Source organism: Chionomys nivalis, chromosome 9 (genome assembly GCF_950005125.1).
Source record: "Chionomys nivalis chromosome 9, mChiNiv1.1, whole genome shotgun sequence".
Classification (NCBI taxonomy): Eukaryota; Metazoa; Chordata; class Mammalia; order Rodentia; family Cricetidae; genus Chionomys; species Chionomys nivalis.
The window spans coordinates 29411278-29547432 of NC_080094.1; the positions used below are offsets into that span (position 1 = coordinate 29411278).

Consider the following 136155-nt stretch of genomic DNA (forward strand, 5'->3'; position numbering starts at 1 on the left):
CTCACTCACCATCCAGTCTAGCTTAATTGACAAGTCCCAGACCCCAGTGAGAGAATCTGTCTTAAAAAGACCTCGTAGGTGGCTCCTGAGAAATAATAACCTATGTTGTCTATGGCCTCCACACACACACATATGCATCTGCACACACATGTACACCATGCACACAAAATATACAAACACAAATCTAGAAAAAATAAAGGAAAGATACATTACAAAATGGGCTCCAAAATGGCAGTGTTGGTGCTACACTTAAACAGGGAAGCTCAAGTACCACCAGAACTGGTTTTTGCTGGGAAACAGAAACCTAACCTCCAACAGTCATTCTCATCTCTTCCTGGAAAGTACCCATACTCTCAGAAAGTACTCTCAGGCTGTTTGGCCTACAGGCCACCTCCCAGGATAACACTGACAAGACTTTTCCTGTCAAGCTGCGGCTTTCTACTCTAGTGAGCCAGTCAGACAGTTTGTCCTCCAATAAACTTTTTTGCCTATGTATAGAGTGGTCTAGTTTGGTGATTTTGCTGCACTTGGCTTATAATGATAAGCTAGGAAAATACTTTTGCAAGGCGTATAGGGTTGGCATTATTCTTATATAGGAAGAGATTCCCAAGAAAAGGGAAAAAGTCAATACCCCAAATTTTAAAAAAAGAAAGGAAGGAAGGAAGGAAGGAAGGAAGGAAGGAAGGAAGGAAGGAAGGAAGGAAGAAAGAAAGGAAAGAAGGAAGGAAAAGGACCAAGAAGTTGAACAGAAAACTCCAGGAAATAAACTTATTTTTTTATTTTATTTTCTTTAAGATTTATTTATTTATTGTGTATATACTATTCATGCATGCTTGCAGGCCAGAAGAGGACACAAGATCTCATTATAGATGGTTGTAAGCTACCATGTGGTTGCTGGGAATTGAACTCAGGACCTTTAGAAAAGCAGGCAGTGCTCTTAACCACTGAGCCATGATGGAGGAAGGTCATTGGTTAAAAAATAAAGAAACTGCTTGGCTCTCATAGGTTAGAACATAGGTAGGTGGAGTAAACAGAACAGAATGCTGGGAAGAAGAGGAAGTGAGCTCAGATGCCATGCTCCCCTCTCCCGGGCAGATGCAGGGCAGCTCCTCTCAGGGGCAGATGCAATTGAAGCAAGCCGCCAGGTCAGACATGCTGAGTCTTTCCTGGTAAGACTGGTGCTACACAGATTATTAGAGATGAGTTGATCGGGATATGAGAATTAGCCAGTAAGGGCTAGAGCTAATGGGCCAAGCAGTGTTTTAAAAGAATACAGTTTGTGTATTGTTATTTTGGGGCATAAGCTAGCTAGGCGACCAGGAGCTGGGGCAGCAGGAACACAGCCTGCAGCTCACCACAACAGAGTCATCTCTCCAACCCTGAGGAAAGAAATTTAAATTGTGTCCTAGCTACTTTCTATTGCTGTGATGATAAGACACCATAGCCAAAAGCAACTTGAAGAAGGGTTTATCTTACAAGTCATAGTCTATTGTCAGGGAAGCTATTGCAGGAACCCAGGAACCCAGAGACAGAAAGTGAAGCAGGAACCACAGAGAAATGCTGTGTACTGGTTTGCTCCACATGGCTTGCTCAGCCTGCTTTCTTATTTATACCACCAAGAGTGGACTGTGCCCTCCTATATTTTTCTATAGGTAATCATATGGAGGCATTTTCTCAACTGAGGTTCGTTCTTCCCAGATGACCTTAATTTGTGTCAAGTTGACAAAAAACAAACAAACAAACAAACTATTCAGCACAGCTAGAGATGCAACTCAGTTTAGAAAACATGCTTAGCAGGCCGGTGTACCTGAGCTCATTCTCTTGTGTGAAGGCAAAAGAGGGAAAAGAAAGAGAGGGAAAGGAAATAGGAAAGAAATTCTTTGACACATGAAAAGTTCTTTACCACATGGAAGGATATTGAATCTTATTTGCAATAAGGGAAGTGTAAATTAAGAGAATACTGATATGCTATTTATCAGATTAGCAGAAGCTATCAAAAACATTAGTGGCAGGAATACAAAATGACACAACCATCCCAAGAAAAGAACTTGGAAATATGTTGCAAGATTACAAGGGCAGTTCTTTTATCTAGTAATCCCATTCTAAACTCCAAACATATCCTGTAAAGAAAAACATGAAATGATACATATTATTCACTACAGCGTGCTTTTGCAGAAGACTTGAAACAACTCAAATTTCAATCAGAAAGGGGACTAGGTGAATGTATTATAACACATCCATAAAATGGAGCATCATTTACCTGATCAAAAAGACTAGGAAATGTCTATTATCTCCACACAGTGATTTCCAGGATATACTGGCATGTGAAAAAGTAAAGTAAAAATAAATGTATACAGTATACTCCCCGGCACACACCTTCATTATAGGAACATCAACTGGATTATTTTATTTAGTGGGTAATTATTTGTTTACATGTCTAATAATAGCACCAAGGTTTTAAAGTTCATATTTCTAGGAAAGAGATATGAAAATATATTCTCCAGGAGACTCAGAAATAGGAATGGAAAACTCAGAACTCAAAAACAAAAAATGGAGGTGTTGCATAATATTTGTGTACCCTGTAAAGATGTGTCTCTGCTTGTGGTGCCTTCTGATTGGTTTAATAATGAACTGAATGGCCAATATCTAGGCAGAAAAAGATAGGCTGGATTTCTGGAGAGGGAGAGGAAAGGAATCTAGGCACACAGATTTTGCCAGAAGACTCAGGGCAATTCAGACATGCTGTACTGAGGAGAGGTAACTGAGCCATGTGGCAGAACATAAAGTAAAATAATATGAGTTAATTAAGTTAAAAGAGCTAGTTGGAAACAAGCCTAAGTTAAAGTTCAAGCTTCCATAATTAATAATAAGTCTCCAGGTCACTATTTGGGAGCTGGTGATGCAAAGATAGTCCAACAAGAAAGCTTGCTACATAGAGGCCAGGCATGGTGGTACACAAATTTAATCTCAGCACTCAGGAGGCAGAGGCAGGCAGAGATCTTTGTAAATTAGGGGCCAGGCTGGTCTGTAGCAAGTTCCAAGTCAGCCAGGACTAAAACAGTGAAACCCTGCCTAAAAAGAAACAAAAAATATAGAGGTAGAATATAGATGCAAAATCCCTAAAAATGTATGAAACCTATTTAAGGCAAATATATACAAGTCAGGTATATTTTATATACTAACAACAATAAAAATTATTTTACTTACAATGGCAAAAAAACTACAAAATGTTTAGAGAAAAATATGTATCCTAAAACATTACCAGTAAAAACTTTAAAAGCTCTAAATAATGTTCATAACGTCAGTTATGTGATGTAGAACATAACTAATTTTAGAACTCTGGGAAGTGAACAGGAAAATCAGAAATTCAAGATCATCCTCAACTACATTTGAGTTCAAGTTCAAGACCAACCAACATGAAATTCTGTCTCAAAAAAGCTCATAAATTGTGCAGCTCCATGTTATCAGGATGACAATTCTCTGTAAACTGATCTATAGAGTCTAATACAATTCCAGTTAAAATCCCAATACAATGCTTTGTGTATACTGAATAGTGCTAAAACCCTTTCAATTTCATATAATCCATTCCAGATAGGAACAACAATTCTGTTGGTGGTAGTGGTGTTGTTGGAGCTGGCTGGTGTGCTCTTTCTCGCTCTCTTCCTCCACCTCCCCCACTACCTCTCCCCCACTCCTCTCTGGTTTTTGGAGAGGGGTTCTTGTCATGAAACTCTGGCTGGTCTTAAACTTGTCAGCTCCTCCTCTGCCTCCTAAGTCCTAGGGTTACTAAACCCAGCTATCCAACCCATTCTGGATCTGATTGAAGACAATTTCATAGCACTAGAGTGATAAGACAACAGCAACAGCAACAGCCAGGGAGTTCAAGGCCAAGCTGGGCTACAGCAGGAGTTCCAGGACAGCCAGAGCTGTTACACAAAGAAACCCTGTCTCAGAAAAAAAATATAAAAACTCTCGAGAAAATGAAATTTAATCTGTCAACCAGGCACCTCAATTCACAATTTTACATCCTTTTGGCATACTTTTTCCTTTTTCCCCTCATACAGTTTATCACTGAAATTTTTTGCTCAGAGACATGCTCCTACAGTTAAATGTTTTTTATCAAATGTGAAGCAAAATGCATCTTTTACTAAGAAAATGAAGAAATAGAGAGAGGAGTAAATGGGTAGATTGTACACACACACAAACACAAAAAAATAGAATTGGAATTGTTTGGTTATAAAAACCAACATTAAATATAAAAATTATTCTATTGCTATAAACATAATAAAAATAAATTTGCAGAAAAAATATGTGCTTGATTTTTTGAGGCAGGTTGTACTGTATAGTAAGATGGTCTCAAATTTCCTATATACCTGAAGCTGGCCTTAAACCCTTAATCTTCTTGTCTCTTCCTAAGTGGTGGAATTACAGTTGTGTGACATCATATACTTAGCAAAATATTTCACTTAAATTAAAAAACTGTAAGTGCAAGTAAGATTATACTACTAACTTTAAATATATTATAAAATGAAGCATAAAAGTGTTATTATTTGTATCTAAAACTTAATTACAAAATAACAGGGATGAGAGAAGTGAGAAGTATAAGTGTATCAAACCTCTTGACTAACAGAAGCTATTTTAACATACAGCTTTTCTCTTGTCTCTGAAGATTACAAAAATAATGACTAATATTATTTCTGAAAACTGTAAAAGTAATCACTAGCAGAATTTAAGACAGGAATATGTCTTTTTGATGACTTATGCAGAAAAGTGCACACAACTATTTATGACAAGTAAAATAAAAAGGGGGAAACAAAAAAAACAAGATGACAAAAGTAAGATATTATTACAAATTATAATAATAATTAAAATACATGAAAAGCCAAATCTCTTGACTGAGTAACAACAATGTCTCATCAAAAAGACCAAAAGGTCAGGTGAGTATTAATCGGGCAATTCAAAGAACACAAAATCACGTTACAAAATTAATATCAAACAGCTAAGCATTTAGGGCAAACATTAATTGGGTAAAGATATTAAAGCAGATTGAGAATATAATTTTCAAAATGAATTAGTTTCATGAAGTTGTACTAAGTATAATTACATTACAATATACAGAAGTTATATATTCACATCTTGTATTTGCAAGAATAAATTTACCAAGGCTTTGTAAATGCTACTACGCTGTGAAGTTTCCCATTATCAGCCATGTTTGACATTAGTGTCAAAGGCAAACTGCATCTATGTTGAGCTGTTTGCAGACCAATTTCCAAAAATAGTAAAAAAGTTTTTTTTTTTTTCTAAACACTGAAGAAAGGGAAGTTGACTATAATGGTTCCTCCTTTCATAGAATTATTCCAGGATTCCTGTGCTAGGGTGGCAACTTTACATATCTATGGCGAAGATCTTAACCAGAGCATACCTGCATTTTGTTCATGGCAAATGCTGAAACAAACACAAATGTTGGCCAGTTTGTCATCTGCACTAACAAGACTGGACAATTGGATAACAAGTATATGAACTTCTGGAAGATAAAAGAGAGCAAGAGTCTTATAGAAGACATGAACATTTGAAGTCTAGGAATAGATAAAGCTAGCAAGACCACCACTGCCACTTGTGACAATTCTTTAATATTTTGACTTGTGTTCATCTCAAAAACCAGATCATTTCTTTTGTAGCTGAGAAGAGTACACTCATTCCCTTCTAAGTCTAGCTGGATTGCAGAATTATTTATGATTATGAATAAATACTAAATAATAACAACAAAAAGAACAAAAACTAGCACATTTTTATATGAGGAGTGGTGGTAGAAGGCAGAACAGCACAAAAAAAATTATCTTTCAGAGACTGCCACTGGCAGATCAAATAAACAAAAGGTAACTCTTATGGGTCAAGTTCCTTGGAAAGAGACGACAGCTACTGACTGCAAGAGATTTATTGGTTACACTCTTAAAATTAATACTTGTGATGGAATGGTAAAAACTGGATACGTACAAAGGGAACCTAAACCATTCTGCAGGTACATTAAACACCTTAGATCCTACAGGGAACTCTGGAGATGGTAGGATCTTCTGAAACAAAGTCCCCACTGAAGGAAGAATGGAAAATCTTTGTATTTCCTTTTTTTAAGATTTATTTATTTATTGTGTATACAGTATTCTGCCTGCATGCATGCCTGCAGACCAGATCTCATTACAGATGGTTGTCAGCCACCATGTGGTTGCTGGGAATTGAACTCAGGACCTGTAGAAGAGCAGGCAGTGCTCTTAACCACTTAACATCTCTCCGGCCCTCTTTGTATTTCTCTATCAGTCTCTGGGGCAGAAGTTATTGGGAAAAGACTCAGCTCTAAGTTATAAGCAGCTAACAGTCATTACAATGTCCAGGGCAATGACAATAATGTTCTCAACAAAAAGAGGAGGAGCTAGAATCTCAAGAGGACCAGTGGATCAGAATAGGAAGAAAGGCGAACTGCATATACATCGCCGAGATTACTCTGATATGCTTCTTCCAATTCAAGTTGGAAGCACTAAAACCTAAATAATGAAAGTTTAAAGTTGACCTAAATACATACCATGTCTTTCAGGCTGGAGAGGTAGTTCAGTAGTTAACAGCACCTGCTGCTCTTCCAGAAGGCCAAGTCAAGTCACAGCACTCACTTGGAGGCTTATTTATAACCTTCTGTAACTCTAGTTCTGAGGAATCCAGTGCCTTCTTCTGGTCTTCATGATCAGCAGGTATGCACATAATGCATAGAAATATAAGCAGACAAAAGACTTATACACATAAAATAATGAGTAAAATTTAAAATAATCCTTTTATATTTAAAAATTGAACTTACTTTCCTATCCAGCATCTAGGTAACATTTACAAAAGTTTACCAAATATTAGATTATAGAAAATGTGTAAGTACATTAAAAACATATTATATCCAATATTGTTCTAAACATAATAACTGTAAGAGTTATAAAATAAGACAATCATTGGCAAAATGCTGATTAATTAATAATAAATTAAAAGAATCCAAAATAATAAGGGAAAATGAAATGAAACACAGAAAGGACACTCTTATTGTTAACAAGCAAAAGCTGCTTTTAGATCAACAAAAAAAAGTGAAATAAAACTTTAACAGAAAAGTGAACAAAATAAATATGATATTGTATTGGCTGGAAGCCTTGTGACCTGCATCACTGCTTTCACCAAAGCTACTGCAGCTACCTTTTTCACTTCCATACATGTAACAGACCACATAATCCTTCTGTTGACCTATTCTTCCTTCTAGATTAGGCAAATTTTCACTAGAAAAAATATGCTGGAGTGGAAGGGTAAGTAAATAGGAAATAAGCAGAATAATATGCCCCGCATCTCAGTCCTAGTAATAACAGGAACAGTCACTTTGTGTCTTGTCAAGAGACACGTGGAAGAAAGTGTACAAGGTATGAGGAAGTCTCACAACAGGTTTATCTCTGTATTTCCTGGTAGACAAATGATGTCATAATTTTTCCTTCATTGATTTCTCACTGCATGCTCACAAAAGTCTATCTTTCAACTTCATTGATAGCATTATATCCAATAGATACCAAACACAAAAAGAATGGTTCGGGAGGAAACAGAACTTCATGTAACCAACTTCTAAAATTCTTTAAATTAAAAGGCTGAGGATATTTTAGATTAAAACCATTGTAAAGTAATACCACAATGAAAATCTGAGCCTATATGTTAGAATATTAATTTTAAAAGTAACAGGTGGATCAGTGGGGGTTCTTGGGAGAAACAGAACCAAAATGAGAAAAAGAGATATATACACATAATCATCCTCTAAGATATATAAAGGAATGGTAGTAGGACAGAAACTCATGAATACAAAAATCTGTTGCTGTGCTCATTTCTTACATAAAATATCATATACATAGAGTCTATATATTTTTCCTATATGCTTTACTCCTTATTTTCTTTTTCATTGTTGTTATTGTGTCCTTTGTAGTGCTGGAGATTAAACTCTTGGCCTTATGTATATTAAGGAAGAACTCTTCCTCTGAGTACACCACCAGTTCCCTATCTCAAGTATTTTAATGACCTCTTGGTTAGCTATATCATATATAAAGTCGCACAATCTAAATATCTATTATACTGCATCATTTAGGTAATAATAACAAATGTCTATACACATTCCATATAATTTTAGAAAACAATTTTGGTCTATAGTTAATGTCACAAACATGGAATTCATGTATCTGTAAAGTTGACAGTATATATAGGTTGATAGGACTTTAGGAGTTAGGAAATCTGATACCTACAAGGCAGAATTCCATTCCCTAGGGACTGCAATCTATAGTGATATTTCCTTTGTACTTTAATAAATAAAGCTTGCCTGAAGATCAGAGAGTAAAACAGTCTCACTGGTCAGCCTTATAGACCAGGCAGTGGTGACACATGCCTTTAATCCCAGTAGTCACACTAATTTGCCATAGAAATCGGGCAGTAGTGGTTCATGCCTTAGAGAGGAATATAAAATGGGAGGAGGCAGCTCTCAGACATAGTCTTATTCTGAGATTCCTGATGGCAGGATCTCCATTTCAGACTGAGGTAGAGGTAAGAGCCAGTGGCTGGCTTGTGTTTCTGACCTACAGACTGAACCCCAGTATCTGTCTCTGGGTTTTTATTAATCATGCTACAGCAATCTTTGCTTTTAAGACTGTCAGCTAACTGGATGAAGATCACTCAAATTATGGAGAGTAACATGTTCAAATTCATGTACATTGAATTAAACGTTAATCGCTTCTAAATAAAGCCTTCATAGTAACATCTACACTGGTGTTTGACTAAACTTGACACTGTGGTCTAGACAAGTTGATAGAAGAAATTAGCTACCAAATTAATTATCATGAGGTTTTAGACTCTGTGGCATAAATTCTATATATTAGAAACATATAAGCATCATGCTATTCCCAGGACCAGTCTTTCTAAATGCATTAGAGTACCAAGCAATTCCATGCAGATATTTGAGTCACTTGAGAATAACTACTAAAGAGCAGTCTAGAGCAAGTCTTCACAATTCATTCAAATCTCTTAAAGAACACCAGAAACCATTCTAGTGTTAAACATGATAACAGTATTTGATGTAACTATATTATAGTAAAAACTTAGAACACTGACTGGCAATGTTGAAGGATCACAATATATTAAAGTTTAATATTTTATGAGGCCAATATACTGACCACTATGCAAAGAAGGTGACTAAAGTTTAGCATTTTAGCATCCTTTTTTTCTTGGAAACTATTTCTGTTAACATAAGTTTTACATTTTTACGCTACTGTTTCATCAATGTATAGTGTTTATTTTCATGGGAAGATACATTTCTCTTTTAATAGTCACTGTGTTGATATACTAATAGCAATTTTGATATGCTACAATCATGACACTGGCTATGTTGTGGTGAAAGTTTTTTACATACTAGTACTTGCTGAATTTTTTCTGAATATTGAGTTTGCTGACTCAAAGCAAACATATAAGCTCTTTACATTTTACTTTTGAGTTCTAATTTTAACCAACAGTATTCTTATTAAATTATTGCCTTCATTTTATGTGACATATTGCCTAACTCTTTGCAAAATTGGATAGATAGTTCTTTTTCCTTATTTTTAATTTTTTTTTTGTGTGTGTGTATATACAAGTGAGAGCAGGTGTTTGTGAAGGCCAAAGGTGTTAAATACCTTGGAGCTAGAGTTACAGGTATTTGTGAGCACCTGGTGTGTGGATACTGGGGACCACGTTCAGATCCTCTGGAACAGCAATAAGGACTCTTAACTGCTGAGCCATTTCTCCAGTCCCTTACTTTTAATATTTAAGTATTGACACCCTCATTTTCATTTTCATCAAATATTTCCAGCAAAATGTCTTTTGATTAAATGAACTTAATTGAAGTGTGAAATTTCTGTCAAACTGTCAGGTTTAGAATTCTGATAAACAAAAAGAACATAAAGGAGTTTGATTGTGAAGTGTGCTTGATTGTGCTTTGAAAAAGAAAGCAAACTTTTATAGTTAAGAATTTAAAAGATACAGTATAAAGCAAAAAAAAAGCCAAACAACTAACCTTTTAAAACAAAAAATTATAAAAAGAATTTATGACTCAAGAATCTGGTATATGACAACCTTTTACAGAATGCAAAAATTAATTGCATAGCACTAAGTGGTCAAATATAGGTGATGAGCCAAATTTATCTCAAAACTGAAAATTTTCACACACATGCACTCATACATATATCTTATCCAAGTTTAAAATATACTAAAATCAAATGACCATTTACACTCTCCAAAAAGGCAGATATAGGTAGGTAGGTAGGTAGGCAGGCAGGCAGGCAGGCAGGCAGACAGACAGACAGACAGACAGATAGATATAGATATGGAAAAAAATCTCTATTATGTCAGTTTATACTGTTGAAAGTGGTTACTATGAAAGACAGAAAATCTGAAACGCAAGCAGTTCAGGGCAGTAACTGCTGCCTAAAGAAATAGAGTGAAATTACTGACAATGACGGAGTGATTTCAGGAGGAAATGAGAAAATCATATATCAGTGAATAGAATTTTCACAAAAGAAAATAGCCCCAGTTTATCAAAGTTTTGATACTCAGTATTCTAGAAATAAATGTACTGCTGACATCTGATTCATAGAACATTAGTAACTAAATTACCACATAATAGAGAAAGTCAGAAGACTGAGACATTACCATTAGAAGAGTATTATAAGGTCATTGTGCACCTATATGGTAAGAATCATTTACAATCTGTCTCAACATAGCTGCCCAGATATCTCAGGTTGAGTGTGGTAAATACCCACATCATGATCTTGTGAGCTACTGGCATGAATATTTTTAAGGCAGTTAGTTGGTTATTTCTGGCTACTAGCAACTATGTAAATGTATTTGAGTATTAATTCACCTATGAAGAAGTGAATCCTTTTCTCATCTGTCAACATTAGAGGAGCCTGTGGATATGTAAACGAGACCACTCAGGAAAAGGGAGACCACTGGTTTGTTTGGTTTGGTTTTGTTGTTTTGTTTCTGACTGCCATCTGTATTTGAGTTTTCCCTTCTCTATCCCTTTGTCCCACATATGGACAAGCTGAGAAAAACCTAAACAGTCCTTTCCTGCTTTTCTTGAGCCATTTCAGTATTGCCTGCTCTGCTTTCTCCAGAACTAATTATGTATGTAATACAGTTTTTCATATCCTCTTGGTATGTGTGTGGTGTCACTAGTATCAACATCCAAATCTAATCTTGAGAAGGTGTTCTTTCTGTTCCCCAGTGGTAACAAAGTAGTTCATAATATATTGCTGAAAAGGGATTCTTTCACCCGGATTTTACTTTTATTTTATTTTTCTAAATAAAAATATAATAAAAAATCCAGGTTACTAGTTAGTGGCTTAAACATTAACAAAGCTGGTATAGATTTAGTGATAGCTACAGATTAAAGAGAAATTGGTCAATGTAATGACAAGAGAATCTACATTTAATTTGCTTACAGCACTTTTGGAGTAATTGTGGATATGACTATGAGGCCACAACATAATCAAACTGAACTCCTGATCCTATCTTATTTTTGTGGTGTTCATAAGATTCTATGTCAGTGGTTGTCAACTTTTCCAAGGTTGCAACCCTTTAATACAGTTCTTCATGTTGTGGTGACTCCCAACCATAAAATCGCTTTCATTGTTACTTCATAACTGTAATTTTGCTACTGTTATGAATCATAATGTAAATATCTGATATGAAAGATATCAGATATGTAGTGTGGAAGGATCATTAGATTTCCCCCTTCCAGGGGTTGTAACCCACAGGTTGAGAACTGCTATTCTATGTTATTAGATCTGTTTAAAGTGACTTCATATTATATTAGCCTTCTCTATTCCATCATTTGGCATTCTCATAACAAGACAGATCTTCTGTGCTTAGATTTAAAAAGGCATTAAGAACAATATATTAAAATATATTTTTTGTCTGAGAAAAATGTGAGAAAACATAAGCTATGAAAGAAAATAACTATATAAAACTGTAGGGTTTTTTTTTTTGTTTTGTTTTGTTTTTTTGTCAAGGCAGATATGAAGGTTTCCAAGGCCACAAAAAAAAAAAAAAATGGTAGCTTCTGTTGCAACCCAATAATAGTTGGGTAAGATAAGAACTGCTGGAAAAGGGGACAGAAAACCTGTATCAAGTCAGCTCCCATTTCTTTTCCCTCCTCAGTTATGGTGATGTCCAGAGTAATTGAGAACCTTTGGCAGTATAAGGAAAACCCCAGTTTTTAGCAGCGGGTGCTTTATCCATAGCTCTTTGCACTACCAACAACAATAGACAAAAATCTATCCATAGCTAAATATAGCATGAGGGAGGGATTAGAAGATGGATGGTTTGAAAGAAAATTGCCCCCAATGGGACTGGAATTATTAGGAGGTGTGGTCTTGTTCGAGGAAGTGTGTCACTATGGAGGTGGGCTTTGACATCTCATATACTCATATATGTTCAAGCCAGGCCCAGTGAGACAGACCACTGTTGCTTTCAGATCAAGATGTAGAATTCTCAGGTACTTCTCCAGCACCATGTTTGTCTGTATACCACCATACTCCCAGTTGCCATGTTCCCACCATGATGATAAAGGGCTAAACATCTAAAACTGTAAGCCTCTACCTCAATTAAATGTTTTCCTTTAGGTGGCTGGAGAGATGGCTCAGAGGAATAGAGCACTGGCTGCTCTTCCAGAGGTCCTGAGTTCAATTCCCAGCAACCACATGGTGGCTCACAACCATCTGTAATAAGATCTGGTGTCCTCTTCTGTACTGCAGGATACATGAAGGAAGAAATCTATATACATAATAAATAAAAATCTTTAAAAAAATGTTTCCCTTTATAAGAGACATAGACATGGTGTCTCTTCATAGTAATAGAACCCCAACTAAGACAAAGTCAAACACCTGATATAATAAAGGTTTGTCAAAAACCACAAAGAGAAATTGCTTCAGGTATAGGCAAGGGAGAAATTGGAGTCCCTCCAATCTTGATGCATATTTTTGTAACTCAAACTCATTTAGATAACATGCTAAATAAAAACAAAGAATCATTTATCAGAAGTTCAGAAATACATCTCTACTATCTTAGTAATGTTTTATTCTTAAATATTTTTAATATTGAAACAAATTTTTCTAAAAACTGGCATTTAATTATGGGACTATGACAACCTGTGACAAGGAAGACATAAATAATTTCACTGTAATATTGGAAAGATTTTCAGATGACAAGTTTAGACATGTTAACATTTTTATTTCATTATTCTGGCAACATAATTAGCTTTAGAATATAAGTATGGAAAGTGTTAAAAAGGTACAAAAGGTGTTAATCCGAGTATAATATCTTTATTTTAGCCCTGAGATATAAATGCCAATGAATTTTGGTTGCCTAAGGCATTTTAAAAAGTTAAAGATATATGGAGAATATATAGAGTTGCTGCTCACTTTAAATTTTTTACATTAGCATGTGTGGGAGTCAGGAAATAACTTGCAGGACTTTCTTCTCTCTTTTAACCCTGTATGTCCTGGGACTGAACTCAGGTCATCAGTCAGGATTAGCAGCAAGTGCTTCACCCACTGAGCCATTTCATCAGCCCTTCTTTGTATTCTTTTTTGCATGTCACTGATTAGACAAATAGAGAAATACTGATAGCAGTGCTATGTCTTAACCACACTAATTTAAAATTTGCAAGATTTGTAAACATTTAGATCAATAAAATGGGAAAACTCAGGCATTATATATGTACATATATATGGTCAATTGATTTTTTAACAAAGGTAATTCAATAAATGTTACTAAAGTAACCAGATATCCAAACGAAAAAAAGAAAGAAAGAAGGAGGGAAGAAAATTCAAAATAAACTACATTTATGCCTTCTCATATGCTATGCAAAACTTGGCTCGATGAACCAAGACCTAAGAAAAGGCAAAACCTAAAATTAAAACATTAGTGAAAAGGGCACAGGGGTGTTAATGAAATCCTGGTTACATGATTGCACATTTTTCAAAATTCACATACTTAGAAAGACTAAAAAGAACAAATTCTGACACATATTTATACTTAACTTTGATTATTTTCCAAGTATGAGTGTTAAAAATTATTATTTTATCTGACATTGTGACATAGTCCTACAATTCCAGCATCCAGGATGCTAAGGCAGAAGGGTAGCAATTTTGAGGCCAGCCTGAACAAATGGATATCTAGCAAGTTCTAGGACATCCTCCTAGGTGACATGAAAAGACCCTGTCTAAAACGCTATATTATTTCACAGTCTTGTCAACAATCTGCCTATGTGGTTTTATATTCTCTAGCTCTGTTTACAATACAGATTTTTCTGGGAGCATGGATATTGTATTTACAAGCCCTTCATACTAGAGGGGAATAAAAACTTTTTTTCTGGTGATGATTTATCCAATATCCTTTGTAAATTATTCTCTGCTGGCTTGTTTGACGGCATTGCCACTATAAGTGGCAATATCAATTTTTTTTTATATACAAGTAGTACACATTTTCTCCCATCATAAGTATTTTTTGACAGTGACACAGCTTGCTCAACCAGTCCTATTCTTGGCTTTTTCTTTCAAAATTCCAGAATGTGGAATGCTGCAATCACTTCTTAGCAGTTTTCTCCTGAGCTTCTAAATCTGCCTCTTTCTGAGTAGCCAGAAATACCTCTTGATCCTTCTGGTAAGCTGCCAGCTCTTCTGCACTGATATCTTTCACTACATAAATGCCCAAGTAATGGGCAAAGCCAATGATAGAATAGATAACATACTGCAGAGCAAAAGCATCATCCTTACTTAGCTTTGATATAAAAAAATCTCATATATGTGCTTCAATGTTCCTAGGCCTACAACTTCTTTCCATGTTTGCCAAGCCCCCTTCTAAATTCCAGCAGTTGTCTTTAAGTATTAGTATACAGCAGTTTTAATCTTGAGCTTAATTGTCCTGCCAGGCTTCATAAATACATTTGTAGGTAGAGAAATGTATTCTTTGATGTCTTTTGTCTTCTTATGAACTACTACAAAATTGATAAATATTTATCAAATTGATAACTTTATCAAAATTTGTTATAAAGACATTAAACCCTGAGGTGGGGTTTAGTGGAGACCAAGGCCCTGGGCTAGACTGCCCTGCCTGTATGGTCCAGATCATACCTTGGGTTTCCTGAGGGCTAGAGTTACCCAATTTAACTTAAATATGATGTGGGGACTAACAGTCTTAGTTAACCTCCTCTATCAAATGTCTTTTAGCCTTGCTTATGATATATTTTGCTTCATATTAATTTTGAACTGCTCTGGAATTTAACTTGTAATGCTTTCCAAAAGCAAATCCAGGTTCTTCATTCTACAGATGTACAAACAAACTCAGGCCAAGTCTCTTGCCTAGTTTCTATCAGAATATAGCTGTTTCCACATAATTCTCTTGAACAACAACAAAATAACAAAAATGATGAATACAATTGATAAAGTTAATATCATAGAAACCCAAATGTTTTATCAACTTTTCAAAATTCAGCTGGGTGGTTGTGGTACACACCTGTATTCCCTGCACTTGGGAAGTAGAAGCAGGCAGATCTCTGTAAGTTCAAGGACAGCCTGGTCTACAAAGAGTCCCCAAATGGCTAGGAATACATACACAGCAAAACACCATCTCAAAAAAATAAATAAATAAATAAATAAAATTGTTTTTTGAGATCCAGAACTCTAAAATGGAGTATGGTGTCTAAGGAAAGATCAAAGGGCTAGCCTATCTGGAGAGTCACCACAGGAGAGAATCTGAGCTGGGCCTTGATGTATAGTTGTATATGGCTTTTTCTTTCAAGGAGGAGGACAGCACAAAAGTAGAGAAGCAGAACTATTCTTGGAATAATAAGAAGACCAATGTGACTGCTCACCAAACTTGTTCTGGAAATAGAATCATTAGGAAAGTCACCTACAGAGTTGTTGTTGGAACCCTAAGAGCAATGGATTTTCTGAATAAATATCAAGGAAACTGAGTACTTCCATAAAAGGTTGTCTCTTCCCTTTTCTTAATCTATGAGATGGCTAGATAAAAGCTAATGCTACTGTGTAGGGAATCCTGAAGAGTAATATAAACAAATGCACTCTTTCTTGATGGATATTTGGAAAAATGAGGAGAAGGAAGCATGGTGGAAACAAACAACCTATGATTTACCAATAAAAAGTATGGAGATCTAGGAATTTAGGGTGTTGCATGGTGGTAGTTTGTTGTTCTTCTATCTATATTTATTTACTTTTTATTAACATGCAAAAACAAGTTTTAGTTTTATTACTAATCAGAACATCATGGATTGAGTTTCATGTTTCATTATTTGTAAGGAGCAAGAAAAGAAAAGGGAGTAAATATTGGAATCATACAATGAGCATAAAGCAGGGGGTAAACAGTAACAAAACCCAAGGGTGTTGCAAAGATAGTAACAGCAATGATAACAGTAAAGTCTAAAAGCAAGAACTAGATGAAATCTATCAGATTGTAAAACAGAAGGTGTGGCAATAACGTTTAGTTTTTCTAACCTCTTACCACCTTACTTTTGTGAGCAGTTTTCTTCCTTTCCCATCTTAAACACGTCTTTAACTCAATAGTTCTGAGGCTCCAACAGGTTAGTGTTAGAAAGCTCAATCTTTCAGTCCTTTACTGGATTAGGCTGCCAGTCATCCTACAAATTTAAAACCAAGTTTTGAATACCACAAATGTTTAAATGTAAATTAGTAGCATAAATTTCTACATGAGGCTGAACTTGTTTCTATTTTAAACTTCAAGAAAAGTAAGAGAGATTCCTGTATAATGATTCTTGAAATTTTAGATCCAAATATTTCATCTCTTGAGTACATTTCAAATCTGTCCTTCTCTATCCCCATGGCCTCTGCTTTTAGGAAAGAGAGAAAGAGAGAAAGAGAGAGAGAGAGAGAGAGAGAGAGAGAGAGAGAGAGAGAGAGAGAGAGAGAGAAGTAAATGTGATTGAATCCATGTTTTTGCTGGTAATTTTGTCTCTGCAGCATCCTTAGAGTCTATGTGTCACTGAACAATAAGTAAGATGAAGATCTGCCAAAAAAAAAATCCAACTTTCACATTTACATTGGGTCATTTGATTATGAGATCTCTTGAGCAAACCAACTCTGGATGGCTATTTCATTAACTTTCTTTCTGCAAACTTCTTTTGCTTTACCTCAACTGTATCCTTTAAGAACAGACAATGCTTACTCTAAATTCAAATGAGTGGAACATGTCTCTACTGGAAAATTGGACCATGTTCATGCTATTTGAACAGAGACAATGACAGATAAAATTCTACCTCAGGGTATACTAAAACTCTAGACAGACAGAATGTTACATGATTTTTGAAAGTACTCATATCTTCAGAGTCCAGAGGAAGGAATATTCACTTTTAGATTGTACGTAGAAAACAGCAAGAAAATAAGGGGATCCCATGCCAATGCCACTGTAGCACCTTCACCATATGAACTGAGCACTGTGAAAAAGCTGAGGGTAGAGAGAAATCAGCTATAAGGGACCACTCCCCATGGATCTGACTGGCCAACCAAGTAATTAATTCCTGAGCAAGCTGGGAATTACTGGTCAAGCCAACCAAGAATTATGTTGCTGGTATACTGGTTAACTGGTGCTTCAAAATACAAATGGGCAAAGAAAAATGCCCCAACTTGTAGGTTTTCAATGTTCTGTGAAAGAAATACTCCCATTAGATTGATTTCAAGATATAAGAAAACACTCCTACTTTGGTATAGAAGAATGCTAGCTTTGTCTTTCTCACAAAAATCATTTTGAGCCAGTCTGGGCATGTAGGATGAGTTTGAAGGAAAGATCACAAAAGGCTTACAGAAGCAAATAACCTGAGCCCTTTACTTTCTCATTACTGTGACAAAATACTTGTAAAGAATTAAAAGGAAGCAGGATTTATTCTGCTCATGGTTTCAGAAACTTCAATTGCTTACAGTGGGGAAGGCATACCAGAGAAGTGCATATCATAAAGAGGAAGCAGACAAAGAGGAATGGTTTTGCTTAGTTAGCTTTCTCTTTCTTCTCCATTCATTCTGTCCAAGTTCCTATCCTATGGAATGCAATTAAATGCCTACATTTCAGGCTCAACCATGCCCTTTAAATTAATCCTCCCTAGAAATATAGATATACCCTAAAGTGTGACTCACCAATTCTCTTGTAATGATTTCTGTCCTACCAGCCAGTTCCCAAATGACACAGAGACTTCTTACTAATTATGAAAGCTCAGTCTATAGCTTTGGCTTGTTCCTAACTAGTTCTTATAACTTAAATTAACCCATTTATATTGATCTATATTCTATAACATGGCATTATCTCTCTTACATCTTGTACCTCCTATTTCCTCTCTGTGTTTCCTGGGGTCTGCCCCTTCTTCTTCCCAGAGTCCTTTCTGTCCCCGTGAGCTCCGCCTACCTCTTCTTATCTAGCTATTGTCTTGGCAAAGACATGTCCTCACAGTGTATACAAATATTCCTCAACATGCCCTAAATTATTATAAGTCAGTACAAGTTGGCAATGAACATTAACTATTACAAGTTCACCATTTGCCAACCTGACACACAAATATATTACTTTAAACCATGATTTCCTACCACCATCTTCCCAAAAGGCTAATTTGTATTTTTTTTCTTAAAAAGCATTTTAATTTTTTAATATTTATTTATTATGTATACAATATTCTGTCTGTGTATATGCCTGCAGGCCAGAAGAGGGCACCAGACCTCATTACAGATGGTTGTGAGCCACCATGTGGTTGCTGGGAATTGAACTCAGAACCTTGGGAAGAGTAGACAATGCTCTTAACCTCTGAGCCATCTCTCCAGCCCCTAATTTGTATTTTTATACAAACACTAGCTCAGCCCAAAAGTCTCCATAGTCTCATCTAATGTTATTTAAAAGCACAAGTTCAAAGTCTATATTAAAGTTCAAGGCATTCTCTTACCTGTGAATCCTTAAGATAACAATATTCAATATTTCTAGTATACAGTGACACAAAACAAATATTCCTAATTCTCAGTAAATATTTTTTATTTCTTTATATATTATTATTATTTGTTTTGTTTTTTGTTTTTTGAGACAGGGTTTCTCTACAGTTTTGGAGCCTGTCCTGGAACTAGTTCTTGTAGACCAGGCTGGTTTCGAACTCACAGAGATCTGTCTGCCCTGCCTCCCGAGTGCTAGGACAAAAGGCATGCACCACCACCGCCCAGCTATTTTTTTAAAATTTATGTGTATGGGTGTTTTGACTACATGTGTGCCTATACACCACATGTATGCAGTATCTACAGAGGTCAGAAGAGGGCATGAGAACCCCTAGAACTGGAGCTACAGGCTATTGTGAACCACCGTGTGAGTTCTGGGAATCAAACTCAGGTTCTCTAAAAGCAATCCCTGTTCTTAACTGCTGAGTCATCTCTATAGCCTTAACATTCCTATTCTTAGAAGAAGAATGGGGACACAGAAAGGAGGGACAGGAGTAAAGCAAGATCAAATCTAGTAAGGAAAACATTAAATCCCATAATTTGGTATCTTACACCTGGAATACATGGTGACCTGATGAGAGTCCTCCCAAGTGTGGGCAGTCCCATCCCTAAGGCTTTACTGTAGGCCCATATGGTTTCACTTATGCTGGGTTCCCTTGCTGCCTACGGTTTCTCTTGGCAGACATTCCACATCCCTACTATGTCCAACATCCTAGAGTCTCCATTACAGCTTAGCTTTCAACCTCAGGGCTTCACACATTGACCTCTCATGCGTTCCTTGCAAGGGAAACTGACACATCATCTGATTTTCTAGACTTTCTTTTAAAAATAAGGATGCTTCGATGACTCTGTAATTCGTATCCTGCATGCTTGCAAGAGCAGTATCACATGGATGATTCAATGGCTGGGGCCCCTTGGACCATTGTTGCAGTAGCCTTTAAGTGTATGGTAGTTAAATCTAGGGAAATTCTTCTACTCTGTTGTTATCTGATTATCTCATAATCTTTACTGTTCACATTCCTACCCGCATTCAAATATTCCAAGTTAACCTGAGAATAACTCATTAAGCTCTGCTTATAGCATTCGGGCCTCTCTAGCTTAAACTTCCAAACTTCACATTTCTTGTGTGGCTTTTTATAACAACCTTCTAACTGAATGTTCTACATCAAGCATTAATATTCCTGAAGTCTTTATCTATATTGATGCTAGCATGATTTCCCAAAATATGAATATAGTCTTGTTCTTTGTGGATAAAATCCCAACTACTTAATGTTTAGCAAAGTTCTTTATAATCTGTATCCTACCAAACTTTCCAATTCTTTCTCCCATTGATTCTTAGTTTGTAGTTTATGCTCCATCCACATGAAACAATCAGTCACTTTCAGAATACTGTACATTTTCTTGGGCTTAGAATATGTCTATTTTTGTTACTATAAAAAGGAATCCAAAGTTGCACACTGTTATTTAACTAACAGTCATAGACGATGAAAGTCTAAGATCAACTGATCACATCTGTTTGACCACTGGTGAAAGTTTCCTTAACTGTACCACAGCATAGTAAGGAAATTGCTGTATGTAATAAAAGGTCAATAGTGAAGAGTAGCCTTAATTTAATAAGAAGTTGTAAGTGAGGTCTCAAGAAAACTGTATTAACCTCATTCAAGAGCAATGCCCTAAATGGTCTATAAATGGCCTGTTTACCAAGAGGGCCCCTACTTTCCTTTTTTGGTGCTGGAAATTGAACTTAGGACCTTGTGCATGCTAGACAAGCACTCTACCACTGAACTGCATCCCCAGTCACTGTCCCTCTTAAAAGGGACTAAGTTTTCAGCATATGAATTTGGGGACACAAACTCAAATTATATACAAATCATAGCAGTAGGCACTAAGTGATCACTGACTTAAATTACTAGATGTGGTAATATATGCCTATACAAACATTCCATATTGCTACTCCTCCCAGCTCTCAGAAGGCTGAGACAGGATTGTAAGTTCAAGGAAAGCCTTAGCTACATAGTAAGTTCTAGGCCAGCCTTTTTGAACCTGTCTCAAAAAATATATATACCATTCATTCATTCATTCATACACACATACACACATAACTTCTATAAATATTCCTAAAATACCCTTTGGTCTGGAATATCATTTCTACCTTCTATCTCCTGACCTACAGAGTTCATAAAGTCCCCTTCTATAAACTTTATGACTTTCCTAAGACATAACTCAATGTTCCTCTTCTTTGGCATATAATTTTCCTTTGCAAGCCATTTGCTTAATAAATTCTGATTGATTCCAAGACTATCCAATCCATTTTCTTCTAAAAATATATAGGTGTAATAAAGATAATAAAGAGAATAGCCGGGCGGTGATGGCGCACGCCTTTAATCCCAGCACTCGGGAGGCAGAGGCAGGTGGATCTCTGTGAGTTCGAAACCAGCCTGGTCTACAAGAACTAGTTCCAGGACAGGCTCCAAAACCACAGAGAAACCCTGTCTCAAAAAACCAAAAAAAAAAAAAAAAAAAAAGAGAGAGAGAGAGAATAAAGAGGGGTACTTCTTTTATGCCTGAAGATCCATATTTTCACAAGTATTATTCCACATTTTGGATATAGAGTGATGTGTAAAAAGTGAAGGAGAAGTGTCATGAGACTACAGGAAAATGACAGTCCTGGAGGAAATAAATCTTTCTATATATCTATATTTATAAATATATTAACATCATTCTCCAGCCATCACTATTTACATATTGGAAATGTGTCTTTTCTGTTCTGATAAGGGAGTGAAATAAAGAATAATGGAATAATGTTGTGAAATAGTATTTTAAGATGTTACCTTCTTTTATGCTGTGAAATTATTTAATAATGCAAAGATGTGTTGCATTCCCTTATCTTGCATTTGTTTAACTCTGTGAAGTTGTGTTACTTTGTGTGTCTAAACCACCTGATCGATCTAATAAAGAACTGAAAAGCTAGGCAGGAGAAGAGATAGATGGGGCTGGCAGGCAGAGAAAATAAATAGGAGGAGAAATCTGGGAAATAAGAAGTAAAGATCAAGGTAAAAAAAAAAAAGAAGGGGCCAGACACACAGTCAGACACAGAGTAAGAAGAAAAGGAAAGTTATACAGAAATAGAGAAAGGTAAAAGCCCAGAGGCCAAAGGTAGACAAGATAATTGAAGCTATTTAATCCCAGCACTCGGGAGGCAGAGGCAGGCGGATCTCTGGGAGTTCGAGGCCAGCCTGGTCTACAAGAGCTAGCTCCAGGACAGGCACCAAAACTACAGAGAAACCCTGTCTCGAAAAACCAAAAAAAAAAAAAAAAAAAAAAAAAAAAATAATTGAAGCTAAAAAGAGTTGACTAGAAACAAGCCAAGCAAAGGCTGGGCATTCATAAAAAAGAATTTTAAGACTCCATGTAATTTATTTGGGAGATGGGTGGCAGGCCCCACAAAGAGTAAAAAAGTAAAAAAAAAAAAAAAAAAAACCAACTAACAACAGGATAAAGTAAGCATCTTGGGGTGGAGAACTTTTATGACAGACAATGTAACCCTTTATCTGTCACATTTTTAGTTAAGAATGGTGATTCAAAAGGCTTCAGTAATATTTGCCACCAAATTTTACAGTTTGGTGGAGTAGGATTCAATCAAAGTCCATGTAAAACATAAGCACTTTTTAATACAGTTAACACAGTATACTGTTCTTAAAATAATGATAAAAATGAAAACAGCATTCTAAGATAAATTTTTTAGTTTGAATAATTATATACTGATACCTCTGGACATTATTTTAAGTAACTGTCGCTTCTTTAAATAGTTTTGGCTAATTTTCTTTTCTTTTTTGAAAAATGAGTGACAGTATTTTTCAAAAGCAGAAAAATACTGGATATAGTAAAATACTTACCTAATACTAAATAAGACTATTAAAGAGCTTAAGGATGAAATGTTGGCTCAGTGGCTCAGGCACTTGCCACCGAGCCTGATCAATCCCCCAGGACCCATATGATAGAAAAAGAGATTTGTTTCCAACAAGTTGTCCTCTGATACACAATAATGCACACGAATGACAACATACACATGTGCACACATGCAAGCACATACCATGATACATGTGTGCACAAACACAAATGTAAAGACAAAACAAATGTAACTTTAAAATTTGACTATTAGCTAGTGTTGATGAGAGACATGTGAAGAAAGTTTATGCACTCTTACATGCAAACTGATAGTCTTTTTGAAAGGCAATTTGGCAGCTGCTATCAAATGTAAAATAAACTCAACCTTTGATTAAGTTTTACTACTAGAAATAGACCTTGCAAAATTTTCTGTACCACAAGAATCTATAAGTATGTTACCTATAGCACTGCTTATAATATAAAAAGAATAAAGGAAAGAATGGGGAACTGAGGAAAGAAGGAAAGAATGGAAGGAAAGATGGAGAGAAGAGAAAAAGAAAAGAATGAACCTAAAGTCATTGGAGAGTGGTTAAACAACTTATGTGAGCTCATACTGTAGAACAGGATGTGAGCATTAAAAAGATGATGGATATCTACACTGTAACAAATACTAAATATATATATATATATATATATATAAATAACAAGGAGCATATGTGTAACTGCTGATGTGCCAATCAATAGGAATATAGTTGATTAAAGGAAATCAGAGTAATGTAATGATTCCATTACATAAAAAGGTAAGTATGTTCTAGATACATAAAAATTGCTACAGAATATGATTATGTATGCACATACTTGCTTGTATATTAATGCACACACACATGTAGAGCACACTATACCCCATCTGTATATATAAATGTATAAAGAAATACCTGGGAAAGCACATGAAAAACCTTAATAGTGATTAGTTCTGTAGACAGGTATGGGATTGCATGTATGCAAAGGTGACTTTCTATTTTACTAGCAAGGGTTGGTCAACAGTATTTATAAAGGCACTAGCAAGTAAAAGTTTAGGACTGTGAGCCATATAGTCTTTATTGTAGATACTTTGTTGCTGTATCATGAACACAGTCATAGACAAATGAGTGTAACTGTGTTCAATAAGCCTTTATTTATGAGTACTTAAATCTGAATTTTATAGGGTTTTCACATGAGATAAATTAATATTATTTGATTTAATGTTGGTGCACACTTGTAATACTGGCACTAAGGAGGCCAAAGCAGGAGGACTGTCATGAGTTTGAGGCTAATCTGGGTGCGTGGATATCAGACCAACCAGGACTACTTAGCAAGAATCTTTCAAGAAAAAAAAAAAGAATAAAACCAATTTAGTTCTTGGAAGATACAGAAAGAGATACTAAGCCAAATCTGGGGCACAAATTTCAGACCTATGTGAATTTCTGTGAAAAAACATACTTGTAATGAATACACGTTTAGGCAGAGACATAGGAAATGTGAATTAAATACTATCAAATCATTGTCTCTCAATACAATAACCATGAGTGACACATGCCCACTGAGCCCTTGACGTATGGTTACTCCAAACCAGGAGTGCAGTAAGCATACAACTGCAAAAGTCTAGCACACAGTCAGAAAAAAAATACATCCTTAATCATTTCATATACAGTGGTTGCAGAGATGGCTCAGCTGTTAAGAGCACTGGCTGCTCTCTTCCAGAGGACCAGGACTCAGTCCACTCACCCACATCGTGACCCACAATTGTCTGCAACACCAGTTCCAGGGTATCCAATGCCATCTTCTGGCTTCCAAAGGCACTGCACACACATTGCACTTACATGCTTGTAAAACACTCACAAAAATAAAAATAAACAAATTTTTAAAATTTAACTTCATGGATGAGAATAATACTTCAGATATATTGGGTTAAGTATAACCCACCTACTCAAGCATTTTCAATTATATATTGCCTTATATTTCTATGAAACAGCACTGGTATATATACTTACTACTTGAACTGATTTGCAACAAGCTTCTCTTTGCTACTTACAATCTTAATAGTGCCAAGCTGATATTAATAATCAATAACAGTGGTCTGTAAATATGCAATTCACTATGAGAAATCATACTGTTAAGTTTTCTAAGAAAATTATTGTATTATTGTAGGATCTGTAAGAAAAAATAAATTTCATCAATTAACTATTTACAGGCACTTGAAACTTTCAGGTTTTCTATTCTGCTTATAATATAAACATGCACACATATGCATTTGAATCCATACATATCTATATGGATACAAATATCCAGATGAATATTTACTTTGTAAACTTTGTCTGAGTAGTCATCAAAGTCATCAGGCAATATAAAAATGTCTATCACAACTGACACTCAAAGATAGCATAAATCCTGACCCATCACCCTTGCAGAGTTACAAGAAATCGATGTATAGTTTTCTGAGATCTCCTTTCCTCCCCTACTGAGAATATTTAATTCTATGCCAAAATTATTTTTATGTTTGTGTCAGTCACACTTTTAAGTTCTATGTATCAGTTAAATAAGATAAACACATAAAACTCATGACAGCACTGAGTATGTTACAAAGCATTAATAAGTGTTAATGACTTTTCAATTTTAACCTATTTTCACCTACCAAGTAGGACATGTTCTAAGAAGCTGACAAACTTACAAAGATTTTTATATAGTCTGTATAGTTAGATGTTTCTCCTTTCTATCTTTTAATAAAGTTCTTATTTGTGAGGTATAGTCAGAATGCCTTTTAATTTTACAAATCAGAGAAAAAATAAACTGTGTTTTTTGCCTCATACAGTTCCTCCTGGGTGTCGAAATATTTATGTGAGAGATGTAGCTGGCTTGAGCACATACAAATGATGCAATCTAAATAAAGATGAGTACAGTTTGTGGGCTAGCTTTCCTTTTCTTTTTTTAAAGATAAGGTCTCACTATGAAGTGTAGACTGACTTCAAACCCACCATTTTCCTTTAATCATTCCCTTTATGCTGGGATTAAAGATGTGCGTCACCATGCCTGCCTTTGTGATTAGATTTTTGTGGTCATGAAAAGTGTTTGACGTTTCATGATTGCTTCCCATGTTAATTTATTATCTATGAAAATAAATTCAATCACAGAGAATACACTGAATATACACAACATTCTCCATTTCTTTTTTTGTATGGGTATAGAACAGATACCCTAATTTGTTCAATAAAGAACCATGCTCAAATATGTTTTTGACACATTTTTTTTTCATGAACGGACACTTAATATAACACTTGTCTCTGCTAAACCTGGTTTTATGCGAAGAGGCTTTCAGAGGGCACTGGAAGCCCCAGGTTGTCCCTTCTCTCCTCCAGTGTCTTTAGAAAGCAATTTCTAAATCACCATTTCCACTACCCTTTTAATCTCTGCAAATTGTTGGTAAAAGCTATGTCACGGCAGTCTGCCAACAGCAGCTCAATCATATATGCACTAAAGAAATATTGCATTTAAGAGAATCCACTCTAGAACATATACCTATCAGATTATAAAGACAAAACTTCAGACCATTTAGCATATAACTTAACATGTCTGCAGTGATAAGCATATAAAACATAAAAACTCATTCTTAACTGCCTCATAAATAATTTTATTATCCAAATCCCAGGGCACATGTACACGTGCGCATGTGCTCTCGCGCACACACACACACACATGCATTATCATTTGTCCTTCAATGCTTGTTTATATTATCTAAAACTTAACTTTATAAAAGTATCAAGTCAATTGTTAAAAATTTCATCCTTACTACATAATTTGTCTTTACCCATTGAGGTGCACCATTTTCATTATTGAATTAGTGTTGTGTTTAAAACTGTTTCTACATATATATGCTTTTCATAATGGAAAAGGTAATTTGCCACTTTTGCCTTTATTTGAGATTATTATACATTCTTAACATACTGCACACCAACAATAAATTGCTTTCATTTAAACTACTACAGAATTTCTCAAGCAATTCTTATTTCTATGGAGTTATATTTTAGATTGAATTACAATTCCCTATACTTTGTGATACTTTTGTGTTTTGTGAAATTCTTGTATTTTCAAAAGAAAAAGCAAACAAGAAAAAATGGTTTTAATCACCTTTCCCATATTATTGCTATTTAATTTCCTATAGGGCATATTTCATATCTAGTATTTCATTTTTTTAAAATCTTAAAATAACATTAGATTTGTTAAAGGGTCAGATCCCATTCTTAGTTCACTTCACAAGCTAAGTATTTTAGGGCAATAATTTCCAAGTACATTTGACAAATGTGTTGTGGTTTGACACTGACTTCTTATTGAGGATGTAGTTTACAGCACTTGGCCTTGGGATGGATGCTCAGCACTGCAGAACTAAAACAGCATTAAAAACTTCACTGCTATTTATTTGTTTATTTATTGACAGGGTCTCTTCTTGTAGACCAAGTTGGCTTCACACTCACTATGACACACAGGTAGCCTTGAACTCACAATTCTCCTGTCTCAAGAGAATAGAGATTACAAATGTGTCACTGTATTCAACTTGATTTTATTTATTTTTGAGATCACATGAGACAACTTTATCAATCAGGTTTTCCTGATGGTACTCACAATGAATAGTGTAATTAAACTATTTTGTATCAGGCTTTTTAAATGCAAATTATTAAGCTAATAAATGAACTGCTTGAAATTTACCCAAACAGTTTTATGAAGTAGACACTAGCTTATTGCTTCCTTTTATGTGCAATTCTCAACCTAAAATTCAGACTGATAATCATAAACAGCTGCTAAATAACAACTCAACATTAGCAATACACAAAAATATAAAGAAATTGTTCTCTAATTGTAATATTGTTCTAGTTATTCCTTCCAAAATGTACATAAGCTTTAATAACAATATAATAATCTAATAATCAAGTCACCAAACATCAAAACTTGGAGTTCTCCTTCAAGTAAGTGATGGCAACAAATAACCCAGCTACCCAGGACAGATGTGAAAAGGACACCTCTGAGCACTGCAAGCTCATTTGTAAAGTTAAGGTGATACCATGTTAATATAATTTGTGTTAAAATCATTTGACTACTAGACGGGGGAAATTTACTGTATATGAAAAAGTTATGAAGGTGTATATCATTAAAAGCTGTGTGTAAGTCATTAAGAATGTACAAAGACAGAACATTTAAAATTTGCTCTCTGCAAAATAATAATAATAATTTTTTCTTAAAATTCAAAGCATTCTTTTTCTCTATAATGGGCATTTAATGACATTCTATAACATGTGAAAAAAACAACTAAATGGAAATAAAGTTTTTAAGTTTCTGTGGTAGCAAGATATACAAGTAAACTTGCTATTCAGAAACAAAAATTATATTTCAGTATTGTCAGTTTTCCTATAGCATACAGAACTTTAAATCATTATTTTTAAAACTACAGAAAATGTAAATATCTAGTTTAGGTTTATATTTTTAAGGTAAGAGAATTTTAATATTGTAGATGTATTTTTACTTCTTGCCATATATACCATGTTATTTTCTGCTGTGAGTTAAAAACTAAAACTAAGATTACAGTTTTCCTGTAATATAGGAGAAGTATGTTGTCTAGTTTGAGTTGTTTTTATATTACTTGTTTGTGGTCGGGTTTTTGTTTTTTCTTTGGTTTTTTTTTTTTTGCTTTGGGAAATCATATTTGAAATTTACTATTATGCTTTAGCCAAAAATAATATTTCTGATATTTACCATTTGTTCTAATGCTGTACTAATAGCTATACTATTAATAATTGTACTAATTTAAAACAAACTCTTTGGTTAGACTTACCATTAGTAAGAAAGCAGAAAACAATTTTCAATCTAAGAATATATGAACCATAAAAAATGTTCAGTCAAAAGTCTTTTTGCCAGTATCAAATTACAGGGATTTTATATTTTTTTAAAGAAAATATGAAAGGAGTGTTATGTAACAGAGGAGGTCATAAATATAGGAGTAAAATTAGCAAAAGAAATGTGAAATAATTTAAATAATCAATTAAAACCAAAATCATTTAGAAGACGAAAAATAAAAATGGGAACTAGATTCCAGAAATTGATAAAATTAGCAAAAACATTAAATTTCATTTTGTCTTCTTAGCATTTTGCTTATACCTTTGCTACACAAAACTTGTGCTATTGACATGATTCTTTATTCCAAGAAAAAAGTTCATAATTGTAAATTACAGCTACTTCTTCAACATGAGAATTTTACTAACTAAATTAGTTTACAACTATTTCAAACTAACCACAAGTACAGCAAATGCTCGTTTCTAAAATAGCACTTATGTTCTTGATTAGCCAGCAGAGAGTAATATTTTCAAGAATGGCTCAACTTGATGTAGAAAGTCAGAAGCAATTGACAATCTATGTGCCACTATAGGAAGACAAAATCTCTCTCTTATTTCTTCTGGCTGGAACTCTACTTCAAAGGGGGTCTGTCACAAGGTTTCTCCCTATTCCCCAGGCCCCTCTAGCTGAGCTTTATGACATCAGTAAATCCCAATTGCAGGGAAGGCTCTTTCTTCTGATTTTTTTTTTTTTTTTTTTTTTTTTTACTTTTTACCAAGGTTTTTTTGTTTTTGTTTTTGTTTTGTTTTTTCTTTAAAAAAAAAAAAAGCCAGGAGAACCTACTGGATCTTTTTGTCTTTCAAATTGTTCTTTATCTTTATAGGCTATCTTAGTAAGTGTTCAGTGTTGTGTGATGTATGAAACTCAAAAATCTGATCTCTGGAAAAAAGTCAAGGTACCAAAAACTAAATACATACTCTTCCAGATGTGTAAAGCAGTGTTGTACTTCAAGATGTGAAGCCAATCCCAGCAGCAGGATAAAAATGTCAAGTGCTGTAAGGAGAGGAAATGGGAAATGTAACCAGGGAGTACAAGGGGGGGGGGGGGGATAATCTCTTTTCACTACTGTATTCCCTTTGAGAATATTTGTCTTCCTTCCTTCCTTCCTTCCTTCCTTCCTTCCTTCCTTCCTTCCTTCCTTCCTTCCTTCCTTCCTTCCTTCTCTTACTTTCTTTCCACTGAATGCCAACAAGAAAACATTCCTGAGGGAGACATTTTCTGTGACAATTTCTGTGTCGATAATATTTAACAATCTAGTAACTATAAATTTCCATTCACAATTTGGACAGAAAATAATTGGATGAAACGAGTTTAGTGGAAATCTTCAATAGAATACCAAAATATTTTGTCTTTAAATATACATGTATACATTCTCCAGATTCTATTATCGAACTCATCTGCACACACAAATAGCACTTACATTTTAAAGGTTTTAAATGTCTAGGGTAAGATACAAATAACTGATTCAAAAAAAATGTTGAAGATTTTAAAATATTCTTTTTCTTTCAGAACCGTTCATGTCCAGAAAAGGAATTCTACTTGGCTTATGATGCTCCTAAGCAGTCAAAAAGTGAATTTTGGCAGAGACTCTGTTTTGTTTTATTTTTTTTTTAAAGATGAGAAACTCTCACATGTGAGTGAACGGATAAACTAAGCAGCAAAATATAGTACAGCTACCTATAAAATCGCCATACTGAAGTTCTACAAATAAAACATCATGAGATAAAATCTATAATTTGAAAACAGAGTAACATTTATCTGAAAAAACTATAACTACTTTTTCCAGCTTGGACAACTCATCAACATGAAGTTACAGTAATTTTTTTCTTTATTTTTTAAAGGTGTCTAAACTTGTAAACCATAATGGTTTGCTTGAGACTTTCATATTTAGATACTATGACAACTATATTTACTTATCTCATTGCTGATTAAAGTTTAAGATTACTTTCTGTTGCTTTAATCTATTAAGTAGTAAGCAATACAATTTAAAGTAAAACAAAGTTTAAAACCCACATTGTAAAAGGATCCCAGCATTTGAGATATCTCTCTCTCTCTCTCTCTCTCTCTCTCTCTCTCTCTCTCTCTCTCTCTCTCTCTCTCCTTCCCTCCCTCATTCTCCCTGACTTCTTTGTATATCATTAGTCTTAGAAATATAAGGAAGCAGTTCCAGTGCAAGCTCAAGTGACTCAAGTTCAAGGAAAACCTGTAAAGGTAGCATCATACTGGACTGTAGAAACACCAATCTTGTTAAGACAATAACTGATGACTGTAAACAGCTGGTAGAGCCTGGCATTTTGTACCACAGTAAGTGTTTCAAAATATTAACCACCCCTCTGGTTGGTACTTTCTTTCTATGAGTGATCATATGGTCCTTTTCTCCCTACTAAGGGCAGATTCTTCGCAAAAGTGTACTGAAATGAACACAATTGCTGATTAAAATAATAAGACAAAATCACCAAGAACATTCAACCCACAGGGCTGAAACCAAGAAAAAGATAATGCTGAACTGTTCAGATCTTCAAGACACAGACACATGCTGCCAGGTTAAACTTTGGTAGTTATCCTTTTGTTATTAGACACAATAAAATCTTGCTTAAGAAACATGCTTTTTTTCTTCTACTCCAGCTTCCAGGAAAACTTTAAAAACTGTGCTTGTTTCCTTCTCTTCTTCATGTTTTCAAATTTTACCCATGCCAGCACACTTCTTTGTCTTTTGTCTTGTTCAGCATTTGGTGTAAGTTCATAAGGTGTAAGTTCTTTGTCATTTAAGAACATTTGTAAACCAAGAGATGACAATTTTTGAAAACCAGCTTACAGGTTTGCATATTTCAAGAGGAGCTGCCATTTTTACCTGCTTTTTGCATCCTTCTCCATTTTCATATTTCTTAAACAGATTATTTTCTCACCACCACCAAAAAGATCCATTACAAACAAGTAAAATCAATCTTTCTCACTCTCCTCTCTCTCTCTGTCTCTGTCTCTGTCTCTGTCTCTCCTTCCCTCCCTTCCTCTCCCTCTCCATCTCCCTCTCCCTCTCTGGGTAGAGACAGAAGAAGAAATCTTAAATCAGATTCTGGGGACGTGAACAAAGGAAAGGCAGCGGCAATGGAGGTGCAAATTAAATATGAAACATTTTTAGCAAATACACTTTCTCTTGTTCAATTTCCATCCTGAGAGTAGGAAGAGCGTACTTACAAGCCAGCATCTCTGTTAGCCAGTATCTCTCTGTGTGTTGTCTCTCTTCTTTGGGTTTGGATACTTTGAGCTAATTTGGAAGTGTCCGTTGGGTTGCCTACAAAATGATGCTTTAAAGGATCTAACGATGCATAAATTAGGGAGCCCTACAATGGCAGAGGACGGTCATTGTACCTCTTCTCTTTATGCGCTCTTATGGTGGGACCCAAGAGCCTTTTTTTTTTTTAACACTTTAGATGATGGAGCCAGTGAGGGGCTAGTAGCTGGAAAGGAGGTGAGCCCTACAAACCATCCCCCTCCCAAACTTTACAGCTGGTCGTCCCCCCTCATCCTCGACGTTACACTGAAGTTTGTTACAAAGTCACTTTAGGAAAACTCCCAGTCTGAATGAAACAAGAGTGACGTCTTTAACTGGCCTCGGAGTTTCTATTTCTCGAGGGCGAAGGTAACCCAGGCAGAAGTGCGAAGGATGAAGATCGCAAAGGGGAGTGATCTTTTCAAGAAACATCCAACTGGCCCTTTACCTTTTTTGCCTCCGTTATGGGGAAGGGGGGTGAGAGAAAAAGATGTCAATGACCATTGTTTGCTCGTTGGAGATGTTGCTCCGCCCCCCGAGTCTGTCGTAAACCTGGCGCTGGACTAAAATAAACCCGAGATCCCGCAGCTCGGGGGCTCGCCGCGCCGCGGACAGCTCACCACTGGCGCTGCCGCCGGGCCGAGGTGGCGGCGACGAGCTGCCGCCGCGTCCCGCCCGCCCGCGCTCGTCCCGGGCCCCCCTACCTGGCCGTCCGCCGAGCCATGTCGTTGAGCCCCAAGCACACGACGCCCTTCTCCGTGTCCGACATCCTGAGCCCCATCGAGGAGACCTATAAGAAGTTCGGCGGCGTCATGGACGGCGCGCCGCCCGGTCTGGGGACGCCCCTGGGGGCCGCCGCCTACCGCGCGCCGCCGCCCGGCCCCTCCTCGCAGGCTGCGGCCGTGGCGGGCATGCAGCCGGCCCACGCCATGGCGGGACACAACGCGGCCGCGGCGGCGGCGGCGGCGGCAGCGGCGGCGGCGGCGGCCGCTACTTACCACATGCCGCCGGGCGTCTCGCAGTTCCCGCACAGCGCCATGGGCAGCTACTGCAACGGCGGCCTGGGCAACATGGGTGAGCTGCCCGCCTACACGGACGGCATGCGGGGCGGCGCGGCAGCCGCGGCCACCGGCTGGTACGGCGCCAACACGGACCCGCGCTACTCGTCAAGTGAGCGGGGCCAGAAGCGCGGGACTGAGGGCGAGCGGGCGGCGCGGGCTTTTCCCGCCACAGCTGAGGCGCCGGGGTGCTGGCGTTCCAGTCAGCGGCGCCCGAGGGCCGGCGCGCGGGGGGTCTTGGGACGCGGCCTAGGGCTCGTGAGGGGTTCTGGGTCACGGCCGGAGACGCGTGGGACGGCCTGGGGCGCGCGGGGGTTCCTGGGAGCCCCCCGGGGCACGCGGGGCTGGCCGGGCCCCTGGGCGCGCGGAGGGTGCGGGGCGCGGGCCGCGGCGCTCATGGGGACCTGCGAGGCAGTCGGGGGACCGGTGCCGTCCCGCAAAGCGAGGGGGGCGACGGCGGGAGCGGTGCCCGCGGGCCCGGGGCTCACCGGCCGTCCTTCTTGGGCCCCCTCCCCAGTCTCCAGGTTCATGGGGCCGTCGGCGGGCGTGAACGTGGCCGGCATGGGTTCGCTGACCGGCATCGCGGACGCCGCCAAGTCGCTCGCGCCACTGCACGCGGCCGCGCCGCGAAGGAAGCGCCGAGTGCTCTTCTCGCAAGCGCAGGTCTACGAGCTGGAGCGGCGCTTCAAGCAGCAGAAGTACCTGTCGGCGCCCGAGCGCGAGCACCTGGCCAGCATGATCCACCTGACGCCCACGCAGGTCAAGATCTGGTTCCAGAACCATCGCTACAAGATGAAGCGGCAAGCCAAGGACAAGGCGGCGCAGCAGCTGCAACAGGAGGGCGGCCTGGGCCCCCCGCCGCCTCCGCCGCCGCCGTCGCCGCGCCGCGTGGCCGTACCCGTGCTAGTGAAGGACGGCAAGCCGTGCCAGAACGGCGCGGGCACCCCGACGCCTGGCCAGGGAGGCCAGCAGCCGCAGGCCCCGACGCCCGGCCCGGAGCTGGAGGAGCTGTCGCCCAGTCCGCCCGCGCTGCATGGTCCCGGGGGTGGCTTAGCGGCTCTGGACGCGGCTACCGGGGACTACGGCGGAGGCGTCCTCGGCGCCAACCTGCTCTATGGCAGGACGTGGTGATGAGCCCCGGGGGTCTGCCTGCGACTGGCAGGATCTGCCAAGAAACTGCAAGAACGGATGGGGGAAAATGTACAGAAGCTGAGCCTTTAGTGCATGGAGATGAGGACGAAGGAGTCGCGGAGAGGGTCAGGCTGCTTTGAACCTCTTGGCTGGGGGTGGGAGAAGGCTTCAGCCCAGGACCGAATAATGTGACACCACACTTTGCGGTGGTGATTTCCCTTCTTTCGGAAGTTTCTAAGTTATGTGAAGAACTGACGGGATCCACATTCACAACGTTCCTAACCAAAGCTCTCAGAGTTTTAGAAGTTGGAAACTTTTGTTGGTGTTTGTATCTCTATAAATCAACCAGCTTTCACGATGAATCCTTGAGGTGGAATTTATTTTGGGAGATTAATTTGCAAAGCCCCTCCCCTAAGTGCAATTTCGTTAATGCTTGATTGAAAGTAAATTGAATTGTAGCCCAAAGTGGATCATATACACAGCAACATGATTGCCGAGGAATTACTGCCATTTGGGTAAAATAGAGCAATGGAATAAAAAGAATCGAAATACTAATTATATGGATCGTTACTGTTTTTACATTAAATGCTGATTTTAAAATATCATGTTCATTATTAGACAACTGAGTAACTATTTTTTTCTAGAGGACCACAACCCCATCCCCAAGATGAAGCTCATCATAAAAAGCGTTGTAAAATAATTTTTATATAGAATCTGGTCTTTCCAAATTAACTGATGAACATAGCATCTCCTTCTATAAACATGGTATTTATTCACTTTAAAGTATTTTTGCCTGAATTTGAACTCCTCGACAAAGTACTAAAACAAACAAGTAAAATTGCCAATATTACTTACTATCGGTCTATTTTAAAACATGTCAATAATTGTAATCAAGATATACAGAAAATTAAGATTATACTTTTCCATAATATTTAGAACTTGAGTTGTACCAATTTTATTGTACAGAGAAATGTATTTACTCTTTAATATGCCAATTTATATTTCCAATACTTCAAATGGATATTTAAATATAACTTTTAAAAAATAAGTACTTTTTTCTAAAAGTTAAGGGGTCATTTCTTTTTCTTAAGTGGTGTAGGGATTTTTTCTTTTTCCTTTTGGCAGAGTGTGGCAAACACAGCTCATTTATTCAATATTAAAATAATCATAATGGAGGAAATTAAAGCTGACTGAATAGTGTAAACGTATAGTTAATGGAAGTTAAGTAAAATGGGCAAAACGTACTTTCAAACAAAACAGAGGTCACTAGAGACCCCAAACCTCTTCTGCATTTGAGTTTTTAGAACAAATTTGAGACTGAAACATTCGATTTCCTTTTATGGCTTGAACATTTTTTTTCTGGAAAATTTAAAGTAAATTTATAGGAAAGTACATAGAAGTCAAACTTGAACTTTCTCCAAAACGTACTTCATAAAGTAAATCCTCCTTTAAAAAATAAAAACTCTAATTCCTTTTACTGCAAGAAAAGGGAAGGGACTATGGAGCAGAGATTGTCTTATCAAAGCACCAATGTGCATTTTCGGAGGATGAGATTTAATTTTAAAGCATTTCAATAGACAAATTAGTCAAAAAATGATGTGATAAACATTCAGAAAAAACTCCCAGCATGAGTTTCTGCATTATTAGCAGACTGACTTCAGAAGTCAGCGCTAATCTCGCGGGTGAAGCTATCACTGATGTGCTGCGATTGAGTGCTTTGTTTTCATCAGTTTGACTATATTACCTCTAAAAACATGTTTTAAAAATACACACAGCTTGCTTTTTTATTTTATTTTTACAGATCAACACTTACAAAAACAATAGCTTTATGGTCCATGGGCATCCAGTGATACCTCAGGAAAATAAATCTATAACAGTTTTTTTTCCTAGATAACTTATTTCCAGAACAAAGAATCCTTTAAATTAAATGAACTCTACTGAAAATAATGTCACCAGGAGCAAACAGTCTTTTTCCATTCACCATTTTCTGAAAGTATATTTACTGTAGCCATATCTTTTTCCAGTCAGCATTCTCTGAAGTAGTAAAAACCCCAAGCTTGAGGTAATTGCTGCAGAGGGCTTAACATTCTACACCAGAGACTTACTGAGCACATCCTGACATTAGGAAAAGGTTTGATTCCTGAAACATTGAAAGAAATGTTTTTACTATAGAATTCCACTTTCTGATTAATGCAAAGCAAGAGCCTTTTTCTTCTTTTGCAGTTGGTGCTTCACAAATCTTTTATAAAAATACAAACGGCTAGACTAGGTGAAACTCATTAACTGAAGAGGAGGATAAGTGTCTCCACAACCAAGAGGGAGAACTGAAGCAGGGGCTGGGTGGAACAAAGCCCTCTCTAAGTTGAGCAGAGGCCATAGCAAAACCGGGTTTCAGAAATGCTAACTCTGCAGACGTGGCATTTTGCAATACATTTTGGGATCTAACATCTTTTCCAGCAGAAGCATGGAAACCAAAATGCAGAATGAAAGTTGCAGGGAGTAACGGCAGGGATTGCAGGTTACTTCCATGTAATCTTCATTAGGATGTAAATTGAAGTATGAGAGTGTTCAATTTTGAAGGACACAAGAAGGATGTTTTGTATATGCAAGGATGGGAGTGTAACCCAGTTGTCCTATTTAAGGCTTTGCTTAGAACCACAATCTAAAGGTCAGAACAAGTAGTTAATCAACACAGATGTGTTCAAACTCCATTCTGCTAGTAGCTGTTTACTTTCAATTTAAAGCAAATCAGAGACTCAATCCTGCTCACTAAATGCACACACCTTCCACAGTGAACAATAATGGCTCTAAAAATGAATTTCTGGACCATAATTATATAAAGATGTATAGATTTGATTTTTAGATATCAACTTGTGCATAAGAGAAAGTAATGCATTATGTGATGGCAATATAAATTCCAGTTCAGATAAAAGCACAGACAATATTCCCCTGCCATTTAATACCAGAGTATCGTGGTGAACCCCTGTATGTTATTTGAATTTAGGCTTTTTTTTTTTTTAAATAACACTGTTTTTGCTATCCACAAGCCCAGAGAGACAGAGAACTTGTATACATTTGTAAAACATAAGACACCTCTTTACTGTTAGTGAGAATTGGTGAGTATCTGGTGAAATTTCAGAAATCTAGACTGGGGAACCATATCCACATGTCACCTAGAGCTCTTCCCTCCAATGAGTATGGAGATTTTTCTGTGATCTCCAGAATGCTTTTTCTAATTTTAATAGTGATGCAAGTTTCTGACAGAGGGCTTTTGGTTTTGTTTAGTTTTGCTTTAGAATGTTTATCTGAAATGGAATAAAATGCTGTTCCAAAAAAAAAAAAAAAAAAAGAAAGAAAAGAAACTGTAACCTCAGTATTAAGGTAGCTTCTAAAAAAAAAAAAAAAAACCATTAATACTGTTTAGGCTAAAAGTGCACAATTTTGCAGCAGTGAATACAAATTAAAAGTATGCTGTTCTTTTACCCCAGTTCCATAAACAGAGTATAGAAAAGCAGCCACATCTATTGGAATCAATGCTGAATGAAGGATGCATATTTCAAGAATTGGCCACTTGTTATTTCATTTGTTCTTTGACCTTTTTCCTGGTTAGAAATGGTCAGTCACCAGGAATACAGTTGATGGCACCTTAGCTTTCTGACCCTTTTAGAGTGAACATGAAGTCTTGAGAATATAGTGATGCAAAGCCACTCTGTGGCCTTTGGGGACAAATTAACTCTGGAAAATGTCCAGATTTTAGATTTCTAGGCACAGCTAAATTTAGTTAACAATCAAGACTTTGAATTTTAAACAGAAACCTGGGGCAGAGGTGGGGGCTGTTTCCGATTTTCTTACAGGTTCAGTGCACTTGCCTGGAGAATTGAAAGGATGGAACTGCAGGTTGAGACTGCATCCAGGGAGTGGAGATGATGCTACAAGGCTCCCAAGGTGGGAGGTCTGAAATTCCCCACACCCACCCTACTCAACACTGCCAGTTTGCCTGCTCCTGGCCAGGCTTTGAGATCCTTGAGACTGTGGGGCGTCAGAACCCTGGGGCCAATGATTGCAGCTTCCAGATTCCACAGAGAGGCCACTTTGACTATGAGGGGTAGCTAACTCTCCTTAGCCCTGCCAACCTGCTGCTCCCGGGCACTGCTACCAGCTCAGGCTCAACTGTGAAATACTTGTGTCCTAACTCTTCATCCTAGCCAGACCTGAGCATCTGACCTCCATCCAGAGGTAGGTGGATCCCTACAACTGGCCAGCCCTGTTATGTTGTCCCATGTCTTTGCAAGGAAATTAACCTACCGGTCATCATACCGTTTGCCTTTGAAAAGCTAAAAGGCAATCTAATACTGATTCAAAGGTGGCTTTGTACTTTTACATCACCCTCTTGGTACTGTAGGGATAAGGAAGTTGCTTGCTCCTTACTAGGTTCTCTTAGGAGATGTCTACAGGCACTGACTTAACACAATTTAATGAGACCCTGAAAAAAAGGTGCCTTAAAGGTAACATAATGGAATACAAGTAACAAAACTAGCCTGTTGCCTAAAACACGAGGACTTAGATGGAAATTTACAGCTGTAAATATCCCACTTGAAAGATTTAAACAGCACTTTAAATGAAATAACGATATTTTTCTATTCTAACATGGTTACAACTCAGTAAGAGTTGGGGAGGAGGAAGAGCATTCAGGAGCTGGGCAGATGTTCTCAGGACACACCTGTTTCAAAAGAGGGAACCTAGTGTCAGCTAACTCATTAGGCCTTCTGCTTAGACTTCTTCAGGATCTGTTAGTCAAAACAGAATTTAAAAACTAAACCAAAACCAAGGAACTGGGTAAATAAAAAGAATTAGTGTGGATTTGGTGTGCCCATGAAACTATATATAGTAAGATACATGCTCCCTTTGGAATACACAGTACTTTATTTAGAGGACTAGACAGCTTTAATATTTGGAAAATGAGAGAAATTAGTAGTAGGATTCATTACTATGTGGAGTGAGGGTAACATACAAAGGCCGACAATTCCTAATGGAGACTCTGTTTTAACAAAAGGATCCTGCTGCCTTCACAGCATCAGCAATGGACTCAACAGCTTCAAAATGCCTGTCTAGTCAAAGATAAGGTGGATTTCCCCCACATAAGCGAAGATTAACAAGTGTGCTTTAGCTGTGTATTAAAGCAAAAACATCCTAAGTCAGAAGGTCAAAGAGAAATCTTACTTTACAAGCTTAGGCTATGATAGAAAAACTGAGACAAAGCCTCAGTTACAGGCTGGTGTCCTCTCTTACGTTTGTTTTGGTAATTAAATGAAAATGCTGTGTGTGAAATGCACACACATTTAGAGTCTTACTGTGCTCAAATGAAGAGTTCAAACTCAATTCTGCTGTGAAATTCCATTTTAAATATGCTAAGTATAGATTCTTTAGTTGTAAATTAAAATTTCAGCTTGAAAGTTTTAGATGGTCCCTAAACTTTTAGAAGTCCTTAAAACCAGAAAACAAGTATGACTTGTAAAATTGTAAATAATTAAAGATGTGTTATTAACATGCTAATAAATGCTTCTGTTGAAGTGGTGACTATATCCTTTTCAAATCTTTGCCCCGACTTGCTTTTGATATCTAATTGTAGCAACTGTTTTCTGTAAAAGTTGACTTAACAAAAAAGGCATTTAAGATTTTCAGCTGAAATAAAGAACACAAGTAACCAGAGCTTTAAAGTTTAGCTTTATTTTTATTTTTTTTTACTAAAGTCCACAAATTTCTATAAGACAAGTACTTTAATGAAATGCTTCCAAAGAAATTCTGAGCAACATATGCTCTAGTCTGCTGAATGTGCAGTTCAAATGTCCATACCTAATTATTCATGTCTGTCAAAATCAGCACAGAGCTGGTTTGAATTTTAACCATAATGAAAACCCAGGACTCCTAATTTCATCAAATGTGTTTACAAGCTATAATAAATTCAGACACACTGTATTATGCAATACACATCTCTGGAAAGCAACATAAAACAGTGAGATCAGATCAGTAAAAATATACACACAGTTAAAAGAAATACACAAAGTACAGTAGTTTTATTAAAAACTACTACTTGAGAAAGAAATCTTTCCACAAATAGCATAGAAGTATATAATAGTGAAATGATTTGGGAAAGCTTTACAAAAGCCTAATTCCAACTGTATCTTCCTGAGGGTGGTGGCAAAGGGTATTTCCTTCCATCTCTGGGATATCCCTGAAAGTAAACAAAAAAAAGTTTATCTTCCGGATTAATATGCCTAATCACCTTACATCTCTGTGGAAAAGCACATCCTGAAGAAGTAGATTGTTTAAGGTACATCACACAGGAATGGGAAGTCTTTGTAAGTATGTGCTCTAAGCCTACAGCTCTAATATAGCTTGTTACAAAGCTGAAGACACACAAAGGCTGAATGAATACCCAACAGGCATTAATAACCACATCTAAGAAATTCCCTACAATACAAAAGAACAATGAGATGTTTCTTGTAAATATGTACAGTGAGTTTTTTTTTTACATTTTTATTAGTTCTTTAAAATTTTCAAACAACGTATTTTGATCATATTCATCCCCTTCCCCTACTCCTCTCAAACCACTCAACGTTGTGTCTTTTTTTTTTTTTTTAAACCCATCAAGTATAGTTTGTGCTGCCCATATACTCTGGCTATGTGGCCTTCACTGAAGACTGGTCAACCCACCAGAATCCACACCCTTAAAGCAAACAAAGAGCAGCAACAACAAAAACCACCACTACTTTCCCTCTCTCCCAGTGCCTATCAGCTGCCAGTAGGTCCTTAACTAAGGACTGTGTCCAGCCTCCCCTCTCCATGCTGGGATTGTGTCTGGTCTGAGCCTGCACAGGTATTATGCATGCTGTAGAGACAGTGCTTTACAAATTTCCTACCATTCTGAGCGCTTGGTAGAAAAGTCGCTTATTTAAGGAAAGGAAGAGATTTACTGAGGCCTAAAGACCAATTATTTAGGAATATATTTTTTGTTCAATGAAAAACATTAAGTAATAAAGTTATTACATAATTACACTTGCAAAAACGTTTCTATACATAAATAATTTAATAATTTGTATGGTTGGGAATATATCTCAGTGGTAAGAGCATTTGTGAAGTGAGTGTGGTTCTGGGTTTGATTACAAAAGAAATAAAAAATTTCTATTTAGGACCCCAGGGTTCCATTTTGTCACTTAAGCAGTTGATACTGTATAGTATGAGAGATCTTTGTTTAGACATATCAATGTCACTAAAAGAAATGAAGGTATGGGCATGACTCTCTGTAATAACATATTGTAACTTTATTAGTTGTGATTTAAAAAAAAACTAAGTAGAAATAAGACTGAAAAGAATGAGTATATTTTCTAAAAAAGTCTTCCAACTTGTTTATTTATCTTCTCAGTGAAGAATTCCACCTCTTCTAACAGCAGAGTTCCTTGAAAAGAAGAATCTCCTTGGCCTTTTGCAGAGGCAAGAAGATGAACTGGGGTTCAGTGTCCCCCGCTCTGCTCCAAACTACGAGGTTACAGGCTTTCAGTTCCTGACCTGCAAAATGAAGTGACTGGACATGGCGTTCTCCAAGGTTTCTTCAGTTCTAAACGTCTTCATTTAAAAAATGCTGTTATTTTAATTGACCAGTGCCATCTAAACCCCAGTAGCACAGAGCAGCAATTTCCTGATGTGATTTTTCAAAGATGTTGGGTGGACAAATTAAAAGTAAAATTCTACAAAACGATTTTAATGAATTGTAACAAAATTTTCTCGAAAGGAATTAATTATAAGCAATTAAGGTGACTACTTTCTTGTAAGGTTGAAACAGACAAGTTTTCCTTATATGTCAGAGATCTTAAATTAAAGAGGGGCACAATTAGAAAATCAATACACAAAGCACTGCAAAAGGCCCAGAGGCAACAGCAGGCATACAATTTAAAACTTAAAACCCCTTCACATCACTGCAGGTGCCCAGTTCCAGGAACACTAAGCTCTCTGAGTTGCATCATCCCAATCCTGTTCTCTACCACGGGTTAGATTAAAGTGTGTATAAATTCTGTCCAGGGTATCAAATTGCTAGGAGAAAATATGTTAAGTAGATCCTAGCCTTAAATGTTGCTAAGACTGGGTGGAATTTAAAAAACAAAACAAAAAAAGCTAGTATCATCTCAATTTCTCTATAAATTGTAGTGTTCATTAGAATCACATGGCACTTTGCATTTAGTATAAAAATGTGTAGAAAATCATCAAAGAAAGATTTGCTTCCACAAGAGGGACTCAATGATGACTCAGATAAGAATTCTAAGATGAATAAAGAACCGGTAAGCGGGTAGGATGTTTTTTAATTTTTATTTTTTCAGCTTCCAGTCAGTCCTCGTTTGTTAATGAAGGATCTAGCTTATATTAGAGAATGGTATTCTCCGAGGTAAAAAGAAGTGTTTTGGTGACTGTGACTCATGCTAATCACTACTGAGTGCTATGATAAAGGGGACTTGTAGGCTGGGATTCTTGAGCATTGCCCATGTATAAACTACTTAGGTGAGGAACTTCCCTTAGATGCATTTTTAACAGTGACAAAAGTTGAACTACTCTATTAATATTTTCTCCAGAAATACTGGTAAGAAAGTATTAAGTCCTAAGAAGCTTAGCAGTGATCAATATGCTGCTTTTCCTCTACAGCCCACGTGTATTTATTACCTGTCTCCCTCCTCGATCATCACGTCTGGGTGGATATCCTCCAGGCCCAGCCAGCATCTGGTACTGGTTTGGCTGAAAAGCTGCATTTTGGGTTTGGAGCATCCGGTTCCATGGCAGCAGAGGTTCAGCTCCGACACTTCTGTAGAAAGACATAATTATATCAGAAGTGAAGCCTGCTTTACAACATAAGCCTAAAAAGGCAGGTTGTCTCCTCCAAATTTTAGGACAACCCAATTTGCCTAGATTTGTTATATAGAATATGCAATATGGTGGCCTTTATGTCTCTTGTAACCAGAGCAGTGTACTGCATTTCATAAAGCACCACAACTTATTAAACGGGGTGTTTAGAGATAATGAGATGGCTCAGATGGTCCAAGTGCATGTCTTACAAGTCTGATGACCCAAGTTCAATACCCAGGATCCAAGCTGAAACCTTCATGTATGCACTGTGAAACACACACCCTGCCACATTAGTGTGCACACACACAAAAATAATAATTTTTTTAAATGAGGATGTTTAAAGTTAGGTGATTAATTTATACAAAATATTTTTGTATATATAAAGTTGTAAATATAAAGTTTCTTTTTATCATTTGAAGCTCTAGATCCTGGCAAGCTGGCAGGCTACATTTATGAAGCTGTCCAAAAGAGTAAACATGTACAAGTAAGAGAAAGAGGCTTTATTTTCAAGATGTCCAGACTCGTTCTTAGATTCTATTCTTTCTAGTTAATTGCAGGTTGCAAGTGAATTCTTACTGCTGAGTATTTTGAATCCAGGGTAGGGAATTTGGCTGTTTTTTCCCATCCATTATTCTGCTCAATATGTCAGAAGGTCTGATCGTGAAGAAACCTTTTCAAGTTCTATTGATGCAGTTTTCAATTGACCATGGTGACCTAGCAACATGAGCACTAATTGGCATGGGCTGACTGGCATTTGGTGTACAGTTTACATGGGAACGCAGATTCAACAGCTATTATAAACCAGTTTGCTGTCCCAGATTACTAGTTGAAGGACATGTTTTAATTGTCTTCAAGTGCCTATTTTAACTTTAGATATACAACAACAGGTAGAAGGCATTAAATCATAACTTAATTAAAACCTGTCACATCAGCAATGTAGCAAAGATATTTCTAAAGGCAATAATCACCATTTAAAATGGAACTTTCTCAGTATTCACATTCAACTTTTATTTTATAATCAGGAGAAAAATAAAAAGAAGCAAAACGTTCCTGTGTACTTTAACACTAGAAACCTTGGGGCCACAGATGATGATAGGAAGAATTTAGTAAAATTTTGTATTCACTAAGGCTGGCCAGCATCACTATAACAATATCAGCATATGAATTTCACTTCTACATGAAGAGAAAATCTTAGGCATAAAAGCCTGAAGTTGGGATCATTTGGTGATGGACTCATTCTTAGAGCTAGTTATTCATCTGAATCCATCCTCTCTTTACTCACCACTTACAACAAGCCTTCTTAAAAACAAAACAACAAAAATGAAAAGTAATTATTCTTGTGTAACAGTTCAAAGACAACAGCTCCTGGCGACCTAGAAAGGCCAAAGCTACTCTTTAGAGATAGTGGGTGAAACCAGAGCTCTAATACAACATGCTGCATGTGATTCAAAGTCAGAGTGAGGAACGGGTTATTACCAGTACAAACAAATTCTGATTCACAAGAACTGTTCTAAGAACACACAAGAATAGTCTTTTCCGGCCTCTGCAGACAGATGGGTAATATGGTAATGGGTTCTGATCAAGGATCATCAATGCTGGGATGTATGTGCAAAGTTCACAAGTCAAGATTAACTTTACGTTTTAGTTTTATAAAAAAGGTTGGAAGATAAAGCCACAGTATAAAACATACAATTTTTATTTTTGTTCAACATAATCACTAATATTTTTGTTCAAAGATAATTTTTATGATAAAAATCAACAGTAATAAAATTTAAAGAGAAAGAACAATTAAACAGTGTAGGTATGTAGTATCACTCTGTCTATGGCAGAAACACCTGTATTTACCACAAAGCAATCGTTTTTATGTTAATTATATTAACTTACAAATATAAGCAAACTGAAAGTTATCTGACAAAATGTTTCTGAAATGTGAGAGGGAAATGCTAAAGTTGGTCCACTATCACTTTTAGTAGTTAGGACAGGTATGGTGGTGCACACTTATATTTCCAACACTCTGGGGGCAGAAGCAGGCAGATTCTATGAATTTGAGGCCAACCAGGTCTGCTTAGGAAGCTCCAGGACAGCCAAAGCTACATAGCAGAACCCTGTCCCATAAAAGCAAAACAAACAAACAAACAAATAAATAATAGCTGGTGGCTACAGCCAGGCAATGGTAGTGCATGCCTTTAATTCCAGAACTGGGAGGCAGAGGCAGGTGTATCTCTGTGAGTTTAAGGTCAGCCTGATGTACAGGGTGAGTTCCAGGACGGCCAGGGCTACACAACACAGTGAAACCTTGTCTCAAAAAACAAAAACAGCCGGGCGGTGGTGGCGCACGCCTTTAATCCCAGCACTTGGGAGGCAGAGGCAGGCGGATCTCTGGAGTTCGAGACCAGCCTGGTCTACAAGAGCTAGTTCCAGGACAGGCTCCACAACCACAGAGAAACCCTGTCTCGAAAAACCAAAAAAAAAAAAAAAAAAACAAAAACAAAAACAAAAACAAAATAATAAAACCTAGTTAGTTGTTATAAACTGAGGTAACTTATAAGCCAAGGTATTTCTTAGTAGGTACCACCGTGGCAACAATCCTCTTACGTTTCCAAATCACTGGAGACCTGTTGTTAAATGAAGCCTGCCAATTTGGGTAGTTTAAGTTTGTACTATGTTTAATCACAGTTTTTAAAAGTTTTCCCATCATTAAACTGAACACCCACAAGTGAAAAACAAACAAACAAAAACCCAAAAACAAATTTAAAAAACTATAGTAAACACTTACCTTCGATAGTTGAAAAGATACTAAAATGCAGGCTCACTCTGCTTAGTATTGGCACCATAACACAAAATATTTTGTTTGGGGGAGGGGAAAAATGGCTTGTTTGTTTTTGAGACAGAGTCTAAGCAGCCCTGGTAGGCCCTGAACTCAAATTCTTCTGCCTCACCCATCTCAATTCTGAGATTACAAATGTAAGCCACCGTGTAAGTCTCTTACTGACTTTTTTTAAAGATATGACATTTATTTATTTATTTGCATGTATGTATGTGTGTAAGGTCAGATGATAAGTAGAAGGATTAGTGTTCCTCTTCCACCATGGGGATATAAATCAGGTTTGTCAGGCTTGGTTGCTGAGGCCTTTACCCACTGAGCCCTCTCACTGTATTTTTAGGCCAAAGGAATATATGAATTTAAAGTACTACTATCACAAAGCGAAAAAATAATTCAAGACAACATATCAAAGTTTAGGAAACAAGATACATTCAAAGCTTTTTTTTTTCCTAATAGATTCTCAACAACACTCAAAACTAGTGCACTGGAAATGTTCTGAACGACAAATTACAAAAGGTTGGCTCTCATAAGACTACCACCATCTACTATCCATAACTTCTTGTTAAAGAAAATGGTTCCTCCTCTCTGTCTTGTAAGGTCTGAATAGCTGGAATTGACAAGTACTATGAAAATGAATAATAGATTGTACCCACTTATTAGCTACAGTTTAAGAGAGCAGAATTCAAACTTACTTTTTATTTATGAATAGAATGGTTTCGTTCACTAGTACTTAGGAGACTGAGACACAAAGGTGCAAGCTGTAGACCAACATGGCCATACAGTGAAACCCTACCTAAAAAGTAGAGTTCCGTTTCCCTAAAAACCATGAGTTAAGGATTCTATAAATGCTTACCTTTAACCTTTTCTTTCAGGGATGGCTTTAAAGTATCTAAAACAACTAAAAATACATACAAAACTCATTCCTAGCTTCCTAGGTTCACAAAGTCAGCCAGGTTAATAATACTAGTTGGTAAGGGTAGAATCAGAACAAGAAAATGATGGACAGGGCAAAGAAGGAGACAAAGACGGTGGTCTTAGAAATACTTTACATGTGTACACAGAGAAAGGAAAGCTGCTGCAACTACAGAAGGAGCCTCAGAAGTGCAAGCCGATCCTTCACCTCCTTTGATGTGCTGTGGCTTTATATTATGCTCAGAGTAAACAGTCTGGTGAGTTCTGTTCTACTAAAAAGTTTCTTGGTAAAGAATAGCATGGAAGTGTGACCTTGGATAAGCTACTGAATGATGTGTTTCACTTTACGTAAAAATGAAAATTAACAGCATCTCCTTTAGAAGGTAGCTGAGAGAAACATACACTCACATTTTTAAACAGATGTTAATTCAGTGCTGAAACTTCTTAAGCAGAAGATAATCATTAGAAATTGTTATTAACATAGCAAAGAAGTGAAAAACAATAGGAAAAAAACAAGTCTAATGATTTAGAAAAATTTATCCCTTTACTTCTCTTTTAAAATCGTGTTAATTTGGTTGTGTTGTTTATCTGTATTCTCTACTCTCAGATTTGGGAGAAGGTAGGAGGATTGGAAGTTCAAGGCCAGCCTGGGCTCCTTGATAATTAAATAATACATGTTCTATGCTTTGAGCGCATACATTAGAAACATCAACATATGCTTACCAGTTGTATTAAGTTTAAAATATGACTTGTATGACACCATCAGCAAATAGCTGAATTACACAAATCTTTGTGGTAATCTTGAACTAATGACAGAAAGAATTCTGGAGGGTCTGAATAACTACTGCGTGTTTGTGTAAGAAGATCACTATTTCTAGCCCCATTTGTTAATACACTCCATTCACTACATATGTGAACAGATCAAAATGGTTAACTCAGCAAAGAAAAAAACAGATAACTGGAAAAGTGAAAAAGGGAGCTTAATTGGAATGGGACTCCATTTAGTTTTACATTTATGGATGTTGGCAAAATAAAATCCAGCTTGAATTTTAAAGCATCATTAAAAATAGTATCCTATAGAAGTTAAAAATTATTCATAACATGCCCAGCTGACTTCTCATGGATAGTCCAATCTGACTTAGGAACACAGAACTTATGAATGAAGGAACACATGTCAAACATCCCTTGTTATTAAACCATGTCACATTCTTTCTAGTCCATGGTACTTATTAGACCGCAGATCCCATAATCCTCTTCTGAGTCCCTTCTGCATTTAATTCAGTTCAGTCTTAAGTAGTTGAAGAAACTGTTTTCAGTGGCAACTAATAACTACTGACCTACAGTGACACTGCCCTACAATAGGCCTGTCAGCCCTGAAAAAGTTGTACCAAAGAAGCTGATTAGGACTTGAAGAGGTCTGTAGTAAGAATCAATAGCTGGTCTGTACTAATGCTGTGCCGCTGGCAGACATGATAAAAGTGGAACACCATTAGTTATGCCTCATTAAACTGCACAACCCTGCTTAAAAGAAATTTGTTTAGCCTGAAAAAACCTAATACAATTTTAAGCTCTCTGTGTTGCATTTTTTAGAGTACCTCAAAGCTTCAATAAAATATAGTCCAAGAGAACCAAGAAACATAGGAAGCTATATAAACACAAGCATTTTAATTCCAAGTATTAACTTCGTATTTCCTAAAAACAGGTATAGGAAAAATTATTTGGGGTGGGGGGGAAAGTATTATTTCAAACCAGGTAGGTTTTGTAAGCAGCCAACCACCCCCCCCCCCCCCCACACACACACACCATGTCAATATAGGCAGCATTTAAAACATGCTTGCTTTAGTATTACCTGTCAAATCTCTGCTGCTGGAAAAGAGGAGGAGGACCTCGCCAGGAATCTTGGGGCCTCATATCTGGAAAATAAATAGAAGGAGTTCATAGAAGCCTTGTTAAAGTATTCTCTATGACCTGTCCACATAGTTTATAATTCAAAGTCCTGAAAAGGAAATGAGATAACATGTAAACCAAGTAAGCAAGCTAGAATCAGAATTAACCATGAATGTAAAAATAACCAACAGAATCAACAAAGACTTTTGCTGATTATGTCTATGTTGCTAACAAGTTGGTTTTGGTAACCTTGACCATACTCATACTTTTCTCTCATTTGCTATACTGTGTGGCTATGTACTATATACACACACTTTTTATTTTATTATTTTTTTAAATATACACACACTTTTTACATGTATATTTTAATTGCTATACACAAAAGAGAAGATCTTGGCCTTGTTTATGACTGCACACTGAACTGATAATAGTAATTCGACTACACTTTGATACTTTCCTCATAGGTGTGCCACATGACACTGTCGAGTGGAAAGCACACAGTCTCTATCTAATACAAACCACCAAGAGAAGCTAAGGAAAGAACCACCCACTTTTACATAGTTTGCTGGTCATCAACCTCCTACCCGATTAGTGCAAATCTGAACTGGCAACTTTATCTACTTAGAAGAAATGCAATGGCTGCTTCCATAAACTGAACATTACATGAAAGGAAAGACCCATCAACTCCTGTCCAGAAGTGACATTCACATTCAAAGCACGTAGAGGGACAGAATCAACTAACTACTGCTCCTGGCGTCAGCCTTGCTGTTACCATCTGCCTTTAGCAGGGTCTGCTGTACCCTAATTAAAACAGCTGGACCCAGAAACCGTGTAATGAGTTCACTGTGTGAGGACAATACCTATGTCCAGACTCCTAAGACCACGGACAGCACAGCTTACTATATGTATCAGGCCCATATTTTAATGGAAACACAAACCAAAACTATGCTTTTCAAAATTAATTTCTTAAAGGAAAAAAGAAATAAAAGTTTATCCCTAGTTAAGAACCAAAAAATGTACAATTTTGTTTTACAAAAAAAGAATTATACTTTTAAAAATTTCACAGAGCACAAATGGGCAAAGTACATGGCAACTGATGATTGTAACATGACACAGCTGGCCTCCTCTGCTCTGGGCTTTCTTCCATCTCCACAGTCTGAGGCAATTCTCTAGATGTGGACATACTACCCAAATATCCACACCAACAAGCATGGTTTCCAGTAGTCAAAGAGGCACTCCTTTTTCACAATGGAAAGGATGCTCTTCACCAGCAAATCAAGCAGTCTCTCTAGCTGAATTATATCCTGTTTTACTGCTTAATAATAAAATTACTAGCAGTCAAGCTGAGTCATAACAGAGAGGTTTCTCACTGGTTATCAGATATGAAATGTAACTCAAGGCCTCCGTAGAAATTTTGGAAGCTTATTACCATAAAGTCCACAGAAATGGAGAAGAAAGGTGCCTGTTGGGCCCCAAGTGAATCACTACTACAGACTATAAATTGCCAGAAAAATCTGTATTTTATCTCTCTCTCTTTTTTATTTTTTTGAGGCAGGGTCTAGCCTAGTCTTAAACTCTATATAGTCAAGGATGACCTTGAACTTCTGGCCTTGCTAATTCTAGTTTTTGAGTACTGGGGATTAAAGTACCACCACCAGGCCTGGTACACATGGTGCTGGGACACTGAACCCATGGCTGTGTGCTAGACAAGCACTCTACCAACTGAGCTAAACCTCAGCCCCAAAGAAAATCTCGAACAGGTAAAGTCTAGAAATTCTTACAAGAACAGCAATTATTTCATTTGTATGGAATCCTTAGATGGAAAATGTAAGATTTATTAAACATAGTTAATTTTTAATGAGTTGCAATTTATGAGAAAGCAGTCTACTGAAAGTAAAAATCAGCATTTGTACTTTTTCTGATTATTTATAAACTTGAAGACAAATTCAATGGTATACAAAAATTAGTAAGAATCAGTTAAAATATTTTAAAAATTTGTATTTTAATGTCTTTACATGTATAAAATTAGGTAACAGTCTGATAAGCAAACAAAACAAAGCCAACAGAACAAATCTGCTCAGACCCTCTTTAGCACCACTTTGCAGGCTTCTTCACTTCACCTCGGAAACATGCCTTTGTTTAACGTTAAGACTTAACCCATGGCTGGGTGGTAGTGGCGCACGCCTTTAATCCCAGCACTTGGGAGGCAGAGGCAGGCGGATCTCTGTGAGTTCGAGACCAGCCTGGTCTACAAGAGCTAGTTCCAGGACAGGCTCCAAAACCACAGAGAAACCCTGTCTCGAAAAACCAAAAATAATAATAATAATAATAATAATAATAATAATAATAAAAATAATAAGACTTAACCCTGTAAGTCTGGTTCCATGTTCCCTAATAAACCCAGAACGCATACTCTCTTACGGTACTTAGAAAAAACTTTCACACGAAACTTGACTTTTACAGACTAAATGAAGACAATGAAAAAGATGTATATATAAACTTTCTAGACCACTTTATTATGAAAATAAAGGGGGAAATTTATTTTCTCCTAGAACATGTACAATTGGAGGGTAATGCCATTACCACCATCAATACACACACATTCAATTCAAACCTGCAGCACATTAAATTAAGAAAACATTATTTTCAGTAACTGGAATGAACTACACAAGCATCAAGGGTTAAGCACTCCCTGACAATCTACCTTTAAGTTCTAGAAAATAGTGATAAACACTCATTCCCATGTCACCATCTTTGGTACATCAAGTGTTTCCATATTTAATCCTCACTTTCAGAACAACCCCTTTCCACATAATCTCAGTATTAGCAAATACATGTTTTCCTAAAACTTGAGCAAATATAAAATTTAAAAAATTTTGTCATAATTATTAAGTATCCTTTGTTTTTAATCCAAAAAGAAAAATGACAAAAAAAAGAGACATTTTCAAAGCTATCTTTAAACATTTTTTTCATGTAGCTCTGAGTAATACACATAGCCCTTAAGTATTCATAAAGCAGAAATATTTCTTGGCTGATAAGTAATGAAGTAGACAGTAAAACAAACTTATTACCATTCATTTGTATGGCTCTAACAGAAGATCTTTTTGAGTGGGAGAAAAAAAACCTGTGAGACAATGAATTGCACTTCAGAAGGTACAAGTGCAAAGGGGAATAAAAAGACAGTTAATTTTTTCCTTTGGTCTTTAAAAACCTATCCCTTTTCTAGAGCTCTAAGGCCACATCAACCAAGTTTTGCCATTAGCTTTTCAAGTGACAATTTATTTAATCATTGTGCCAATTACAGAAAAGATTCCATGTTTACTGACTGCAGTAATCACAAATCACTTTTCAAATGCAGCTAATTGACAAGTTTACTGTCCAAAATGAAGAGAAATCACACATCAGGTTCTTTGGAATGCAGAAACTCAATGTTTAATTCATACTGAGTGCTCAGGGCTACACTTGACTCCAACAAGTTATCAATAAATGAACAATTACAGCTCAAAACTATCACATTAAAGGCAAACTAAAGACCAACAGTATGAAACACCAATGGCTGACAGTTGGTTGGTAGAAGTAGCAGTTTGACCAAATAGTTCATCTTCAGTGGATTTTAAACCATATTACAAGAAAATAATTATGGCACTAAAAACATTTTTTTAAGATTCAGTGGTTTAATCCAGAGAAATTAGGTAAAAAGTAGACCCTAAGGGGACACACATGGAGGGCCCCAGGAAAGGGGAATAGTTAAGATCTCCTGGGTAAACCGCAAAGGGAGTAGAAGGAAGGGGATGGGGAATGGAAATATGAGGGCTCAAGATGGCCAAATTGGGGGAAGAATGGAAAGGGGGAGCAATGAAAGAGATATCTTGATAGAGGGAGCCATTAAGGGGTTAGGGAGAAACCAGGTGCTAAGGAAATTCCCAGGAATCCACAAGGATGACCCCAGCTAAGACTTCTAGCAATAGTGGAGATGGTGCCTGAACTGAGAACTTATATCCAGTAACTGATGGAAGCAGATACAGTGATCCACAGCCAAGCAGTGGGCTGAGCGTCTGGAGCTTGGCTAAAGAGGGAGAAGAGGGATTATATGAGCAAGGGGGTATCAAGATCATGACTGAGAAAACCACAGAGACAGCTGACCTGAGCTAGTGGGAGCTCACTGACTCTGGACTGACATCTGGGGATCCTCTATGGGACTGAATTAAGCCCTCTGAGTGTGTGACAGTTATGTAGCTTATCTGTTGGGGTGGGAGAGCTGGCAGTGGAACCAGGACTTATCCTGGGTGCATGAACTGGTTTTTTGAAGCTTATTTCCTATGGTGGGATACCTTGCTCAGCCTTGATATGGGGGTGGGGTGCCTGGTCCTGCCTCAACTTGATATACCAGGCTTTGTTGACTCCCCAAGGGAAGCCTTACCTTCTCTGAGGAGTGGATGGGAAGCGAGAGAAGCAGGAGGGGGAACTGGGCTAGTTAAATTTAAAAATTTTTAAATTAGAAACAAAAAAAGATTAAGTGTTTTAAGTTTTTTTCTTTTTCGAGATAGGGTTTCTTTTTGTGTAACAGCCCTAGCTGTCCTGAAACTAACTGTAGACCAGGATGGCTTGGAACTCACAGAGATCTGCCTGCCTCTGCCTCCCAAGTTCTGGGATTAAAGACATATGCCACCACTACCCAGCTGTTTCAGTCTTCAATTTTACTAAAATAAAAAAGTTTCTGACAAAGCTTCAAGCTTCAAATTTCTAGTGAGTGATTTTCTTCATAGTGAGTGATTTTCTTCTACAGGTTAAGACTCCTGTTAAGTCAAGCACCAAAGTCAAATACCACTGACCTAGTGTAGCATTTCCCAAATAGGGATGTTGTCTTAGGGTTTCTATTGCTGTGAAGAGACAATGACCATGGTAACTCTATAAGGAAAAACATTAGATTGGGGCTGGCTTACATTTTCAGAGGTTTAGTGCATCATCATCATGGTGCTACATGGTGGCAAACAGGCAGACATGGTGCTGAAATTTCTGTAACTGATTAGGCAGAGTGATCTGAGACACTGGGCATGGCTTAAACATATATGAGACCTCAAAGACTGCCTCCACGGTTACACACTTCCTCCAAAAGGGCCATAGCTACACCAACAAGGCCACACCTCCTAATAGTGTCAATCCTTTTGAGGATTATTTTCTGTCAAACCACCACAGATGTGTTGGATTGTTCTTTGTTTTTGAACAGGGTTTCTCTGTAGCTTTGAAGACTATCCTGGAACGAGCTCTTGTAGACCAGGTTGTACTCGAACTCAGAGATCCGCCTGTCTCTGTCTCCCTAGTGCTGGGATTAAAGGTGTGTACTACCACTGTCTGACAGATTATATTGTTCTTTGAGACAGGGTCTCCCTCTGTGACCCAGTCTGACCTCAAATTTGTGGAATCCTCCCCCTATCTTAGCCTCCCAAATGCTGCTTGGATTAGAAATGTGTGTTATCATGCCTAGTGCAACTGATTTTTGGTAGTCACAATCAGGCCTTTAGTGTGTGTGTGTGTGTTTTAAAGATTTATTTATTTTTATTTATCTGTTATGGCTGTTTACTTGCACATGTCTGTCTACAATGTGCATGCAGTGCCCTCGAAGGTCAGAAGAGAAATGTCAGATTCCCCTAATCCTCTGGAACTAGGGTTACTGATGACTGTGAGCCACCACATAGGTGCTGTGACTTGAACCTGGGTCCTCCGGAAGAAAAGCCACTGTTCTTATTCATTGAGCCATCGTTTTTTTTTTTAAAAAAGACACATCCAATGTGTTATAATAGTGATATAATTATGAATATATAATAATTGAGGAAAACGAAGAGTTAAAGGTGAGTATCTAACAGACATTATCCAAAGAGATCACAGTAGTAGTAGGCTGTTACCGAAATTTAGGAACATAATGCTTTGGGTTAGTTATGGCTTAAGTGTCCCTCTAGGATGACATGTTGAAATATGATTCTCACTGTGAGGTATTAAGGGGGTGGAGTCCCAGGCTACTTAAGGGAGAATCACTTTAGCCCAAAACTTTAAGGGAAACCTGTACAAAATACTAAGATCTTGTCTGAAAAACAAAAAGGAACGGGACATAAAGGGACAATGACAAGGAGAAAAAAAGAGTGATTATGATTAGGTTACGATCATCACGGGGTCGCCCATGACTAAATAACAGTTAATTTACTAAGCCTAGAAAATATCCCTATCTCTTGCTACATGCTGTCCAATACTGCTTTAGGGCTCTGCCAACAAAAGGTTCAGCAACACATGAAGTTCTTTAACCCTACTCTTTCAGAATGAAGAGCCCAGATAAAATTTCTTTATTGGACCAGGCGGTGGTAACACATGACTTTAATCCCAGCACTTGGGAGGTAGAAGCAGGTAGATCTCTGAGTTTGAGGCCAGTCCAGTCTACAGAGTTGAGTTCCAGGACAATCAGAGCCACACAAAGAAACCTTGCCTTAAAAAAAAAAATCTTTTTAAGTTATCCTACCTTAGGCATTTCATGAATAAGGGATAGAAGGAGCTGTTAAATGGTGAACACATGCCTCTTCCTTTGCAGTGCAAGCTTGTTTCATCCCATGGAAGTATATACATGCAGTATGTAAGAATTCCTGATAACTATCATCTTAAGAAACAGTAGCTAAACTAAGATTAATTACATTGGCTCTAGCATTTCGGCATCTCAATTCCTTTTTTTTTCTTTCTTTCCTTTTTTTTGTTTGGGGGGGGTTGGTTTTTCAAGACAGGGTTTCTCTGTGTCCTGGAACTCACTGAGATCCACCTGCCTCTGCCTCCCAAATGCTGGGATTAAAGGCTTGTGCCACCACCACCCAGCATCAATTCTTTTTCTTATGTAGTTCAATTATGGACAGAAATAAATGGTTAAGAACCATAAGAAAAATGAGAACTGAAAAGGAAAGTGTCAGTAAAGAACCGGCTTTGAAAATGATCTGGACATGCTCTTACTATTTCCCACCAAAATCTCAGGGTGTAGAGTTCTTTCAAACTGATTAGACTGCTCCATTGCACACAGCAGGCATTCTCAGAAATGTCATTTGCTTGATATTAGAAGCAAAGTAGGCATTCAGTTATTGCACTATATAGATTCCCAGTGAACTTACTAAAACTCTGCACCCTTCTGCACTACCAAAAAAAAAATAGAATAAGACATTGGCGAGATGGCAGCAGTCAAAAGTACTTATTCCCAACACTCACAACTACCTGTTAGTTCCAGCTCCAGGGGAATCTATGCCTTCTCCACTGGCATACATGTGGCATACATACACATGTGGTATGTACACAAACACATACAAGACACATAAATAAAAGTAAATCTTGAAAAAAGAAAACTGTTGCAATACAAAGTTTCCTTGACAGTGAGCTATGATGCTGTATTCGATTTCAGTAAGTTATACAACACAGCAAAGCCAGAGCATCAGATAGCATACCTGATAACAAGTGGGCCCTGAGAGAATGAGACCTTCAGAACTCATTTCTTCTTAGGGACTATGTCCAGAAAATCTGTGCTTAAAGTTAGAAATGGTTTGTAAATCAACTGGCATTAAGACTGTGATAAGCGGCTGGAGAGATGGCTCAGAGGTTAAGAGCATTGCCTGCTCTTCCAAGGGTCCTGAGTTCAATCCCCAGCAACCACATGGTGGCTCACAACCATCTGTAATGAGGTCTGGTGCCCTCTTCTGGCCTGCAGGCATACACAGACAGAATATTGTATACATAATAAATAAATAAATAAATATTTAAAAAAAAAAAAAAAAGAAAAGAAAAAAAGCTGGGCGGTGGTGGCGCACGCCTTTAATCCCAGCACTTGGGAGGCAGAGGCAGGTGAATCTCTGTGAGTTCGAGACCAGCCTGGTGTACAAGAGCTAGTTCCAGGACAGGCTCCAAAGCCACAGAGAAACCCTGTCTCAAAAAACCAAAAAAAAAAAAAACCAAAAAAAAAAAAAAAAAAAAAAAAGACTGTGATAAGCACAGACACATCCTAACAATCTCCAACTTTACCTGGCACTTTAATAACTACCTAGCATACCCACCTAAAGCAATGTCTGATTGTATGACATAAAGTACTGGGATACAATTTGGATCAAGAAAGGATGGCTTAAATCTGTTGTGACAGATTGAGCCTGTTGTTCGAGCACTCAGAAGACTAAGCAAAAGAATTTCTGAAGTCTAAGCCAGGCAGTGGTGGCACACGCCTTTAATCCCAGCACCCAGGAGGCAGAGGCAGGTGGATCTCTGTGAGTTCGAGGCCAGCCTGGTCTACAAGAGCTAGTTCCAGGACAGGGTCCAAAGCTACAGAGAAACCCTGTCTCAACACCCCCTCCAAAAAAAGGTAAAATTTCTGAAATCTGAGACCAACCAGGGCTATGGCAAACACAAAATCTTATCTCAAAGACAACAAAACAATTGAGATGAGAGAGAGGGAGAGAAGCTTAAAGACTTCTGAGTTCTCTGCACTAAAGCAGCACTCTTTTTTTTTTTTATTACACATGGTAGCAGAGATCAAACACAGGACCCTGACAAGCAAGACAAAGATCTATTGTTGAATCATATTCCCTGCTCCCATCCTTCTTTTGAAATCAAATTTTTGTAAAAAGATTACAAACATTCAAAAAATAGATTTTAAGTGTTATTGCACCTCTGACTTAACAAATGCTAGCCTCTTGCCAAAGCCAAACTGTCGTCCCCTGATGTGGGATTCCCCTCTGTATGCTGTGAATACCATTGGTTAATAAAGAAATTGACTTGGCCTGATAGGGTAGAACAGCAGTAGGCAGGACTAAATGCTGGGAGAACGAAGGGCGGAGTCAGAGAGAAGCCATGCAGTCCTACCAGAGCCAGAGGGAACTTTACCTGGTAAGCCACAGCCATATGGCAATACACAGATTATTAGAAATGGGTTAAATTTAGATGTAAGAGTTAGCCAATAAGAAGCCAGAGCTAATGGGCCAAGCAGTGATTTAAATAATAAAGTTTCTTTATGGTTATTTTGGGGCTGGGCAGCAGAAACAAACAAGTGGCTTTCTACTACAGTCTCCCCACTGCTACCCTTGCCTGGTTGGATAGCAACCAGAAAACCAGGAATAGAAAAGTAAAGGCTGTATGAAGATAGTAGCCTGATCTATATTTTCATGGTGAATGAGCACAGTCATGGGCTCAAAAATAACATTAAATGGGAATAAAATTAAAATCAATGAGAAACCTAAGTACTCAACTGTTTTCTAACATTACTATGGCAATCAAAATACTATATTCTTTTGTAGTTGACTTATAAGCTGTCTCTAACACAAGTTTTGAGAAGGGAAAGAAAGAAAGGTCAAGGTTCTCTCAGATGAGAGGTATTACCAACTAAAGCAATGTCTGGCTTCATGTTAGGTAGAACTAACATACAATTTGGGCCAAGATAGGAATATTTTTATCCTTTAACATCTAAATGATCACAATTTCAACTCTTCAAATTTTGAATTAACAGATAGACACCCATCAACTACATATATCTCTGTGTAGTTAACTCAGAAATAGATTTATAAAGAAAGAAAAGGAAGACATTCAGTTCACCTTAATTAGCTAGATATAAACAAGAGAGGAACTATTTGGGAGATTTCTCATTAAGTGTTCTCTTACAACTCTTCTAGAATTGCTTAATTCCACTTCTCCAGTGAAGCAACCAATCTTTTTGGTAATGAGAATGAAAAGCAGCCTTTGCTCATATTTCATTTAGAATATAAAATAACCAATCAGTAAAAACTTACTTGACATAAGTTTTGGAATCTGAGCTTGCCCTCTCAACAGTGGCCTGTGTAAGCTGCCCTGGTAAGCTGCAGGTGGTGGTGCATTGTTGTTGTAAATACCAGTCCCCGAGCCTCTTGGCATAACATGTCTGTAAAAGAGATCCTCACATAAGAAAAGATATTGAGAGCTATATACAAATATATATTAATACATTAAGCTGACAGATCAAATACTAGTTGTTGCCTCTTTATTTTAGAGGCATAATTAATGTTGAAAACTGTAAACATAATAGTGATAGCAAATGCTCATCTGCCATATCGATGGTCATAACCCTCTAAACATCTAATTACTTATGCAAAAGGCAACAAATCGTTTTTTCTGTATATGTAAGCTTTTTCCCTCAAGGATCTATTCTCTTGCTGTCACTACTAATCCTGTTGCTGTCACTACTAATTATTATTCTATATTCTATTTTAATTTATCAAATCAAACACTGCCCTGTGTCTTTCTTTACTTTTAATTATAACATGCCATCTATAGGCTATTTCCCTAAGTTACTAAAACTTTTCTCTCATTTAGTGCTATTATTATAGGTTTCGATGAGTAAGACATATGTAGGGATACAGCTATGCTCCTTTGAAACTATTTTCTCAAGGTAAGTTCCAAGTAATAAGAACTTACATAAAATATTGTCTTTGAAACTAGGAACTCTACCTAGATGCACTTCAATGTTGCTTTCTAAAAGACTAAAAACTAGGCAAATGTTACTGAGTCTATTAAAGTTGTTTCTTTTATTCTTAAGAAGAAAAACTTTCCAAACAGTGACAGTATCCGCTGATATTTACAGTGTTGAAGTTATTACCATTTCATAAGGTAGGCACAATTATTGTCTACTTTACCCTTAGATGCAGAGTAGTATAATTTTTATAAGTACAGGAAGAAACTTCAGAGAGACTGAGTTTTACGCTTAACCTCTAAGACACTGTTTTTCTTTAGTTGTCTCATTAATATCAAAATTTATTAATGAGTTATAGTTTTATTTCCTGAACAATGAGTCATTAACATTTCCTCTAACAAGCTGCTTTTTCTGACATAATATATATATATATATATATAAATTTATATAGATTTTTTTTTCTTTTCTTAAACATTTTATTCGTGTTATAGAGGGATTTATCGTTTGCTTTCTTCTCAATCATTAGGAGTTGAGGAGTACTGAATCCATCACTACTTTGATGACACAGGTAAGATTCCAGATTCACATTTCCAGGTACCAAGAGTTCCCTCTAATGCCACGATCCAGTAAGCCTTCCTCTACTTCTACTGAACACAGCAATGCCCATTGGTATCTCTGAAGCGTAATCGCATCTTAGGTCGATATTTCTCCAAGTAAAGCAGCTGTTTGGAATTGAATGCTCCCCTTCTTTTTTGTCTTATAAACTGAACAGCATCTTCATACTTCATTCCACATTCAATCAATGCAAGTGCCACTAGCACAGGAGCCCTTCCCAATCCTGCCACACAATGCACTGCAACACATAGATTTTAATTCTTTTCATGACAAGGTTTCTCTGTATAGGTCTGCCTGTCCTGAAACTCATGTAGACCAGGTTGTCCTCGAACTTACAGAGATCCCCCTGCCTTTGCCTCCTAAATTCTAGGATTAAAGGCGTGTTCCATCACCAGGCTATCATCATTCTTTTTATCCCAGACTTAACTATCATTGTTTCAAAGTTCTCTAAATATAAATAGTTTCTTCTATCACTAGGAAAAAGACAATCCAACAGCAAATAAGGGTAAAAGATAAAAAACTCAAATTTATAAAGGAAATACAGATGATCAAATAAACATTACTTAGCGGGCATGGAAATGCCAATTCAAACAACAATGAGAGACCACTTTTCAAGCAAAGGGAAATAAAATTTAAGAGCCTGGTGTCTTTGTCGACTAATATATTAGTTAATATTCATAAAGATACTCTGTTGTAGTGATGCATAACAAATTCAGACCTTACTGACATTAAAGGCAATATTTCATTCCTGTGTCTGCTAGAAAACTAGAAAAAACCTACAAAGAGAATAGACTCTTTATGCAACAAATAAAGCAATATATATAGAGAAATATAGATGTGAACATCTAAAGAAAAGAAAAGTTAATCCCCAGTACTCTGAAGGCAGGGGCAGGTGGAGCTCTGAGTTTGAGGTCAGCTTGGTCTACATAGTGAGTTCCAGACCAGACAGAAAGATCCTGCAGCCAAAAAAAAAGGGGGGGGGGTGTATATTATCAAAATCACTAACATAGATACAAAGTAGTTGTACTGATTAGTCTCTTAAATATCTGTGGTAGAAATATTACCTTGTTTATGGAATGACTCAAAAAATATACCAACAGGAATTATAAAACTCACCCTAAAGTTCTAAAAGCTGCCTGGTCCAGGTGAACAGGCCGCCGGTCCCGATTAAAGCCAAGCTGGGGTTTCCACTGCCGCCCATTGCTGGATTTTTCCCAGTCACCAGGTTTCAAAACTGCTGCTGGCTTCCTGATCATTTGAAAATACACTATTTAGGCTACAGGAATGGACGTTATCACAAAGCACACATGTAGGTAGGTAGTTACTATTGTTACCTTGCTCCTGGAAGCATTACAGCTTTAAAAACATAATCTTCAGCAAACTGTGGATCTTTAAAATTAATACTGAAAGAGAACAACAAAAACCTTAATTATTTGATTATGTCATTGGTTTTAATTATCAAGTAAACAAAGATTTTTTTAATGTCTAAACAAAGTTACTAAAATTCAAAACTACCCACATTATTATCTTAGAATACTGCTATTGTCAAATGGTTAAATATCTTTCTTACCAAACTACCTCTGATCTCTAATATACTGTCTTCAGGTAACTCTCTATAGAAAGAGCCAGGTTCTAGATTTGTAAATGACTATAGAAAAATAATATACATTATCCCAAATCTTGAGACGTTCCAGTACTATACCGGAGAAGCAGAGGAAGTTTATAACAATATCTAAAAATAAAATGTATACACAAATAGCTCATCAACTGTGCTGGCTAGTTTTATGCCAACTTGACACAAGCTTGACACCTGAGAGGAGGGAACTTCAATTAAGAAAATGCCTCCATAAATCAAGTTGCAGGCATGCCTGTTAAGTAATTTTCTTAATTAGGGATTGATGGGGGAGGACCCAGCCCACTGCAGGTGGTATCACCATTGAGCTGGTGGTCTTGGGTTCTGTAAGAAAGCAGGCTGAGCAAGCCACAAGGAGCAAGCCAGAAAGCAGCACTCCTCCATGGTCTCTGCATCCTGCCCTTTTTAAATTCTTTTCCTGACTTCCTCTGATGATGAACAATGATATGGGAGTGTAAGCTAAATAAACCCTTTCCTCCTTCATCATGGTGTTTCAATGCAGTAATAAAAATCCTAACTAAGACAGCAACTTCTGGGGACAGGGGGCGACAAACATTAAGAGCTTAACTAAATATCATAGCTGGAATCACACACCCTTCCTTAGTAAAATCTTGGTTAACAACTAAAGATATACTGAGTAGCTCTATCAAATTTTCCCTTTTTGGTGGTAGCAGGTGTATATATATCAAGCCCCTAAATAGTTAGGACTATGTCCGAGTCTTCCTTCTGACTCAGGAACAACCATTCTAGTTTAGTTATGCATCAGGCTTATACTCAAGAATGCTTATGACATCCTTATTCACCATGTTGTAAGTTATAATCTGAATGTGTAAGTAATATTACAACTTGTTAAAGAAACCAAGATTCATCCAAAAAATGAAATCCTCAGGAGACAAAAGAACTTAGTAACAAAAAAAAAGTGTAAAATATATATATATACACAGTAGACCAAAGATACATTTCAGTAACTGTTACTTTCTTTGTGTAATCATTCTCCTTGTCAATCCTATCTTTTTAATATTTTCTAAATTACTCTTATAATTACAATTAATTTTTATAGTCAGTTAAAACCTTTTGCCAGGTGGTGGTGGTGGCACACACCTTTAAGCCTAGCCCTTAGGAGGCAGAGGCAGGAAGATCTCTGAGTTCAAGTCCTGTCTAGTCCATAAAGTGAGTTCCATGACAGGCAGAACTGTTATACAGAGAAACCTTGTCTCCAAAGAAAAAAAGGAAAAAAAGAAAAAGAAGAAAAAAAGAAAAAAAGTTGACATTTTGGGGCAGCTAATAATTTTCTTTCTTGTTCAATATTACCATTTTTACAACTAGGGTCCATATTATACAGAAAAATTTACTATAGCCAAGATTTAACTGTAAATTTTAGGTTCGTAAATCACATTTAAAATAAAAATTACCATGAGCACATGGAACCACTGAACAATACTTCAATTAGTCAGTTGGTTCTTCTTACATCTCACTTTTTACTTGCAACAATCACCTTTATCCCTAGTGTTCCTTGCTGGGCAAAGTGAAAGAAAGGGCAAAACAGGAATAGCAATGAAATGTTTCAGAGTATTGCAATGAACACAGAAATTATGTATTTGGGGTCACTGGGACTTTGAAAATACCAAGAAAGGACACCTGTTGTAGATGTTCTCAGGTTTGATCAAGGAAGACTACCTGAGAAATCTCTGGTAGAAACAGATGGTACAGATGTCTGAGTTCTACATAGAGAACAGGTTCAAGACTGCTGCCTGAGATGATCAAGACTCATAGGATACTCCAGTCAGGACTTGGTCATAATTCAAAATTTTCTTTAGGTCCCCATTAGATTATCAGTGCCCCCAACCAGCAGGAAGTAACCTAGAAAACTATGCCCACATTCCCAAAAAATGAATTATGAATGTTCTGTTTTTTTTTTAAAAAAAAAAAAGGGGGGGGGAGAAGTGGTGTGGGACAATTGTCTATATTCTGTTGATTATGTTTTAAATAAACACTGATTGGCCAGTAGCCAGGCAGGAAGTATAGGTGGGACAACCAGACAGGAAGTAGAGGCGGGTCAATGAGAACAGGAGAATTCAGGGAAGAGGAAAGCTCCCTCTGCAGTCCTGTCCAGACACAGAAGAAGCAAGATGTGACTATGCTGCTGAAAAGGTACTGAGCCATGTGGCTAACACAGATAATAATGGGCTAATATAAGTTATAAGCTTTCCACATTGTCATTATTCATGAGTGTTCCCTAATAAATCTTTGCTATCCTTTTATTTTGGCTTTTGTAGATTCACATACTTACACCTACAAACATTCTTTTTTCTTGTTGTTCTTTTTGATACAGAGTTTCTCTGTGTAACAGTTTTGGCTATCTTGGAACTTGCTTTGTAGACCAGTCTGAACTTGAACTCACAGAGATCTGCCTGTCTCTTCTTCTCCTCAAGTGCTGGGATTAAATGTGTGCATTACCACCGCCCCACAAAACTCCAACAGTCTTTCTTGAAAAAACCCTCAATAAGTTAGGCAAGAAAGGAAAATGTGTCAATATAACAAAGGCTATATATGAAAAAGCAAAAATGATCTTAAGCTTTAATGGGAAAAGGTTGAAACTGTTTCCTTTGATATATGAAACAATGTAAGGGTCCTATGCTCACCATTCCTATCTAACATAATTTTGCCAGGGTAATTAAGTAAGGCAAAGAGAAAAAGGACATACAAAGTGGAACAAAAGAACGAACAAGCCAACTTACTGCTGTCAGGTTATATGCTCTTATTTACAGAATCCCCTGAAGACTACTAAAACCCAATGCAATTGATAAATTTAGTAAAATTACACGAGATAAAAATCAATACACAGGGAGAGTGACAGAGAGAGAAGAATTTTACCTCACTAATAACCAACTGGCTAAAAAGCTAATTTTTAAAAAGCAGTTTCATAGGGCTAAAGAAATGGCTCAGCAATTAAAGGCACTTGTTGCTCTTGCAGAGGACCAGTGCCCACACTAGGCAGTTCACAACCACTTGTAACTTTAGTTCCAGGGAATCTTGCACAAACATGGAGCACATACAAACATTCAAGCACACAAATACATAGAAAACACATTTTTAGAGGCAGTCTCATTCTCATAGTCAACATTTTAAAGGGAGAAAACTACTAGGAATAAATTAAACTAAGAAGTAAAATGAAAATTATGATACTGACAAAAAAAATTCATGCAAGGATACATAAAAGGCTCAAGAAATGGAACCATTAGCTGGACGGTGGTGACACACACCTTTAACCCCAGCACTTGGGAGGCATAGGCAAGTGGACCTCTGTTCAAGGCCAGCCTGGTCTACAGAGTGAGCTCCAGGACAGCCAGGGCTACACAGAGAAATCCTATGTTAAAAAACCAAAGAGATTTTTAAAAGGAACAAAAGAATGGTCTTCTTCCCAAGACCAAAGAAAAACTCAATTTAAATGAAGCAGCCCTTCTCACAATAGGAATCTGGGAGAACTGTAAACCCTATAAAAATGATCTAATTACTTATTAAATTCTCCCAAGGAAGACACAGAGCTAGTACTGTTCTATTGTTGGATACAACAAATGCCTTAGATTCTCAAGACTGTTCTCCTGTGGAGGAAGAACAGACAATTCAGGCAAGAGCGTTCAGTGGGTTCAAGTTCAGATGACAGAGTGAAAGGATGACCTCCAGCAAGGCACACACAGAATAATCTGAAACTAAGAAAGTGAACAAGATCAGCAAAATAACAAGCTCCCAGGAAGAAAAACTAGTCTCAGGGTGCCAAAGATAATCTCCTCTGGCTCTGTAGACCAGGCTGGCCTCAGAGAGCTGTATGACTCTGCCTCCTGAGTGCTGGGAATGATGGCATGTACTAGCATGCCTAGGTAACAATAAAGAGATTTAATAAGAGCTGGAACTAACATTTGGGAAAACAAATATACTCATTCACCTATATTTGCAATTTATTTCATGTACCATTCCTTTAACTATTAAATATTTTCATTTTCCATGCTCATTCTCTGAAAGGGTCAAAAGTTTAAGTCAATAGGGAAACTAATTCCCAAAGTTTCCCTCAGAACCATACCAGAACAATAATTTTTATACTTAAGGTATACACAAATCATTTAAAGAAAGGAAAGTATCTAAAAATAAATTTGGACATAGTAATTCAGGAGACAAAGATATTATTTATAATCTTAAAGACTAAATCGTTCCTTTTTTCACTGTATATCTGAGAAAATAATAAAGATAAAGACTTTAAAATTTTTAAATATTAACTAAAAATGTATATAGATGTGTACTTTCCAATGTTGTAACATCAGCCACGCACAAACTTACTCCCTAAAGCAAAACCCACCAGGCAAAGATCCAAAGTGGGGGAAAAAAAATCTATTAAAGTTCAAAAACCTTTTAAAAAAACATTCTATCTACCTACCTACCTAGCAATCTATTTGTGCAGTGGGACACACATGCCACGGCACAAGGTCAGAGACAGCTTGTAGGAGTCACCTGGTTCTCAACTTTCACTATGTGCACTTCAGAGACTGAACTCAGGCTACCAGGTTTGGCAGCAAGCACCTTTACCTGCTGAGATATCTCTGGCTAAGGATAATCTTTGATGTGGGTCCACACATTTCCTGTTCCTTCACTTCTCTCAGGTTTATTATCTTGTAAAAACTCAGGTGAAGCACTGAAGAGGAACATACAGATGACCAACCCCAATCTCTACAACCAGAAACAGGAACTAGTGTGTAGGTAGAATTTATCTGGGAAAGAAGCCCCAACACTTAAGACAGGAGAGAACCCACCCTGCCCCTCATGAAAGTCCAAGGAAGAGGAAAGTCAACACAGAATGGCTATGGAAAAAGGACTATAGCTCTGTGGTAGAGTACTTGCCCCAAAACATTAAATGAAAGCTCATAAGCCAGCCCAGCCTATAAATTCAAAAGGTTGTTTCGCTGAGACCATCAGATTTACTTTATTCCATACAACTGTGCACCTGAGAATATTTTCACCTGCTTTTTTCAAACAGATGTAACATGTTGACTCAACATCTGACTTAGTTCATTTTAAGATTTGAGGTGCTGTCAAGATGCTACAAAGGGTAAAGGCCCTTACTGCACAAACCTGACAATCCAGTTTCATCTCTGGAACCCACAAAAAGGTGGAAGAACCAACTCCTCAAAGTCATTCTCTGATAGTCACATGTACTGTGTGTGTGTGCATTGTGCACATGTACCTGCATGCCTAATAACAAATTTTAAAATAAAAAAGAATTATTCAAATGCTGTTCCAACACTGTTTGAGAATGGTAGTATGCATCTCAAAGCAAGGAGAAAACTCCACACAGCAAGGTTCATTTTTACTCTACCTTTTCCTATAAACTCTATGATTAATGGTAATGCAAACTGTTCTTGCAGGGAGTTTTTATGATTCATATACTTGACATTTTAAAACAAAGAGTGTGTAGAACTGTGACATTCTATCAAGAGAGGTTAACTAGTTCAATGTCCTAGATGCAAATCCTCCTAAGTGTTTTCCACCATTAGATCTGCTGTTGAGTGTATGTATCCCATTTCCTCCAGGCTTTGATTCTCAGTTACCTATCTGCCAGCTGTGAGCCTTATAAATACTGAGGTGATTATTAACATTTAAAATTTGTTTTACACACAATCCAATTAAAAAAACAAAACTGCCTGAAGAGATGAAATGATCTTTGCTACATTTATTCAAAGATGTTCAGAGTAACTTTGAAAAACACACCTCTTTTCAAGGAAAAAAAATGTTATAGCTGAAAATGTCTAATACAAAATTATACACTTTTTTTTAACAGAAAACAAGCAAAAAAAGCAATAGAAGTTAGCTCATAGACAGGCAAATAAAAAAGGAAAGAACATTTCAAACACTGAAAGAAAGGCAAAAAGGTCAAAGTGATGTTGAAAGGACAGCCAGAATGGCAAGGAGGTAACCTTAAGAAAGCAGAGGTTCAGGCCACAGAGCCAATGACCCTTTCACAGGAATGGCATAGCTGATATCCACATTATAATCAATAACAGTGGCAAATTACAGTTATGAAGTAGCAATGAAGATAATTTTATGGTTGGGGGTCATCATAACACAAGGAACTGTATTAAAGGTTTACAGCATTAAGAAGGTTAAGAATCACTGCTCTAAATCATGACAGGCCTAGAAAGCACACGTTGAGTGTGTATGAATGCCTCCTGCTCCTCCAAAAGAAGAGGCAATTGTGCTGATGAACTGTACTTTTCTATAATTTAAGTCATATATAGCATGATTTATATATTTAGAGCTTGTTGGGAGATATCAATCACACTGTGAGCCCCAAGTTTGCATTTACATTGACTACATAAAATTAACCTGGGTCAGGAGGCTGAGTTAGCAACTAGTTGACAGTAATCATAGAACACCAGAAGGTATCTGGAAGAGATAGAGAGACACAGGAAGTTGGAGTAATTGAGCCTTTTCTGGATTGGTGAACAGAAGAAACCAGGTCTTTCAGAGATGCCAGTAAGGAGAGAGGGTTAGCTGGTTGCTACTCTGTTACTCAGCCTCTCTGAGCTTGCAGGTTTTCACCCCAACCTTAGAATCTTGAGTCTTATTTATAAATAGAATGATAGATTCGGTTAATGCTACCTTTAGTGGCAGCGACAGGGCCAATGCCTGTGGGAACTGAATTCCCACCAGGCTGCGGCCTGAGCAGCCAGCCTGCTGCTAGAGAAGCTGGCCGAGAACTGCAGAGTTGCAATTGCAGGCTGAAATAGAAGTAGATTAAGGTGTAGTCACGGTGACAAAGATAAAACAACAAGAGTTAGCAAGGATTATTAGAAAAAAACACTATGTCCAAACAAATTAAAATAGTGAAGGAAAAAAAACCAAGATGAGGACAATTAAATGATCATCCAAGTTAAGCTACTAATACACTGAATAGCTAAGGAAATCAATACTAAAAAAAAAATCTCCGAGGTCACAAGTTATATCTGCTTATATATGAACTTGAGAGGTAAGACCAGATGTGACAAGAACCAATAATCAATCTGAGGAAAGAATTTCAAGAATGGAAGGAGATGCTGGCTGAAGGAAAGTATAAAAAGAGTCAAAATAATGACTAGAAGTTTCTATTTTTTGATCTTCATTTATCAAACAATTACAATTGGAATATACAATGTGGATACATTATGTACATGCACATGCATGCACGCGCATACACACACTTGCAAAAACCTGAATCTTGACCTCAAAATCATCTCTCAGAGAAAATGCTGAAAATTACACTGTAAAATAAAAATTAGCTCAAATTTACCACAAATCTTTTAGAAAATTGTCTCAAAAAAAGTCCACATCTGAAGAAGTTTCAACAAAAAGCTGAATACACACCTAGAAGTTGGGTTTGTTTTATAAACTTAATGAGAACAGCAGATACATTAGGCATCAAACATTACAGGGTCCTTCAGGTTTGGAAACAATGAGCCAACAAGTTCATCACCGATCACTCAAAAAATACTCCAGACTTGTTCACTGATCTATAACTCTCCTGAAGGCAAACTTCTCTATCGTAATTAGAAACTTGAGTAGAATTAACCCTTTCTAGAGGGCTTGGTAGTAAAGCCTTTGAAAAATGCAGAAAACCCAAGGAGTATAAACAAAAATGTGACAATTCAAATAGAGAGCTGGTGCAATTAACTGGCCTGAAGCGCCAATGCGAGGCAGAGACCCCACAGGTTAATGCAATGTCCACACTAAATGTGGTAGAGTCAGTTTGTTTGTAATGGGCTTAGGAGCATGGCTTTAAAGTCTGCACTTCACCCTCAACAAAAGAACACAAAGAGAATCAGGACAAACCACATATAAAGATGAACAGCAAAACATGTATTTATAAAATAAGCCCTTCTTAGAACAGCAATTAGCTACTAACTAGATCCATTAAAGTCAGGAAATAAACTGATTTTATTTTGGAATGAGAAATTTAAGTAAAATCTAAAGTATCTCCTGAAAGTATGAGCAATTTTAATAATGGGTCAGAGAGAAAGACTTAGAATTATCATGTATTTAGCAAATTCTTAAATGTGTTTGATTTGGTCTTGCCTAAAAACTGCCAAAAATAATAACAGCATAAACTCTGGCACTCGGAGTTTGCACACAGAAGCAGTGTGCTACTGTATACTTCTATCCGCAACAGTTACATCCCACTCTACACCCTCCCTTTTTTGAACTCAACAGAAGATGCTGAAGTTATGGGTAAATTTTCCAGCTAATCTTAAGAAAATATACTACATAACATTTTTATTTTTTAATTCTGCAGGACCACAATTATAACAATAATTACAAAAACAGCAAATCAGTGTAAGCCAATGGGGCAGTAAGGTTCGTCTGCTTCTGTGTAACATGCTACCCACCTCCCACTTTCCCTAATCCTGGAAGAACCAGAGGTTGTCAGGGGAAACCAGAAAACAGATAAGCATGCTTGTTAAATCAGTAACCTTAACAATATACATAATTTAAAGTCAAGAGGCTCTGCTCTGAGGTCTGCAACACAAGGACTCTCAATCTCAAAGAACTGGTGAATTAACACTGCCATTTCACTTGTAATTGTGAAACTGTGCCCTGGGCAAATGCTCCGAATTCTAGAAAACTTACCTGACTGAAGTGTTCTGTGTCAGGTCCCGTAACATGGGCACAGGGGAACATACTGTTCTAAAGGAAAACAGAAGAATCACCAGTGAGCACAGTGAAACTCTTTGGGAAGTAAGACACACTATTTGTGAGGCTTTTGAAAAATCATTAAAATGCACTAACAACAATAGTATATAAGATGACACTGTTTATTATGAGTAGAAAACAATTATGGATAGTTTATATTAAAATCTGTAAAACAGAACAACGAAAGACAATCTCCCTTCCCCTAGTTAATCCAAAAAGGGAAGGAAGAGATTAACAAAGGGACTCAGCAGTTCAAAGTAAACACCCCTCTTCTAAAGGACCCAAGTTTGGTTGCCAGCACCCCAGTTAGGAGGCTCACAACCTCCAGTAATTCCAGCTTTAGGGGAATCTGACACTCTTGTCTGGCCTCCACAAATATGTGCACTCACACGCACATACCCACACACAGACAAGAACTCACATGATTAAAAAGAAAATAATTTAGAAAAGAAAGCCTAATAGTCAGTGGTGTGGGACATTGGTCTATATTCTAACAATTATATTTTAAATAAACACGGATTGGTCAGTGGCCAGGCAGGAAGTATAGGTGGGACAACCAGACAGGAAGTAGAGGCGGGTCAATGAGAACATAATTCTGGGAAGAAAAAAATCCTAGTCTGCAGTCCTGACCCAGCAACAGAAGAAGCAAGATGTGACTGCCTTGCTGAATAAGATACTGAGCCACGTGGCTAACATAGACAAGAATAATGGGCTAATATAAGTTATAAGAGTTAATAAGAAGACTGAGCTAATGGGCCAATCAACTTATGATTAATGTAGAACTCTGTGTGATTTCTTTGGGACTTAATGACTATGGGAACCAGGCAGGACAGAAACCCAGACAACAATTAACTGTAAGATATTTAATCTTAGTAGAAAACAGAGAAATACAACTGTAAAGCACATGAGACCATTAAACAGACTAAGAAAGAAAGAGGTGACAAAGTCTCAAGGGTCTGCCTGAGCAGAGAGTATCAATCTTTCTCACACTACAGCTCACTAGGATGATACTATATTGTAATCACTTAGAAATATTCAACTCACTTTAATGATTAGTAAGTCTCCTCCTGAATATGTGCCCTGAGTAGCTGTCCAAAAACTCTGACCTCAGAACTATTTTATATTCTTGAAAATTATGCAGTCGGGCTGGGGAAATGATTCAGTCATAAAGTGCATGAAGACCAGAGCTCTAATCCCCAACACCATGTAAAGAGTTAAGCATAGCAAACTGTCCTTGTAAATATCAGGGCTGAGAAAGTAGAAACAGAAGGATCCCAAGTACTTGTTGGACAGCCAGTGTAGTCAATATTCCAGCTCCAGGATCAGAGAAACCATGTGTCAAAAAGGAAAAGGAAAATAAAAAAGTAGAGAGTAAATGAGGAAGGCATCCAATATAGCTGTCTAGTTTCTATACAAGTGAATGTATGCACACACTTGTGTACACACACACATTGTATATATACACGATGGAGAGGGGGATCTCAAAGAACTTTTCTACTGGTTATAACTATCTGTCTATTAAAAATGTTTAAAATACTAAATTAGCAAATAACATTTCGATGTAAAACAACTGTATTTTACAAAAATCAAACAAGAAATAAGAGTATTTCTGTTACTTTTTTTAACCTAAAAATCTGGCTTATTTATTTCAATCATCTTTTCTGTTTCTTATCCCACCTCTGAAAACTCCACCATGTGTTCAAGAATCAGAATGGAGAAAGCAAGTGGCAATGAAATAGTAGTAGCACATGACAACAGCTGTGACTGTGCAGGTGCCTTAGTTTCAGGAACCCAGAAGCCCCACAGAAGGCAGCAAAGATGGACTAGGAATCCATGTCTGTATTTTAGTACAGCAGAGTTTTGTTATAATTTTCACACTGGACAAAAAGGAAAAGCTAACTAAGTTTCGTTGTAGTTGTCTCAATGACGTACAAGTGGGTACTTACTGATCTGGAAGAATGGCTTCTTCATCCAAAGAAAATTTTCCTTGAATCCCGTGACACAATTCAGGTGGCACATCTACCGGCTGTGGAAAAATGCATTCCTATATTTTACTGAATGCATGGTACACAAGGATGCAGCAGAGACTTGTGCACCTTCTCTTAAGAAGATGTAAGTTCAGAGGCCTGTTACTCAGGGCCAAAGGTGAAGGTACAAACAAACCAAGGATCTATCAGCAGGTGAGCTGATAAACAGATTGTGCATTTGCTTCTTACTGAACATTATTCAGTCATATAAAGAAATGGCATTTTGGTAATGCCTAAAATATGGATGAACTTTTAACACGCAAAATGAAACGAGGCAGACAATGAGGATTAACATTGTTGAATTCCAGTTATATAAGGTATCAAGAATAAACAGATTCATAGAGACAGATAAATATCTAACTTTGGGGATCACAGAGATGTTGTTTACTACTGTCAAATGGGCATAGAATTTCTGAATGGGTAAATGGAAAAGGTCAACAGATGGATAGTGGTGAAAGTTGTATAATACCATAAATACACTAAGTGTCACAAAATTTTATGCTTCAAAAAGATAAGACTAAATTAAATCCTAAACACACACATGCACATATTCCTAATTATTACAAATTATGTACTGTACCTCTGTGGAACCTGTCTGATACAGCTCTAAAATGAAGTCACGTAGTGGATGAAGTTTCCCCACAAACAAAACATCACTTCCAAGACTATTTCTCCTGTCTAAATAAAAAAGAATAGGACCATAGTCAAGCAATTACATCTAATAAGACCATTTTTATAAAGCTACAAAAGGAAAGTACCTGCATTCTAAAAATAATCCCAGTACAATGTTTATGAAAAATAATTTATTAGTGATAAACTTAAATGTGTGATGTGTAGCTCATATAATATCTGAATGAGTTTTTGAATAAATAACTCTATGAAAGTGGTATTGCTGAGACATACTTGGATATATTGCAAGATAAAGGGCAAAACTTTCTTAGTTATAATGTATCCAATTTCTTGCATAAGTCATAAACATTCTCTAAGGAAATACAAATAACCACATCATAACAAAGATGAACCAACGGTTTCTTAGACTTGTTATTTTGATACTGAAATTTTCAAAACTGAGTTCATCTTTACAATTTTCCAATCTAAATATTCTGTATTAATTATAAAATGCTATTTTTTTATGTAGAGTAACATTTCAAAATAGCCCCCTAGGAGTAAATGCTTATTTTACCCAATACTTTCAAGAAAAGTTAATCCTTTGAAGATAACAGGAAGAAGGTAGATGGAGAAAATGAATAATGCTTTCCTAAGAGGTAAGAGTATTTGTGTGTGAATGTCATTAAGAATCAAAATGTCAAAGGGTATTCTTCCTTTTTTTTTTTTTAAATTAACCTAGGAATGTTTATTTCCTTCTTAGTTTTTTCAAGTACCCAGTCATTGTTCAGTAGTGTGTTGTTTAATCTCCACAGGTCTGTGAATGCTCTAGGGTTTCTCTTACTGTTGATTTATAGTCTTATTCCAGTAAGATCAGACAGAATAGGAGCAATTATTTCCACTTCCCTGTATTTATTAAGACTTGGTTTGTGTCCTACTTTATGATCTATTTCAGAGATAGTTCCATGGTCTGCTAAGAAGTATGTATATTCTGCAGTTTGGATGAAATGAATGTTCTATAAATATCTGCTTAGTACATTGACCTAGGATGTCATTTTTCTTTTAACTGATTTTATTGAGCTATACATTTTTTCTGCTCCCCTTCCTTTCTCTCCCCTCCCCTTCTACCTCTTCCATGGTCTCCATGCTCCAAATTTACTCAGGAGATCTTGTCTTTTTCTACTTTACATGTAGTTTAGATCCATGTATATCTCTCTTAGGGTCCTCTTTGTTTTCCAGATTCTTTGGAATTGTAAAATTGTAGGCTGGATTTCTTTGCTTTATGTCTAAAAGCTACTTATGAGTGAGTACATAATTGTCTTTCTGAGTCTGGGTTACCTCACTCAATATGATGCTTTCTAGATCTATCCATTTGCCCACAAATTTCAAGATGTGATTATTTTTTTCTGCTATGTAGTACTCCACTGTGTAAATATTCCACATTTTCCTTATCTATTCTTCAGTAGAGGGACATTTAGGTTGTTAGGATGTCATTTCATTCAGATATTTTTGTCAGGATTAGGATTACCTGTCAATTGCTGGGGCTAATCTGTGACATTATCTATCAGTACTTGTTTTTATCAAACTGGATGCACTTCTATTCAGGGTTTAGAATATTAACATTCTCTTGATGATGGTCCTTTAATCAGTATGAAGTGACCATCTTCATCTGTTTCCGCTAGTTTGGGCTTGAAATATACATTATCAGGCACAATACCTTGTTTCCTCTGTCCACTTCCTTGAAATAACTCAAACGATATTCTTGAAATGTAATTTTTTTTTTGAAGGTCTTATAATGTAGCCCAAGCTGAACTTGGAACTTTGAGCAATTCTCCTACTTTACCCACTTCAGTACTAGGATAATAGAGGACTGTGCCACCAAGTACAGCAGAACAGTAATTTTTAAAATAAATTAGTAAATATTTTTAAAAATAAAAAAATTGTCATTTAGTACTCAATTTACAGATAATAGATTAAGAAGCAAAGTTAATCTCTGCTACAAAGAAGTAAAATAATAATCTGTGCCTTCTATATGAGAAATTGAACAAACAGAATAAAAAAAGTATCATTTTATACAGAAATGTAAAGTCTATGTTGCACAAACTCAACATTGACCAAGTGGCAGTGTGACTCTTACTCTCTTCTGGAGTGAGGTCTGGGTACACTTCTTCTAGGGCAGCTCGCAGCCTTCGTTCATCCACAAATGGCAATAGAGCAACACCTGCAGAAACCAACAAACCTGGTTACCCGGCTATTAAAATCACCTGATTTCAGATTTTCATAGGTTCAAATGAACATTCTAGTAAAGTATCTCTGTTGACACAAAGACATTAAACTCTATTTTGTCATATAGCCAAAACTCAGATGTAAGTATTTTCATATGCAGTGGTAAAGACCAAAAATGTCCCCTATTTTTCATACCTACAATGCTGTCACCTCACTAAAGCCCTAAGGCCAACAGCAGCTAATCTTCCTAGAGCTTGACCTGTCCTTTTGTCCTTCCTGATTCTTTGTAAAAATGAGGTCATTTACCTAACATACTCAGAAGTTCTATTTCTGGGCTACATGAAGTCTTTTTAATTTCTAAGCTTCCAAAGCACTGTTTATACTTTAATCTGATTAATTTGTATACAAACATTCTTTAGAGCCTTGCCTAAATAATTTGTTATTGGGAAATAGAACTATCTGTCCATATGGGGCTAAAAATGGCCCCCAGAGTACGCAGAACTAAAGGTATTGCTTTATTTGACCTAAGGTTATTGTTTTCAGGGAAGTTTATCCTTAATACAGTACTTATTGTAATACTAAAAAAAGGTTACGGAAGCATATCTATTTTCTGCTAGAGAACAGTAAAAATGGTATTATGGACAAATAAAACTTAAAGATAAATAGCAACAACAAAAGTTTAATAGAACTAAATAATTCTAAAACAACTACCACTCCAAACCACTGTATTCAAAAATTAAAAGAAATGAAAAGCTTCCAAAGTAGACTTAGTTACTACTATTTTCTCAGTAAGGAAGCATCTGATTTTACTGCCATATAAGAATCTAAGTTTAAAAAGAAACTAAGTTCTGGTATAAATTTTGCAGTACCTAAAAGAAGTGACCTTGGCTGGGTGGTGGTGACGCATGCCTTTCATCCCAGCACTCAGGAGGCAGAAGCAGGCGGATCTCTGTGAGTTCGAGGCCAGCCTGGTCTACAAGAGCTAGTTCCAGGACAGGCACCAAAAATTACAGAGAAACCCTGTCTCGAAAATCCAAATAAATAAATAAATAAATAAATAAATAAATAAATAAATAAATAAATAAATAAATAAATAAATAAATGAAGTGACCTCAAAATTACTAACAGAAAATAAAAAGGAGTTGTTCAAATTCTGTTTAGTTACACACTTGGCAAAAATATACCAACAAATACCCAAGTCATTATTTACCTTACTTTTCTACCCATTTGACTTAGGATTTAAAAAAAAGTTCTATAAGACTTTCCTATAGTAAAACTTTTCTACAATATTAATTCCAGAAGCTGGATCCAATCAGGAAACAACTTGCAGTAACACTGACAGTGCTAAAGTCACCAAGAAACAAATCACCGCTGTTGCCTGGGTAAAGGTGAGATAGTTCGTCTCTCTGTGCTCTAGTCCATACACTGCCTCTTCTGATCCTCACATTCACCCTGATCCAGCTCAGGCACTGGTTCTGCTCAGATAGAGAGTCACTTCAATAAAGTTCCTCTAGAGTCAAACATAAAGAACTATTACATACATAACAAATTCTATTCTATAACAGTACTGTTAAATTACATATAATGTGTTAAAAGTACACACAGTCAAAAAAAAAAAAAGATTTTTTTTTTAAAGTGTCCAGCTGCAGTTCTCTATCATTTTAAGATATAATCAACCTGGGCAAAAATGTTACCAAGTAATATATTGACAATGTTTTAATAAGTTTATTTTTTTTCCTTTTTTTTCTTTTTCTTTTTAAGGCAGGGTTTCTCTGTAGCTTTGGAGCCTATCCTGGAACTCGCCCGGTAGACCAGGCTAGCCTCAAACTCACAAAGATCCACCTGCCTCTGCTCCCAAGTGCTGAGATTAAAGGCTTGTGCCACCACCGCCCAGCTACTTCAAGTAAGTTTTAAAAGTGTGTTTAAAACTCTCTGTTAATAACTATAATAACATAAGTTGGCAAATAATCTATATGCTTATATATTTATTTAGTATAAACCTAAGCAAGGACTGAATTATTTAATAAACACAAATATATTTACTTATTTTTTATCACCCCTCCATTTTCCTATGCTCCTTCTCCTTAATTAAAACATCCTCCACAAAGTTCCTTCAAAAACCTTCTGAGATTCTAATCCATTTATATGAGACAAAAACATTTTACATAACCCCAATCAGTAGGATGCATTTCCATTATCATAAAAGTAACATGAAATTATCACTTCTATGTAAACCAAAGCCCAACCTCCCCCCGCAAATCTCTTAAACTTTTCAAATACAGCATTGGGGGTGAGGGTGAATGTTGTGAGGTTGCTGTGGACCAAAGTCAGATGTACAAGCCAGGCAAATGATCTACCACTGAGCTATATCCCAGTCCTTCAGTCTTTAATTGTTTCATATGCCCCTCTGTCTCACAATTCTGAGCTTAGAATCCTAGAAAAGTACACACACACACACACACACCCAAAGTCAAAACGATTTGCTAAAAGAAGTCTTTGGCCAAGGATTTTTTAATTGTGTTTTATATTCAATGATCAACATTTGTAGAGTAGTAAAGAATATTTCAAATTTAGTATGAATCTTAAAATTGCCTCTTCTACAAAATTTATTCACACAAGGGAATTTAAAAACAGACAAAATAAATGAATTTCAAGTGTTAAGTTTCTAGTATATATATTTTTTTAAAGTTACCAGGGTATAACCCCAAATGGGCATGACTGTTTCTTTCTCAGCAGTTTCTCAGACAATGGATTGCTGACTACAGAAAAAGTCACTAAGGACACTAAACCTGCAATTTTAACCCATTTCAACAAGTTACTATTTACCAGAAAGTTACTGTTAAATTATTATTGACCATTGACAATCATGTATTGAACAGATATATCCACTTTCACATGTAACTATGAAAATAAGTGTAGAGTACAGTTTCCAAAATTCTTTTATCCTTAAGTCAAGACTAATCGATCAGCTTTATTAAAAACTAAAACAAACCAGGTAGTGATGGTGCACGCCTTTCAAGACCAGCCTGGTCTACAGAGCTAGTTTCAGGACAGCCAGGGCTACACAGAGAAACTGTGTCTCAAAAAACAAAACAACAAAAGTAAACAAAAATATCTAGATTTTACCTTGCCATGCATATTTCTTCCCATTCAAATCAATAGCAAAATCTTCAGGATAGAAGTCAATTATACTAGAATCCTATTTCAGGGAGAAAGTGAGAAAAAAAAAATCAAAAACAAAAGTCACATACCTAGTCACAAGAAACATAACAGGACTCTTGTTCAAGTCATCAAACTTCAATGAAGAAATGTTGAAGTATATTTTCTCTAAATACTAAGGTTTGAGGTTGCTAATATGAGGTGCAGTAAAAAAAAAAACTTTATTTAAACAAAGAAAAAGAATTTCAGAACTCTTAATTATGGGCTACATGCAGTCACTGAAGGGTTTAGTTACTCAACATTTCCTATTCCCTGGCTGGGTCTCACTTTTTAACTAGCACAAAAAAATAAGCTTAGAGGTAATTGTTAAGTTGGGAGCATAGGCCCAAGCCCCTCGCATCTATCCCAGCCCCCAGTCCTGAGAGTTATATTGGTCTGGACTCCAAATCCCAGCAGGCCAGGCCCACAGAATATTTAAATGAACTCCCAAAAGAGGAACATGTGGTCTCTATTCCTTCCTCCCGGTGGTCGTGTTCGCCCGCAGAACTCCCACAGAACTCCCATGAAACTTGGATATTTCTTATTTGGCTTGACTGGTATTTTGCATCGGCAGAGAGCTCACATTAGGAAAATATTCCTAACATCTTGGAGGTTCCACCGAGATAGGGCAGGCCCTTGCCACACGGCAGGCCGCATGTTCAAAGTCCCCTAGTCTATTTTGCGTTGGCAGAGAGCTCGCCTTAGGAAAATGTTCCTAAAAGTAATTTTAGGTAAGTCAGATAGAATGTTTAAAGTCATTATATAGGGATGAAACAAACTGGAATACTTACGCAGCACATGGTGACTTACAACTTTAATTGATACTAGAAATCAGAGGTGGATCTCTGTGAGTTCAAGGCTAGCCTGATCTACAGAGGGAACTCCAGGGCTATCTAGTAAGTTCCCTGTCTCAAAAAAGTTACATGAAGACTGAAAATAAATCAGTTTTATTTACTGGACAGAATACTCACAGCCAAATAAAGTACAGAGTAACACACTGTGAAGCGAAAAATATATGGAAGAACTTATTCTTTCTATACTTCAGTTATTTAACTATGAAATGCTACAGCAACTCTGACTAATGTTGCCAGCATACTTTAGAACACTAAGACTTACAGGGTCACTCATGAGCTTCCGCCATGATGGGGGTAGAAAGTTACCACTCGCAGCTGGAAAGACTCCCATGAGTTGCTCCAATGGTTTAAACTGCAAGAGAGGGAAAGGTTAAAAACTCCAAATTATTATCCAGTTCAAATTACTATTTTTTTTTTCATCAACTTGAGGCTTACCGGTTTTGTGCCCTTCTCAAATTCAGAAGACATGTCTGCAATACCTTCAAAGTCTGAGGCAAATGGTGCATAATGGAATGGATAATACCACTTCCAGGAAGCACAGCCCTAAAATCATTAATGACAAAAGCAAAATACTCTTAACAATGAACATGGTAAAAAAAAAAAAAGTCTATAATATTTGTAAAATAAGCCTTCTGTTATATACTTCACTCATTAATTTTCTGAGTTCAAAATATTGTTTAGTTGCCTACTTCATATCAGTGGTTCCTATACCTAAAACATATGGTGAAATTTCTTGAATAATCAGTAGTTACCATCAAATTTTGTATTCACAAACACAATTGGGCTAAGATATTTATCCTTAATATATTTGATGACATTTCTTTCCAATCTCAAGCTTCTATCATCAAATAAAACCAATTAACAAAAAACTCAATATTTTATTTCATATAAAAATCATAATACTATAGGAGTGCTGGTACAACCAAATTCCTTCCAATTTTCTATTGGTATGATTTACGCTGTATCTTTTCTTTAGTTAGTGACTATCAAATACTCAGTTATTTTTAAACTCTATTTAAACAATCAAACCAAAACCCCAGTAAACTTTAATCATTTTAAAGACCAATTCAAACACTCTGATCCTAAAATCTTTTAACGTAACAAAATCAAATTTTACTGATACAGTAATTTCTAAGGAAATTCCAAGTCCTTACAAATATTAAAAAATTTTTAATAGAAAGTTTTAAATAACAAGTATGGATTCTATCTAAGAATATTCAACATTATGCACAGCTACAGAAATTACTAGTTTTCTAAAATGAGTAGCCAAAACTTAAAAGGAAAAATTCTTTTGGTACCTGGTAATAATATCGAAGAACCCAGCACAGTCCTTCAACATAAGACTGAACAACCTTACGTCGGAATTTCTCATCAGCCGCATCTACATCAAATTTGTTCTTGTAGTATCGCTGCTTCCAACCAGCCTCCCATAACCTAAAAATTAGGTGAAATAAGTTTATGTTGAATTAATACATCTGCAACAATAGTCTACTGATTCCAACCTAAATCAATTTATATTTAATATCTAAGGGAAATTGAAGGAGCTGAACAGAAAAACTAACAGAGATTCATTTAACTTTCTAAAATGATGAGCTCTACTTTTAGCACCAATGATAATTAGACATCAGAAACCCAAATAATGATTATGGTAAGGCCATTAAATAATTATATTTGAAAAAAAAAAAGAGAATAACCATTTTTTCAGTAAATACATGATACTTGTTTGTGCCGATCTTAATTCTGCTTTGCATGTTTTTTTATTGTTTAATAATTCTAAAACTATGTTCTAAGATTGAAATATTGAAGACATTTTATATTTCAAATTTGTCACAATATGTTAAACCATATAAAGAAGGTAAGTTATTTTTACAATAGTATTTTAAATGTTAAAAAGATATTTAAAAATCTAGGGAGCAGGCAAGCAAGACTGTGTGGTACTTGTACTCACTATCTTTGCTCACCTCTTACCTCTTGCAACACAGAGTTCTGATGACTTACTAGGAGAGAGAGATATATTTCTGCATCCCCTCCCCTCATATCCCTATTCTCCTCATTTATGTTCTGGTATAACCTATCTGCTCTTCCAGAAGACTGGGGTTCACATCCCAGCACCCAACCACCATCTGTAATTCCAATTTCAGGGTATCTGAAATTCTCTTCTTGCCTCTCCAGATACCAGGCACACACATGGAACAAAGACATACATTCAGGCTAAAACACATAAATACATATAAAAGAAAACTTCTAGGATGAAAACCCAAAGTGATAGGGCAAAGACCAGAGATATATTAATTAAATGTTTATCTCATGGCAATTCATTTATCTAATTTTTTCCCCATTGATCCAATATTAAAGGATTCTAGGAAAATCAAGTTATATATGACATACACATGAAGTTCTTAATCATAAATAAGAATATCCACATTCTATCTCCTGTGCAAGAAGTTTGCCTTGCTGAACTTTGAAAGACATCATTTTCCTAAATTCTTAGTGAGCTACAATGTTTTAAATTGTTGGCCTCTTGTAAAGAGAGCACAGGGTAATCTGGACTTGGGTTTAGGAGAGGCTAGCAATCTTTTTACATAATGACTCCAAGTCCAGCCTCTGAACCAATTACGGAATCAAAGCTTCTCACTATAAAATTTAAGTATGCAGTTAAAAGGAAGAAAACTTCTCTGCCATGAAACAAAATTGTACATATGCAATTCTATAGTTCTTTTTAAAAAATACATATTTATAACAAAATTGTACATATGCAATTCTATAGTTCTTTTTAAAAAAATACATATTTATATCTTAAAATGACTTCTGCACATTTCATTTTGAAGAGCAACCTTTTCAGTTGAGAACACTAAAGTAAACTATGTTATTGTCAAAATGTATCTGAACTTTCTAGGCTAAGCAACTTGAAAATTTAATCTCCAAACAGTAACATTCAGATCACATTATTGGAGCTAAATATTTGTGACTAGCCAATCCAGCGCTTGGTCTCAGAGGGGAAAGTGGCTTGGAAGACAGAAAGCTGCCTGCATACTAATCTAGATACTTGGGTTTAACAGCAACAGCTTACACATCTCTGTGGAATTAGTGACTATTCTAACTCTCCACATTAATTACTGATGGATAAAAAGATCACAGGCAAGTATCTGAAGGCATTGCTGCTCTAAGCTAAATAGCATTAATTAGACCACATCTATTTCAGCAATTTGCTAACAAAGTGCTACCAAAGAAAATGGCTTTACCTGATGTTATCCTCTGGCTCTGGCTCACTGTCACTGTCTTCTGCTTTTCTCTTAATTCCTGCTAGTGGAGATGGGGAGCCATCAGATGCAAAACTTGTATTAGGAGATACTGAGGGACTCTGCAGACAATTATGACATTACAGAAGGACTGCATTATTCATTTTAAACAAGAAGATATAGGCAAAAATCTACCACTTAAGAGTTTCATGGTGATAATTTTCAAAACTATTAAACAGAGAGCAAACGTATCTAGAAAGAAGAGACTTAACCTTCTCCCACACCAGTTCCCTTCCCAAGAAATCCAACAAAGTACCAAGCTTTCTATGTTCAAATTCCAAAGAATTATTAAGACAAAACATGTTTTAAAAAAAATAATAGTTTGGGGCTGGAGAGATGGCTCAGAGGTTAAGAGCATTGCCTGCTCTTCCAAAGGTCCTGAGTTCAATTCCCAGCAACCACATGGTGGCTCACAACCATCTGTAATAAGGTCTGGTGCCCTCTTCTGGCCTGCAGGTATACACACAGACAGAATATTGTATACATACTAAATAAATAAATAAATATTTTAAAAAATAGTTTAATAAACATAAAAAAATTATTCCTCCTGAGTCTTGATTTCTTTTGGTAGTTTCCGACATTATGAATTTATAATTAATCTCTACTATCAAACAATAAAGTTATAAAAAAAAACCTCTGAATGGAAAATCAAATACATGGTACATATTATCTGTAATACATAACAATTACACACATCAGACAAAGCTTGTGAGAGTGCGATCAAATAGTAAGCCATACCCAACCACTCTGGAAAACGGCAAAGACTTTACCTGAAAACTGTTAAATTATTTTATATGTATTGTTTTAAGATGAAGTATATAAAAAAGTGGGGACTTTCATTAGTATTGCAAAAAAACTTGAATGATAAGTTACTATTTTTCCTTTGCACCAAACTCAAAGAACACAACAGGACCCTAAATATTTTAATATTTAATTAATTATTTTTAAAAAATCTTTGCAATTATAGTTAAAATAAATGACCAAAATTGTCATGATAGATAACATTTTCATAGTTAAGCTTTCCTTCTGCTAATCACAGCAGATTAGCTATTTTAAACAAATTGATTACTTTAAAATGAGAGCTCACAAGGCTCTATAGGCTTTAATGATACTAAAACAAAAATCTTAGCATGAAGACAGTCCACATTACATACTAAAAAAATGTTAGGCCATACTCACATAGAACTTTAAAGTACTTTTCTTTCAAAAACGTACGTCAGCTTTGTTCAGAGCAATTTAATAAACCAAGGCTAGAAAGAAAGCCCAGTGAGTAATGCACCTGCTGTACCAGAACAAGACTCTTGAGTTCAACCCATATATATCAAAAAGGAAAAGGACACAGCTTTTAATCACAAGCTCTATGAGTTTGAGACTAGCCTAGTCTACACAGTGAGTACCAGCCAGGACTGTATAGTCAGAGTCTGTCTTTTAAAAAAATTGTGAAAGGTGAAAAACAACTCTACAAATTGCCCTATGACTTCCATAAGTGCACAATGATTCACAGCACCCTCACACACATCATACACAAACACAATAATAATCATTAAATAATTTCTTTTAAAAATACATATTCAGTGTCTAAACAAATCAGTACAGAAAGGTCTCTTTGTATTGGGAAAATGAGAGAGGGGGCATTATCCAACAGACTGATAAGAGTCTGACATACCAAGTTCAGCCTCTACTGGATGCATGCATGGCCTTGAGCAGTGCAACCTCTGTGAGCTTCCCCGACACTGATGATGATATTCTTTTTAGATGGTATAACAAGTGTTAAATAAATTATGTGTGTCAAAGATCACTGACTAGTATTCTGCTTGTCTAGCACAAGTAGTTAATCAACCAGTAAATGATCATTATTAGGTAAGTCTTATCATCTATTTGGGTGACATTCATATTAACTGCCCAAGCAAAAGCATAGAGAAATTGTATGCTTTTCAAAATACAGTATTTCTTGGACTATCAAAAAAAAGATATTACTCAATGACTAAATCCTCATGGTCTAATTAAGGCACAGAATAGTTCTGAAAAGATATTTTAAGGTATCCGTTATTACCCAAAATTTGGGTAATTTGTATTTGTAAAGATAAAAAACAGATGGCAAAAGCTCAAAACTGGTTCCGAGGAGGAAGGAAAAATAAGACAGCAAAAGCCACTGTGCCCCCTAATCTAGGCCTTAAGACATTTGGATACCCCAAATTTTTACATTTTTAGTACCATTTACCAATCAGTTCTTTGGGGTAGAGACAAACAGCTATAGTCCACGTATTATAGGAACACCAATGCCATTTAACTATCTCTTTATATAACTTGTATTGACTATCTCATTTTCTTTCACTTCATTTAGTGATTTTCATCTTGATAAAGATAGATTTAATAAAGTTAAAAATATTCTGAGACAATGTTGGGAAAACCCTGTCAAACAAAACCTTAGACAAAATAATAAAATCCAAAGACACACAATTCTAAAAGGAACTGAACATTCTCCATGCAACACCACACAGAAGCAAGTCACTTACAGAGTTATTATGCATTCTCATTTCATAGGCCGCGTGTCTTGGATTACTGGCTACTTGACAACCTGGGGAATTTCTTGAACCCAAGGCATGAGGTGTTAATATTCCACCAGGAGTAAAAGCTGGTTGATCCCTCTAACATAAAACAAAAGTAAAATTAAATTACAAAACAATTAGTGACAGAAAACAAAGAAGATAATGGAATAGTCCTAAGTACTTTTGATGATGAACTGTTTATGTGGAACTCTGAGAGAAATAAACCCTCTCCTAGTTGTTTTAGGTCATGGTGTTTCATTGTATCAATGATAACCCTAACTAAGACAGTGCTCTTGAATCCAAATGCAATGGTAAGCAACTTAACATTTCTCCCTTTCAGTTTCAGATATTGCTCAGTTCTTATAAAACATAGTAAAGGCAACAAGTCTGAAAATCCATCTGGTAAGAAAAAAAAAGGTGAGCATTATGCAATTACAGACAGAATCTATCACAGTCAGACAATAAGCAGCATAGTTAAGAGAAAGGACTGATCAATACTAGGAGCAAAACCAACAAAGAAGGCCATGTGTATAATGGAAGGGAGTAACAAAAGCAGGAATATAATTAGAAGTACAAATGAAGGAACCCCTCAACAGCACAATAGGTGAATTTAGAACATGGGGGAGGAGGTGGTTCTAGATGGGCAGAATTAGACCAAAACCAAGATAGAAGTGAATTTCGAAGGGACAAAGGAGTCTGAGGAGATTTCAAAGAGAGAAACAAAATTCAGAGGGTCACACTCTAAGAGGATTAGAATCTGACAAAGATGAAAGAAGAGAAAATGTGTACAGTAACTTCCAAGAAGATACAAAGGGCCAACTATTCTTATTACAAAAACTACCTAACTGTTACAAACAATTCTAATAGAAAAGGCCACTTGCTGCCCACTTCTTGTCCATCACGTAGAACTCCTGACACTAAAACTCAAAAGGGACTTCTTTAAAAATGACTGTGTATAATGGCACATACCAATAACCCTTTGCACTTGAGAGACTAAGGCAGGAGGATTGAGAGCTCAAGACCAACTCAGGCTAGACAGATACATATATTCCGTATCTCAACATGCCCATGTGCACATACATGCACACGTGCACACACACACACACACGACAGCGGACTGGAGGTGGATGGTCTTGACTAAGGAATATTTATCATCCTCAAAAAAAGTTAAACTATGACCAATCCCATGCAATTAATTAAAACTCACCTTCATCCTCTTTCTTTTTTCTTTCTGTCGTCTTCTAAAACTGTCCTAAAAGTATAAAATCCACATATTCTGTCAAATAATTACACAAAAATGTCAGAGTTAAACATTAGCAGGAGTGATTCGAAAGACCATTTAAGTTTTAAAGGAAAATATCAATAATACGGGAACCTAACTAAACTAGGACTCACACTATATATACAAAGCCCTGTCTATCAGAACTCTAGATATGCAGAAAGACTGAATTTAGATAAAAATAAACTGTTCTTGAAGTTTTCAGATCTTAAAAATACACTGCAGGAAAATGGAAGAACTATGACAAAGACCTTAGCTTTACCTAGATGGAATAAGCTTTTCAATATGGAGAAAATACAAATACAAAAACAATGAATCTTATCTTGTTAAATATAATTATCATTTAAAACCTCTATGAGATAGCTGAATGAAAACATTTGGTTACATTACTAAAGGCTGCTAACCACTCCTAATTCCAGCATGAATGGCAAGCAAGAAAGAAGTGGAATTCCACAAACACTAACTCCTAGCTTCCAAAAAGCTATCAACAGGAAAAAAGAGAATTCAGATTTACTAATTATTCTGGGCCAAGTTTATGAATAAGGTAGGGTTCTTTCCCCGGTTCTCAAAGGGCAGTCATGTTTTCAGCTCTCTAAGATTTAGGGCTGCTATTGCTCATTAACAAATGGTCCATTCCACAGCTTTGCACACTCACACCCAACAAAGTAAGACAGAATGGTCACGGTTTCTGTTGGAGCCAAAACAGAAGCCAGCAGATATACTGCTGGTGGTTACCCTAAGTGCATTCTCCCAAGCGCAATGCAAAACTTTAATGAGATTTGAAATTGGTGTTTTCTCTCAGGAGAGGAGTTTTTCAAGACAGTTTCCTTGTGTAGCCTTGGCTGTCCTGGAATTCACAGAACCACCTGCCTCTGCTAGAATTAAAGATATACACCACCACACCGGCTCAGGAGAGAGGTTTAACAAAGCATACCTAAAGATGAGGCAATGAAACCTCCAATGGTATGGAAACTGTTGATTTCTTCCACTTTGATTTCTATCTGTGGTTCTGGAAATCTAACCTAGGGTTTCTTCCAAGTGAGGTAAGTACTCTATGTATTCGGTTATATCCTTAGCTCTCGATTATTTTATTAATTTACATCAGAGAAAGAGAGATGTATGAGAGGGGTGTGTGTGTGTGTATGTGTGCGCACGCACATGAGCGAGCACACGCACACATGTGAGAACTTACAGGAGTCTGTCCTCTCTTACCATGTGGGTTTCAGAAACCAAATGCAGGCTTGGAAGCAAGTACTTTCACCCACTGAGCTATTTAGCTGGTTCCCTTACTAATTTCTCTAATAAAGCTTTCTTCCTCTCTCTCTTCAAAGCAGCTTCTATCTAGGTCATCTGCAGACGTGATATCTGTCACTCTTTTCAGAACTTCCTCCAGTCACATTCTTCACCTGGCTTTCCCCTATCCTTGCTCCTGCCTTTACGCAATGTTATTGTTGCCTTGAGCCCAGTACTTGGACCTCTTCACTTCTCTCTTCCCATTGGAATGAGCACAAGCTCTTGGCTTTAAACACCATCTATATACTACTAAACAGGACCTCTCCTCCTTCAAAATCTCCATCTGGGTACTTTGAACTAAACATTTCCAAAATGGAATACTCACCTAAAACTCTAAGACTTTCCTGCACCCTAACCTTTCCTAGGGGAGCTGCTCCAAACACTTTCTAACTGCTTGGAAGTACCCTGGGGTCATTCCTGACACCTCATTTCTCTTTTACCACCCGCATTTAGCCCATCAGCCAGCCCCATTGGCCCTACTTTCAAAACTTGTTCAGAATCCCTCCGCCCTCAATAGTTAATCAAAACAAGGTAGGTGGAAAGTCAGATCTTGTCAGTTTTCTATCCAGAACCCTCCATTGATGCATAGTAAAGTTAAGTCCTTAAGATGGCCTATGGGGCACTAGATCTGGCCCCTATCACTTTTTGGAACTCCACACTAAAACTCTTACCTTCTTGCCTCTGCTCATGCCACATAATACTTGCTTCTTGCTGTTCTGTGTATATATAAGGCAGCTCCTGTCCAGAGCTCTGGCACAGCTATTCTCTGGGTTTTAAGTATTTCCATTAAATATCTACACAGCATACTTCTCCACATTATTCATGTCTTTATTCACACTAATCTATCAGCACAGCCTCACTGTGATTTCTAGTGCCATTACCACTTTCCCACATACTGTTTCAACTGCTGTTGTTTTTGTTTGTTTGTTTTTAAATCTTAATGGCATTTAAAACTACCACATTACATGGTGGAGTTGGTGACTGTGTTTGTTGTCCATCTTCCACTAAAGAATGCAAACTTCCAGAAAACAGAAATTTTTGTCTAGTTTTACTTTAGTGTTTTACTTTGGTTTTCTGCTGCCTTATCACTGGCAATCAAAACAATGGCACATAGCTAGGCTCATAGTAAGATTACCAAAGCTCATAATGCATCCTTTTCTGAAGCCTTCCATTCTGCTATCTGATAAATATCTGACTCAGAGGGTTAGTAGTAACACATAAACAGAAGAACTGCTGGTGTGAACCTTATTGGTCTTTAACTTTTATGTGCTACGAATACTTTTATAAATGTGTCAAAAACCACAAACATACTTTCTAGAAGTTTCAAACTGAAATTCTGATGTTTCCCCTCTTCCCAGGCAAGGGGGAAAACAATATGACAAAAGGGACACCAAGGCTTAAAATATCTTCTTACTAGGTCAGCCAGAAATCATGTTAAGTATGAAACACTAAGGCAGAAATCAAACCCTTTCTGCTTCAATGCTAACTTATCATCAATATTTAATGTGATAGCATCTGCTAAAGTCACATAAAAAGACTGCTCTTGCAAGGATTTTTTATACCAAGCTGTAACAAAGCATATACTATTTCTTGTTAAGTTTAAATAGTAATAAAGTAAAAACACTGTTAAGTGTTGAAGATATAGTCAAACACACGCACACACTCCAAAACAGCTGTTCCAGTAGATACTGGAAGAAAACAACTCAATATCAAGGCAATTGGAAAGAATGCTTACTTAGTTGCTTAGTCAACTCTTATTACATAAGAGAGATTCAAAGTCCTAAAACTAAGAGAACAGAATTGTGATATACAAAGTTTAAAAAAAAATGTAATTATTATTTGCTATTTGCTCAATAAAGCCATGTGGGTTTTTTTGTTTGTTTTTTGTTGTTTTTGTTTTTTACAAAATTAGCTTACAAAAGAATTTTTCTCTTTAAGAAGCTACTATCTGGGCTGGAGAGATGGCTCAGTGGTTAAGAGCATTGCTTGCCCTTCCGAAGGTTCTGAGTTCAGTTCCCCACAACTACATGGTGGCTCACAACCATCTGTAATGAGATCTGGTGCCCTCTTCTGGCTTGCAGGCATACGTGCAGACAGACTACCGAGAATACTGTATACATAATAAATAAATAGATTTAAAAAAAGAAGAAGCTACTATCAGCTCATTTCCCCATTTTGATCTCCTTAGCATTTCTGGTCTCCTTTGCTACCCCTACATATCAATCTCCAAACATTCTGACTGTAGACTGCTGCCATTCCAGCCCACCTGCTTCCTTAGGCTTTGTACCCCTGGCCAAGGGCTAGGTAGTATGACTAAGTCACTCTAACCTACAGCTTTTCTTCTATTTAGGGAATCTCCTTTTACCTCTTATTAATGGTAAATGTTTCCCAAGCTCTCATAGGGCACTTTCATTCTACACAAGCTCCCACAGAATTTCACATTCCACCATGGCTTCAAGTACCTCCTCCCATCAACCAAGGTTCTAAAATTGTTTTCAAGATTTTCCCCATCCCCATGTCAGACATCCTGTAGTCCCCTCATACTCATATCCAAAATGAACCTCAATTTGTATCTGGTCTCTCATCCCAATCTCCTATACTCACAGTATTTGCTATCTCAGTGAATGGATTCAACAAACACCAAACTGCCTAGGATAGAAATCATGACTTCTCTAAAAGCACTTGTCAGTCTTACATGGTCTAAGTGCTTTTTTTTTTTTTTTACTTTAGTTCCTTCCTCTATGTTTCAATTTGTGGAGGGAGCTACCACCCTCCACAAAACCTACATTCTTCCATCACTCTGTTCTAGCTGACACTATCCAACTCAGATCCTATACTTGGACTCCTAGAATACAAACTCCTAGTCCTTACCCAGTTTTCTAGAGTATAAACGGTTTCTGTAAAATGTGATAGCCATGTTTTAGCTAGTTTTAGATTTATATCCTAAATAAGATTAGGAAGAGAAAAACTGCAATACAACTCAAACAATGTACAATACACAGTTACACACAGCAAGCATCACAGCCTTTATAAAATAATCAAGTACCAAGGGATTATGTAAGTGACAACACATTACGGTGGTATTACAACACAGACAGGTTAAAAAGTCTATCACAGCCTATGAGAGACAGCAGTAATTTTAGCTACTGCAATGCATTTACCTCATCATCTTTTCTCTTTTTAAAAATGCTATCTTCAACTTCACCAACTGCTAACATGATCATCTGTACTCTTTGTAGATTGACATAACCACTTTCTGTAAGGTAACCCTGTAAGTGATAAAATACATGTAAAATGATCTGCCTAGAAAACCAAATACTTCTGTTTTTAAATTACTCAAGAATAAACTTACCCCAGTTTTGTGTACCACGTTTTTGTATATGTTAACCAAACGATCAATAGCACCTTCCCTGCCACCAGGAGACAAACATTATTCATTAGGACCAGTGGGCTCTGTAAAGTCAAGAAGGCTGAGACAGTCATTGGAACACCCTACAGATACACATACCTAATCTCTAGTGACGGCAAGTGAGGAAGGAAATCATTGCCCACAAAGAAGCACATGAACACCCAGTCATCAATGCTCCTCTCCACATCAAATGGGAATGGTAAGCTGGCCATGGTGAGTTCTTTTTCCAGATACTACAACCAAAGAAGAATGCTGACATCAAAGCAATGAAAAGAACATGTTTGAGGAATGTCAGTTCCAATAATCACTGAAATGTACCTCTCGAAGAACATTCAGCCGAAGGAAGATAAACTCCCCTTCTGCACAAGGAAGACTATCTGCAAGTTCATCGTGCTGTAAGAAAGACAGTGGAGATTATGCCCAGACTAAACCCTGAAATCTTTTTTTCTAGTCACACAAATTTTAGGGTTTTTCTAATGTAAAATCCCATTTAATATTTAAGTACTAAATTTGAAAAGCCCATCAAACTATTTAAAAATAAACACATCTAGACCATAAGTAAGCAAGTATTTGGTATGAAGGACCAGCAGTGCATATTTTACTTTTGGGGAGACAGATACAGATGAATAGTCTTTCCGTGGACCCAAGTTCAGTTCACAGCACCCACATCAGGAAGCTCACAACAACCTATGACTCCAGATCCAGAGTAACACACACACATACATACACACACATACATACACACACACACACACACACACACCTTAAAATAAAACCTTCTAAAGAAAAATAAAAAAACATTTTTAACTTATAGGTCAGTATGAAAGACATATTTGTCTTTCATCACCTATGTCCAACCAATATTAGTATTTTGTTGTATACTCCTCTGGTCCCTTCTCAGACACATGTATACTTCATTTATTCTATCTGCACTACAAAACCATATAGTATATTATATTTATTTTTCACTTTTTCTCCAAGCACAAAGTTCTTAAAATAGAAACACATGTAGGTTGAACTTCATCCAACCAAGTAAGCTCAAATAAATAGAAAACAGAATATCTAATGTATTTGATGTGTAGATCCCTTAAAAAATACTAATCATTTGAAATATATTCCATAGATACTTCACATTCAATGGGCATCATCATCTATGAGAACTTACCTTAACAGAAACACAAATTACATTAGAAAAACATAAAGTAGAAAATATGAGTATGTGTAAGCTTGTGAGTACAGGTTCACCTTACATTATTTTATAAGTTACATTTCTGTGAAATACTTTTATGAAGCAGTTTGAATAGACTTGGTGCTTAATTGTACACTTAAATAGTTAAATGACATACTTCATGACAGCGTTAATTTTCCCATGATAACATACTTTTTAAATGCAGTATTGTCCATCTTAAAGATCTTACCTTTCCCTTCTTTTCTCTTGGCAAACCTTCACAATCCTTGACCTCATGTCCAAACTGATTACACAGAGCACATGGTTTGGGTTTGTTTGGCTTGAAGTCTTCTCTGATTATGGTGAAGTTAGGTTCATGTGTAGCAAGACCAAGCATAATAAGATCAGCTATCAATCAAAAAAAACAAATGAATGGCACTTTGGAAGAATCCTTTACTGTAATCAAAGTACTACTAAACGATGACACAAGAAAAAGCCCCACAAAACAGAGCATAGGAAGCAAAAATCAAAAAGTAATCCTAGTAGTAGTTCTGTCTACAAAGCCACTCAGACACGAATCTACAACCAACTCCGACTCAGATTACACGTGGGAAACTATCTGTCGTAAACAGGTGACCACAGTACAACAGCAAATCAACAGAGATTCCTTCTAAACTTAGGCAAGACATCTGGGAACTATCAACCAACCCTGAAATATCCACAACACAACAATACAACAACATATTCTGGCTTAATCCAAGAACAGAAAATCCTCAAGAAGAAACATACCATCAGCTCCACACAAACAATGATGCGTATTTGGGTCATGGTTAGGCTGGGCTAAAAAAAAAAAAAAAGGAGACATATTTATAGAAACATATCATCTACAAAAGAAGTACCACAACTTGCCAGAAGTATTTTCTGGTTAACAGCCTTTTTGTTTGTTTACAGGCAGTGCTGGGACCCCATGTGCAGGTAAATCTTTTACCATTAAGTTATATCCCCAGCCTGTGTTATATTTGTTAGAACAAATATACAATCAAATACTTTTGAATTTTACCTCTTTGTCTTCTAATGTAATCCATGATTTTGTGTTCTCCTTCACCAGGTGCACTAGCATCAGATAATATAACCTATTAAAAAAAGTTTAATATGTTTAGTTCATCTTCCCAGTTTTTACCAGAACAAAGAGGAAGACTGACTGCTTTAAGGAAAACAGATGATTTCGTTAATGTGGTGTTACTACGTGGAAAAAACTCTAAAGATGTGTGCTAAACACTAACAGTACACCACTGAATAACTAACCACATAGAGTGGAAAAGAATAAAAGGACTAGGGTCAGATTAGTACTACCAATCAATTCACAGACTCTGACTACTTACTATCAAGGATAAAGTATCAAACCCAAGAGCAATCAATAAAAGGTAGAGTTTACCAAGTCTAATTAAAAGGAAACACACCTTAAACCACAATTACAGAATAGTTCACTCAAGCTTCATTTATCCATTTGTAAATGCAGTCCCACAACTTTAATCTGTTATCTAATGACATATCTACTTTCTAGTTAAAAACTACATTCTTATACATGTATTTTTAAGATTTATGAATTCCATTTTATAGCTTCACATGAGGTAAGAGAAAGAAATTGGCATTAAGAGAAAATTCAGCTATATAAAACCTGGCCATGAAAGGCATCCCATTTCCAATAACCTGGAAAGTTTCTCTTTTTTCTGACAGTCAACTAGCATTTTATGGGAGAAAATCATAAATAATATCAGTCATATCAAAGTACAGACTCAAATGGTCACTCTAATCTTTTTGAAGTACTAAAGTGTGAAACTTACTGTCAAATTTTTCCACCCAGGGTCATTATTTAAACGATCAGCTATGTAATAGCGAAGGCATTTAGCAAGATTGTCCATAAACTCAGTTCCCTAAAATGATAGAAAGAAAGAAATTAATCTACCATTTAAGAGTTAGCAGCAGCTAGCAAAACCTGAGACTACTTACTGGTGTAATACAGTTGCTGTCAAATCTTTCTTTTACTTCTTCTGGAGGAAGAAAGCCACCTAGACAAAAGAGACAATGTTTTTGTTTTCCCTATAAAAAGTGAAATAAACTAATCACCAAAAGTGAACAGTAACAAAAACATTCAAATATAAAAGAAACATGTTATCACGTAAGAAAAAAATGACCCCACCCCCCCACAAGAAAACAGCATTTCCCCCCTTCAATTTAAATAAAACTGTAACACAGTGGTCCTCAACCTCCCTAATGCTGCAACCATTTAAAACAGTTCCTCATGATGTGGTGACCCCCCAAACCATAATATTATTTTCATATTGCTATTGTCATGAATCATAATGTAAATATCTGATATGCAGGAGATCTGATATGCAACTCCTGTAAAAGGGCGGTTTGACTCTCAATGGTATTAATTATAACCTACAGGTTGAAAACCACGCCTTTAAGAAGACTGTCAAACATACAAAAGGTGCTACAACACCAGTAGAATAAAAATCATGAAGTCCTTCCTCTGTAACAAAAGAACATAAGCACTGGATAATGGTTTTAACTTTGACAATAGATATTAATAAATCATTAAGATATTCTATCATAAACAAACTTTAAGAGTCTTAATTAAAGCCATGTCTAAAATAACTATATACTTACACACTTCCAAATAAATTAATATAGCATAATAAGATTTATAAATGCAGTCCATGACATCTTTTTCTCCAGCTGTAAAATCCAATTATAGCGTCAAATAAAATCATGGTTTTCCTGTCTATTATATTGCTATGGGTAGCACACATCAAAAAATAAACCTGATAAAATCAACCAGATATCACACCACACACATTGGGTTGGAGAAGAACCAGGTCTCAGTATCCCTCTCCCACTTCCCTCTTCTGTGAGACTTAGATCTAACCTGGGTACCCACCAATAATTTTAAAGCTTTGGGAACTGCAGAAGAAAGGGGGGTCTAAATTAAAGGTACACTCTCCCTACCTTTTGCAAGTATTTCTTCTCTGACTCGCTGCTTCTCAATTGCTGCTTCCATTCCTTCCTTTGATGCTCTAAACCTCCTTGAACGCTGTTGGTTCATTTTGGCACGTGGTGCCTAAAAATGTATAACTCATGTTTACATAATGCTAGTCAAAATGTTCACAAGCAAATCTATACATTATTTTCCACCCTCTCTTTCTATCACCACAGTAAATCCAAACTGCCTCTTCTCAACTCCTCTGTATGTGTCACCTAGTACTGGTAAGTAATGAAATTCACTCATGGGCCTATGTCACTTCAAAAGGGCAATCACCAATAAGGCACAGTAAATGACACGAAATAAGCACGAAAAGAAAATATCAATGAATTACTGAAGTATCAGGCTTTTCTTTCTAAAATTAACAGTCAACATTTTTCACTAGTCAGCTGATTTTCACTGCAATATTCAGAAAGCTATAAGAACAGAAAGAGACTTTTAAAGTATTTTAGCACTTACCACTCCATCTATTGCCATGTAGAGAAGTCTTCTTGGTCTTACAATATTGAAAAGTCTGTCAATGTACTCAAAAATTGCAACCATCATTTCATCTTCATTTTTTGGTGCTGGTCTATAATTATAAGCAGACAATGTAATAGACTATATAGTACTTCTATGCCCCGTGCTACCAATGGCAAAAGGGGACTACATACTTGTCTTCAGGATGAGTACAGGGATGGATGATTCCATTCATATCCAAATACAGATTATCAAACTCCACATCATTTGGATTAGGTTTACTGGCGTCAACTGGAATCTTTACACCATTGCATTCTTTTGGCTATGAAGAAATGATAATTTGATTGTTAAAATCTAAACAAGACAAGTACTAAGTTCAATATGAACCAATTTAATTTCAGAACTGGAAATAAAATACTTCAAGTACAAACAGAACCAAATTAACTCGTTAAATGTGAATGGCTTCTAACTCAAGTTAATTATGTGAGATCACTGAGGTATCCACGTGGGTGGGGAGAGTCATCTTAGTGACTTATCTCATCATTAAATCAAGTTCTGTCAATTTAACATAAAACGCTTTTCTACCCCCTTCCATGTCATGAGCACACCATGCTAGTACAATCATACCTAGAAAGTCACAACTACCTTCCAACGACTGCCTCACCAGTACACAATCTCATTTCCAGTCCAGAGTTTAATCAGGAAAACACAAAAGCATCTTTGTCTAACCTTACTTACTTTCCTAGTGCTTTCTATACCAAATACCTAAACAATAAGCCTGCCCCACAACAATATTATGTAGCCTGTTCATTTCTCAAAAGTTCCTATAAACCAGATATAGTACCTAACACCTGTACCCAGCACTCAGGAGGCTGAGAAGGAAGAGTGTCCTGAGTTTAAGGCTAATGTGCTATACAATAAATTCCACTATACAGTAAGTTATAGATTTATAGAGTAAGACCCTGTCTCAAAAGAAAACCTAAAAACAAAACAAAACAGAAGTTCCAAGAAAGTAATGTCATCTCACTACCTTTTCTGAATGCCTTCTTCCTCTCTACCAATACTCACTTCTTAAAATCTTAGTAACTTCAGCTAGACACAAATCAAGACACTTGCTTCACAGTACATGTAACATATCACCCAAGAAAGGAACTGTTTTCTCCCTACATTTTCTTAGAATTTTGCTTATATTCTTGTAGTACCACCAGTTTTAGGATTAATTTGTCACTTCCACCCAACTACACTGCTAAATCCTTCAAAAAGTAGGGTTATATTCTCAAAGGTTCTCAATTATACTTTTATAATGACAGTACTTTTGCCTTTTTCTTCCAGAACTTCAATGAAAGATTAAGACCCAATTTTTGTTTTATTAGAATGAATCCTCAAACACATACATAAAACATTATGCTTAATGATATCAGTTACCGAAGTCCACATCCTTTGTGATAATACAGAAAAGTCTCAAACAGACAAATCTATAGAAACAGAAGATAGATAATGGCTGTGTCAAGATGAGGATGGGGAAAGGGTGAGAGAAAAGAAAAGAGACTATTGAGGAGGGGAGGGAAATGGGAAACGGGGAGCAGTTGGAAATTTTAATTAAAAAAGAATAAAAAAAAAAGATAAAAAAAAAGATAAAAAAAAAAGAAAGAAAAGAGACTATTAATGAGTATGCAATGCCTTAGGTAGTTAGGAAACATAAATTTATATAATAGCAAGGGTCACACAACTCTGCAAATAACACTAAAAATACTGGTACTGATAGGCAAGAGAGTGTATATCTTTGGTCCCAGCATGTAAGAAGCAAAATTAGGTAGATCTTTATTAGTTTGAAGCAAGAATGATCTATATAGTGAGCTGCATCAGGACAGTCAAGACTACATAGTGAGACTCTGTCACAAATGCAAATAATAAAAAGCCTGATTATTTTAAGCAAGTGAATTTCAAATACAGAATTTATACTTCAAGGGTAATAAAGAATGAACATGATAAAATAATTTCATTGATGGAGGTGGGTCTTGTATTAATCTGTTGCTTTCATTGGTTAATTAATAAAGAAACTGCCTAGGCCCATTTGATAGGCCAACCCTTAGGTGGGTGGAGTAAACAGAACAGAATGCTGGGAGAAAGAAGCTGAGTCAGGGAATCGCCATGATTCTCCCACTCCAGACAGACGCAGGTTAAGATCTTTCCTGGTAAGCCAGCTCATGGTGCTACATAGAATATTAGAAATGGGTTAGATCAATATGTAAGAGCTAGTCAATAAGAGGCTGGAACTAATGGGCCAGGCAGTGTTCAAAAGAATACAGTTTCCGTGTAATTATTTTGGGGCATAAGCCATGCGGGCGGCCGGGTGCCGGGGATGCAGCCCCGCCACTCATATTACAACATTTCATGTGTATGAAAATGTCACAGTGAAACCTATTAGCATACAAATAAAAACGTATGTCTCAGCAAAGCTGTTTAAAGAATAAAAAGCAGAAGTTAACTTGGTAGGGAAAACCTCATGAGTAGAATGATTAATAAGATGTAGTGTATCCATGTACTGGACTGCCAGACCAAGTAAGATCTAAAAAGCAAGCTGAATGGTCACAAACATACCACTGAACAAAAAAAAATCCAGAGACAAAAAATTCACACTATACCATTCACATAAAGTTATGAGATACTGTCAGAGCTGAATACATATGCAGTGATGGCACAGAGAAAAGCAAGGGAATGCCAACAGGACCATTTCAGAAAAGTGTTTACTCAGAGGAAGGGAAGGGCACGAAAGCAAGATTCAGTGTGTATTGTAATTGAGGGTGAGGGATATGGAAAAAGGAAACTTTTGACAGGGGCTCAATCAGAGTTCCAGGAAAGCCAGGGCTACATATAGAGACACAAACAATAAAAATATGTATATATCCCAAGTCTTTGGAAATTGTTCTAAGGACAAACAGTAACTTTACCAAGAAAACCCATGAAAATGGATGCAAAAGAATGTACATATGGTACATTTTTTTTAGTAATGGTAGGAAGAGAAAAAGAAGATGGAACAAAAAAAACATATTCAAAGAATACTGAAATTATTCCAAATTTAAAAACTATACCTAGAAGCTCTATGAACTCTACACTACAGATAACATCACAGTAAAAATGTTGAAATATACAAAAAGAAAAAAATTATATGGTAAAAGGCAGGTTGGAGAATTGGCTCAGCGATTAAGAGTACTCAATGCCCTTGCAAGGGACCCAAGGTTGATTTCCAGCACCCACATGGCACTCACAATCATCTGTAATCCCAGTCCCTGTGAATATGATGCTCTCTTCTAAACTCCAAAAGGCGCACACGCGCACACACGCATGCAAATAAAACACTCATACAGATAAAATAATAAATCTGGGCAGTTTTATTCCTTTAATACCAGTACTTAAAAGGCAGAGGCAGGCAGATCTCTGTGAGTTCAAGGCCAGCCTGATCTACAAGAGCTAGTTCCAAGACAGGTTCCAAAGCTACAGAGAAACCCTGGGGAGGGGAGAAGCTATAAAATAATAAATCTAAAATATTTAAATAAACAAATACATAGTAAATGCTTAGTAACTCTCAAGAGAACCTCAGTAAGAGCAACTTCTTACTTCTCAGGGAGTCAGAAGGATGGCATAAAAATACTAAATGCTAACCAAGAAAAATTCTATCTAGGAACTAGGAAAGTTATCATTAAACAATAAAGATGAAGGCCAGCAAGGTGGCTCAGAGGATAAAGGCCCTAGATGCCAAGCCACACTGCAAAAAGACCTGACCTTCACATGCACACCATGACATGCACCCATGACCTCCAAATAAATAAAATAATTTTAAAGCATTTAGGACAGTGAAATGGCTAATGAGGTAAAAGCACCTTGTTGACCAATCCTGGCCACCTGAATTTGATCCTCAAAAGCCCCAGAAATATGGACAAAGAACCAACTCTGAAAAATTGTCCTCTGACCTCCATATAACACCATGGCATACAGTCACCATAATATACTATGCACACATAATAATAAAATTTTAAAGTGAAGGTGAAATAAAGACTTCTCTGTGAAGAGAAACAGAATTTGTAGATAGCAGACTTGACTTCCAAGAAATATGAATCTTCTTCAGACTAAAGTGACCGTAAGATAATTCAAACTCTACAGTGATGACTTCAGAAAAAAAAATTTAAAAAAGCAAAGAAGATAATAATCACTCAGTGTAAAAGAAAGTAAAGAACACAGGAAGAAAAACTATATGAAGCATAGGAAATAAAAAGTCAAATAGCAGACACAAATCCAAATATACTGGTAATTACAGTATAGATACAACAGAAAAAGTCAGTGGACCAAAATATATCTTATCTACAAGAAACAGAGTTGAGATTCAAACGCAAAGAGCAGAAGTTAACAGAGAAAAGAAATCAGGCAAACAACCAATGAAAGAAAAGCTGCAGTAGCTACACTGTGTATGTATGTATGTGTGCCTGCTTGTTTACATGCCCACCACATGCATACAGGTATCCTTGGAGGCCAAAAGAAGGAATTGGATCCCATGGAACTGGAGTTGCAGGCACTTGTAAGCTACCAAAGGTAGGTACTGGGATATGAACATAGGTCTTCTTCAAGAGCAGCAAATACTCCTAATTACTGACTAATACTTTTAATTTTTTAGCTACATTTTATTTGCTTTTTATATGTGGAGGTAGGGAACATGCACATGCCCCTAATCCTATGTAGAGATCAGAAAACCTACTAGAATCTTCTCCATTGTGTGAGTTACAGAGCTCAAACTCAGGCTGCTGGGCTTGAAAACATACGCCTTTACCCACTGAGTCATCCATCTCACCAGTCCACAAAATAGGATCAAAAAAAAAATGTTAATAAAAGAACATCCTCTAGCAGGGTGGTGGTGGTGCACACCTTTAATCCCAGCATTCGGGAGGCAGGCAGAGACAGGTGGATCTGAGTTTGAGGCCAGCCTGGTCTACAGGATGATTTCCAGGACAGCCAAGGTTACACGGAGAAACTCTCTTGAAAAACCAAAAAGAAGAGGAAAAGGAAGAGAAGGAAGAGGAAGAAAGAGAAAAAGAAAAAGATCTTCTAGCTCCATGAACTCCAAGCATACACATGGTGCACATACCTAGATGCAGGCAAACATAAACATAAAAGTATACCTTTAAAAAAAGATCTCAAATCAAACCAGGCAAGGTGGCAAACATCTGTATTCCAGCACTCAGTCAGCTGAAACAACATGATCCTGAGCTTGAGGTTAGTTTTGCTTGCATAGATAGACTACACCTTAATCATAATCACAATAAAAAAAGAAGTATCTCAATAAACTTTCTCCATTTCAAGACCCCATGAAAAGGGATAAATCAAGTCTAACATAAACAAAAAGAATGCAAAACTAGAGTAGAAAATAATCAGAGAACAGGAAAAAAGTCAGTTAAACTAAAAGCTAATCCCTCAAAACGATCAATAAAACTGACAGTCCTTTATTTAACTTGAGCAAGAAGAAGACTAAAATTACTAGAATGAGACACAAACTTACTTTACTGCCAACTTTAGAAACCAAAAATAATTCTTAAAATACTACAAATAAACATATCAACAAATAAGCTAGCACAGACAAACATATTACTAGGAACATAAGTACCAAAACCATTCAGGAAGAGATGATCAAAGCAAACCAATAAGTGAAGAAACTAATCAGTAATTCAAAACTGACCAGCAAGAAAGCCCCAGGCCAACAGCGGTGAATCCTACCAAGTATGCAAAAAGAATTCACACCACCTATTATTCATCAACCCTTTCCAACATTTCCTAATATGTTGTATAAACCCAGTATCTTAACAGCAAATCCAGACAAATCCTAGCAAGAAAAAAAGTTACAGATGAGTATCTCATGGGACTATTGATGCAAAAATCCTCAGCAAAACACTAGCACATAATAGTCAGCCCCAACAACACACACACACACACACACACACGGGGGGGGGGGGGGGGAGTATATTCACAGTTAGGAGTCCCTGAGCTACCTTCACTGGATTGATGATCACCTTTCTCCTGTCACACAAAAACTTTGCATTCAAGCGACATTACAGACTAAGTGTATTAAGTGTATGTCCTCCCTTCCTTCCTTCCTTCCTTTCTTTCTTTTTCGCGACAGGGTTTCACTGTAGCTTTGGAGCCTGTGCTGGAGCTCTTGTAGACCTGTACACCAGGCAGGCCTCAAACTCACACAGATTCGCCAGACTCTGCCTCTCTCTCTTTCTTTCTTTCTTTCTTTCTTTCTTTCTTTCTTTCTTTCTTTCTTTCTCTCTTTTTCTTTCTTTCTTTGTTTTTTTTTGTTTGTTTGTTTGATTTTGGTTTTTTTGAGTCAGGGTTTCTCTGTGTAGAGAGTGCTTGGATTAAAGGCATGCGCCATCACAGCCCCGGCTTTCTTTTCTTTCTTTCCTTTTTTTTTTCTAAAACAGGGTTTCTTTGTGTAGCCTTGGCTGTTGCTCTGTAGACCAGGTTTGCTGTCTCTATAGAGCCTCAAGGGGAAATTGAAGTAGTTGGTTTTGGTAAAAGGGTCACTCACTTCTGTGAAGGTCACCACCGACCAAGTCAGCTCTTCCCCTTCCCTGGGTTGGGATCATTCCCTGAGAGTCTTGCCTTCCCAACCCCCCACCTCCTCCACCACCAACCCCCCACCATTCAGGGTATGGCAAGCAGAGCTGAGTGAAGCCACAAGGGCCAGTCTGTCATGGTGTGGCTTATGACACCAGTCCTGGGAAAATAAAAACAGTCTCTGCAAATGCTCTGGGAATGATGGCAGCTTGATGCTCACCTCCATTCAGAGCCCCTCTGAGTTTCCAAGGAAACACTGACTGCTTATTTATCAAACACCTGATCGGTGCCAGAAAGCCGAACCAAAGTGTGTATTCCAAGAATTCCCAGTACTGAGAAAGGGAAATGGACTAGGGCTCTGAGACCTAACCAAGAAGCCAACTGCAATTGCTACTCACTTGCAAAGAAAAGCTAGTTTTCTTCAATGGAATCCTACTGGGTACACTAACCACTCTTAAGGGCAGGCCCCATGCCCAGCAGTAGATGGCCAACACAGAGCAAACTCCATGGTATTTTTGTAGACTTTTTGTCCCAGTGTGCTTTGGGTACTTTTTTTGGGGTGGGGTGGGGTGTCTTACTGGTCTGCTTGTATGTCATGGTTTCCAATTTGGTATTTTTTTTTTTTTTGGTGTGTTTCTTTTTAAAAATTCTTTGTTGTTGTTGTTACCAACTTGTTTGCTTTCTAAAAAGTAAGAAAAAAAGATGCGGGTGGGGAGGTTGGAAGGATCTGGGAGGAGGGGAAACTGTAACCAGAATATATTGTATGAAAAATACTTTTTCAATAAAAAAAATGTACAAAAAAAAACTTAACTCAATATATCATACTAATACCACAACATGGGTTACATAGTGAGACCCCCATCTCAAAAAATAAAACACAAATCACCCACTAAAAGACACTGTAAGAATTGTACAAATAATTTTTTTTGCAAATATACAAGCAAAAAGAAAACTTTAGTGAACTGAACACAACAACAATAATAATAACCAATATAATATGACCTCTGGGGTCTTTCCAAGGAAGGCACAGGAGGTTTAAACATTAAAAAAAAAGATCAAAATAATGAACAAAGACTTAAGCTTATTTAAGAAAATAAGAGAAGAGCTTGAATGATCTTGACATAAACTTGTTTTTAACAATGATGCATAAATTTAAAAGAGAAAACTTACTAAACTCATCATTATAATCTAAAATTTTAAGGGGCTAGAGAGATGGTTTAGTGGGTAAAACCACAGCTGTTCTTCCAGAGGACCTGGGTTCAGCTCCCAACACACACAGGGCTCAAAACTCTGTAACTCCAGTTCCAAGTGTTCTGACTCCATCTTCTGGTGTCTCAGACACTATACATCTATGGTGCACAGACCTTCGTACATCCAAGCAAAACAATCATAAACATAAAATTTTTAATTTTAGGTATTCTTTTAAGTAAGAGTAATCTGAAGATTAACAGAAAATATATGCAAAATATTTATCAATCTAAAGACCTCTATCTAGAATATCTAAATAAAACCGAACATAGTCTTATTTCACATATGGTCAAAAAAATTGGAACAGACCTTCTGCCTAAGAAGATATATAAGGCACTTGATAAAATGCTTTATTATCATTTGTCCCTAGGAAAATGCAAGTTTAAAACCACAATCAGATGACATTATGCTAGAATATCTAAACCTGGAAGACTAACCATCGGTAATGAAGCAACTGAGAACTCTCATATGCTGCTCAAGTCAAAAAGACAGAACTGATTACAACAAAAGGCTGGAGGACTGATTTTTCTTGCAAAATCATACACCTACCACAGAATCTCATCATTTCACTCCTAGATTTCCACACATAAAAGGAAGTATATGTGTCCATTTGAAGTGTATGCAGATGCTCATGGGTTTTCTCTAACAGCCCCAAACTAGAAACAAGGCAAATGTTCCTTACTGAGAAGAATGAAAAAAAAAAAAAAAAAAAACCAAACAAACAAATATAACACAACAACAAGACAATATGTTACCAATCTCAAAAAGATTAGCTAGATTGACTGATCCTGTGCTTACTTCAGCAGTACATACTCAAACTGCAACAAATAGGGAAGATAAGCATGGCCTTAGCATAATACTGACTACTATTCCTTAATCAAATTAGCCACAAGAGAGGATATTCAAATTGATAAAGTTAGAAGTGAAAAGGGGACAACATAATAAATAGTAAAGAAATTCAGAGGCCCATTAGAGAATACTTTGAAAACTCTATTTCAATAAACTGGAAAATCTAGAAGTGGATAAATTACTAGACCCTTATGACCTACCAAATTAAATTTAGAATTTATGCACAGTGAAAGTGAAGCTGTAATAGAATCTCCCAACAAAGAAACCCAGGCTAGGGCAAATTCATTGCTAAATTCTACCAGATCTTTAAATAAGAAATGACACCAATGTTCCTCAAACTGTTCCAGAAAATAGAAAGAATTCAGCTAACCTCATTCTTGAAAAAATAGTACCACTCTGACACAAGGAAATATGGACACAACAACAAAACTACAGGTAGACCAGTCTTCCCTGTGAACACAGACACAAAACTCTCATTACAATACTTTCAAACTAAATTTAACAACACATTTAAAAAGATCTTATAACCAAGTTTGTTTCATCCCAGGGACACAGGGATTATTTAACATATACAAATCAGTGTACACAAATCTAATACACCATAAATTAGAGCAAAGGTAGGAAAATCATATGATCTCAGATGCAGAAAAGACCTCCAACAAAGTTCAACACTCCTTTATGATAAAGCCCTCAAGAAATTAGGAATAGAAGAAGCATACTTCGACATAACAAATGTTATGTATGAGCAACACAGTCAATAGTGAATGAGGGAAAATACAAAACCATTTTCTCTAAAAATAGAAACAAGACAAGGATGTCCGCTCTATCCACTCATATTTCCAATACAACACTGGAATTCTTAGCTGGAGAAATAAAGCAAGAAAAAGAAACCTGATACAAACAGGAAAGTAAATTATTCCTATTTGCAGATTGAATGTTCTATACTCAAAAGGTGCTAAGGACGGGTTAACTGAGATGGCTCACTGGATAAAAGCTATTGTCACTGCATACATATGCTCACACACAAATACATTTAAGGATACCCTAAAAATTCTACGAGAAAACTCTCAGAGCAGATAAACATCTTCAGTGAAATATCATGATATAAAATCAACATTAAAATAAAACCAGCAAAAAGGCCAGCAAGATAGCTTTGGGGTAAAGGTAACTATCAACAAGTCTGATGAACTGAGCTTGGACCCTGGGACCAACATGGTGGAGAGAACCAAATTTGTTCTCTGACCTCCACAGACACACCAAGGCACAGCCATATACAAACATATGCACACACAAAATAAAGTATGGTTGTTTTGTTTTATTCAGTAACAGCTGAGAATAAGTGACTATTAAGTGTTCATCCCTAAACAGACATCAACTTTCATGCCACCAAGGCTCAGGGAACATCATGGAAGAGGAAAAATCTAAGTTCGAGAGGGTGGAGAAGGGTGTTGCAAAATGCTGTCTTATGGATATGACATGGTTGTTGCACTCATGAGAAGCTGGAATTACCAGCACAAAACCTATACAAGTCCAAGCCAGTCAACATTCTAGCAAGGATGAGGGAAGGACTCATAAAGTCCTGCCCCTAGCTAGAGAAGGGAGTCAATTTTCTTTGGGGGTATAACCTCCAGTACATTGTTGATGCCCCAGTCCAACACCCCCATATACATGTGAACAGTATTATTTGGATTCAATCCAGACGTATCATTTGAAAAGACAAAACAAGACAAATGGCAAACATATCCCAGCACTAGGAAGGCAGATAGATATCTTGTGAGTTAGAGGTCAGCCTGGTCTATAAAACAATACTCCCTGGGGGCTGGAGAGATGGCTCAGTGGTTAAGAGCATTGCCTGCTCTTCCAAAGGTCCTGAGTTCAATTCCCGGCAACCACATGGTGGCTCACAACCATCTGTAATGAGGTCTAGTGCCCCCTTCTGGTCTGCAGGCATACACGCAGAAAGAATATTGTATACACAATAAATAAGTATTAAAAAAAAAAATACTCCCTGTCTCAAATAACAGCAGTTTGTCTACATACAAATAATGAACATGCTGAGAAACTAGGAAAAAAAAAATCCCATCACAATAGCTTCAAAAATAAAGTCAACAAACCCCATTCTACAGTAAGTATGATCAAGGAGGTAAAAGAACTCTATAATGAGGTTATGCCTCAATAGGTAAGTGTGCGTGCTATGTAACTGAGCATCTAATTCTGAATCCCAGGATCTGTGTTGCAAAAAGCAGGCTGCGCCTAACTGTAACCTAGAGTTAGGAAGGTCACACAAGGAGATCTTGGAAATTTGCTAGCTAGTTAGCCTCATCTAAAAAGTGAGCTTCAGTTCAGTGAGAAACGCTGTCTTAAATGAATAAAGTAGGAAGTAAATAAGATACCCAATGTCCTCCTTCAGCCTCTTCACATACAAGTACAGCACAAGCAACCACATACCCATGTGCATGCACCACACATATATCTCCAAAATAAAACACTAAAGAAAGCAGACACTAGGAGACGAAAACCTCCCATACCTTGGATTGACCCAAGAACAATCCAGACTCAATATAATCTATATAAAAGTTCCAATGACATTCTCTACAGAGAGAAATAAAATTCATAAGGCAGCCGGGCGGTGGTGGTGCACGCCTTTAATCCCAGCACTTGGGAGGCAGAGGCAGGTGGATCTCTGTGAGTTCGAGACCAGCCTGGTCTATAAGAGCTAGTTCCAGGACAGGCTCCAAAACCACAGAGAAACCCTGTCTCGAAAAAAAAAAAAAAAATTCATAAGGCAGCACAAAAAGTCAAAGCAATCCTGAGCAGAAAGAACACTAGAGGTGTCACTCAATCTCAAATTATACAACAGAGCTGTGGTAACAAAAACAGCATTGTTACCAATCACAAGACATGTAAAAAAGAAATAAAATAGAGGACCCAGAAATAAAACAGCAATAGCCTTCATGCATTTGACACAAGGGCCAAAAAAAAAAAAAAATGCCGGAGAAAAACAGTCTCTTCAACAAACATCTCTACAGAACTGAGTATTTACATGCAAAAGAACAAACCAGACCGTATCTCTTTAGTACAAAATAAATTCACAATTAGATCAAAACTTTAAATACTAGACCTGATACTCTACAACTACCAAAAGAAAATTATTATGCTAAACAAGCAGGCTAAGACAAATAATGCATGCATGCTCTCATGAGGATTCCAGACTTGTGCCGAAAGAAGGTAATGGGAGCGAGTAAATAAACACATGAGAATCTGACAAAGAAATTCGTTAATATAACAAATATATATTTTTTAAAACTGTAGAAAGGATCCTGAGTTCCTGGAAAGTTTGAGCTATTGTTTCAAGTATGAAAGCAATGCAACAATATCAATCTCAAAGTCTAACTATGTAACATCAAAGTCAATGAGCCATGAAGACTATTAGTAGGGGTCAACCACAAGTTCAACTGAGTTAAGGTGCTTGCTTAGAAGGAAAGACTAACTTCCATACACATGCCAAGGCACACATGTTATGGTCCCTCACTTCTGTTCAGGGTGCACACGTGTCTGCACACACACACACATACATACATACACACCCAAAAACTTTCACTAGGCACTGGTGGCACACACCTTTAACCCCAGCATCTGGGAGGCAGAGGAAGGTACATCTCTGAGTTCCAGGTCAGCTTGGTCTACATAATGAGTTTCAGGACAGCCAGAGTTACACAGAGAAACACTGTCTTAAAAAACAAAAACTAAGAAGAGAAAGAAAAAAAAACCCTCTCACTCACATTCTTCTAAACAACACTAATAAAACTGACCAATTCACACAAAGTCAATGTAGGAGGGTAACTACTTGGGAATAAAGATGAGCAAGAGAAGAGCAAGACACTGTAAGGGAAGGACAACTGGTATCTAGTTGTCAATTTGTGCAAAAGGCACAATGAAAAGTAAAAAACTGATCAATTCCAAAGAATGAAAGGGGAGGGTCATACATTAGAAGCATGGCTTTCCTAGTTTTCATACTGGTACTGACAGTTATCAGCTGTTTGTTATAAGCACCTATCAACCTATTATCAATAAAGTGTTCAAACAGTGTCTGATACACTGTAAATGCTACCAAAATCTTGGTTAAATAAACAAATATCACATAAACAGTCAGGCCTACTGGCCATCACCTTCAATCCTGGCACTTGGGAGGCAGAGACAGGCAGATCTATGAGTTCCAGGCAAACCAGAGTTACATAGTGAGACAGTGTCTTAAAAAATGAAAATTTAAACTGAACTTTTCATCAACAATAATAGCTGAAAAGAATGGTTCCAACATCTTCATGGGAATTGGGTTTCCAACTTGGACTCAATCATGGGGAGAATAAAGGTATTTTGGAACCTAAAATGAAAACTCAGAACAGAAAACAGAAAATTCAGATAACACACAGTGGCATTTCCTAAGAACTCAATTTAAAAACAAAAATGAAGGGCCACTTTAAGCCAAGAAAGATAAAATTCAGGAAACAGTAATTCCCAGGAATCACCTCCAGGAAGCATACTGAAAAAAATTGTTGTGAAGAAAACTGGCATAAAGACGAAATGGGAGTGACAGTGTACGTGGTAATCCCTAATCCCAGAACGCAGGAGCCTGGGTGGGAGAGTCTGGAGTTTGTGGCTAAGCATTGAGATTCTTCATCCAAGGAAAAAATTAAAGAGGCTTAATAAACAAAAGGACTTGACAGAATGCATGATAAAATAATTTGCATGGGGAAAGGTAAGAGAGGTGAAAGATGAGGAAATTGGAGGGGCCAGTTTAAATAAAAGATAAGCAACCTAAATTAATCACATATATAACAGTCAGCAAGACCACTTCTCTCGCAGTTCATATGGTCAAAGCTTTGACAATCTTGAAGGAGAACTAAAGTACAGCTGACAGGATTTAAGACAGTTTGAGGGGGAAAAGCTAACATCAGCCTTAGAAACTAGAAAAGGATTACTTTGTATAGACTACAGAAACCAGTAAAATGATACTTTATAAAGGGGACAGAATTTGTTTGTTTTGAGAGAGGGTCTCACATGTAAGCCTTGGTTTGCTTTGAACTCCTACGTAGAGTAGGCTGACCTGGAACTCATAGATCAGCCTGTCTCTGCCTCCTGAGTGCTGGGGTAAAGGCATGCGTGTGATAAAAATTTAAAGGCATTCTCTGTTAAATTACAAAATTTATCATTGTCAGATATGTGTATTAGCATTAGAAAGGCAGAGTGGCGGTAAATAAATGTCTAGTTCCTCTTCCACCTAGAATTAGATAGACCTGAGACCAATAAACCAAATATAAACACAGTGAGAAATAGAACCACAACAGTTCAAAGTGACTGTCTTTGAAGAGAAGACCAGACTTAAAGGACGGATAAAGGAACTGTTGCTTTCCCTTTGGCCGAGGGAAACAAAGTTTTACAAAGGAAACAATGATTCAGCTTAGCAATTTGTCTTTTGAGAACACAAGAAATGCTAGGACTGTCACCAAAACAACGAGTGTCGTTTCTTCTAAGACAGGAGGTTAAAAAAAAAAAATGCAAATAACCTAAAGCAGGAGAAATAGGTTCTTGAAGACAGGAGAGTACTAGGTTCTAAAGTCAAAAGTGGGAGGGGACACATGTGTACGGAACTTTTCCAATCCAGAAATTCTGAGAGTACAAAGTCGAACTCAGACAGAATCACGGGAACGATGAAAGCAAAACCCACGAATCGGAACGGCTAAAAGCCTACCCACAAACTAGTAAACTAACACCGCTTGAGAATCCGGAAAGTGAAACGGCAAGCTCCTCCGCAGCCCTACAGTGGAGCCCGCTCTGGCGACCGACGGCTCCTCCGTCCCAGTCCTTCGGAACTAGCCGCTCTGCGCGTACGGTTAACAGCAACAGATGGTCAGGCTCGGGTGAAAAACACGCGATCCGGCTACCGGAAACAATACGCGTGTGGACCAGCAAGCGGTCCCCATCCTGCCATCCCTGCAGCCCGCGTCAGGGGTCTACCCAGCCAGGGCGCCCTTCCGAGTCCTGAGCTGCGCGGGCAGTCAAGGAAACAAAGCCGTGGACAGAGGCCGGGGTGTCCGGCTTGGCAGGCGGGAGAGGAGCCGCCCAAGCCCCCACGGACGCCCCCACTCCCCCTCGCTCTGCCCTGACCGTCTCCGGAACCGCGAACCCGCGGAGCGGCCCGCGAGGCTGCCTGGGGCAGGCGCCCGGGCTCCTAGGGCCGCGGCCTAGACGTGCCGCGCCAGGTCCCCACCACGGCGTAATGACCGCCTCCTCACCTTCTCCTCCACGCAACTGACAATGATGGACGGATACTTGCGGCTGAGCCAGCGGAAGAACGCCGGGACTCCCATGACCAGCGGGTGGCACGGAGCAGCGGCCGGGCCAGCGGGCTAGTGTAACCAACGGGACTGGCAGGAGCAGCGGGCGCGGGCAGCTACACTTCCTCTCACGTGCGGTCAGGGACCGGAAGTGGCGTCACGCCCCACCGCGGGGGAAGCCGGGAAAGGAGCTCGGCTAAGTGAGGGAGCTCCTAGACGGCACAAGTTGTGGCTGGCTTGGGCAGGCTGTGTGGCGGGATGGTAAGGCCTGGCTCGCGGCGTTCTAGGATCGAGCCTTCCAGAGCCAAGCTCCGGGCCTACGTCTTCGCCCGCAGTAGTCCCCGGACGCGTGGCACAGCAGGCCTGCAGTAGCAGGGTCTTGCCGGTGTGGTTACGACTTTCGAAGGCGTGGCCTAACTCGCTTCCTTTCGCACAGATCAGTGTTGGGCTGCGCTCTGGTTTCCATTTCCTTGTTTCTCTCATTTTGATGCTACTGTACCTGGCAGAACTATGAAAAAGCATCATAGGATATTTTACAATTTTTTTAAAAACTGCTTGGCATAAGCAACTTTAAAAATGTTCAAGATTTGTTTTTGATTATTCGTATGTGTGTATGTCTGCGTGTGGGTATGTGCATGAGGGCTAGAACCCTTGGAGGCCAGAGGCTTCAGATTCTCTGGAACTGGAGTTACAAACCGCCATAATTTGTTTGATGTGGGTGCCGGAGTCGAACTCTGCTCTTTTGGAAGAGCAGTATGAGTTCTTTGCTGCTGAGCCATTTCTCAGCCCAACAAGTCACTTTAAATAGTTGCAGAGGCTAGGAAGAATTGCTGAACCTTGCCTCTCTACTCAGTGTACCAACACTTGCTAGTGTCCTGTTCTATCTAGCATTTGTAGCGCACTTACAATATGCTAAGGCAAGGAACCAAAGAATTGTCTTATTTAATAACCATTTGAGCCTTCTGTGCTGGCTGCCTGTGTCAGGCTGGTGACTCCAGTGGGGAAAGGATTCTCCAAACAGAAAAAAAAAACAGATTCAGGGCAGGCAGCAGACAAGAAAGGAAAAGCTGAAAGGGGCTGCTTTTGTGAGAGTGGGTTTGCGTTTGCGTGAGGACAGTGACAGCCTGACCTTGAAACAAGGACTCGTTTGCCTGTTGCAGGAAGTGTAACAGCCCCACCCATCCTGTGGTCCCCCTGTACCATTTTTGTAACACTTAACAGATAAAGTCAGGTTGCCAAAGGGTTAAATTGCTTGCTTGTTCGTAAAGCTTACATTTCACTTCAAGCAAGGATCGTTTAATCCTCCGTTCTCAAACCAACATGATATTTTTATCCCTTGTTTTCTAGTGGCTTCAATATTTTCCCTCAGCATATGAAAGAAGTATGAAACAGGAGGTATTTGTGTCCATTTGTTCAAGCTTGGAAGACTCTCTTCCCCGAATCCCCTCTTGGCCTGACAAATCACACTCAATCCCAAAGGCTCACCTCAAGAGGCCTCTGTGTTTCTCTGCTACCTGTCAGGCAGTAAATCTTGCCCCTTCCTCAGTGATTCAATGACTTGATTTAAATGCTAGCGTGGAACTTAGGTAGTTAGCCCATGTTTAATTCAAGGATAGTAAAAAAATAAGAATCCTAGAATATTATATCTATGATGAAATTTCTCATTTTGATTGGAAATAGCCCTTCTAGATAGTTTGGTTCCCCTGTGATGCGCTATGCTTTTGTAAGAACACAAATTTGCAGGCAAGCTGCTTGCTATATTGAACCCAGGAGAGGCCATCACAGATAGTTGTGGGTTTTGAAATGTAAAGAAAATTAAGGCTGTATAAAATGATAAGCACTGAAATGTCTTGGTCTGGCAATGAGGCAGGGACCTGTAATCGTGTCACTGAAGAGGCTGAAGAGGCAGGAGGCCAGCCCGAGTCAGACCCTATTGCAAAAAACAAAGGAAAAATAAGGAAACTTCTGCTAGTCTACAATAGGAGGAACAGTTCCAGGGGTTTCTGAGACCTCGCTAAAATGCTTCCCTTCTTGTAATTTGGTTATAAATGTAGTTTGTATGAGATTTCCCCCATACTCTCAGGTATTTGAATGCTTGGTCCCCAGTTGGTGACAACTTTTGGAGAGGCTTACAAGGTATGTGTTTGCAATCTCTGCTCAGGTCTCACTACCCCCATTCCAGATCCTGCACCTCAGAAAGCCCGCCAAGGGTCAGCTCCTCCCTAGGAACTGCTCAAGACCACACCTATAAGGTATTTAAGACCTCCTTGCCAGCCCTGCCCTGTGATTCCTCTCCTGCCTGAGAGTCACCCATTAGTGCTCTGCTTTGTTTGGCTCTGTTTATTAGATCTGGTCTTATTAATTCGGTCTAATATGGCTTATTGCATAGACAGAGAAACCCAATAAACAGAAATCCAATACTTATCGGTATGACTTTATTGACATAAGTGTGTTACTGGAAATGGACTTTGAGAGTTTCAAAAGCTAAGCACCATTCCCAGTTTTGTCTCTCTTCATACTTGCAGATGAAGGTGGGAGCTCTCAGCTTTTCGTGGCAGCTGCCACCATGCCTGCTAACTGCCATGCCTGCTGGCTGCCATGCTTCCCAGCCTTGATGGTGATGGACTCTTCTCCCTCTCTAAGCACAAATAAACTCTTCTATTAAGCTGCCTCGGTCATGGTGTTTATCACAGCAATAGAAAAGTAATTAATATGTTTGTCCACCCCCAAAAAGCAATTTTACATTAAGCTATTTTGTGCTAATCCCCTATCTATTGTAAAGACTTGTCCTAACCAGTACAGAATTTAGGGAACTAAAAAGCCCATTCACTTACGTAGTGAAATAATCATTTTATTTACATAGAAGAGGTAGAAAAACTGAACATTTGGGGACTGGAGCAATGCTCAGCAGTTAAGAGCACTTAACTGCTCTTGCAGAGGACCTAGGTTCAGTTCCCAACACCCATACTCATAACCATCCATAACTCCATTTTCAGGGATCCAGTGTCCTCTTTTGACTTTCTCAGATACAAGGCATGTACATGGTGCACAGATGTTTATACATTAAACAATAAAAATAAATCTCTTTAAAATTTGGATGTTCAGCACTCAGAAAAAAGAAGTGAAGAAGAAGATAATGAGATGGAGCCCAGATGGCGGCAGGAGGGTGTGGACTAAGTATGGTGATACTTTCCACAGCCGCGTGTGTCCTCTGAAGTCTTTCACTACTCAAGCTCGAGTTTGTCTGGTATAAACCGAGGAAGAGGCCGAGTGTCAGGTCGCATCTCTGTGGTCTGTTATTACAAGTGCAGGGACATAACAGCTCAGGAACAGAAGAGGTGACAAGAATTTGAGTGTTGGAATACACGGGAATGTTGAAGCCATCTGTAGACGGCTACAGGCTGGAGGAAAGCTTTCAGCTGACATCTGAATTCCATCAAAGCAAAGGGTAATACATAAAGCAGGGTATTCAGCTTTTGTTGTACCTTATAAATCTAGGTTTTTCAGCGGCTAAAAGTTTTACTAAACTGCCATAAAAATATGTTTCATAATATAACTCAATAAAGGCAATTTTTTTTTTTTTTTTTTTTTGGTTTTTCGAGACAGGTTTTCTCTGTGGTTTTGGAGCCTGTCCTGGAACTAGCTCTTGTAGACCAGGCTGGTCTCGAACTCCCAGAGATCCATCTGCCTCTGCCTCCCGAGTGCTGGGATTAAAGGCGTGCGCAACCACCGCCCGGCTCAAAGGCAACTCTTATTTATTTATTTATTTATTTATTTATTTATTTATTTATTTGAGGAGGGCCACATGTCACATGAGTGTATGGAAGTCAAAGGACAAGTTACCCTACCATGTGGATCCCTGGATTCAGACTCGAGTCTTCAGGCTTTGCCACAACCCCCTTTACCAGATGAGTCATCTGACTGACCTAGTAAGGGCAACTCCTAAAAACAGTTATTCTGGCCAGCAGTGGAGGTGCATACATTTAATCCAGTGCTCGGGAGGCAGAGGCAGGTAGATCTCTAAGTTAGAAGCCAGCTTGGTCTACAGGGTAAGTTCCAGGACAGCCAGAAAACTGGTCTCTAAAAAACCAAAAGTCAAAAACAACAACAACAAATAGGTTAAAGAATGCAAAACTACCACAGTTCCTGTCAAAACAACATGATTCAGCATTGTTACTATCATAGGGGATATTTTATTTGTCTTTGCCTACTAGTGGTTTCTAGATTATTGAATGCCTTCTTTCTTGATCCTTGTCAGTTTTACCTAGGTTGTTTTGTTTTGTCAGTCTCATGTAGCCCAGGCTGGCCACAAAATCTCTTTGCAGCCAAGAGTGACCTTGAACTTTTTGAAGCACAATTAATAAAAATTTAGAGATAGAAACTGGGGTTCAACCTGAAGATCAGAAAAGCAAAACAGCCAGCCACTGGCTCTTACCTCTACCTCAGTCCAAAATGGCAATCCTGCCTCCAGGAATCTCAGAATGAGACCGAGAACTGTCTCCTCCTGTCTTATAATCAGTCCTCTCTAGTTCTGGGATTAAAGGCAAGCACCACTACTGCCTGATTTCTATGGCAAGCTAGTGTGGCTACTGGGATTAAAGGTATATGTCATTGCTGCCTGGTCTATAAGGCAGTATGACTGTTTTACTCTCTGATCCACAGGTGAGCTTTATTTATTAAAATACAAATGAAATGCCACTACAACTTCTGATCCTCTTCCCTCCGCCTCTTAGATCCTGAGATTGTAGGTGTACATCACCATGCCCAGCTGCAATCTATTCTCATTTTTCTTAAGACTTTAAAAAGAATCTTAATTATGTATGTGTAGGGAGAAGTATGTGCACATGGCTGCCCCCAGATAACCTGGAGCTGCTCTTACAGGTTATGAGCTTCCTGGTGTGGGTGATGTGCTCTTTTGTGCTCTTTTTAACACTCCATCATCTTTTCAGCCCCCAACTGCAATAGTTCCTTGAAGTTAAAGCAGTCACTTTTTTTTTTAACCTCCAAAGTTTCAAAAGTCCAAGACCAAGGTACTAGCAGCCATTGCCTCCACGGACTCTTCTTGGTTCTTTTCTTCCTATGACTTTGTTTCAGCCTCCTTCTTGTGTGAGTCCAATTCAGGAACTTTTTAAAGATACAAGGTATGGGTGTATTATAACGATTATCTAGATTATTCTATTAATGAAACCTCGGGAGTCAAACCTGATTGATCAGAGAAGCAGTGGAGAAGCAACCAGTGACCTCCCCCTCTCCTCTTCCTCAATCCCAAAGGCCATGCATCTTCCTAAGCCCTCGCTACTACTTCCTATATATATCCTAGGTCCTCCAAAACTTCTATGTCTGATTTTGGTCAGTTAGTAGCTAGCTCCGCCCTCTAATTCAAGATAAACTTTTTTGGCACAGCAGAGTGGCACTGCGAACAGTTTTCCCACAATACTGTATAGCCCAGGCAGATATCAGACTTGAAATCCTCTTGTATTAGCCTCCAACTGGTAGGATTACATGTGTGCTCTACTTCAACTGGCATCAAACTCCTGCTTGTATTAAGGAGGTCAAGCAAAATGGCTTACGACCTAATAGCCTTATTTAATTAGCTCATTAAAGGACCTGTCTTCAAATACATTCACATTTCGAGGTGCTAGAGGTTCTGACATTGGTAAACAGTTTTTCTCTTCTTCTTCTTCTTCTTCTTCTTCTTCTTCTTCTTCTTCTTCTTCTTCTTCTTCCTCCTCCTCCTCCTCCTCCTCCTCCTCCTTCCCCTCCTCCTCCTCCTTCCCCTCCTCCTCCTCCTCCTCCTCCTCCTCCTCCTTCCCCTCCTCCTCTTCCTTCCCCTCCTCTTTCTCCTCCTCCTCCTCTTTCTCTTCTTCCTTTTTTATTTGTTGAAATAGTACTTTTTTATAAAGCTCAGATTGCATTTGAACTTGAAATTCTGGGTGTTGGGATTAAAGGCCTCACCACTCAAGTCTTCATTTTTCAATTTTTACTTTTTTACGGTTGATATTTCATTGTTCTTTCGGTTGATATTTCATTGTTCTTTCGCTTTTGTTCCCATTTCCTTCCTTTCTTTCTATTTATTTATTTTTACTCTTGGAGACAGAATTTCTCTGTGTAGCCCTGGCTATCCTGGAACTCACTCTCTGGACCAGGCTGGCCTTGAACTCAAAGAGATACACCTGCCTCTGTCTCCTGAGGCTTTGGATTAAAGGTATGTGTCACCATACCTGGCTCATATTTCATCTTTATGAACTATATATCTCAGAAAAAAAAATCTTTGCCTCCTTGGTCTTCAAGTAGGAAACCGTTCCAAATGACACTGCCTTCTTTCTGGTGGCATTGGGAACTTAGGGACAGTGAGTCAGTTCACGTGCAAAATGAGATTTGTTAGGAAGCATCATAACTTTGGGATCAGAGACACTCAGGGTATAGCCTTGGCATCTCATTTGTTTAGTCACGATAGGTGGCTGGAAACTTTCCACTGTCGCATCTGTCTTCCTTCCCCCCACTTGCATCTCTTCCTCACTCCCATCTTGTTGGGTATAAAGTGCTAGTGTCCCCACCACTTTTTGCCAATTCAAATATAGCTCGTTCTTCCCTTTCTCTCAGCAAAGAAGCCCAGCCTGACTTCCACACACCTCATCTTCCACGCGAACTCGGCTCGTCAGTATGTGGCATCCTGTTTTAAATTGTTTCCAATTAAATTTGTAAGTATTCTTTTCATCACTCTCTTTCTCCTGCTGCCCCCAATCCCAGAGGCTGCTCTCTCTGTCTCTCTTCCCCTTACCTCCCCAATAAATGTCCCATGTGAGTTCTGTTTAAGAAACTTTTCCTTTAATGTATGAGGATGAAGGTATGATTTGTTGCAAGGACAAATGATTCTGAAGTTTGCGTAAATCTTGTAAATCTTAAGAACAGTAATTTGCACTTAAAACATAATGTTAATCCTCACAGTGATTTGGAGATCTTGTTGCTTTTATCTTTGATTCTTGTGGTGAAATGAATGAGAATGGCCCTCCTAGGCTCGTGTGTTTGAGTAATCGGTTCCCAGTTGGTAGTAGGATTATTTGGGATTAGGAGGTGTGTCCTTGTTGAAGGGGGTGTGTCACTGGGAGCAAGTTTTGAGGTTTCAAACGACCCATACTATTCCCAGTTTCCCCTGTCTCCTGCCTGTGGATCAAGATGTGAACTCTCAGATGTTCCTTCCACCATACTCAGTCATCATGAACTCTAACCCTGTGAAACCATAGGCCCAATTAAGCTGGCTAACAGCTATCTGTCACTCCAGTTCCAAGGAATCTGACACTCCCTGGCCTCCTCGAGCATCAAGCATACCTGCTATATGGACAAACATGCAGGGAAACCACTCATACATATGACATATTTATATAATATTTATATAGATATGTTATTTTTTTATTTTTTGATCTGGAGTCTTACTATATAGTCCTAACTGACCCAGAACTCGCTATGTAGACCATAGTCTCCTCAAACTCACAGATATCTGCCGGCTTCTGCCTCCCGAGTGCTAGGCATGAACCACCATGCTTGACAAAACGTAACTTTTTAATAGAACATAGTTTCTTGGAGACAAGGATGTGTTCTCAGGTTTGGTTTTTCATGATACTAAAATAGATCTAAACAAAGTACTTTTAAAATGTAATACTTTTTAAAAGAGTATAAAGAAGAGGCTGGAGTGGTGGCTTGGTGGTTAAGAGCATTGACTGCTCTTCCAGAGGACACAGGTTCAATTCCCAGCACCCACATGGCAGCTTCACAACTGTCTGTAACTCCAGTTCCAGGTCATCGACACCCTCACACAGACATATATGCAGGCAAAACACTGGTGCACATACAATAAGCACTGGGGGGAAAACGAGTACAAAGAGGCCTAAAGGTTAAAGACATTGAAAAGTTGTATTTTAGAACATAAAGCTAGAAAAGGGAACTACTAGCTTCTGTTTCTGGAACCTATCCAAACTTGTCTTTCAGATTTCTAGGGTTTTGACATATTCAGGCTCCATTTTAAATGTTCCTCACCACCTAAAATAATCTGTAGTCATTATTGTTGTGTGAGTCACTTTGCCCATGGCTCACGTTTCTCCTTAATTGTGCTAAGTGCTCTAGGAATTACAGAGCTTTGCACCCCTCCCTGTCTGTTTCTTTAATCGTGTTTGCTCTCCTTTACTCACCAAACTGCACATTGTTTTCCTATCTTTCTACTCTCTCAGGATAAGCATAGATAGCACAGTAAGTGGTAACTGAGTCACAGCAATGCTTTGCTGACTTGGGATTTCCTCCACCCAATAACTTAATCCATCACTTTTAAATTCAGGTTTGCTCAAGTTTTTAGGACACGGACAAAATGAAGTCAAATTCTATAGTGGTATATTATTTGTGTTTTAATAAATGAAGCTTCCCTGAAGATCAGAGAGCAAAACAGCCATACTAGTCAGTCATACAGGCCAGGAAGTGGTACACACCTTTAATCCCAGGACTCAGGAGACAGAGACAGTGGGATCTCTGTGAGTTCAATGCCATCCTGGACTACACACAACATTGAAAATGTCTGAAAGAAGCCGGGCGATGGTGGCACATGCCTTTAATCCCAGCACTCGGGAGGCAGAGGCAGGCGGATCTCTGTGAGTTCGAGGCCTGGTCTACAGAGCTAGTTCCAGGACAGGCTCCAAAGCCACAGAGAAACCTTGTCTCAAAAAAAAAAAAAAGAAAAGAAAAGAAAATGTCTGAAAGAGAAATAGAGCTCACACAAAGCACTAGGGAGGTGGAGACAGGAGTGATATGGCTGAATGGAGAGAGGAATATAAAGGGGAAGAGACAGGAATTCAGTGAAGTGTGGAGTTTGTTCATGAAGACAGGCTCTCGCCCTTTTGGTCTAAAGATTTGGTAGAGGTAAAAGGTCTCTCTAATGGCTGGTTGTTTTGCTTTTCTGATCTTCAGATTGAATCCTAATATCTGTCTCTGGGTTTTTATTATTCATGCTCCCATATTCCCACAAACTGGTTCCACAGGTCAAGTTTATTACTCAGGGCTCCACTTCTCAGTACAATGTGCTGTACACAGCCTCTTTCTCATCGCTGTGACAAAATCCTGATAACAACTTACAGGAGAAAGGATTTATTTTATGTATAGTTAGAGGCATCACAGTCCATCACAGTAGAGAAGGCGTTTTGTTGGGGTATCACTGCCATCTGGGCAGGGCAGGAAGTAGAGAGAGATGAATGCCCTCACCCAATGGGCTTTCACCTCCCCTCCTCTTTATTCCAGCTGGGCCCTCAGCTTTTTGGCATGGTGCTATCCACATGTAAGAGGAGTCTTCTCTCCTTAGCTAAACCACTCAGGAATCAGCCTCACAGGCCATCTGGGGGTAAATCTTCTAGTCGATTCTAAATCTAGTCAGCGTGAGAGTGAAGATTAATCACTATAATCTCCAAGTGTACTTCGAAGACAAAAGTAAAAAGGATGTTGGTGAGCAGGTATTCAGAACATGTTTGTTTATGTACAATTCTAGCCTCATTGACCTTTACAGTGTAGCTCAGAAACCAAGGGCAGAAGTGTAATATAGAAATGTATATAATTAAAAGACGCATTTTAAAGCTCCAGTAAGGATACACTGATAGTATAATCAGAAATATTATTCAGTTCTAAGGTTTCACCCTTAAAGCTCACATTTTTTGGTTTTTCAAGACAGGATTTCTTTGTGTAGACGTGGATATCCTGGAACTGGATTTGTAGATCAGGTTGGCCTTGAACTCACAGAGATCTGCCTGCCTCTGCTTCCTGAGTGCTGGGATTAAAGGAGTATGCCACCATCATCCAGCTTCTGCTCACATCTTAAGTCAACTAAAACCATAATGCATCCCCAGCCACAAAAAACATAACAATGAGGAGTGTAGTCTAAAGTTTGTGAGAAAGATTCTTTTGTGGAATAGCCAGGCATTTGTAACCAAGCAGACTGCATTTTTGTGGTCACCTTAAAGCCTTTTTGCCAGCCAATCTCTAAATGTTTCTGACAGTGAGATTACTGTTTGCAAAACACTTGCATTCCTTAGCTGCTTTGAGAACTGAGGCTGTATATATAAATTGGTACCTGCTACTACTGACTTTAGTAAGTTTGGCTGCATGTACTAGGTTTCAGGGAGAAAGATACGATAAAAACACAGACCTAAATCCATACTTGGTATTACATAGATTTCGATGACAAATCTTATTCTTGAGTCTAAACTCTAACCTACATGATCAGAGCCTGCTACAACATGATTTGCTGGTAAAGCAGGTACAAGATGTCCTACATCCAGTATAATGAAAGGAGCCTACTCCATTTCCTTCTGTAATATGACATTTGAGGAAATTCTGACAGATTTCCATTTAAGGCCATAGGTTGTATTGTCTCCTAAAGGAAGACAGGCTGTTGACAGAAGTCACACATTCCTAAGAGTGAACAGTGTAATTCCTTCTGTGGTACAAATGGAAGAGACTCAATGGAAAAGACCCCAGTTAATGGATAATAAAGTGTAAAGCACTCTGAGAAGTGTCGAAGGTAAGACCTCAACCCTACAAGCTGATAAGCCAGCCCTGACTTTTATTTAGTGACATGACTGACATTTATCTGCCTTTCACTAGAACATCTAATCCACTTGTCAAGGTGTGACTTTAAATGGAGACCTGATTTCTGGTCAGAGTTGGCAGGCTTCGAATACAAATGTGACTGCCCTGGCTGAAATTTCTTATTGGAAGAAAAAGAGATTGTGGAGACTTACGGCACCAACACCAGTTTGTCTATAAAGATATTCCCTGAAGAGATTCTTGTCCTGATTGAAATTATGTTTTGCCAATTAAACAATGGATTACTAAAGGGCTTACAAACCCCACTACTCCCTCCTTGGCCCCTGAGTAGAAGCAGAACTGTAGGTATCTTCTCCTTACTTCCAAATTGTTTACCCAGACCAGTTTTGGAAACTGAAAATCAAGGTGACTGAAGGACATCTAGACCTGCCTAGCTCTAAAAGGAACTATGGAAGATTGAGGGTCCAATGTCACCATAAGGAGCTTATGTTCCAAGTGAGTACGCATAAACACATTTTTTTTTGGTTTTTTTCAAGACAGGGTTTCTCTGTGGTTTTGGAGCCTGTCCTGGAACTAGCTCTTGTAGACCAGGCTGGTCTCGAACCCACAGAGATCCGCCTGCCTCTGCCTCCCAAGTGCTGGGATTAAAGGCGTGCGCCACCACCGCCCGACTCGCATAAACACGTTTAAAAGTAAATAACATTAAGCAGTTTGTGACGGGAGAGACCTTAAACATTTAGATAAACAGAGCTTAGTATATGAGTTCAAAAGAGAGAAAGAAGGAGGCAGAGGCAGGCGGATCTCTGTGAGTTCGAGACCAGCCTGGTCTACAGAACTAGTTCCAGGACAGGCTCCAAAAAACCACAGAGAAACCCTGTCTTGAAAAACCAAAAAAAAAAAAAAAAAAAAAAAAGAGAGAGAGAGAAAGAAGAAAGACCTAACGTGAGTGCTGATGAAGTGAGGCAAGAATCGGTAGAGGGAGTGGAACAAGAAAGCCTTCCTGGTGGGATAAATGAGACGTCCACTAAAATGATGTATCATTAACACAAGAAACAATGTTCTCTCTCCCGACTTCCCCCGCCTACTCTGCCCTTTCTTCTCGCCTCTCCTCGGCTCCTTGGCCATGTTTTGTTGATCACTTAATTCATTCTGTCCTACAGTATAGGACCCATGTTATGGGCTTGTCTAGCCTCATCCTAAGTCATAAACACCTCAACAGTCTCCTTTGTTTTGTTTTGAAATAGGGTCTCACTCTGTAACCCAGGCTGGCCTAAAATTCACAACCATCTTTCTACCTCAGCCTTCCAAGTGTTAAGATTACAGACCTGAGTAATTGTGTCATCTTGGAAAGTTTTCTCTGCTTCCTCTTTTTTTGTTTTGTTTAAATATTTTATTTTAAGTGTGTGTGTGTGTGTGTGTGTTGGGGGTGGTGTATGTACCTAAATACATACAAGGTGTCCAAGGAGGCTAGAGTCACTGAATCCTGCTGGAGCTGGATTCACAACTGCTTAAGAGGTTACTGGGAACTAAACTTGGGTCCTCTGGAATACCAGGGCATGTCTCAAGTGCTGAGCTATCTCTCTAGGCTGTTTTGTTTTGCTGTTATAGTAGGGTCTCACTGTATATCTCTAGCTGGCCTGGAGCTTGCTATGTACACCAGGCTGGTCTCAAATTCACAGAACTCTGCCTGCCTCTGGTTTTTGAGCGCTGCAATTAAAGGTTGCACCACCATGGCTGAGTCCTGTTTCTTCTTTGCTATGTTCATTATGGTTCTTTTATTATTATAACATTGATTTACTGATTGCTTGCTTGCTTGATTTTTTGAGGGGCACAGAATTTCTCTGTATAACTGCCATTCTAGAACTCACTCTGTAGACCAGGTCGGCCTCAAACTCAAAGATTCACCTGCCTCTGCTTCCTGTCTAGGATTAAAGGCATGTACCACTACCACCTGGCCATGATTAATTGTTTCTTTCTTTCTTTCTTTCTTTCTTTCTTTCTTTCTTTCTTTCTTTCTTTCTTTCCTTCTTTCCTTCTTTCCTTCTTTCCTTCTTTCCTTCCTTCTTTTTAAAATTAACTTTAGGGTCTAGAGAGATGGTTTAGCAGTTAAGAGTACTGCTGCTCCTCCAGAGGACATGGGATTTGCTTTCCGGGCTCTATATACAGGCTAACAGCTATATCTCTAGCTTCAGGGAATCCAATACCCCTTTTTGGTTTCTATGGGCATTGCATGTATGTAGTGCACAGGCAAACATGCAGGCAAAACACCCCTATTCATAAATTAAAACCAAATAAATCTAAAAACAACAATAACAAAACCAACTTATGGAGGTCCAGTTACTTAGGTACAGTTACACACATTAAAATGTGCTTTACGTGCTAGGCCTGGTGGACTCCAAAAGACAACAAGCACAGTCTTGGGGCGGGAAGAATTTTACCCATGAACTGCTGGGCCTTTCTAGGCCTGGCAGGCTCTGGAAGACAAGCACAGCACAAGCACAAGACAAGCACAAGAATTTCACCCTTGCTGGGCAGTGGTGGCACAAGCCTTTAATCTCAGCACTCAGGAGGCAGAGACAGGAGGATCTCTGTGAATTCAAGGTCAACCTGGTCTACAGAGCAAGTTCCCGGACAGGCTCCAAAGCTACAGAGAAACCCTGTCTTGAAAAACCAAACCAAACTAAACAAAAACAAAGCAAAAAAGAATTTCACCATGACCCCACCCAGGCAGTCTGGCACCATTATGGTGAGTGAGTTCAGGGTGGTGGAATGGGGGGGAGGGGAGAGAGAGAGAGAGAGAGAGAGAGAGAGAGAGAGAGAGAGAGAGAGAGAGAGAGAGAGAATTATTTGTGTGCTGGAAGAGAGGCAGATCTGAAGAGGGGAGGGTGGGGAGGTGATGAGGAATGGGCTGGGATAGATGTCCTGCTTGCCACCCAGGGTCATGGTGATGTCTGATTGTGGGCTCCTCGCCAAGGGTCACGACTTGGTCCAAGACTCTGATGAAGCTGGGGAATTGTGTTGATGTTCATGGCTCCTGTTACCACCAAGGGCCCTGTGGATGCCCAGAGTCTGGGCCATTACCTGTGACCAAGTTGATGCCCAAGGGATGCGCCTTACTGATCCAGGATCCTTGTGCCACCGCCCTGGACCTTGGTGATATCTGGCCCAGACTGCTGCCAGGGACCATATTTGGGTCTGCGGCCCACCCGCAGTCACAGTCTGTGTTGCTATCGAGGCTTCTGTCGCCACCAAAGGCAGTGAAGATAGGGCTGCAGAGAGCTGGACCTGCCCCTCACTGGTTGCAGCACTAGAAAGAACTGGCCCTGCCACTCACTAATTGCACAGCTCTGGAAAGAGAGCTCTGAACCTCCCCTGGGGCAGCATACTAGAGTTGTCCCTGTCAGCAGGGTACGGGTGAGCAGGCCTTGAATATACTAGAGTGTGAGAGCAAGCCCCGGTCTGTCACAAGGTGGCATAGGAGTGGGAAGATACCCCCTTGCTCCTTGCCACCTACTGCAGGCAGCAAAAGCTGGTCCCGCATGAGAGAGCTGCTCCTGCCCCTTACGAGCTGCAGCACTTGGGAGAGTGGGCCCTGCACCTAGTCCAGGAAGCATAATAGAGCAGACCCCGTCGACAGTAAGAAATCTGGCCCCACCCTTCATCCGCCATATGATGGATTGGGGGGATGACCTTCCCCCCCTCACTCCTTGCAGCCTGTGGCAGGTGGGACAGCTGACTCTGAGGTCATGAGAGTGGCAGAATTGGCACTGCCATCCTCTGGCAGCAGCTCTTGGGAGATCCAGGCCGGGTACCTTACTTGGGCCACACAATAGAACTCACCCTGCTGGTGGGGGACGGGTGCTGGTGAGAGCAGGAGGACTGGCCCCGCCCCTCTTCATCTGCCATGTGGTGGCATGGGTGAGAGAAAAAAAGAGCAGATTTACCAGGAACATTACAAATACCATTTGTTTATAGTTAGGAAGGGCAAAAAAGTCATTCATCTGGGGAGGCTAATGACTCTACCTGGCATATCAGAGTTTTGCTTTTGTTTCCACAGGAGAAGAAAAGTTATGGATACCATAAAAACTGATAAAGATTCAATTTGAACAAGAGAGATCTCTTAAGCCGGGCGGTGGTGGCGCACGCCTTTAATCCCAGCACTCGGGAGGCAGAGGCAGGCGGATCTCTGTGAGTTCGAGACCAGCCTGGTCTACAAGAGCTAGTTCCAGGACAGGCTCCAAAACCACAGAGAAACCCTGTCTCGAAAAACCAAAAAAAAAAAAAAAAAAAAAAAAAGAGAGAGATCTCTTAATTAGAAGAGATGATAGTTCATCAAGCAGCTTGGCCATTTAATCTAAACTAACCTATAAATGCTTTTCATTTGATCAGATATAATTTGCCAAAAGGGAATCTCTCCAAAGTTAGGGTTGGGGCAGGGTTTTGCTTTTGTCCTTTCAGGATAATAAAGGTATCCAGCTAAGGAATCTGAAGGTCACTGGACGTCTGAAGAAAAAGGACAAATCATCCAGAAAAAAAGTAAATTGGTCTATTGATATATCACTTTTTAACAGGATAAAATTTCATAAATCTTCCCAAATGTTTGTTTCTGCTGTTCTCTACAGATATATAATGAAAATGGTCTTTTTTTTTTTTTATGGTCCCAGTCCGGTTAAAAATTAAAGCTGACTTTGGAGTTGGAGTGTGGTTCTCTCCTTCTCTAAACCCAAGTATGCTTGTTAAAGTAAATCCCTATAAATCCAAAATCTCTGTCTCATGTGAAAAGAGCCACTGATAAGAGACAGAAGAAAAAGCAAAATTAAGAGTCTATTTCATTGCCACTAATCTCATAATCCTTTGGTTTTATTTTGACTCTTTAACAGCTTTTCTTAAGGTATAAATATTATCTCAAAATTTATAAGATTTATATATATACACACACACATATATTTTAAACTTTTTGTCGTAATATTAATGGTCATATAGAGTACTAAATAATTCTAGAAAAAAGCTTCATCTAGCTCCCTGTACATGATTTTGGGTTTGAGTTTCTAGCAGGTAGCTAGGAATTAAGTTTTTATATTCTGGATGTATATACATAACAAATATTGATCCTTTAACCTCTTTGAGGTCTGCTGGATATGATACTTAAAATGTTTAAGTTTTCTGCAGTGAAACAAGACCATGCTTAACAGCAACTTCTGAAGTCTCCAAAAGGAGAACGGGGCCCCACAACAGCAATTCCACCAGGGCTATGATAATGCCACTAAGCTGACAAACATCACCTAAAGATCAGCTTTGTACTACAAACTGCTCAGAACAATTTCAAGGTGGCTAGCTGAGATGATCCAGCCTTACACACTACTGTAGCCAGGACTAGAGACGAGCCCTTCATTTTCCCATTGCACAGAGACTAGACAACAAATGATACAACTACCTCTCCTGGGATTTAACAATTAATCCAAATTATTATTTTCAGGATCCTCTAAAGTTGCTGTTGCCCCCAGACAGCAGGAAGTAAATTTAAGAATACAACACCCACATTCCCAAGAGGTGGGATGAGTGGTTTTGGTCTTCCATTGTGTTATGGATATTTGTAATTGTTTATGGAGGTTGGTTACAAGTAATTATTGGTATTTGTCAGTAAAAAATTGAACAAAGGAATTTAGATTTAGGGTTGTTGTTTTGAAAAGACAAATGTGGGATATAAATATGATAGTATTTAAAGGTAGATTATTGAGTCTACTCTGAAAAGAAAAAGAGAGGATGTAGAAATAAAATAAAAAGGTAGATTGTTGAATCTACATTTAAACCAAAAGAGCAACTACTAGTGTTAAATATTTAAATACTGATATGAATTTTTGTATATTGATACAAATTTAAGGTTACTTTGTTAGAACATACCGTACACACGTTTCTAATCTTGTTCAAGGTATTGTACCTATATAGCTCATTTAAAAATGTAATACAGGGGCTGGAGAGATGGCTCAGTGGTTAAGAGCACTGGCTGCTCTTCCAGAGGTCCTGAGTTCAATTCTCAGCAACCACATGGTGGCTCACAACCATCTGTAATGAGATCTGGTGCCCTCTTCTGGCCTGCAGGCATACATGGAAGCAGAATGTTGTATACATAATAAATAAATAAATCTTAAAAAAATAAAATAAATTAAAAAATGTAATACAAATTTCTAGTCCTTGAAAATTATCATTACCAAGTCTTTAGGATAATAAAGAAATGCAGGCTAGTAATTAGTTACCTATTATAATCAAATTTTTAGTCATATTGATATCTCTTGAAGGTCAAACAGATATTTTAGATAGACAAGTCATCTTCAAACACTTCAGAGATGTGCAGAATATGGCACTTAAGATTTTTTAATAACATGGGTATTTTTTATGACAATGAGAAATGTCTGCTCCTGGTAGCATCAATTTACATTGGAGAAGATGATGGACATTAAAGAAATGCCATACAGAGTTTACTTTCTTTGTGGTAAAAGTAAGTCGCTAGGCAAGAAAGGGCTCTTGCTTTGACTGCTAACAGTATGCTGTCCAAATTGGACAAGCAGGACACAAAGAAAGTGACTGCCAAACTTTGCCAAGACAAGATAGGACAGCCCTTCAGAATATCCTGCTTCACAGAAAAGTCAGTCAGATATGCTAGGTCTGTAGGCTGAAGATGGATGCCCCAACATTGCAGAGGAAACTTGGGTGACTGTCCAGGCAGTCAGCTGTTTCTGTCATATTTTTTTTGCACTTTTTTAGAAGTCTCTTGCTTGTACTTCCTGCTTACTTAGGCAAAATTATTTCCTTCTTGGGTGTCTGATGGAGTTGAAGACTTTATAGATATAGTTTTTCTTGTTACCAGATTCAGAAAAGAAATTCACTAAAGAGGTCTATAAAGAATATATAAAGTTGAGAGACATTAAAAGATAATTTTGGCAATGCAAGTTATAATAGAAAGTGAATTAGGTACAATCCTTTGGACTCATCAAGATAGGATAGATAATGAAGTATTTTCTCTGAATTTATCTAATGCAAATGGACTAGACATTGTTGATGTATTTATTGCCTGTATATATCGTATATAGTTATTGTACTTATTGTATATAGGTTTTTTTATATTAGTTATAATATTTTTTATTTTAGACAAAAAAGGGGGAAAGGTGGTGATATTTTCTTTGTGCTCTAGCAAATGAAGCTTGTCTGGAGATCAAAGTGCAGAGTTAGTTACTAGTTAACCATAGAGGCCAGGCAGTAGTAGCACACACCTTTAATCCCAGCACCTGAGAGGAGAAAACAGGAAGTAATATAGCTGGGAGAGAGGAAGTGATAAGGCAGGGTGGAGACAGGAGTTTGGCCTCTTTTCAGAAGAGAAGTTGGTGAGGTAAGAGGTGGCTGTGGTTTGCTCCTTTGTCTCTCTGATATTTCGCATTTACCCTGGTATCTGACTCCAGGTTTTTATTATTAACACCAATTAGAATTCACACTACAGTGGTCCACTTGCTAGCCCACAGCTGAGCCATACCTCAGTAACAGTGTTTCTACTAGCTCTACAGCCACCCATGTGGTCATGACACAATTACTAGCCACAGGGGTCAGTAGAGTTCATCAGGGCCAATGCTGGACAGCACAGTGGAGGTACGACTTACCATGTTCTTATGCCAAATTTCACAGGTATGATCTCCACACCAAACCTGTTTATTTTAGGATTTTACTTTCTAAGGGAGAAGGGTACAGAGAGTATTCCATCTTTACAGATTCAGTAGATAAACACTCAGTGAGCATCTGCTATATGCAAAGCTTTGGTGAGGGGGCACAGCATCTCTGCCTGATGGGACTCATTGCAGAGCTGAAGACCTAGCAGGAAACTGTTAGAGATCCTGAGGTGACTAAGTAGGTTGATGCAATTTTAGCTGAAACATGAAGTAGAAAATTGGAAGTATGGCCTATGACAATTACAGAGCGAAAGAAGAAAGGCAACTGCAACAGCAATCCTGTCATGTTATTCATTTACTGCTTAAGTGACTGATTATAAATCATCCTTTCGGTGATGCTGAGCATGCATGAAGTCTGGATCTATTACCAAGGCTATACCTTCATCACATATCAGATTTGGACCCATGAAGTCTCTTGGCTCAGTTGGTTATGTCTTTAAGGTAATACTGAGGAGGAGTGGGAAAACAAGGATGGATGAGAAAAAATTATATTTTAAGAGTCAACAGTAGTCAATTTTGCTTAGTAATATGATGATATCAACTAGAAGCCCAAAACTTATTAAGAATTTAAGGTCATTGGTCATTTCTGCTGTTTCTCAAAACTGATGTACACCATCCTGCCAATCTCTATACTTTTCTTCGGAAATTAACCCTCCACGTGAACTAGTGTGTTTCTTTGTCCCAGTGTGGGTTCTTTAAATAGAGTCATTCAAGAAACTTGAATACGAGCTAAAGCACGCGACTAAGCGCTTGTGTTATGCAAAAGCAAGCTATTATCTGGCTTTCACTGCGCGATGCAGGAGCGCCTCTCCAGCGTTTCCAGGAACACAATGGGAGAACACCTGAAATTAGTGTTCTCAGCATGCAACAAAGATAAGATCCAGAAGCTTTTCTTGCGTGAGTGGCACGAACATGTTCATATCTTCCTATCATGGGATCAGTTGTTGAGGGAGAGCTGGCTTAGAAATCTTTACCTTTTACAGAGCGCGCATTGGTTAGAAGCGGGCTGGGGAATGCAACTGACACCGAATAACCAAGAATCCTTTATACACAGCTGATCTCACCGCCAAAGGCAAATTAAATCACCCCAAACTAAAAATAATAATAACCAACGTATAAATAAATCATATCCTTTCCGTTTAGTATAAAGTGTGAGCTTTACATTGATGGGGCAATTCATTCTCACTTATTTCCTCCCCAGCAGCAGGGGCAGACTAGAATTCAACTTCCTAATGCTGCACAGGAATGGGGGGTGGGCAGAGCCATATCTCAGGACCCAGATTGCATGGTCTAACTTTAAACCTGCTGCTGTGAATCCTCTAACAAGCTCCTCACCTCTGTCCGTAGCACTATTACAAGGTTACAGGACTCTTAACAGGTGGGGCCTAGATGGAAGAAATCAGGACTCTGGAGATGTGCCTTTGAAGAGGATGTGGGATGCTTGCTCCTTCCTTCCTTGTCCTCCCTATTGCTTCCTGGCCACCATAAGGTGACAGCCTTCTCCACTATGTGTTTCTACCACAATGTACTGTGCAGTCACAGGCCCAAAGCAACAGGACAAAGGCCCTGTGTTGGAAATTCTGAAACCATGAGCCAAAATAAAAATCCCTCTTCTTCATGAGCTGGTTATCCCAGGAGTTTGCTACCATGATGGGAAACTGATGAACGCATGGAGGCAGCCGAGGATGCAGTCAACAGCCAAAGTTGTGGGCAAGTCATCAGACAATTTCAGCCCCATAGCCTTTAAGATTTTCAGCTGAGGCCCGAGGCATCACAGCCTTCTGTATCTGTGGCACCCTCTCTAAGTTCCCTGTCCACCCACATATCCACATATCTCTATCTATCTATCTATCTATCTATCTATCTATCTATCTATCTATCTATCTATCTATCGTTGTTTTGAGTAACTAAGTTTGAGGGTAATTTATTTTTCAGCAGCAGATAACAGAAACAATGCTCATGTAATTGTGATTGGAAGTACAAAACATTTTCAGCATTCTAGAAAGTTCCTTCGGGACCCTCTCAATCAATTCCCCTGCCAGCTCTTCCTTTTTCTTCTACTAGCACAGTTTGATTTTGCTGATTCTGGAGAAGACAGATTCTTTGAACAAAATATATTTTATTAGACAGCTCCAAAGAGTATGAAGGCAACTGTTCCGTGCAAAGTGCTACGAGACAAACAGAGACAACATCCAACTATCCTTGACATGGAGCAGAGGCAACATCCAAAGCAGAGGCTACTGATGGGGATGTGACCCATGAGGGCAAAATAGACACCTAACATCAACCTTTGGCATCCAGAGTATGCACGCATGTGTGTACACACGTCCCTTATACACACACATCCTAAACACACACACCTTACACACATGCATATATACACACACCAACGTATGTGAAAATCACATGCCACAGACATATACATGCAAAGAAAGAGGAGGAGGAGGGCAAGAAAGTATTTACTGAAAAAATCAATCAGAAACACTGGAAATGAGCAATGTGATGTATAAAACACTCAGTAGAAAGCTTCACTGGCAGAATGGACTAAGGGGAGGGAAGAGTGTCCAAGGTTGAAGACAGAGTGGAAGAACTGACACATTAGTTAAGGACACTAAGACATTTTTCAAAAGTGTAAACAGGACATGCAAGACCTTTGAGATATCATGAAAAGACCAACTCCACAATTATGGCCATATAAGGAGAAGAAGGCCCCCATACCAAAAGCATAGAAAACATAAACTGAACTGAAATATACAACTAAAGCAGAAAGTTTCCCAAACCTAGGGCTAGAGGGGCCCATCCAGACATAAAAGGCACATAGAACACCAAGTAGATAGGACCGGAAAAGAAACCTTCACATGATTGTGAAAATGCTAAGTATGCAAAACTAGCAAATGCATTGAAAGCTGCTGGGAAGGAGAAGCAACTCATGATTGAAGGTGGCACAGGAAGACTCACCAGAAAATCCCTTTCAGCAAAGTGAAGGAATCAAATTTAACATAAGAATAAACATGTCTCTGATGTGGGCTTCCCCTCTGTATGCTGTGAATACCCACTGGTTAATAAAGAAGCTATTTTGGCCTACCGGCAGGGCATAACAAAACAAGGCAGGAGTTCCAAGCAGAGATAGAGAAAAAAGTAGGCAGAATTAGGGAAAAGCCACACAGCTGCCAGAAGCTGCATAGAACTTTGCCTAGACCACAACTTCATGGTGATACACAGAATAATAGAAATGGGTTCATTTAAGATATAAGAGTTAGCCAGGAATATGCCTAAGCTAATAAGCCAAGCGGTGTTTTAATTAAGTTAAAACATTTCTGTGTGGTTATTTCATGTCTGGGCAGCCAGGAAATGAATGAACAGCCTCTGCCTACATGTCTAGAAAGAAATTAGGGAAACGATCCCATTTGTGATTATCACACACACAAAAGCCACCTTAAAATAGCCTAAGTAGGGACATGAAAGAGCTCTGTACTGCAACTTTGAAACAACTCAGGAGGGAAACCAAAGAAAATACTCAAAGAAGATGCAAAAACTTCATATTGTGAAAATGGCTGTCTTACCAAAAACAATCTGCAGACTCAGTGCAATCGACCTCAAAATTCGAATTCCACCCTTTACAGAAACAGACAAAATAAATCTTTTAAAAGATTTTTTTAATCGCATGTATTTTGGGGGACAGAGTCATGTGCATGTGTACCTTTCGAGTTCATAAGAGGGCGTCAGATCCCCTGGGACTGGGGTTATAGACAACTGAGCTGTATGGACTAGGAACTGAACTTGGGTCCTCTGCAAGAGCAATATACACTTTCCACCACTGACTCTTCTCTAGCTCCAATTTTTTTTTTTCAAGACAGGGTTTCTTTGTTCAGCCCTGGCTGTCCTGGAACTCACTCTGCAGACAATGTTGGCCTCAAACTTCCTCTGCCTCCCTAGTATTGGGATTAAAGGTGAGTACCACCACCACCTGGCTCCAAAATAATTTTAAAAGACACTTGGAATCACAATAAACCTCAGAGAGGAAAAGTAATCCTGAGGGGATCTGGGAAATCTGGAGGTTTCATCAAACATAATTTCAAGGTATATTACAGAGCCACAGCAACAAAAACAACCAAACAAACTTGGTAATGGCGTGCGCACACACACACACACACACACCCACACCCCCAAACAGACACATAAATTAATGGAACAGAATAGAAAACACAGATAAAACCTTGCACAGCAATAGCTGTACATTTTTTTTTTTTGAGCTAAAAAGTACTCAGTGGAGACAAGAGCCTCTTTAACAAATGTGTTGGGAAAATTGGGTATCTATATGTTAGAAGATTGAGGTTAGATACCTATATCTCACGCTACACAAAAATCAACTTCACGAGTATTAAAGATCTTAATGCAACATCTGAAACTCTGAAACTGCTAGAAGAAAAAGAAAGGAAAACACTTCAAGTTACAGGCACAGGGAAGGACTTTCTGAATAAGATGCTAATTGCTCAGGAAATATTGCTAACACCTGACAAATGGGACCCAATGAAATTAAAAGGCTTTCCAGCAAGGGAAAGGGTTAATGGAATGAAGAGGAAGTCTACTGACTGGGAGAAAATGGTTAGCAGATACACATATGACAGGGGATTAATGTCTAGACTACACAAAACAAACTGAAATATCAAGAAAATAATCCAACTAAAAGATAGGCTGTGTAGCTGAACACAGAATTCCTAAAAGAAGAAATACAAATGGCTAGCAAATAGTATCCCCAGCCATCAGGGAAGTACAAATGAAAACTGCACTTTTAGATTCCAATTCTCCCTAGTCAGACTGAAAAGTCAACTAAACAGTCAAGAAAACAGAGGACAATAAATGCTGGTATAGAAGTGTGGGAAGGGAAGTCGTGAATTAAGAAAAAAACCTTAGAATGGAAGGATAAAGGACCATAACTCTTGGTTTAATAGCACCTTTCCTTAATCCAATGCTAGGAACCCCACTGGCTATTAAACGGGACCCAAGGAGTTAGTGTCTACCTTTTTCTTCCCAGAGAAACAGTTTTGCCAGAAACTGGAGAAAGGCTTCGGTGGAAGAGAAGACAGAAGAACAGATTACTGCTCAGTCTTCATGGCCTGTGGAAAGAACCATTGACTAAAACCCACAAGGACAGTATTGTCTGCATTGAACAGACTTGGGATCCTTGAAGAGCCTCTCAGCCTGGGAGGACTATCAAACCCGGATCTGGAGTGAACTGGAATGATGCTTCTCCATTTTGAGGTGTTTTGTGTGATCTCAGCGTCTGTTTTGGCAGCTTTTCTAGCTCCCAGCTTGGACACTTCAGTTTCATAAAGAGACAGGCACCTCACTTGCGGTATGAGAAACTTCTAATCACTTACTGGAAAACGTGACTTGCTAGTTATGCACATCCCCTGGCTCACAGATGCACAAGATGACTCAGCTCCCAGGTGGCCTCTTACTGAACTGCTGAGATTCAACCCAAAGGCTATGTCCTTATCTAAGCTTGATAATAACTATTCACAGGCAGTCCAGGCAGCCTGTTAAGTATCTTCAGATGCTGGATAATTGCCTAGTTCTGGGATTCCAGGGTACCTTCATCTGGTCCTGAGTTAGAACATTTAACCATTACATGGCTCAAGCTCTCTGGGGATGCTCCTCTTTCAATACCGAGCACATGGGCTGGTATAGCAAACTATCAGGGGTCCAGCAAAATTCCTTCCTCTTTTTCAAGATGGAGATGTTTCCCAACATATTTTAAGTGAGTTATTTCTACGTAACAGAATGTGAGAAGGAACTCTCCTTTCTTTGACTTCTACTTTTACTGCCTATAGCCCCAGTTTGACCACACAAACCAGTATGGCACCCTGATGATGGTGGAAGAACAAAATGGAAAGAACTCTGACTTCTGAGTTCTGGAGTCTCTCTAAACCAACTGAACAGAGCCACCTGCTCACCCTGGCTAATCTGTGATTAAAGAACACACTCCAGTATTTCCCGAGTCACTACATTTGACTGCCCATTTGTTCTAGCAGTTGAAAGATCACCCTAAACAATTCATATTCAGATGATGTATTCTTTTTTTCCCCCTGGTAAGACAGACAAGTCCATGAGGGCAGAGACCAAACCAAATCCATCTTTCTATTTCTGGCCTGGAGTAGAATCTGACACACAAGTCCTTCTTGATGAATACACTTATGGAATGATTGGTTGAATAAATGCTTACTATACTATTACAGGAATGCCAACAAGACGTGTATGTGCATTAAGACTGGATGCAGGCATATCTAAAATGGAAGAAGGATTGATCCTCAGTCAGATTCCAGACCACATGTGGAACTGGCAGCATCCTTGTGGGACTGGAGGGAGGCATACAGTCAGATTTTGGTTGATTTTGTAAGGTAGTAGTGTGTAGACTTGCCAGTGCTAGGAAGGCCTGCCAGCAGAACCCCACAAGTGCCATTTAGTGACCACAGTGGTGATTAAATGCAGCATGCTGCACAGTGGCTCCCTAGCTCTGTTTCCAACATATTCTCCTGGTTGAGTAGCTTTGAATTTGTGAAGGCAAGAGATGGCAGAGGCACTGTCCGTTAGTATCATCTGCTGCCATCTTTGAGTTGCCAGGATGACAGCTGGGGAAGAGTAGGATCGAGTTGACTGGCAGGATGCTTTAATCTAATGAGTTTGTGCACAATAATAGTATAATAAATAAGGCTCTAGAGGAACTTGGTTATCACTTGCATTCCAAAAGTGAGATATGGCCTTACCCGAAGCTCCCAGAGCCATCTGTCATCACATATTAGTCTTTGTGTCAATGGCTGGCCTGGCCTGAGGAAATGGAAAACATCAGCAGAGGGAGGTACGCGATGACACCATGTCTTTCAAAAAGACTTAAAGGGAACTACCTCAAGGAGCCAGAGATTTTCAGATGATTTTGAAGTAAATATCTACAACTACTCCCTAAAGCAGTTGGACTTGAAATCTTAGCTGCGGCATGCCAATGAGCCTTTCCATTAGACAAGTTCTGCCTGTCAGTTGAGTTAAGTTATTGAGTAATATCATTCTTATCTGCCTGGATTTGGGGCTGGAATTATTGCAATCATTTTTAATGTGTTTTCGCCAGCTTTATCCAACTGATCCAATGAAATC

At 38.0% G+C, this 136155-nt stretch overlaps 2 protein-coding genes and 1 long non-coding RNA gene across 4 annotated transcripts; 2 read left to right on the top strand and 1 right to left on the bottom strand.

Annotated features, from left to right (window-relative positions):
- Positions 1-32864: 32864 nt before the first annotated feature.
- Nkx2-4 (NK2 homeobox 4) lies at positions 32865-34343 on the top strand. The gene is made up of 2 exons (XM_057781954.1): positions 32865-33324; positions 33730-34343. The coding sequence occupies exons 1-2, from the start codon at positions 32877-32879 to the stop codon at positions 34341-34343; spliced, it is 1062 nt and encodes a 353-aa protein (XP_057637937.1). The 5' UTR covers positions 32865-32876.
- A 5717-nt stretch (positions 34344-40060) lies between these two features.
- Xrn2 (5'-3' exoribonuclease 2) lies at positions 40061-110830 on the bottom strand. Of its 2 annotated transcripts, XM_057781203.1 has the most exons (30): positions 110672-110830; positions 95867-95994; positions 95673-95784; positions 95180-95291; positions 94178-94236; positions 94012-94101; positions 93228-93300; positions 92957-93007; positions 92418-92575; positions 91318-91392; positions 91099-91232; positions 90943-91000; positions 90752-90859; positions 86226-86270; positions 84986-85117; positions 82413-82531; positions 80469-80604; positions 79606-79713; positions 79433-79522; positions 78245-78317; positions 75030-75113; positions 72867-72964; positions 72206-72285; positions 70197-70253; positions 61249-61317; positions 61031-61162; positions 58644-58771; positions 48818-48881; positions 43053-43191; positions 40061-40575 (listed from the first exon to the last, which is right to left on the bottom strand). In XM_057781203.1, exons 1-30 carry the CDS (start codon positions 110744-110746, stop codon positions 40510-40512), a joined length of 2853 nt encoding a protein of 950 aa, XP_057637186.1. In that variant the 5' UTR covers positions 110747-110830; the 3' UTR covers positions 40061-40509. The 2 variants fall into 2 exon arrangements, with proteins under 2 accessions (XP_057637186.1, XP_057637187.1); XM_057781204.1 differs by lacking the exons at positions 94012-94101; positions 94178-94236; positions 95180-95291; ... (1 more) ...; positions 95867-95994; positions 110672-110830 and having other exon boundaries at positions 92418-92471; positions 93228-93287.
- A 63-nt stretch (positions 110831-110893) lies between these two features.
- Positions 110894-113377, top strand: LOC130881572 (uncharacterized). Its single transcript, XR_009057736.1, has 3 exons — positions 110894-110974; positions 112896-112965; positions 113239-113377. It is a non-coding gene; the product is annotated as an uncharacterized LOC130881572 (long non-coding RNA).
- The last annotated feature ends 22778 nt before the right edge of the window (positions 113378-136155 follow it).

What these genes read in the sequence shown, in the direction of transcription:
- Nkx2-4 (XM_057781954.1), top strand. Translation starts at nt 32,877, where the DNA reads ATGTCGTTGAGCCCCAAGCACACGACGCCCTTCTCCGTGTCCGACATC. An exon ending in GGACCCGCGCTACTCGTCAA is followed by an intron (nt 33,325 to 33,729) that starts GTGAGCGGGGCC and finishes CCCCCTCCCCAG; the next exon opens with TCTCCAGGTTCATGGGGCCG.
- Xrn2 (XM_057781203.1), bottom strand. Translation starts at nt 110,746, where the DNA reads ATGGGAGTCCCGGCGTTCTTCCGCTGGCTCAGCCGCAAGTATCCGTCC. An exon ending in TGTACTCATCCTGAAGACAA is followed by an intron (nt 95,785 to 95,866) that starts GTATGTAGTCCC and finishes TTATAATTATAG; the next exon opens with ACCAGCACCAAAAAATGAAG. An exon ending in GGCTGAATGTTCTTCGAGAG is followed by an intron (nt 91,233 to 91,317) that starts GTACATTTCAGT and finishes CTTTGGTTGTAG; the next exon opens with TATCTGGAAAAAGAACTCAC.